Raw genomic sequence first — 144179 nt, forward strand, 5'->3', positions numbered from 1 at the left:
ATTGTATCTATTAGACTTCCAAACAGCTTGTTTGATTCATTCTTTCTTTCATATCCAAGATTTCTCTTTGGTGATCTTCAATCATTTGGTGATTTTCTCATTGAATTTCTCTTTTATATCCTACACCAAACTCCTTAATTCTGTTGTTTTTCTGTGTTCTCTTGGAATTCACTTATTGTCTTTGAAGGCATACTTTGGATTTCTTTATCTGATATTTTGTCCACTCCAATATCTTTGGAGCCAGGGGCTAATGAATTATGAACTTCAGGAGGTATCCGATTACCTTGTTTTTTCACACTTCTTGTATTCCTGTGTTGGGTTTTATGCATTTCTTTGGATGGATATCACTTCATCTCCTATGTGTGGGTCTTTTGGGGGTTCAAATTTCTCTTACTAAAGCATTTCAGAGTTACCTTGATGAAGATATCTCATTTTGTGTTTCTTTCTCTTCATTTTTTGTAGGAGGGGATGTCCATGATTGGGACCTGAGGGGTCCCCCTAGTAATTCCTACCTGTGGCGTGATCAATAGTTTGTTGTTTTCTTTTAATTTTTATATTAAAATACAATGGAAGTGTACATTTTCAGCATCTCAAAGAACAGGGAGATTCAAACAATAGCAAAAAAAAACAAAGCAATCACTATACAATATTAATATAAACACCTAGTGCTTACTTGACATCTGCACCACTTATTTTCAGAAAAAACATAAAGGGTAGAGCTAGCGTTTCCCAAAAGCAAGAACAATAAATAGGTATGAACTAGACTAAGCATTAACGTAAAGAACAAGTTTCAATTATGCTATCTAAAGTACTACAAGCTGCAACAATATACGTGGTGGAGGCAGGAGTTCAATAATCAAAATAGATCTAAAATTTGTTAAAGTGCATTTTACTAAGAGAAAATCACATGTGATAGGAAGGTAAAAGAAAGTTGAGAATGGTTAATAAGTGAAGAGAGGGAATGCAGAAGAAATGTAGCAAGTAATGGTTATAGATAAGAAGGAGTATATAGGAAAAATGCAAAGTAAAGGCAGAGAGAAAGAAAACAAGAGAATTTGAATGGTAGTGAGAAATGGTTAGAGAGAGAAACATGAGAACCAAAACATAACAGAAATAAAATTATATACCCTAACCCCAAAAAGAAAGGAAAGAAAATTTAAAAATTCTAGAAATAGAAATAGTGTATCCATGATCCACTCAGTCTGGCAGTGTGTTCTGTGTGGTCGAGGAAAGAGTTCCTGTTGGAGGGATGAGGTGGTTATAAATTAATCACTGAGAATTTATTTAATTGAAAAAACCACAGGAGAAAATTATCTACAAGCTATCTAAAGTACTACAAGCTGCAACAATATACACGGTGGAGGCAGGAGTTGAATCAGAAGGCATGATGGGTTGAGCCATGCTAAAGGATCTGGCTCTAAAAAATGGAGGGGCCCACACTCTTTTTTTTGTAGTGGTACAGATCAAAAGGGGATGGGGGGGGGATTCTTCCATGAGGAACAGGATGGTGTGGAGTTCAGCAAACCAATTTGCTTCAGTGGGTCATTGGCACATCTAGGACCTGCAAATTCCAGTGGTGAACTGCTGCACAGAAACCACATATTCCAGGCAATAAGAACAATCTCTCATAATTTTCAGTTCTTGAAAGCCAGATGTCTGAGTCTGATAGCTTGACTAAGCCTGGTTTTATTTTCTGATCATGGATGGCACCCCACAAATCTGCACATGAGAATACACACGTGCTCACACACACACACACACACACACACACACACACAAACACAAATATACACACATATATAAAGAGCAAAAAAATAATTTTTAATGAATAATAAGATAATTGTCTCCACTGAGTTGACCAAAACAGTCAATGAGGATGGGTGGTTGCTCCCTAAGAGAGCCTGTCCTTTTTCCATTTCATCTTGTGCTGCATACTGACAGGTACACAGAGCAAATGACGGGTTTGTTAATCCATTCCTCTTCTTATGTTGTTCACTGAGCTGGAGTGACAACAAGTGAATGTGGTTAAAGAGTTCTCAGCTTTCCTCTACACCAGGATAATACCTGATGGAATGGGAAGTACTGTTCATTGGGGTTTTGTATAGACAGATCAGATTGATATACTTCCAGTAAGGAGCTGCTGCAGAATTCAAAGAGGGAAGTTCTGGAAGATGAGACTTGGGTCTAATTAGGTCTTGGGAACTTTGTTGGGTGACATCTGATCTTCAGCGATCAGGTCAATACAACCTTAGGGTCAGGTGGAAGCACATCTGTTCTGGGAGTCTGGATTTCAGGAGCCTCCCAAGAATTGTACTCACAGGGCAGTGAGTCACTCCTCCACCTTCTCTGCTGCCCATGGATATGTCCTTTTGAGGTTTAGTGTACACACAATGAGTGTATACACACCTGGCTGTCCAGTTTCCCATTCCACTTCAGCTGGTCAAATGGACCATCAGACACAAAGGGAAAGCAGAGAGAAAGGCATGCTTCATGGCCCTCCATGTTTTGGAAATGAATCCCTATGCCTATCTCCTCTGTGCCTGTTTTACTCACATTCTTCCAAGTGAATCCTAGGCCATGTTGTGCTTGCTGGGACAGTATGACAATATTTACTATGATCTACTGAACACAGCAGCAAGCTACAGCACAGTATCATTAAGATGGCTCTTGTCTCAGCTCTCTGCTTGGCATGTGAGAAACCCAGACAACTGCCAAACACCAGCTCTCTGTGCAGCCTTTGCATTGCAGTTTTGTCCTTCACCTTTCTCTCTCTGTTATCTTTCTCCTCTTTGCTGAATAAGCACCACTTGTGGGTGACAATTATTTTTTCTCCAATGTGCTCTTTCTTGTTCTTTGTTCAATACATCTACATGTCTGAGCCTCAGGGACTGAATATCCAATATTGAATATCAGTGAACCTTGCTATGAAGCATTTCATCCATGGTTCAAATCCCAAACCATGGAGCAACAGGAAATGCACACTTTCTATAATCTACCATCTTGAATCTCTAACCACTGATACACTGATATGTAATGAGATCCTTTTTCCTCAAAAAGGCCTTTTTTTGAGCCAACTAAACAGTTGGTTGATTAAGGCTTGGGACTTTGATAGAACTGAAGGAAATTCTCTTAAACAGCAAATTTTAGATATTATAATTTTCTATTAAATTCTCCCCGGATATATTTACATAAGGTTTCATCAACACAAGCAGCCAAAGGAACTAGGCAAATGCCTTAAGCTATTAGGAAGCATTTGTCATGTGTAGTTTTTCTTTTTCTCACAAGTTTTTGCATTGCTTAGGGCTCATTTCCATGCTTTATAAAGTATGACTTCCTCCATGCAGAAGGCAAGTAAGAGAAGAAACCAAAATTCTACATATATTTGACACAAACTACTTAGATGTGAAATCTTAAAGGAGATAGAACTGCTAAGTATATCAATGTCCTAGGGGCTGAGATGTAGCTCATTTGTAGAGTACTTGACTAGCATGCTCAAGGCCCTAGGTTCAATCCACAGTACCACAAAAAATTATACTCTAAGTAAATAAAAAGACTGAGGATGTAGCTCAGCAGCAAAGCACACCTGGGCTCAATCCCCAGTACAAAATATATATCCAGATCCAAGTATGGGGGTTTGAAGTGTGGGAGGATATTTGGTGAAAGAGACCATCATGGTGTGTACACAGTGTGCTCATGTTAAAACTGCATGAATTTCCTGTCTATCTTGTAGCATCTTGTTAGTGGAAATGGATTTTATTATTTCCCTGATCACACCCCAGCATGGCTCTCCAGATGATATTCAAAATAGGTACATGCGTGATTATATGAATGGTGTGAATCTACATTGTGTACAACCACAGAAACGAAATGTTCTGTGTACAAAGAAATGTTTTTGTGTACAATAAATCAAAATGCAGTCTGTCAAAATAAAAAAAATTGAAAAAAATACTCTGATATTTTATCTCACCCCAATCAGAATGGCACTTATCAAGAATACAAGAAACAATAAATGTTGGCAAGGATATGGGGGGAAAGGGACACTCGTACAGTGCTGATGGAATGCAAATTGGTGATGGAAAGCCCTATGGAGATTTCTCAGAAAATCTGGAATGAAACTACCATTTGACCCAGTCATTCCACTTCTCAGTTTGTACCCAAAGGACTTAAAATTAGCATAGTACAGTGATGCAGTCAAAGCAGTGACCATAGTTGCTCAATTTACAATAACTAGATGGTAGAACCAACGTAGATGCCCTTCAATTGATGAATGGACATAGAAACCGTGGTATATATATATATATATATATACAGAACAGATATGACTAAGCCAAAAAGAAGAAGAAAATAGTGGTAGTTGCTGGTAAATGGATGGAGTTGGAGAATATTATGCTAAGTGAAAGATGCCAAGCCCAAATAACCAAAGGCCAAATGTTTTCTCTGAAAGTGGATGATGATATGTAAAGGGGATGGGTGGTGTGGGGGAGCAAGAGAAGATGGGAGGAAGTTTGGATGGTGTAGATGAAAATGGGGTGGGAAAGGGTGAGGGAAGAAAAGGTAGTAGACTGAGACAGATATTATTACCCCATGTACATGTATGAGTACATGAATGATGTGAATCTACATTGTGTACAACCATAGGAATGAAAAGTTGTGCCCCATTTGTGTATAATGAATCAAAATGCAGTCTGAAAAAAATTAAAAAAAGAAAATTTGGAATGGAAATACAATTTGACCCAGTTATCTCACTCCTCATTTTATACCCAAAGGACTTAAAATCAACAGAGACACAGCCACATAAATTTTTCTTGCACTTCAACTCAAAATAGCTAAACTATAAAACCAACCTAGATGAACTTCAACATATGAATAGATAAAGAACATGTGATATATATATATATATACTTATATATATATACCCCTATATATATACCTATATATATACACCTATATATATATACCTATATATATATAAAATGAAATATTATTCATCTTTAAACAAGAATGAAATCATGGTATTTGCTTTTAAGTGGAAGAAGTTAGAAATATTATGCTAAGTGAAATAAGTCAAACCCAAAAAACAAAAGGCTGAATGTTTCCTCTGATATGTGGATGCTAAATCACACTAAGAATGGGATAGAGGAAAGAATAGAGTTACTTTATATTAGATAAAAGGGAGTGAAAGGAGAGGAAGTTTTATGGCAAAAGGAAGAACAGTGGAGGTGAAACAGACATTATTAACTCACACTCATGTATGACTACATGACCAATGTGATCCTGCAATATGTAAAATCAGAAGAATTGGAGATTACACTCTATGTATGTATGTATCAAAATATATAAATGCATTCTACTGTCATGTATAACTGATTAGAACAAATAAAATAAAATAAATAAAATATTAAAACAACAATGATCTGCAAGGTACATTAAGGACATTGCTGACACCACTAGTTACTGGTAATGAGTTCTGCTTCCTCAAATGAAGTTTGAGGCTGAGAGAAGCATGCTCAGACAAGCACATAGAGCAGGCTGTTTAAAGGTACTAACAGTGATATGTCATGTGCAGAAGGGAAAAGGGGGCCATGGCTGGTGTTCTGGTGTCCCAAGAAGTGAGAGAGCCATGTCCCCTTTCATAGATAAAAGTTTTCTTTTTTTTCCTGCTTCCTCCCCCTTATCTCTCTCCTTCCTGCCTAAGTGACTAGACCCAGGAGATGCTGGTGGGATGGCCCAAAGGTGGGAAGAAGATAGGCAGGGAGAAGTGTCAAATAAGGTGATTCAGGCAGGTAGAAGCACAGGGGCCATTAATTAACACCTCACTGTCTGAAAATTGGGGGAGGCTCATTATAGGTAGGTAACATTCATAATCAAAGGGCTCTGGAAACAGTGACATTCCAGTTTTCCAGGGGTGGTCAACAACTTCCTGGATCCAAACTGGCCTCCATTGACTCAATACAACTCAATTAACTATTCTACATTACCTGCCTGTCTTCAATTCTGGCTTCATTACCAGGGAATATTATAATCTCATCAAACATATTTTACTGTACATTATCCCTTATCTAATGGACTTAAAGGGACAGGGTACAGTGAAAGTTTAAACAGAAGAGCCCACCACCATCATTCCACATATGGGTGGTGCTGCTTCCATTCTTGTGTGCAGCCTGCATATTCATAAGCTTGACAGCAGGTAAATATTCCACACTTCTGCAATGGGCTGTTGACAGAATCAGACTATCAAAAGTGGCAGCAGACTTATCTGTTTTCTTCTGTCATTATCCATGAATGTATTTCCTGTCCTGCTTATATCCATCAGCAAAACCTAGGACAAATAAAATGAATTTTTGTTGGTATTTTGGTTGAAGAAAATACATTTTGAAAAGTTTATTTCCATCTACATAAAATGTGGATATGAGTTTTTTTAAACAGAAGAATATCGTCTTGCATATTGCATGTCACTAGCCTGGGAAAAGATACAAATTCAAACTTGAAGTGCATTTTCTACACAATGCTTAAGTATCACCTTCACACTATCCTTCACTCAAGATCATAAATTGGCACATCATGCATCAGGACCCATCTGAACTCAGTAGGCTTCCCCTATTGAAGCAAAGATTCCTGAAACACAACACCCAGATATTTTGACACAGGAGCTGTGCCTTGGTATCAGAGAATGTACATTTAACAGCACCCTCCTTATCTGGGTTCTGGGATCCCCTGAAACATATTGAGAGAAACAACCTGGCCGCTTGGATTCGGAGTGACTACACCAGAGCTACCGGCGGTTGCCAGAAGAGGAGCTGCGTGGCGAGCTGTTTGAACTCAGAGCAACCATTCCTGAACACTGGGGCATGCCCAGAGAAGGAGGAGGAGGAGGAGGAGCGCGGCGGGTCGCTTGGACTCGGAGTGACTGCGTTGGAGCTCCAGGTGGCTGCTCAGAGGAGGAGGCGAGTGGTGAGTTGTTTGGACTCAAAGTGACCACTCCTGAACACCGGGGGCTGCCTGGAGGAGGAGCGCAGTGGGTCACTTGGTCTCGAGTGGCTGCACCAGAGCTCCAGGCAGCTGCCCGGAGGAGGCGTGCAGCGGGACACGTGAACTCAGAGCGACTCAGAGTGACTGCTCCTGAACACCTGGGGGGCTACCTGGAGGAGGAGGAGGAATGGAGCGGGTCACTTGGACTCGGAGTGACTGCCCAGGACTACGGGCAGTTGGTGGGAGGAGGAGGCACGCAGTGAGTTGCTTGGACTCCCAGTGACTGCACTGGAATACCTGGCGGCTGTCTGGAGGAAGAGGCGTGCGGCGGGTCACTGGGACTCAGAGCAATTATACGGGGCTCCAGGTGGCTGCTCAGAGGAGGGGCTGCATAGCCACACAATTAGGTGCAGAGCAGGGTCCCAGGACCTAGGAGGCTTCTTGGTGGAAGAGCCGCACAGAGACACGCTTAGGGGTGGAGCGAAGGTTCCAGGACTGCGGGCAGATTCTCTGAGGAGAGGCAGACTAAGGAGACTCGTCTGTGAAGGGTGAGGCTCCCAGGCCCAGGAGGTAGGGCCGGGCCTCTCGGAACATTGCAGAGGAAGGCAGCCCAGCCCAGGTATTAGCTGTAGATTGAGGGGAACCTCTAGGAGGGGAACTGACCAGCGAGACCTCCCCACCAGGTGAGTCTTCCCTGCCGGGTGAGGTTTTCCCACAAGGACGATAAAACCGAGACTCAGGCCCAAACAGGCCTTGCCTCAGCCCGCAGCCTAGTTCCCGTTTGGATGACCATTGGTCAACAAGTGGAGACACCTCTGCCCACTAGCATGGAATATACCCCACCTGAAGGCTAACACCCCTAGAAAGGCAGCTTCCTTGTGGAGCACCATGCTATAAATTTCCACCAAGACTTCAGCCTACTGAAGGCTAGGAGACGATATACTAGAAATCTCCAGGGACATTATAAGTCAATAGAGGAAATCTGTAATATCTCAGCGGTCCACTGATACCTGAACAACATGAGAAAACAAGGGAAGAAAATGCCCCAAACAAATCTAGATGTTACATCAATAAAACCCAATGACAGCATGGCAGAAGAAATGACAGAAAAGGAGTTCAGAATGTACATAATTAAAATGATCAGGGAAGCAAATGATGAGATGAAAGAGCAAATGCATGCACTGAATGATGAGATGAAAGAGCAAATGCAGGCATTGAATGATCGCACCAATCGACAGTTAAAAGAGCAAATACAGGAAGCAAAAGATCATTTCAATAAAGAGAGATATTGAAAAAAAAACAAACAGAAATCCTTGAAATGAAGAAAACAATAAACCAAATTAAGAACTCCATAGAAAGCATATCCAATAGGATAGAACACCTGGAAGACAGAACCTCAGACATTGAAGACAAAATATTTAACCTTGAAAACAAAGTTAAACAAACAGAGAAGATGGTAAGAAATCATGAACAGAATCTACAGAAACTATGGGATATCATGAAAAGGCCAAATTTAAGAATTATTGGGATTGAGGAAGGCTTAGAGAAACAAACCAAAGGAATGAACAATCTATTCAATGAAATAATATCAGAAAATTTCCCAAATCTGAAGAATGAAATGGAAAATCAAGTTCAAGAGGCTTATAAGACTCCAAATACACAAAATTACAACAGACCCACACCAAGGCACATTATTATGAAAATACCTAACATACAAAATAAAGACAGAATTTTAAAGGCTGTGAGAGAAAAGAACCAAATTACATTCAGGGGGAAACCAATACAGATATCAGCAGATTTTTCAATCCAGACCCTAAAAGCTAGAAGGGCCTGGAACAACATTTTTCAAGCCCTGAAAGAAAATGAATGCCAACCAAGAATCTTATACCCAGCAAAACTTACCTTCAAATTTGATGATGAAATAAAATCCTTCCATGATAAACAAAAGCTAAAAGAATTTACAAAAAGAAAGCCAGCATTACAGAACATTCTCAGCAAAATATTCCATGAGGAAGAGATGAAAAACAAAGAAGCAAATCAGCAAAGGGAGGAATTATCCTAAATGAATTGTCAAATAAAGAGGAACCAAGTCGTGTCAAATAAATAAATAAATAATTAATTAATAAATAAAGAAAATTTTAAAAATGAACCAAATGACCGGGAAATCAAATCATATCTCAATAATAACCCTGAATGTTAATGGCCTGAATTCATCAATCAAAAGACATAGACTGGCAGATTGGATTAAAAAGAAAGATCCAACAATATGTTGCCTGCAAGAGACTCACCTCATAGAAAAAGATACCCATAGACTAAAGGTGAAAGGATGGGGAAAAACATACCATGCACATGGACTCAGCAAAAAAGCTGGAGTATCCATCCTCATTTCAGATAATGTGGAATTCAAGCCAAAGTTAGTCAGAAAGGATAAAAAAGGACATTTCATACTGCTTAAGGGAAGCATAAATCAGCAAGATATAACAATCATAAACATCTATACCCCAAACATTGGCTCATCCATGTATGTCAAACAAATCCTTCTCAATTTCAGAAACCAAATAGACCATAACACAATAATACTAGGTGATTTTAACATGCCTCTCTCACCACTGGACAGATCTTCCAAACAAAAATTGAACAAAGAAAACATAGATCTCAATAACACAATCAATAATTTAGACTTAACAGACATTTATAGAATATACCATCCAACTAAGAGTGAATACACTTTCTTCTGAGCAGCACATGGATCCTTCTCTAAAATAGACCACATGTTATGCCACAAAGCTAATGTTAGCAAATACAAGAAGATAGAGACACTACCTTGTATTCTATCAGATCATAATGGATTGAAGCTAGAAATAAATGAAAGAGTAAAAAACAAACTATTCCAACACCTGGAGATTAAACAATATGCTATTATATGATGAATGGATAACAGAAGATATTAGGAAGGAAATTTAAAAATTCTTAGAGGTAAATGAGAACAAAGAAACATCATGTCAAAATCTCTGGGACACTATGAAAGCAGTACTTAGAGGGAAATTTATTTCATGGAGCGCATTTAATAAAAGAAGTAAAACTCAACAAATAAACGACCTAACACTACAGCTCAAAGCCCTAGAAAAAGAAGAACAGACCAGCACCAAAAGTAGTAGAAGACAGGAAATAGTTAAACTCAGAGCTGAAAGCAACGAAATTGAAACAAAAGAAACAATACAAAAAATTAACAAAATAAATAGTTGGTTCTTTGAAAAAATAAACAAAATTGATAAACCTTTAGCCACACTAACAAAGAGAAGACGAGAGAAAACCCAAATCACTAAAATTTGGATGAACAAGGAAATATCACAACAGACAGGAGTGAAATACAAAACATAATTAGAAGCTATTTTGAAAATCTATACTCCAAAAAAATAGAAAATTTCGAAGACATCAACACGTTTCTAGAGACATATGAATTGCCTAAACTGAACGAGGAGAACATACACAATATAAATAGACCAATTTCAAGTAATGAAATAGAAGAAGTCATCAAAAGCATACCAACAAAGAAAAGTCCGGGACCAGATGGGTTCTCAGCTGAGTTCTACAAAACCTTTAAAGAAGAGCTCATTCCAATACTTCTCAAAGTATTCCATAAAATAGAAGAGGAGGGAACCCTCCCAAACTCATTCTATGAAGCCAATATCACACTGATACCTAAACCAGACAGAGACACATCGAAGAAAGAAAAATTCAGACCAATATCCTTAATGAACATCGACACAAAAATTCTCAACAAAATTTTAGCAAATCGCATACAAAAACATATTAAAAAGATAGTGCCCCATGATCAAGTGGGTTTCATCCCAGGGATGCAAGGTTCGTTTAACATCAGGAAATCAATAAATGTAATTCACCATATCAATAGACTTAAAGTCAAGAATCACATGATTATTTCAATAGATGCAGAAAAAGCATTTGATAAAATACAGCACCCCTTCATGCTCAAAACACTGGAAAAAATAGGGATAGTGGTAACATTCCTTAACATTGTAAAGGCCATCTATGCTAAGCCCATGGCCAATATCATTTTAAATGGTGAAATACTGAAAGCATTCTCCCTAAAAACTGGAACAAGGCAGGGACGCCCTCTTTCACCACTTCTATTCAACATTGTTCTTGAAACTCTAGCCAGAGCAATTAGACAGACCAATGAAATTAAATGGATACGAATAGGAAAAGAAGAACTCAAACTATCCCTATTTGCTGATGATATGATTATATAATTAGAGGAACCAGAAAATTCCACCAGAAATCTTTTAGAACTCATAAGTGAATTCAGTAAAGTAGCAAGATATAAGATCAATGCTCATAAATCCAATGCATTTTTATACATAAGTGATGAATCTTCAGAAATAGAAGTTAGGAAAACTACCTCATTCACAAAAGCTTCGAAAAAAAATAAAATACTTGTGAATTGATCTAACAAAAGAGGTGAAAGAACTCTACAATGAGAACTGCAGAACACTAAAGAAAGAAATTAAAGAAAACCTTAGAATATGGAAAGATCTCTCATGTTCTTGGATAGGCAGAATTAATATTGTCTAAATGACCATACTACCAAAAGTGCTATTCAGATTCAATGCAATTCCAATTAAAATACCAATGACGTACCTTACAGAAATAGGGCAAGCAAACATTAAATTCATCTGGAAGAATAAGAAACCCAGAATAGTTAAAGCAATCCTTATCAGGAAGAATGAAGCAAGGGGTATCACAATACTAGATTTTCAACTACACTACAAAGCAATAGTAACAAAAACAGCATGGTATTGGCACCAAAATAGACAGGTGAATCAATAAAACAGAATAGAGGAAATGGATACAAACCCAAATAAATAGAATTTTCTCATACTAGACAAAGGTGTCAAAAATGTGCAATGGAGAAAAGATAGCCTCCTCAACAAAGGTGCTGGGAAAACTGGAAATCCATATGCAGCAGAATGAAACTAAACCCCTATCTCTCACCCTGCACAAAAATCAACTCAAAATGAATCAAGAACCTTGGAATCAGACCAAAGACTTATAGAAGAAAAAGTAGGTTCAAACCTTCAACATGTTGGCTTAGGATCAGACTTCCTCAACAGGAATCCCATAGCACAAGTAATAAAAGCAAGAATCAATAACTGGGATAGATTCAAACTAAATAGCTTTCTCTCAGCAAAGGAAACTATCAGCAATGGGAAGAGAGAACCTACAGAGTGGGAGAACATCTTTGGCATGCATACGTCAGATAGAGTACTAATTTCCAGAATATATAAAGAACTCAAAAAACTCTACACCAAGAATACAAATAATCCAATCAACAAGTGGGCTAAGGAAATGAACAGACACTTCACAGAAGATGTACAAGCAATCAGATATAGTAAAAAATGCTCAACAGCTCTAGTAATAAGAGAAATGCAAATCAAAACTACCCTATGATTTCATCTCACCCCAATTAGAATGGCGATTATCAAGAACACAAGCAACAATAGGTGTTGGCAAGGATGTGGGGAATAAGGTACACTCATACATTGCTGGTGGGGTTGCAAACTAGTGCAGCCACTCTGGAAAGCAGTATGGATATTCTTCAGAAAGCTTGGAATGGAACCACCATTTGACCCAGCTATCCCACTCCTTGGCCTATACCCAAAGGACTTAAAATCAACATACTACAGAGATACAGCCACATCAATGTTCATTGCTGCTCAATTCACCATAGCCAGATTGTGGAACCAACCTAGATGTCCTTCAATTGATGAATGGATGAAGAAACTGTGGCATATATATACAATGGAATATTACTCCGCCATAAAGAATGATAAAATTATGGCATTTGCAGGCAAATGGATGAAATCTCAAAACCTAAGGGATGAATTATCTCACTGATAAGTGGATGATGATACATAACGGAGGGTAGGAGGGGGACAAGAATGGAGCAAGGCGGGACTGTATAGAGGGATAAGAGGGGTAAGAGTTTTGGGGGGGAAGAAAAAAAGAACAGAATGAAATAAACACCATTACCCTAGGTAAATGTATGATTACAAAAACGGTATGCCTCTACTTCCTTTACAAACAGAGAAACAAGATGTATCCCATTTGTTTACAATAAAAATGAATTTTAAAAAAAGAAAAAAAAAAGATGAAGAATGGTAAAAGAAGTGTTTAGGGTCAAGATAACATAACTCATGCAAAAACATACGAATTCATGATGTACAAAGCCTTTCATATAGTTGACTTTGAATAAATTTAGTTCTTTTCTTGAAAGAAAATATCTGGAGGAATGAATTTCTATAGTTTGCTAATCAGTGTTCTGGGAGAAATGAATTCTATGGTGATGTGCATTTGAGGAATTCTGGGAAATACAAAGTAAAGAAGGTTTTCCTGATGTAGGATGTTGGGGCCCATAACTCATTAATGGTTATTTTGAGCACCTAAGAGAAGATACTAGTTTGCAGCATTTCCCAATCCTGGAAGTCTTTTGGGGAATGCAATTCTCATGGACTTTGCATTCTTTAGAACCATAGTGTAGAAAATTCTGACCTTGTGCATATTGAAAAATAATGGATGGCTCTAGAAATGCTTCTTGAATTTTTGTCAAGTGGCAATTTTCTGTAGTTTTTCTCCAAGTAGTCTATACAAAGTTGAGGAAATTTTCTTCTAAATACATTTTTGAGAGTTTTTGGCTATTATAGTTTTTTTAATGTTGCTTAATCATAAACAGATATTAATTTTTGTGTCACCCTGAAGTTATTTAGGTCATAACTGTGGTCAGTTGCTCTGATGGGTTTTTCTGAGGCTGAAGCATTTCTACACTAGTCTTATCTAAGATAAGACTCTTGGGCCCACTCAGTTTGTGTTCACTCTCAAAATTTGCTCTTGCATCATGGAATCCAAAGACATGCTCACAATGTCACATATTTTGGCATCCAAAATCAGGATAACAACCTTTTATTGATTTCATTTCAAGGTGCAAAATGATTATTTTTCCTCATGGATATGGTATTCTTAATGGAAGCCGAAAATAGTGTCATTTTTTCTTTGACACATGCCAGGTTCATTAAAACCTATACATTTCAGGATTTGTAATGTGTTTCAATAAATGATAGTTGTACACGTTGGTACTCAAATCATCCCATCTTTAGTGATAGGATCTTTTTGAAGTTGGCTCTGAGTGCTCCAGTCCTGATATGAATTGTTAACATCTTCCTTGTTGTGGATTATGACAAGAGGTGGTAGGATCTTTTTCAGTTTGGAATCAGCCACATCTCAAAGAAGCCCCAGCTTCTTTTTGTGGAGAATGGACACAGAGCCTCCATCTGAGTAACCGGCATTCTAATTGCTAATGGCTTGGTCATTGGTTTCCAGACCCGTTCAGTGGTCATGGTTAAGAATATGGAATGTTTTTGAGGAGAGAATACTTAATAAGTTCACAATGAGATTCCCATTTTAAATTTGGGCCTCCAGACTTTCATTTAACCACTCAAACTTTCATTTGTATCACCTTACTCTCATGCCAAAATCCTGAATCTAGAAAAATTTATTCAAAAATCAATGTAATTGTGTTTAAGAACAGTCATGGAAATCCTAGATAAGACTCATGTAGTAATGGTTCAACATCAGGAAAACCTATCAAAATAATTTACCCTAATTATGAATTAACTCCATATGATACAAAATTAATATCCTTACTTAATATCTCTTTGTGACTAAGCATGACAATAACAAAAAATTATCAAAAAAGTTTACTAATTAGTTTTAAGGACTTAATGATAAATTCCAAGTTATAGTAGTCCATAAACCTACTGAGAGTGAAATCTTTGAGTTGCTCCATATTCTGTTATCTTTTCAGTTATCACCAGATAACATACATTTTTTGTTAAATCTTTGAAAGGGGCAGGGACTCTGCAACTTGAAGATTATGTTTTTTGTTTACAGCCAGCCTGATCTGAATTAAAATATCAGATTGGCTTCATTTAACTCTTCATCTGTAAGCTTACTTCTCCCAATTCCTTTTGAGTCTTGTTAGTACCATCTCTCTGCTTGTATTGCCCATCTGTTCTTGCATGCTGTCTACCATTTTTATTAAAACCTTTAGCCTATTAATCATAGTTTTTAAAAAGAAAAATTCCATTCCAATAACTCCAAAATTTTGGATAGCTGAGTCTGGTTCTATGCTTGTTCTTTCTCTTCAGTTTTTTAGCATGCATGTAATTTTTAAATTGAAATATGGATTGGTGTGTCAGGCATAAGGAACTGAAGTAAATAGGCCTGTATTATTAAGTTTTATCTTTACCTGGCCAGGAGGCAGGCTGTGTTTCTAGTTTGCTGTGCCTCTGAGTATCAGAGGCTACAATTTCCACTAGTGTCTTTATTTTTGTCTCCATTCTTGTCCTTGACTTTCCCTTAAGATGTCTCTAAAAATGCTTTTCAATTAGCATACAATGTGGGACAAAAGGAGAGACAAATAAAATAATTCATAGACATCATATCGAGAGCATGGAAGTCAAGAGGGGACTTTTGGCAAATCAGAACTCAATCCAGAGGAATATCATATGCAAAGTGATTGAGAAAAAAAAATCAAGAAATAAGAGAAATTGAAGACACAACAAAGAATGTTTAGAAACTATCATCTTCTTGCACTTTTTTTTTCTACTCCTTTCTTTTAATGAGGCTATAAAGCTCTTCAGAGTGCTGGCAAAACATACCGGTTTTAGTTATAACCTCTGGATTGCTTGGCATGAGGTTTTTTTTTCTCCTGTGTCCACGTGGTCAGTAAAACCCACACCTTCATCTTGGGTACTTAAAGGAAGTCTGCAGGGAGATTGTTGGGAAATGTGGAATTCTGGCCTGCCCAGGTTCACCATAACAGAACCTGCATTTTAACTACATCCCTGGGGGCTGCATTAAAACTAGAGAAGCACCTCTGTACACAACCCAAACAAGCAGCAAGTGGGAGTCCCCACCTATCCCCCATAACCACCCACTTCCCAGACAGGGTCTGAAGTAGCCAAACACATCTTGGATTTCAGTTCTTTTTGTTGTTGTTGTTGTTGTTACCATTTCTTTTTCCTATTCATTTAAAGAGGTACTTATCAGATATTTTCATAATTTCTGGTTGTTGCCTATTAACTTGTGTAGACCATTTAGGTTACTAAATAAGGGTAATCAGGACTCCACCTTTGTTTTTCTTAAGGATTTATTTCCTATTCTTTTTCCATCTACTTACTGAGCATCTATCTATACTTTGCCAGCACTATGTTAAAGTCTGAGAATGGACTTTATCTGTTCCTTTACAACTAGGAAAGGAAAGTGTTGCTGCAAGAAAGGAATAATAAAGGATGGAGTGGAAGTCCAAGATTGGCTGTTGCTATGCATGTTACCATTTCTCAAGGTAAAAGGATGAAACTAACTGACTGAGAATTATTAAAGAGACATACTGCCACCTAGGTGCCTTCTGGGGAAAGAGCGAAGACTACATACTGCAGCGCAGAGTGAGGCTGGCAAATCTATCTGACTGGTGTTTCTATACCTGAACCTGACAAACAGATTAGTGATCAGGACATCATATGCCAACAATTTTGCTCTATCAAAGGAGCTCAAGGAAGAAAGAATACTCCAAACAAACCCTGTCCCTGAAAACTGGTTAAAATGTGTGTACCAGCATTCTACCTGTGCTCCCACAGCTCTGGAGCAGGTTGAGTTGACTCAGAACCAAGAATTTGTACATAGGATGTCTCTCCTTGGAAGAGCAGTCAAAACAGCACTGCTCTTAAGTACTCTCTTTTTTTGTTAATAGTTAAATCTCACATAGTATTTATTAGTTAAACAATACCAATAATGTCTGAAAAAATGGATTCTCCTAGTTTCTCTAACATTTGTATAATATAGAAATGTAGCTACTTTTGTTATTAAAAAAAAGTACTGTCTTAATAGCAAGACTGCTGTTAAGTACAATCTTTGGTCAGGAGCAAAGGTTAAAACTCTGTGTTTGGAGTCAACAAACTTCTTGCATTCAGTGAAAAGAATCAAAATAAGAATGATACCAAAGAAGGCTCTTAATTCTATTGTTTTTTGTTGCTGGGGATTGAACCCAGAGCTTTATGCATGTTAAGCATGAGTACTAACACTGAGCTACATTCTCAGTCCTGATTTTAAATTTGGAAATTTCTAAGGGAAAGATTCTTCGTTTTTGGTGTGCTATGGAACCCATTAAAGTCTAGGGATATCTAAGTTTCCTTTATCAAATTAACATTTTAATTGCATAATATAAAATATACAAAATCTCAAAGAAAGCTAACTGAAATATAATTATTAAAGTATTACAAAACAAATGTGAACATAATAATCTAAATACTTCTTTATTTGTATATTAAACATGAAGATTTAGTCTAGATCTATGAAAACTACCATAATTTAGATGCCATCCTGAACCCACATGGTATTTTATAACTATAACATGATAAGATGTATACATGCTTTCTTTGGGAGACAAATTCAAAAGACAAAGTAAATAAAGAAGTAATTTTTTTCTATCCATTTTTATACATTGTGCTGAATTCTATTCTTGGTTCTCTAAGACAAATAAGGAGTATATATTTTCTTAAAAGAAAGCAATTAAAATGATAAATATATGTGAATCAAAATGGTGTAAATATATGTCCGTATGCATATACATACACTTATATGTACATATCACATCAGAAATAAATATTGAGAGGCAATTAGAGTCAAGTTGAGAAGATAGCTACTGCAGGTGTCAGTTCTTGAGGTAGAAAAAGGGAGCAGAGTTAGCCAGGTCTCAAAAGGGGGAGGAAGTCATGATTAACCTTTTCATTCTGTGTCTCATTGCCCCAGTTAGGAGTTTTAAGATGTTCAGTGCTCTGGTATCCATGAGTACATTATGAGAGCTTCAGAACTCCAGCTGAGGCAGTGGCCCTTGACAGAAATTCTGCATTAGACTGATAACTGAAAATCCAAAGTGTCCAACCTACTCCTTTGGAGATATGCTGTTGGGATGATTGGGTGCTTAAGGAGTCCTACGACACAGAGAAGGTGTCTCTTTGGTGATCCCAGGAACTTACATCTTTTCTGTATCAACTATGTGAGCAGCTGTGAACTCATTAGGTAAAATAAAAATAAAGAAAAAAAATTGGCTAGGAAATTTGAAGAAATGATGTGTCAAGTAGACAGCTACAGCTTATATTTACTTTAATGTATGTAAGTACTTGGTTTTATTAAAAGGATTCCAATAAAATATTTTAAAGTTAAAATAGCAGGAGTGGACCTGTCAAGCATAAAGAATACAAGGTTAGGCTAGGACAGGGGACATGAAAAACTGTTTTGGAAGGACTTTGATGCAGGAACCTGCGAGACAAGATGATGGGCAAGGGACCTTTCCTGGGTGTTAGGAAGGTGTCTCACCCTGCAAAGACTGCCTTGGAGTCCCCAGGCCTAAATGGTAAGCACTTGGAGATGCAGTGAAAGTCCCTGAGGAATCAGCAAATAAAAGGCTTAAGGCAAGAAAGAGGAGCTGCTAGAGGAGATAGATGGAGGAATGTAGAGACCAGCAGCAAAATGTGAGGACTGTATTTTCCTCTACTAAGAGAAGGATGCCAACATGTCCAAGGCACCTCTCCAGTCTAAGATGAGGACTCAGTGAGCTGCAGGGTAGAGATGCATCTTCCAGTATGCAAAACCTGTAGGAACAGTACCCAAAGGGACATGGGACACACTGTGTTCACAAGGTGTCATAATCACTACCATGCTTCATACTTTGTATTTATGTCTTACTCAGTTTGAACTTTAAAATCATAATTAGCATTTGTTCATTGATTTATAAATAAACTTAGTTTCAGAGTAAGTGATCCATTAAAATTGGGAGTTAGAATTAGATATTGGGTTCAGAGGCTTACATATTACCATTTGGGGGAGATCTTCAAATTCCAAGCTTACCTCTGGCGCTTTCCCATATATGGTCAGATCTACCTTTCCCCAGGTCCAAACTCTGCTTAGAATAGAGCTCACCCACACTCTGGTGCTCCACCCAAAGTGCTCAGAGGCTCAGAAAGTGGTGAAGAAGGATGAGCAAACCCAAAGGATCCAGCCTGAGTTTCCAAGGTAACCTTATGCAAGAGCAAAACCATGCTGACAAGAGCTTGCCCCATCCTGTTGTTTCCTGTACTTGTCCAGGGTTGCTCTGAGGATGCCATAATTGTTGACCTGTCCCAAACGAGAACAAAGGATCACCACTCAAGCTGGACACCCATGAAAATTTAATACTAAACAGAAACAAATATTTGTTATTTGTTTTAATAATGCAAAGTATGTGACATTGAGACTTACTCTTAAATTCTGAAAGACCCATTCAGAACAATTACACTGAAAATATAATATGCAGCTCTGGTTGTTGGGCACTTTCCCTGTCTTATCTTTCTTTTGGTAGTTTTCTGATGGTGCAGAGGGAATGTTGCTGCTTGCTGCCAACCAGCAGGACAAAGACACGTACACTTCAGAGGTTCATGAAGCAGCTTCCACTTTATTCGGATAACACCCTCAATATATAAGCAGTCTCATGCATAAGCAATTGTAACCAGATATGTCCATCCAATCCTATTAAAGGTCAAGCAATCACGAGCTCAAGCATACATGTAAGATATCTGTCCACGCACTAGGCGGCTGAACTAATTATCATACAGCCAATGGTAAACACTTCCTGTTTTTCTCAAGGTGCATTCAGCACACCTTTGGCTCTCTGCCAGTCACCATCTTAGATGCATGTGGCGTAACCCTGGGTCCCAGGTCTCGCCCGCCACAAATGTGGTGATGAATGGCAGCCCCATGGGAGGCAGGGAGACTTCCAGAAGATTCTGCTGAGAGTTCATTCTCTACAACTGTCAGGTGTTCCAACTACTCTGATGCTAATTAAGACTTGTAACTGACTAGTATCACTAAGAAATGAAAGTTTCTTCAAAGGTAAGTGGGATAAGCCAGGCACAGAAACTACACATGGAATCCAAAGTTAACTTATGTAATCAGAGAGAAAGATGATGGTTACCAGGGGACAGGGAAGGCTTGAGAGACATTTTTCAAAGGATGTAAGAATTTCAGCGGATCCAAGATGGCAGACTAGAGGGAGGCTGTGTTCCTTGTCGCTCTGCAACGCCGGATTCAAGCAGAGGATATCTGTTTCTCGGCGAGGCAGTTTTTGCTGCTTATCGATCCCCTGCTCATTACCCCATTTGTCTGCTGTGATCACCTGCAATCTGCCAGCATATCGACGCCTTTTTTAGAACAGATTGCTCACTGTCAGGCATCTATCATCCGCCATTTGCCTGCCTCTTGCCTGTCCATCGCCTGCCTTACCCCTATTCATCACCCAACTCTCGAGGTTCACCTCCCGATCGTCCAACAGCTGCCAGCAGACTGACTGCAGACCGCCAGTGGAGAACCAGCTGCCTGCTGCTGCCTGGAAGTTCACTGTTACAGTACCTGCAGGTTTGATTACACGTGGCTGCTGCCATTTTGAGACAACAGCCAAGCCCTGTAGGACCCCTGGCCGGACTGACTGAGTCTCATCTCCAGGATCCCTCAGCCCAATCCATCACTCCCTGCCTCTGGGGCCCTCACATCAACTGACTGCTCCCTGCCGCCAGGACCCCCAGACCAACTGACTGTGCCCTATCACCAGGAACCCAGACCAACTAATTGCACCCAGCCTCCTGGATCCCACAACCACACCAAACACACCCAACATCCAGGAACACTGCCGGACCAACTGCATCCTGTCTCCAGGACCTCCAGCTGGCCACGTCCACCCCTGAGCTGCAGCTCCCCATTGGCCAACATATTTGGAAGCCAGAGCAGCCATCTTGGATAATCCTGGAAGCCATAGCTCCGATCTTTGGGTGGGGCAAATCCCATCCTCAGACGCCTGCTGGAGGCTTGAAGCTCATTGTCAGGTACCTCACATACTTCAGGCTACTGAACACTGGGAGGTTTCATTAGTATGACTGTTATACAGTAGATTTTATTTTTTCTCCTTTTTAAAAAAAATATTAAGTTTGTATTTATGTTTCTTGCTTTCTTTTCCTTCTGTTTACCTGTTCCCTCAGAGTCGATTTCTCCCTTATTTACATGCTAACATCCGATTTCTTTTGATTACACTCTCACCCTTTCTATTTTCTAGAACTTCTGAATATTCTTTTATTATTCCATTAACAGCCATATTCTTCATCCCTCTGCATCCTCTTTGTCCTCCATCAGAAACTGCAGACATTATTGTAAACCTGTTTGTTTTACCAAAGATAACATTTGAACTCATTTTGTTTATTATGGCAATTTTGTTATTGTCCCCATAGGGGCTATTTGGTCTAGGATTGCATAGTGTCTGATTTGGGCACTGCTAATATTGATCTCCCCTTAAAGAAAGGGTTTTGGAAACTTATAGGGCCACTATAAGCCTATAGGGAGAAATCCACAATACCCCAGATCTGCAGCGCTAGAGGGGAAGATACATGAACAACATGAAAAAACAAGGGAAGAAAATGATCCAAACAAATCTAGATTCTATAGTAATAGAATCCAATGACAGTATGTTAGAAGAAATGTCAGAAAAGGACTTCAGATTATACATGATTAAGATGATTTATGAAGCAAAGGATGAGATAAGAGAGCAAATGCAGGCAATGAATGATAATACCAATAAGCTGAAAGAGCACCTGTGGGAAGCAAAAGATCATTTCAACAAAGAGATAGAGAATCTAAAAAAAAAAAAAAAACCAAACCGAAATCCTTGAAATGAAGGAGACAATAAACCAAATAAAAACTCAATGGAAAGTATCACCGACAGACTAGACCACTTGGAAGACAGAACCTCAGACAATGAGGACAAAATATTTAATCTTGAAAATAAAGTCCTCAAACAGAGAAGATGGTAAGAAATCATGAATAGAATCTCCAAGAATTATGGGACATCATGAAAAGACCAAATTTAAGAATTATTGGGATTGAGGAAGGCACAGAGATACAAACCAAAGGAATGAACAACCTATTCAATGAAATAATATCAGAAAATTTCCCAAACCTGAAGAATGAAATGGAAAATCAAATACAAGAGGCTTACAGAATCACAACAGAACCACACCAAGGCACATTATAATGAAAATGCCTAACATTCAAAATAAAGATAGGATTTTGAAAGCCGTGAGAGAAAAGCATCACATTACATATAGGGGGAGACCAATACGGATAGCAGCCGACTTCTCAACCCAGACTCTAAAAGAGAAGGGCCTGGAAAAACATATTTAAAGCTATGAAAGAACATGGTTGCCAACCAAGAATCCTATACCCAGCAAAACTAACCTTCAGATTTGAAAATGAAATAAAATCCTTCCATGATAAACAAAAGTTAAAAGAATTTACAAATAGAAAGCCTGCACTACAGAATGTTTTCAACAAAATATTCCACGAAGAGGAAATGAAAAACAACAATGGAGGTCAGCAAAGGGAGGAACTACCTTTGAGAAAAACCACTCAAAGGAGAAACCAAGCCAACTTAAAAACCAAAAATAAGCCAAATGACTGGGAATACAAATCATTTCTCAAATAATAACCCTGAATGTTAATGGCCTAAATTCCTCAATCAAAAGACATAAACTGGCAGAATGGATTAAAAAGAAAGGCCCAACAATATGCTGCCTCCAAGAGACTCAGCTCATAGAAAAAGACATCCACAGACTAAAGGTGAAAGGATGGGAAAAAACCTACCACGCACATGGACTCAGTAAAAAAGCGGGGGTTTCCATCCTTATATCAGATAAAGTGGACTTCAAGCCAAAGTTAGTCAGAAGGGATAAAGAAGGACATTTCATACTACTTAAGGGAACCATAAATCAGAAAGACATAACGATAGTAAATATTTATGCCCCAAACAATGGTGCATCCCTGTATATCAAACAAATTCTTCTCAATTTCAAGAATCACATAGACCACAACACAATAATTCTGGATGACTGTACTGCACCACTGTCACCACTAGATAGATCTTCAAAACAAAATTCAACCAAAGAAACCATAGAACTCAATAACACAATCAATAACCTAGACTTAACAGACATATATAGAATATTCCATCCATCAACGAGCGGATTCACTTTGTTCTCAGCAGCACATGGAACCTTCTCGAAAATAGACCATGTGTTATGCCACAAAGCAGCCCTTAGGAAATGCAAAAAAATAGAGATACTGCCTTGTGTTCTATCAGATCATAATGGACTGAGAGTAGAAATCAATGACAAAGTAAAAAAAGGAAATTACTCCAACACTTGGAGACTAAATAATATGCTATTGAATGAAACGTGGATAATGAAAAACATCAGGGAGGAGATTAAAAAATTCTTAGAGGTCAATGAGAATGATGATACAACATATCAAAATCTCTGGGACACTATGAAAGCGGTACTATGAAAGAGGAAAATTCATTGCATGGAGCGCATTCCAGAAAAGAATGAAAAGTCAACAATTAAATGATTTAACATTATAGCTCAAAGCCCTAGAAAAAGAAGAACAGAATAACAGCAAAAGTAGTAGAAGACAGGAAATAATTAAAATCAGAGTTGAAATCAATGAAATTGAAACAAAAGAAACTATTCAAAAAATTGACATAACAAAAAGTTGGTTCTTTGAGAAAGTAAACAAAATAAATAAATCCTTAGCCACACTAACAAAGAGAAGGAGAGAGAAGACTTAAATTATTAAAATACATGATGCAAATGGAAATATCACGAGACACCACTGAGACAGAGAACATAATGAGAAGCTACTTTCAAAATCTGTATTCCAACAAAATAGAAACAACCGAAGACATTGACAAATTTCTAGAGACATATGCTCCTCCCAAACTGAACCAGGAGGACATACACGATTTAAACAGATCAATATCAAGCAGTGAAATAGAAGAAGCTGTCCGGAGCTGGCAGGTCAAGCGCCCTGCCTTGCCTCATGCTGAGCTAAATGGCACCTGGCGGATGCTGGCAGGGCGTGCCTCTACCTGCACACACAACTGTCAGACTATACCAGGTGCATCAGACTAGATGGCGTGGTGCTTCATGACTGGCCAAGTATACTTCCTTATTCAAGTTCTGGCGCATGGACTAGTTTTGCCTTCATGCGCTTTCCCCTGATTGGTTTTTGTACTTTATATTAACTGTGTTTATTCCCCTAATAAACGAGACTTGATCAGGCTTTTGTCTTGTCTCCATTTCTCATGTCTCTTGTCTCTCCCAATCCCCGCTCCCCCCTCCAGGTTCCCGTTGAAGTCCTACGGGTCGGGACAATTGGTGCCCAGCGGTGAGGCGTGGATATAGGGAAATTCGCGAGGGAAGAGGCGTCTAATTTTTCAGGCGAAGAAAAAGAAAAGTGAAAGTCAGTTCGACAAGGTTCGCCCCGGGAGCCTGCCGCACTGTTCTTAAAGGTACAGCAGAGCCTAAGTATGAGACAAGAATTAAGTAAGCATAAAGTTTTTGTTAAGCAATTAAAAGAAGCTTTAAAGACACGGGGAGTAAAGGTTAAGAGTAATGATCTTTTTAAGTTTTTTGACTTTATTAAGGACACCTGTCCATGGTTCTCACAAGAAGGAAGCATTAATATAAGAAGTTGGAATAGGGTGGGAGATGCCTTGGGAGATTTTCATAGAACGTTTGGCCCAGATAAAGTTCCTATTACAGCTTTTGCTTACTGGAGTCTCATAAAGGAACTTTTAGAACATAAAACAAATGATTCTGATATAGCAGCAGCAGTTACTCAGACTGAGGACATTTTAAAAGCAGCATCAAAACAGGATCTTCAGGGAGAGCCCTCCGAGGAAAAGGGGGAGGGAGATCTTATTTCCCTTGAGAGTGAAGATGAGGAAGTTACAAGTCCTTTTCCAGATGCAGGCAGCACGGATGTTAAAAAGAAAACTCAACATCAGAACGAAGCTCCACCTAAAATTTATCCTTCATTGACTGGTTTTAAAGACCCTTCAAATGAGAATAAAATAGATGATGAGGAAGTTGATTTGGACCTCATAAATGAGGAAGCCTCAAAATATCATAATCCCGAATGCCCGCTTAAACAAGGACAGTCCGTTTTCTCATATCCACCTCCCTATCGCACACCCTCTGCTCCTATGGCAATGGCGGTGATAGATCCAAAGGAAGACCTTAAAGAAAAAATTAAACATTGGGAGGAACAAATAAATCTAGAGGAACAATACCAAGCTCTGATTACCGGGTTACAAAAATTAAAGACAGGCAATGAGTCAGTGCCCAGTCCTGATGGATTTAAAAGGGATATTCGCCCTCAAATTCTATCTGGACAACAGTGTCCAAGAGGAGGAGCTCCCTTAATCAATAGGGATTTAAAACCCCCTCCTCTAAGTGCTTTCCCTGTTACTGAGACAAGGGATAACCAGGGACAACCCTGGAGGCACCACACTAACTTTGATTTTACTATCATAAAAGAATTAAAAACTGCTGTTTCTCAGTACGGGGCTACAGCGCCATACACCCTTGCTATTTTAGACTCCATAGCAGAAAATTGGTTAACACCACAGGATTGGAATACTTTAGTTAGAGCCACCCTGACTGAAGGTGACTTCTTGCTTTGGAAGTCTGAATATTTTGAAAATTGCAAAGAGACAGCTAAAAGAAATCAAAAAGCAGGAAATGGGTGGACTTTTGATATACTCACTGGAGTAGGTGATTATGAAACCACAGACAATCAGATGCAGTATGACCCTGGAGCGTTTGCTCAGATACAGGCAGCAGCCACTAAGGCCTGGAGAAAATTGCCTGTTAAGGGAGACATCAGCATGTCTCTTACAGGAGTCAAACAAGGCCCCAAAGAGCCCTTTGCTGACTTTGTTCATAGACTTATAACAATGGCTGGTCGTATTTTTGGCAGTTCTGATGCAGGTCTTGACTATGTCAAGCAACTTGCTTATGAAAATGCCAATCCCGCATGCCAAGCCGCTATAAGACCATACAGAAAGAAGACAGATTTAACACGATATATTCGTCTGTGCTCAGATATAGGACCTTCTTATCAGCAGGGCTTAGCAATGGCGGCTGCTTTTAGTGGACAGACAGTGAGGGACTATCTTAATCATAAAGACAAAAACAAAAGGGCCTGTTTTAAATGTGGCAAGGGTGGACACTTTGCCAAAGGCTGCAGATCAGATTTACAAAAAACTCTTGAGGCCAAAATACCTGGTCTCTGCCCTAGGTGCAAGAGAGGAAAACATTGGGCTAATGAATGCAAGTCCAAAAGAGACAATCAGGGAAATCCCCTTCCGCCACATCAGGGAAATGGGAGGAGGGGCCAGCCTCAGGCCCCAAAACAAGCATATGGGGCAATCAGTTTCATTCCAGCCAACAGCAGCAACAACAATCCTTTTCAGACCTCAGTAGAGCAACCCCAGGGAGCGCAGGATTGGACCTCAGTTCCACCTCCCATGTAGTATTAACTCCTGACATGGGCCCTCAAGCCTTGAATACTGGAATTTGTGGCCCATTGCCCTCAGGTTATTTTGCCTTAATTTTAGGAAGAAGTAGTTCTACCATGAAAGGTTTACAAGTACTCCCAGGAGTTGTAGATCAAGATTTCTTGGGAGAAATTAAGATCATGGCTAAAACAGAAAACAACATTATTACTGTTACTCAGGGAGAAGGAATAGCACAGCTGATACTGTTAGCATTAGTTCCAACCAAACACCCAGTTCAAAATCCTAGGAGAGGAAGTGGAGGTTTTGGATCCTCTAATGTATATTGGGTACAACACATAACTGATCAAAAACCTTCTTTGAACTTATGGCTAGATGGCAAATCCTTTACAGGTCTAATAGATACAGGAGCAGATGTGACCATAATTAAACAAGAGGATTGGCCTTCTTCTTGGCCTACCACAGAAACTATGACTAATCTTAGGGGTATTGGTCAAAGTACAAATCCAAAGCAGAGTTCTAAATACCTCACTTGGAGAGACAAAGAAAACAACACAGGTCTCATTAAGCCTTATATCATAACTCATTTGCCTGTTAATTTGTGGGGAAGAGACCTACTATCTCAGATGAAAGTAATCATGTGCAGCCCCAATGAAACGGTTGCTGCCCAAATGCTATCTCAGGGATATACACCAGGAAAAGGGCTAGGAAAGGCCGAAAATGGTATTTTACATCCCATTCCCAATGTAAGACAGAGAGACAGAAAAGGCTTGGGAAAATTTTGATTTCGACCATTGACATGCCTGCACCCCAACTGTGTGCAGATCCAATAACTTGGAAATCAGATGAACCAGTTTGGGTTGATCAATGCCCGCTAACTTCTGGAAAACTTGAAGCTGCTCGAATGTTAGTGCAGGAACAGCTAACAGCCGGACATATCATAGAGAGTAACTCTCCTTGGAATACTCCTATATTTGTAATTAAGAAAAAATCTGGTAAATGGAGATTACTACAGGACTTAAGGGCTGTCAATGTCACTATGGTGCTCATGAGAGCCCTACAACAAGGGCTGCCATCTCCTGTAGCCATCCCTCAAGGATATTTTAAGGTAATTATTGACCTCAAAGACTGTTTTTTTACTATCCCTCTACATGTAGATGATCAAAAAAGATTTGCTTTTAGTCTACCATCAATAAATTTTAGAGAACCTATGAAAAGACATCAGTGGAAAGTATTGCCACAAGGAATGGCTAATAGTCCAACCTTATGCCAAAAAATTGTCACTCGTGCCTTACAGCCTATTAGAGATTCTTGGAAACAAATGTATATTATTCATTATATGGATGATATACTCATAGCAGGACAATCAGGAGAACAGGTATTACTTACTATGTCTCACACAGCTTAAACAGCAGCTGACTGCAGTAAGATTACAAATTGCTCCAGAAAAAGTTCAGCTACAAGACCCTTATACTTACCTAGGTTTCCTGCTCAATGGGCCTAGGATTATTAATCAAAAGGCAACAATCAGGAGAGATCGTTTAAATACACTTAATGACTTTCAGAAGCTTCTAGGCGATATAAATTGGCTTCAACCATACCTTAAATTAACCACAGGGGAGTTAAAACCATTGTTTGAGATATTAAAAGGAGACCCTAATCCACAATCATCCATGACTATATCTCCTGACGCATTAGCTGTTCTTAAAAAGGTGGAGGATGCTATTGCAGGTCAATTTGTTACCAATATTGATTGTTCTCGTCCCTTAACGCTCATTATATTTAATACTTCCATCACTCCAATGGATCTTTTCTGGCAAGATAATCCTATTATGTGGATTCATCTTCCTTCTTCACCCAAAAAAGTGCTATTGCCTTATTATGATGCAGTACCTGACCTGATTATCATTGGGAGAGAAGATTCTAGAAAATATTTTGGAGTAGAACCATGTAAGATTATTCAACCCTACACCCGATCTCAGGTCAATTGGCTGTTACAAAATACTGACACCTGGCCTATAGCTTGTGCCTCATTCACAGGTGATATAGATAATCATTATCCACCAAATAAATTGGTTCAGTTTTGCAAACTACATCCTTTTGTGTTCCCTCGTATTATTAGAAGGGAGCCCTTACACAATGCTCTTGTTGTCTTTACTGATGGGTCATCCACAAGAACAGCTGCTTACACCTTCCTTGATAGAACTGTCACTTTCCAGAAGAAATGTACATCTACCCAACTTGTTGAATTACAGGCTCTTATTGCAGTTTTATCTGCCTTTCCCAGTCAACCCCTTAATATCTACACAGACAGTGCCTACTTAGCGCACTCGGTGCCACTCCTTGAAACTGTCTCTCAGATCAGACATGTTTCTAAAACAGCATCACTGTTCCTTCAATGTCAGACATTCATCCATAATAGAGGGGAGCCTTTGTTTATTGGACATATCAGAGCTCACTCTGGCCTTCTGGGGCCATTAGTTAAGGGCAACAGAATTGCTGACACAGCCACCAAAATGGTTGCAGTAGCTTTTTCAGATAATATTAAGCAAGCTCAAGACACTCATAACCTATATCATTTAAATGTCTGCTCTTAGGTTACTCTATAAAATCACTAGGGAACAAGCAAGGTAAATAGTAAAAGGCTGTACCACGTGTGCTACCCATCTACCGGTTCCACATCTAGGAGTTAATCCTAAAGGCCTTGTTCCTAACATGGTGTGGCAAATGGACGTTACCCATTTTTTAGAGTTTGGTAATCTAAAATATATTCATGCTTGCATAGATACATTTAGTGGATTTATATTGGCTACACTTCAGGCTGGAGAAGCAACAAAACATGTAATTGCCCATCTATTACATTGTTTCTCAGTCCTGGGCGTACCTAAACAAACTAAAACAGATAACAGATCTGGATATACAGCAAAAACCCTCCAAAAATTTTGTGAAAAATTACAAATTCAACATGTCACCGAAATTCCTTATAATCCTTAAGGCCAAGGGATGGTCGAGAGAGCACATCTCTCTCTTAAAACCCAATCAAGGGTTCTCTCCGTAATATACTCAATCATGCTTTACTTATTCTCAATTTTTTAAAAATGGATGATCATGGGAAATCTGCCACTGATCGTTTCTGGCACCCGGAATCTCAAAAGCATTTTGCCATGGTAAAATGGAAAGATCCACTGGATGGTTCATGGCATGGTCCAGACCCAGTCTTGATCTGGGGTCAAGGTTCAGTCTGCATCTTCTCTGAAAAAGCTGATGCAGCCAGATGGCTGCCAGAGCGCCTTGTGTGCCAAGTTAATGAAGTTAACTTCAAGTTAATGAAGTTAAGTTTTGTCCTCCAGGGACAAAAATCATCCCTGAGAGTCCTTTCTTTTCCTTCCACAGGAATGAACAAAACATTGCTTCTCTGGATGATGGCTGCCTGTTCACTGCTCTCCTACAGCCATGCAGGGTTTGAGGACCCTGCTAAGGCTCATATTTACTGGAGCTCAAAAACAAACCATGTAAGTGTGAGGGAGGATTTATAATGAGTACTGATGAGGCAAGTTACAAGCCATCATACATCGGTAATCTCCCGAAACAACGCATAGAGATAGACGGTGGCAGTCACATCGCATTTTGGACGACACATACACTGTGGTACTGTATCGAAAAACCACAGATTATTCCCTCAGTTAATGTCAAATATGCACCTTGTTCTTGCACGACCTTTCACTCTTGTTATTCCTCAGCTCAGACCTGTTCTTCAGGGAACAAAACCTATTTTACTACTACCTTAATAAAGTCCCATCCAGGATCAACTGGAGGGGATTGAGCTCACAGAGAATGAGGAAGCAAAGCAGTCCAAGCCAGGGAATGAGGTGTCCCTGGAGCACTGCTAGTAATGAACCTGAGCACAGACCCTTCTGGATGTTGCCTTTCTGGTTGGAGAGCATGTAGCAAACAACAAAGAGTGTGTGGCCTCCCCTGAGGACTGGAGAGCTGGTCATGCCATGATTCTAAACATCTTTGGGTGTAAGTTTTTGCCCAGAGTATTGTCCTGTCAGTGTGTGTACAGCCACCATGTCTTGGCTGTGGTGGACTGGCCTATGCAGATACAGGAAAGGCAGAACATGCCAAGACCAGTTTTGGTGGTGGGGGCTATGGGGTAAGAGAGTCCAGGCTTCTGATGACTGCAAACCTTGTTCACAGTGCCGTGCCGAAAAACCCAGGTAAGTGGATGAAGCAGTACAGGGAGGCTTTCCATCAGCATCCAGGCCTCATGATTCTCCAGCTGCTGCTGCCTTACCTTCAACTGTACATGGGTGACTTGAATCTGGAGTGCCAAGCACACCACCTGCTGGCCCAGTTGGAGGATGGCAAGTCCAGTGAGGCAGAGCCTGAGTGCGAGGAGGCCTGGGGTGTGTACATAAGGGTCTGGAAAGGTCAGAGTTTGGTCCCATAGTCTGGAATCTGTATGACTGGTGTTGGGCTGGGAACAAAGAGAAACCATTGTCTACTCGAGCCATGACCCTGTCTGGGAAGAGGTCCAGCGTGGGCTCAGGGGCTGAGATATTCGTGGAAGACAGTGTGGATTGCCTGTGTTTGCAAAGCTCACGGCCATGCTGTCATGTTGGAATCTTTTCTCCTCCAGCTACAGGATCACTACTAATACCTACCCAAGGGCTAGAGCCTCAGCAAGGAGCTGCTCTGGTGGCCAATGAAGGAGCAGCACCATCCCCAGAGGCAGAGCTCAATTCCAGTTTCTCCGGGGTCTCTACTTGAGTTCCACGGTACCTCTGTACAAACAGTGAGTGTGAGACAGCTGCTCCATTCATGTCCATCTAGAAAATCAAAGGCAAAGGAAGTATAAGAGCATCGTGGTGAGTCATTTAGCAGGAGATCCCCTGGGTGCCCTCACTGGGGAAGGCAGAGAACATAGCAGACAGCTTGGACTAGGCCTTCCTTCTTGAATTAGAGCTTCTGGAAGGTCAAATAAGATTGAAAAGAATGAAGAAGACAGAGCTCAGTGTTAAAGCTGACCTGAGATGAGGGAGAACAGCAGCATGCCCCAGCTCCAGGTGTGAGTGGGCCTGCAGTGTGTGGGATTTGCAATCTGCAAGTGCAGTGGTGTGTGCTGTGCTCATATGAGGTCAGAGGAACACATAGGGTGCAGGCTGCACTCTCTGAAGCCTGGTGTCTAGATTAGTGAGTTGGAGACTTGGAGGTTTGTGCAAGGATGCAGCAATCATAACTCCTGTGTGTTGGAAGGCATATGTGGAATGGAAGGGATCCTCCTTAGCATGATGAGTTTACGTTATTATAGGTCACAGACAACTGGGGTTTTTCAAGAAAACATAAGTGTCATGCTTTGCATTGACCTGAATAGGGAGCTAGCAGCTCCCTTTGCAGAATTTTTCTGGGTGTGGGGTTTAAGCCCTAACTCTCCATGTGTTCAAACATTGCCTCAGTGGGGCCCATACCTCATTACACTCAATTAAGCACTGGGGCCACAGAGGCTAGCAGTCTCCTGGCTATCATAAAAGAGTCACAAGCATACTCTAGTTGCTGAGTCTGTTTTATGCCGTGTCTGTTAGGATTAAAGTCTCTGGGTCCCTGCCTGGGACACTCACAAAGGAAGCATGACTCTTGGTGCAGAGATCGGATACAAGAACAAACTGAACCATTCCTGGCATCTTGTTGGGGCATAGTGTGTCTGTAGAAAGGCTGTTAGGTCTTTGTACCCTTTTATCAGAAGGGCATAGCAGGGACAGCCTGACTGTTGTACCAGGATGGGACTAGAAGCACATAGGAAGATCCAACATGAACTCTTGAAGTCCCTGGTAGCATAATTACATATGGTGCCCTTGTATTAAGAGCTAAGTTGTTTCCTGAATGACTTTGACCATTGTCCTCTGGGTGGCTACTCCAAAACTCATTCTCTGATGAGATTTCTCCAACCCTGATCAGGTGACGTGCCAGGATAGGGCACCAGCGGTCATATGCAGGGCCTTAGATGAACACGTGCTCAATGAGGAGGATCCAGAGGACTTTGAACTGCTTCAGGTTGTCAGAGCATAAGAGTAAGTGGGTCCATCCAATGGTGGGGAGAAGTGACTTACTGTAGGCTCCAAAGAAAGCCAAAGAAAGAGTGCTGTGGCCTGAAAAACAACCAGAGAGTGGTGGGTCATTTGCAGAAAAAAAAAAAGTGCAATGATGGGAGTGTAAATCAGTTCACCCTGGGACTGCTGGGCCTCCCTATCCCATGTCCTTCCCTGGACCCTATCAGGCTTTGCAAACTTCATATCCATGAGGGGCAAAGGAGATAAGCAACCCCTAGCTGTCTATTTAGGCAGCCTTTCAGGACAGTGACAAATACTTGAGAAAAGCTCTTGAATGATGAAACATTGCTTTAAGCACCTGGCTTCCGATCTTTCCATTCCATGTGAACTGACCATTTCGTTATTCCGGGACAGAGGCCATATCTCGCAGAAACGTGTGAAGCAATAGAACACCTCACAGTTTGGCAAACTGGCACTGGAGATAGAAAATGGAAGGATGAGAAGCAAGAGGAAGAGGACATAAACAAAAAGGAGTTGAAGGAGGCAAAGATGAAGAAGAAGAACACGAAGAAGATTACAACCAGAAGTAGAAGAATAAGAACAAGAACATCATTAAGAAGGAGAACAAGATCCAGAAGAAACACAAAGATAACAAGAATACAACAATACACAGATTAAATATATGAATTTTAATCCTCTCCAAATGAGCCTATATTGATAGGATGAACTTTGTATTTATCACTTGTGTGCATTACCAATAGGATTAGCACAGATAATTTTATTTTCCTTTCACCTTGCTGATATCATTTGCTCCAAAGTTGTTAGTAATCCGATGAAGACTTGTTCTAAATCATCACAATTGAAAATTTCTCAAGTGTTTCTCTTCTTTTTCATTGTAAAATTAACTATTTGGGGGTAAGTGTATGCTAGCAAGAAGGTATTTTGGTTGTTAGAGGAGTTCTCTTCATTTGTGTTAAGTAATGTTCACAAGAACAAGAGGTGCTGATAGAATAATTGTGTTATTCTTCCCACTTCATGATTTCTCTCTTATTAACATTGTTTTGCATTATTGGGCTCTACATTTCTTTTTCTCATCTGATGTTTTAAAAATATTTGTCTAATTGCCTGAGACAGTGTACCCCATAATGTCAAACTGAGTTTGGTTTGAAAAAACCCTGAAAGCAAAGCAGAATGAGGAGGAGGAAATGAAGGATCAGCTGACTCAAAATATATATTAAAAAAAAAAAAACATGATTCCTGAAGGCACACACTTCCTGTGGACATCCTCCGTCCATACCCAGCACGCCTCCAATTTATACCACCTCTCATGAATGAATGGATTATTCCACTGCAAGGTCAAAGCATGCACCATCACATAATTTCCTGAACCCCATGTGTGAACATTGCTGCATTGGGGAGACAAGCTTCAACATAGGAGCCACTGATGGCAAATCATGATGCAAACTCCAGCATTATCTCCTTGGTAGGTTCTACCTGAACTGAGAGGTTCTGGGGTCCAAGGTGCTTTCTCTTGGAAGTTGGTAGATTGGTTAAGATCCTGTGCTTATACTTTCCTCAAGGAAAGTCCCTGAGGATGTCTTCGGTGGAACATTATCTAGATTGCAAGACCCTCAGATCTAGAGCTCAAGACTGACCTGGCAGAGGCTGTCAGTTGGGGGGGGGGGCAGTTCTCTTGTGTACTCCTTGAGTGTCACTCACCTTCCACAACTCTGACCCTCCCTCTCCAGTGCTGAGGATTCCTGATGATGGCAATGTGTTATATGCCATCAATCCATGTGTGGACTTTGATTTTGTCCTCAGGGAAAGACTCACAGGAACTGGGCCAACAGCAAGAGAAAGGAGGTAAACACTGCCCTTACACGCTCTTCACCCCTGGTGCTCCTTCACATCCACCACGGTGAAAAAAAGCCTCACCTCCTAGACATATGTTCCAGAATGCCAATAGAGCACCCTGTCAGGTGGGGGTGGCCGTCAGTTTCTGGCCCATCTTTAAGTGGCATCTCTACTCAAAAGGCTAAGCCCAAGCCCATGGCCACAAAACAGATGAAGAAATCGAGGGACATTAGAGGCATAATGTTCAGATCCTCACGGTCCGGGTACAACCAATAGGTGGAAGACAGCTGCCTCATACACATCAGACTAGAGCAGCAGAGTGCAAAGGATGGCAAGATTGTCCTGGTAAGCCTGGCGGAAGAGGTATACCCTGGTGCTATCCCAGGGCAGGGAGCAAACACAAATCCCATACCATGGGCTACTCTTGCCCTTTTGAACTAGAGTTTCTAGATGGTCAGGAAAGACAGATGGTAATAAAGAAGAGAGGTCATTAAGGACTTGACCTCAGTTGAGGGAGAGCATGATCATGTCCACCGCCATTTGTGAGGGAGTCTGTGTGTGGATATTAGTGTACAGACCAGAAGTGCAGGGGCAGGTCTTGGGGGGAGGTGAGAAAAGGACAGCATCCAGGATGCAGGCTGCACTGTGTGGGATGGAGAATGCTGGTGCACATGGAGGAGGAGAGCAACATGAGATTCTTCCTACCCCTTGATCAGGGAGCTTAAGGTCTCTCTGTAGAATCAATATTCATGTGGATGGAGCACACTCCATCTCCAGGGAGTCTCTCTACAGCAGCATGTTCCCATGCCACCCTTGATGAGTGAGGTGTCCTCCTCCATCCCAGCCAGTACTGAGCCTCTGGAGGCCAGGAGCTCTCACAGCTATCATTGGTCTTCTGCCTGATTGTGTTCTGTACCCTGGCAATCAGAACTTGGGTTTCTGCTTGGGCCACACCAAATTCACCCTGCATTCCACAACAGCCCTGGGAGAGAGGAGGCCACTGGTCCATTCCTTCCATCTTGGTGGCATGAGAGTGTTTCTGTACCCAGGCTGTGGGGTCCTTTGACTCTGATTGAAATGTGGCTCCACAAAGGGCAATGGCAGGGCCAGGCAGACTGTTGTAGGAGGATTGGTGTCATAGCCCTGAGGAAGGTCCCAAGCGATTACCAGCAGGTCACAATCAGGTAGTGGAGTAGTGAGTAATGATGGTGCCCCTATATTTAGAGCTGAGGTTCCCCCTAAATGTCCCTGACATTGTTCTTGGGTAGTCACCCAAGGCCCATTTCCTCAAGGCCTATCTCCCACGCTGATGCAGGTGACATGCAACAAGAGTGCTCCTGCTTTATTCACAGGGACCTGGAACAACATTTGCTGATGGAAGAGGATCCAGAAGACTATGAGCTGGGGTAAATCATCTCCTAACAGCACAGTAAGTGGGACAATCAGATGGTGGGGAGCCATGTTGGGAAGTGGACTCAGGTCAACTCGTAGCCCAAAAGAGTAGAATGTGACCCAGAAGAACACTCAAACAGGGACTGGAGGGCCTCGTGCACAAAGAGAACCCCACAAACACTGGTGGAAAGGTCTCTAGGTACTCTGATCAGCCACAGGAGCAAGTGCACCTCCCCACCAGGTGTCCAATCCTGGAGAGCAACAGGCATTCGATGCTGACGTCAAAGAGGAGCGAGGAGAAAGTATTCTTGCAGGGACCATGTGCCCCAGGATTCACTGAGAGGAGTGTTTGCAGAGGAAGATGGGAACACAGGGGCTAAGGATACAGTTGATGCATTTTGGGACTGAAGCAGTACTATTGAAAGCCTTCTCCATGACCAGAAATCCACTCCCTTTGCAGAGCATTATCAATATTCTAGCAAGCAGAAAAGGACTAAATCTGAAAAAGAACAGACTGGGAGACAGCCTCAACAGTTTGACAACTGCACAAATTACCAAGTCTTCTGTTCATGAGTCCACTTGCCTAGATGGAATCAGTAGAGCCAGGTTATTTTCCCTCACTAAAATCAGATGAGGGTTTCCAAGGCACCTATGACACAAATCTGACCTGTAATTAATGCCATTGCTTTTTTCTTTTCTGTGAGCCAAAACCCTGCAGCAGCCATGATCCTCATTCCATCCACACTGAAAACTGCATCCAAAACCATCCTATGAAACATTCTCTCATATCCTAATCCACTAATTCTGTTAAGTTAGTAGAGTTCATGGAAGTAGAAGGCTAAAGCCTTGGTAGGCTCAGAATTTCACAGCACAGGTACACATATCCAAACCCAAGTTGAGAACAGGCCCTTTTTATAGGAGGGCGGCAGGAGACAGGTGTTCAGACCAGGGACTTGATGGCTATCTGAAACCCACTTGGGGTTGTTGCATCCCTGGACCATAGCAAAATGTGGGAGTCAAGCAGTACCTTTCCTGTTCTTTGGAATGATTGATCTCAGTAGGGCAGCAGTTGGGATGTGGCCTCACTTATAGGATGCCTGGTTCACATGGAGCTGGCTAGCAACAATGGCAGAACATGGCTAAAATGATGTGTCTGAGTTGGTCATACTTTCCTCCCTGTCAAATACTTGGGGAAAATAACTTAGCAGGGGAATCCTGTTTTGGCTTTGGGTTTCATAGCTTTCCATGTGGTTGTGAACTATGGCTGTCCATTGTGGCAGAGGGTGTGGCACCTGCAAGCTACTGAGCACTTGACAACCAGGTGATAGAATGGGAGATAAAGAGACTGAGAGATGGAAGGAGAGAAAAATGGGAAGAAGAGGATGACTACTACTAGGAGAATGAGGATTAAGAGGAGCCCCTGTGTGCATGGTATGTTTTTTCCCATCCTTTCACCTTTAGTCTATGGGTATCTCTTTCTATGAGACGAGTCTCTTGCAGGCAGCAAATTGTTGGATTTTTCTTTTTAATCCATTCTGCCAGTCTATGTCTTTTCATTGATGAGTTCGGGCCATTAACATTCAGGGTTATTATTGTGATATGATTTGTATTCCCAGTCATTTGACTCATTTTGTTTTTGACATGATTTGGTTTCTCCTTTATTTGGCTATTCCTTTAGGCTAGTTCCTCCCGTTGCTGATTTGCATCGTTGTTTTTCATCTCTTCTTCATGGAATATTTTGCTGAGAATGTTCTGTAATGCCGGCTTTCTTTTTGTAAATTCCTTTAGCTTTTGTTTATCATGGAAGGATCTTATTTCATTGTCAAATCTGAAAGTTTAAGTTTTGCTGGGTATAAGATTCTTGGTTGGCATCCATTTCCTTTCAGGGCTTTAAATGTTGTTCCAGGCCCTTCTAGCTTTTAGGGTCTGGATTGAAAAATCTGCTGATATTCTTATTGGTTTCCCCTGAATGTAATTTGATTCTTTTTTCTCGCAGCCTTTAAAATTCTGTCTTTATTTTGTATGTTAGGTATTTTCATAATAATGTGACTTGGTGTGAGTCTGTTGTAATTTTGTGTATTTGGAGTCCTATAAGCCTCTTGTACTTGGTTTTCCATTTCATTCTTCAGATTTGGGAAATTTTCTTGATATTATTTCATTGAATAGATTGGTCATTCCTTTGGTTTGTTTCTCTAAGCCTTCCTCAATCCCAATAATTCTTAAATTTGGCCTTTTCATGATATCCCATAATTCTTGTAGATTCTGTTCATGATTTCTTACCATCTTCTCTGTTTTGTCAACTTTGATAAAATTATGGCATTTGCAGGCAAATGGATGAAATTGGAGAATATCATGCTATGTGAGATAAGCCAATCTCAAAAAACTAAAAGACAAATGATCTCGCTGATAAGCAGATGAGGACATATAATGGGGGGTGGGAGGGATTAGTGTTAGGGTTAGGGTTAGGTTTAGGGTTAGGGATAAGGAGGGTGGTAAGAATGGAGGAAGGAAGGACTGTACAGAGGGAAAAGAGGGGTGGGAGGGGTGGGGGAAGGGAAAAAATAACAGAATGAATCCAACAACATTGCCCTATGTAAATTTATGACTACACAAATGGTATGCCTTGACTCTATGTACAGAGAAACAACATGTATCCCATTTGTTTACAATAATAAAAAAAAAAAAAAAAAAAAAAAAAAAGAGGAGCCCCTAGGGCTGGGGATAGAGCTCAGTTGGTAGAGTGCTTGCCTCACAAGCAGAAGGCCATGGGTTCAAACCCAAGTACCGCAAAAAGAAAGAGGAGCACCCAGCAAAAATACATGTGTGCTGAGAGCATCCCCCTCTTCAGGTCTTCCTCCATCCATGTCCAACCTTCTTCCATGTTCTCCCACTGCTTAGTAGTGTCTTCATCTTGACTGAGTATTTCATGATAACATCAGAGCACTCATCAGGGAATGTTTCCCCCAAAACCCAGCAGTGAACATTGCTGAACTGGGGGCCAAAACTTGAGCACATGAATCGTCTGTGGGAGATTTCAGATGCAATCCCTAGGGGTATCCTTTGGCACATTCAAGAGCAACTGTGATCTTCTGGAGCCCAAAGTCTTTGGAGGCAACAGACATTAGGTCTGGTGAAGTCCTAGAACTAGTTTTTCCTTAGGGACAATGGTTGAGGATGTGTCTGGTGGTATTAGAGCTGATCTGGACAGCTCTCAGGACTGTGGCTCAGGCCTTTCCTGGCAGTGGCTCTCAGATGTTGCAGTGTCCTGCTGTACACGTCTCGAGTGCCACCTACCCAACCTGTATCTCTCTCTCCCCAGAAATGAAGATTCCTAAGAACATGGACATCTTCTATGCGATGAATCCCCATGTCTGGAGAGACTTTGTCCTGAGGAAGAGGACCTACCTCATGAGGATAAGGATGACTGCATCCATCCCCAACCTCCCTTTTTTTTTTTTTGCGGTACTAGGGATTGAACCCAGGGCCTTGTGCTTGCGGGGCAGGCACTCTACCAATTGAGCTATATCCCCAGCCCCCCAACCTCCCTCTTATGAGGCAACTCAGGCGCGAGGACACTGCTGGAACCTGCGGAGAAGAATCTGCTCTTGTCTCTCTGGGTAGTGCTGAAGTATCGCATCATCAATGATGATTGAGCATGATATCTAAAATGGTTACTCATCGATTCCATATAAAATTTGGACTTAGGTCTTTGTTATTTATAGTTTTAGTAACACGTTTCTCACTATATTATACATTTGCTGTTTAAACTATTTGTACTTTCTAAAATACAATGTTTCTGTAATCTAATCAACTTTGATAATTTGAATCTATTCATTTTAGCCGTAATTCCTAGTGGAAACATTCAACCCTGCATAAAAGAATGTTGTGTTTGATCAAAATGACATTTTGGTATCGGGAGCATGGCAGATTGCACTTTCTGACTCAATTTCCAATGGGAGAAATGAAATATTGGATAGCATGACACTCACACACATGAAGGCACATACACACACACATACTCAACAGACATACAAGCACACACACTCAGAGACAGAGAGTTTGAGTTGGTTATGGTGAAATGATTTCAATAATCTGCATTCTCCAGCAATGGGAGGATAAAAATATGCTCAATACTTAGGAAATTATATATTAAGGAAATAATTAGATATAAATATGTATACATATGTGCATATATGTATGTATGTATATATGTGTGTGTGTATATACATATATATATCTCCATACCTCCCATGTGTGTGGGCATGCATCACATGTGAAAAGAAAGGTTCAGTCTGGATCAATAAAAGTAACAACTTATCCTGCAGGAGCTGTAGCGACTGAGAAGAATTGTGGTGTAATAAGGTCTGCAGCCACACCTGGTACCCATGGTTGTGACAAGGCCAAAACTAGTCTCTTCAGTGCCACTTAGAGTCTAGTTATCAAATTGGAGTCTATTAGCCTCAAATTTTCCATATAAAGAAAAAAGTATGAATGTAGCAAAAATAATTTTATTTCATAACACTAGAGGACAAGCAGTCCTTTGTCCCAGGAAACAAACGCAGGAACCTGACACTGAGATGCTCAGAGATGCCACCTGCCAGTGGGAGGAACACTTGGTTGACACCTGAAAACTCACAGGGTCAGCACCGCCCACTGCCCAAGTCACACAGCAGGAATGGCATAAGAGCCACTAACTGACAGGGGAAAGGCCGGCTGCCCATCTGCTGTCTGAGCCCTCAAGAGAGCCCTTGCTGCCCAAGGTCAGCGGCCACCTCTTCACACTGATTCTCAGGAGCTGGTTCTCAGGTGCCACACCCTCCATGGTCAGTGCCCAGCCTCCAGTGCCCATAGCACAGCAGGGAAGGAGTGGCCTCACCAACCAGACGGGAGTCAGAGTTCTGGTTGCCCGAAGGCCGGAAGAAGGTAGTCAGGGGTCCGGGTTGCAGAGTTGGGCTCTTTTCTTCATGCTCCTTGTGCTATTACAGGACACCATTTCAAGATCCCCAAACTTGTGGTCACTGCAGATGCCTATGAAGTACAAAACAGGTGATGTGTGTCCAGTCTTTAAAACAAAACAAAACCAAAAAAACTAAGAGGAAAGTATGCACCTCTATTAATTATTAGTTTAAAATGTGATTTTAAAACTGTATGTCAAAGAAAGTTCTAGAAGGTGAGGCTCTGGCAGACCCAGGTCCTTTTCTGCATCCATTCAACCCTAAGAATGAGGGAACATCTCTTTCAGCAGGTTTTGTCTTTCCAAAGGGCATAAACACTGGCAACCTTGGGGTGTGGCAGCACCCCAGCCTGTGAAGAAGGTGGGGTGCCCAACAATCCCTCTGGCCGTGGAGGGGCATGTCTGGTCCACAGCCACCCAGGGAGCACAACACCAGCCCCATGAACCTGGGAGGCACCCGCTCAACTCCTCCAAGCAGTGGGGTGATTACCGACCAGCCCATCTATCACGTGCAATGCCCACTCAGGACACCCAGTCCATCAGAGGTGATACCAGACTGACACCCCCAACTACTGCAGACCCGATCATCTCTAGCACATTGTGTCCTCACACTCAAGGGGATCACCTTACTACACATGACCTCTGGAACCCACTGACACAGAGGTGGTGAGAGGGGGATGGTCACGTCATGGAAAGCCACCATGCTGCAAGCTCCTACCATCTCCTCGTCATTGGTTGAGGTGTCGTAGTGCATAGGATGGTTGGCATGGACCTGCTTCAGTCTCTCAAGCAGGCCCTTCACCAAGGTGTCTCTATTGTTGGGCTCAATGAACTGGAAGGCCATCTTGCTCCTGATGCTGACAAAGATGGGACGGGCAGCAGACTGGTGTCCTCCAGTTTCTCAATGCTCACTACCTCATGCAAAAGACTGCACATGAAGGGAAGGTGCTGAGGAATGGAACTGACCAATTACGTTCTGTGCATGTTCCAATACACAACGATGAATCCCACTGTAATGTATAATTGCAAGGCACTAATAAAAAGATTTTAATCACAGTAAGGACTGCAAAAAAGAAGGAAGGCAGGCCTCCACGTACATGCTTAGAAGTTAATCTAAGATGGAATAATGGCAATAAGGACCTGGTGTAAAGGTTGAAAAGTGTGCAAGGGAGCAACAATCATAATCACCGAAAGGTAGAAGTAACCCAAGCTTCCATGGACAGATGAATGCATAAGTGAACTGTGGTTTAGACTAGCAAGGACTATTATTCAGCCTTCAAAAGGAAAGAAATTCTAACAGATAAGAGGTAGATGAACATTAAGGACATTGTGTGGTGTAATAAACAAGTCACAAAATGCCAATGCTGTAGGATTCCACTTACAAAATGGTTACGAGATAAATTGATGCTATGCATAATTCCAAAATCAATTTTTTAGGTATGTAGGTCCTCATGTCGATTTCTTGCTCCACTGATAATAATGCTTGCACAATGAACACATCTACTGCAGAAGAAGGGCATGGAGGTGTGAAATCATAATAGGAAAAAGACTGTGTTTCTAAACAATTAGGCTCAGGACCTACATTGTGAGGAGCGAGACCCCAGAGGTCTTGATGTGTAAAAGCTGTGGTACTCCCTCAGCACAGATGCCTGAGATCAAGGACCGAGTTGCTTGCATTCGGAAGTAAACTCAGTTTGCCCACACTCCCATTTCCAACAGAATCACAGAGTTATAAGAGGGACCTGATCCTCACAAAAGGAGGCATTTTTAAATCTTTCACAAGTTCCAGGGGAGTATAAACGCCAAACAATTTGCCACGGGTTTTCTAAAGGTGAAACTTTTTATAGCTTGCCTTTTCCTTTTTCTTTTTTTGGCCACAAAAGGGGAGGATCCCTTCATGAGAGTTGTAGGGAAAGCTTGAATTACACGGCATGTACTTCTGAATGACAGCTTTATCAACAGTGTGGGGTTAGGGTATGCTCTTCTTCCCCATCACTTCTAGGCAACTTTCGGTTGCCACCGCAAAAACAGAAAAAATGAAGGCTGAGTGGGTAATGGTGTAATTCAGGTCATGCTTCCTTCCTGAATGCTGGCCATCTAGATGTCCCTCTTTAGAGGAGAAAACAGTGTAAATGTCCCCCACCCCATGTGTCCCATCTCATAGCCCAAGTTGCTCTGCTTGGGATATAGTTGGAGTGTGTCCCCCAAAAGTTCCTGTGTTGAAAGCGTGATCCCCAATGGGGCAGCATTAAAGAGTGGTGGAACCTTAAGAGGTGAGGCCTAGAGGGGGTGGTTGGATCACTGGAAGAACAGCCCTCAGAAAGGATTATGGGACCTGGTTCGTTCCCACAACAGGGGTTGTTACAACACAATGGTCCCTCCCCATTCTCTGGCTTCTATCTTCAAGATGTAATGTTTCCATCTACTCATGCTCCTGCCACAGGGACACTGTCCACCACAACACCCTCACTGGTGCTGACCCAGCACCATGTTCTTCCTTTTTTTTTTTTTCCTTGGTGAATAAGTAAACCTGACATGAAGCATTTTGTTTTAGCAAAAGAAAATGGACTCACCAAAATGGGTTAAATAACAAAAGGCTGCTTCAGAGTGTGAACAGCAGGTCAAGCAGAGGTGAGGGGCAGGGTCTTCCTCTGAGCAGAAGGACAACATTACAGCAGCCATCTTCTCTGCTGGCAAAGCAGGTGGAGCCGTCAGAGGTAAACATGCGTCCTGCAGTGTGGCAGAGACTGAAGGGCGCCCAGAGGAGCAGTCCACCACAGCATGCAGTTTCTCCTTTCATGGAAGCCTGAAGAAGGCTTGGAAGAGCTCCTTCCTTGCACGGGCTTCAAGGTCCCTGGTGAGAGGTAGGGTGAAGTCAAGAAGACATGGAAACGTCTACAGAGAGGAAACTCAAAAGGAAAGCACTTTTGAACTCGCTGGCACAACCTGATAGTTTAGTGACTGAAATAAGTCATGCTGCTCCAAGAGCCAGTCAGTCCCATGGTCCATCCAGACCAACAGTCGACCTTGGGAGCAAGTGCGAGGAGCAGAGCCTGCTGTCCCCGCCAGCAAGAATTTCATGAACTCATGAACTAAAATAAGCATTGTTGGGGTCTTAAGCCCCCTTGCTCTTCCCGACCAACGACAAGGGAAGGGAGCACAGCCCAACAAGGTCAGACCGGGAAAGGTAGGGCCCACTGACTGCCCACCAGCCCTCCGGGCAGAAGACAATCAGATGTGTCAGGGAAAACAGTCACAGCAGGAACTCATGTGTTGAGGAAGTCACACAGCTCTTATGTAGGGTGGAGGCTAGGCTGGAACCGATCGGCTTAAAGGTCAGCAAGACATGGGGGATTCACGCAGGCAAGAGTCCCATAGGACTATATGGCAAGCACGAGTTGATCACGTTCGCGGAACTGTTGTTAACCAATCCCTGACAGTGGTCCCATTTATTGTTATTAACTTTTGAAACCACCTTTGAGGCCTTGGTCTTGCGCACTCACCAGGGAGTAAGGAGTCAGCCTCAGTTAGTTAACGTGTCATTAGTCCCAACAAAGCATTCCATCCTGGTTGGAATAACTGTGAGAAGTACTCCAAAAATGGCAGTAGAGGCCACATGTGCAGAAGTCATATGACAAGCGGGGTGAGGTCTGTGAGACTTGGGGAAGGTGGAGCCCCCACACACTGCTCGTGGAAGGCCAAATGACGCTCTCATGTTGGCAAACAGCCAGAAGCCCTCAAAGGTTGAAAGTGGATGCAGTGTTTACCCAGATAAATGCGCACAACATAATTGAGAACTGATGTCCACTAACAGGCACACAAATACAGCAACAGATTCACAGTTGAAGGTGGAAACTACCCCATCTCCACCAGTTGATGAACGGACATACCAAATGTGACATACCCCCTCAAGCAGGGTACATAGTACTCAGTCATTAACAGAAAGTGTGCATGGACAGAGCCTGGAAACCTCAGGCTGACTGAAAGAAGCCAGACACAAAAGACCATGGGTTGCCAGGTTCATTTACACGAAATGTCCACACAGGAGGCTGACAGATGAAAATAAGGAGTGTCCACTCATGAACGTGAGGCTTCTTTGGAGGATAATAAGAGGTTCCGTGGCTGTGGTGATGATTGTGTGGTCCTGTGCTTACTGTAAAAACCTGAACTACCCACTGAAAGGGTTAACTGTTCATATGTGGACATCCAAAAAGGAGCCTGACTTTTCTCCAGAGGATCAGAGGGAGCCAGGGGAAGCCAAGTGCACTCCACAGGTTCACAACTGAATCACACACAATTTCCTATGTTCGTATACGAATATACGCCTGGTGTAGCTCCACATCTTACACAACCACAAGAAGGGAAGCTGTACTCCGTGGATGTAGGATATGACAAGGTACACTCGACAGTCAGGTATGACTACAAAGAACAAAGAAAGTTCACAATTGCAAGAATGGAAGGTGAGGTCCTGCAGGGGAACCCCAAGGTTGCTGAGAGCCAAGTATATTCAACACATTTACACTGAAATCTAAAAATGTTGCTGTTCTAGCAGTTGAGGGTAGAATGGTGGAAACCAGAGGCCAGTGAGGTTGCCTAATGGGTTCTGAGCCAGTGAGATAGGAGCAGCAAGTTCTGGGATGCTGCTGCAGAGCAGGTGACTACAGGTGCCAATCCCACACTGAATACTTCAAAATGCTAGATGAAAGGATTTTGATAAGTTTCACCCTAAAGAAATAACGTTTGAGCAGACAGGTAGGTTTACCCGAGTTAAACATCACACAAAGTATATCTGCATCAGAACACCCTAGGGCTATCCATTGACATGTACAATCCTTAGGTTTTTATGTATCTATTAAAAACTAATTTAATTTAAATAATACACATAAAATAAGTTGGAAAACAGACGTCCTCATCCCCAAAATATGCTGGCCACACTGGCTTGAGGAATGCAAAGTCCACGCTTACTCCTTCCACACATCATAACTCCTTACACACATGGCACAAGCGTGCTTCTGGTGCCAATGAATTCCTCCCTAGAGGGACATTTCCCCTCCCCCTCAGGAGAGGGTGGAGGCCAAGGCACACCAAGACAGTAATGAGCACAAATCCAAGCAGGTCACCTATATTGCACCCAAGTCCTGAAATTATTATATGGTGTTCACGTGTCTGAGGCCAACTGAGAACAATAGTCGCCTCTCAATTAACCCACTACCTCAGCCACCAGCTGAGGCCTCTCTGTGGCCTCAGAGCAGCTGGGTATACTCCACACCCAGCGTCCACGCTCCCTCTAGGCACATTTGGTAACCAGAAACCAGAAACCTCAAATTACAAGAACAAAAGCCCCAGAAGGTCTTAAAGGCCTGCATTCTTCCAGGGAAGCCATCTAATTTCACTTTGAAGTGTGTGAGACACAAGTTTAAATTCCTAGCACAACTCAAGTCAAACAGTGACCTAGTGAGAAACAAACTCTTCCTGAAGACAGGAGTGAGAACACACTTTAAGGTTCCAGGCAGGTGTCAGTTTGATGCTGAACATATCACTTCCTTATTCTGAACAACATCAGAAACCAAGCCAGCTAGTCACAACTCGCCTCCTAGATCTTACCATACTCAATGTCCCTGCTTCCCCTTACAGACAAGGTCAGGCCCCAACACTGAGAAGGAAGGAGCTGATGGGTCTGAGCCAGGCACAAGCACCCCAGGAGAGATACCCGCCCAGAAGCCCAGGAGCCTGCAGAGCTGCAGTGTGCACAGGCCAAAGAAGTCACAGCCAGAGAGTTTCAGTTGAAACAGCAGCAGCAGATGCCGCCAACCACCCTGAATTAGCACACACCACTGGATGAGCCTGTAACGAGGAGAGAAATGTGCTGACAGAATGTGAAGCAACACACTGCAGGCTTGTTGCTGAAGCTGAAGTTAATAGGTGTAACCCCACAGGACACCTATTCAGGACATTCAGGAATGTAGGCATGCCTTTTCTTCCAAGATGCTCGATTTACCACAAGGGAGCCAGGTGCTACAGATCTTCCACCTTCCTCTTTTCTCCTCACTTTGCCCCAAACCAAATATGCCACATCTGAAGTGCAGCTGGCCAGGATATCACCTGAAATCCTGATGCCCACGGGGCCACCAGCACACACCGGCCTGTTAGCTGGCCTGTTAGCTGGCCTGCTGCACCTGAGACTATGCTCAGCAAGAGGATCAAACGTTCAGCTGGCGGTTTTATGAGCCCTCTAATTATGCATACACCACAAACTCGTTCCCTCAGAGCTGATAACTCTGGCCTTTTCATGTGACAGATCTTTGTCAGCTGGAGGAAAAGGACTTGGATACCAACTATCTCACTGACACATAAAAAAACATCGACAGCCTGGCTCTCCCCATACTATGTTGTCTTTTTTTAAAACACATGACCCCAAGTTGGGGACCATACTTGAGGTCCTGCAGCCAAGAGTCACATGAGCACATGGGACCAGGAAACAAAAATAATGATCGGAGCCCCAAAAGTCTCTTTTGTAAGGAAGAGACGAGCACCACCCATCTTCCAGAACAACAGTCACATATCACATGTGACCCGACGCCATGTGGAGTTCACTGAAATTTAACCAATTTGGGGAAAAAAAAAAATCTACCAAGAGCATTTCATTTTCTTGTCTTTTTGTGCCTTTTGTGGCAATACATGACCAGTTTGAAATACATGTACACAGCTGGAAGGGATCTGAATGCATGAAAACCCCAAACATACTGATGTTCATGGACCACCAGTTAGAAAGATGCACCCCCACCAGACAGTCAGAAGAAAGGGCATGTGTTAAGGAGGGAGAGATCTGCTGTTTCCAAAATGACTTTCTTTGTATTAGCACTGAACACTAGACCTCATGGCTTTCAATGAATTCACTGCCGGTTGAGTTGGCCTTATTCAAAATGCTTGGAACCAGAAGAGTTACAAATTTCAGAGATTTTCAGATTTTACAAGATTTATGTAGACTTTAGCAGATCAGCATCCCTAATTCAATAAATCAAAATAAGAAATGCTCCAAAATTGGATTACAAAGCAAGAGTTTCAGATGCTGTAGTAATAAACTGCCTCATGAGAAAAGGCATTATAGCTATGTTTTACTCATCTCCTTGGACATTTTTAAGAAATGTCAACTGAGAAAAAAATACAGGAATGTGAAAACAGAAACAATTTTAGAGTAAAAGGCTCAGGATGATTTTTAAAAATTGAACACAGAATTATATAATTTGGCTATTCTATTTCTAGGTAAAAATACTCAATAGAATCAAAAGCAGGTATCAGAAAAATTAGTGTGCCCAGTTCATGACAGCATTGTTACAATAGCCAGAAAGTGAAAGTAAAGTGAGTGTACATGGACAGACAAGTGCATAAACACAGTGGGGTATGTACATACAATGGATTATGATTCAACCCTGAAAAGGAAGGACATTCTGATACATGCTATGACAGAGATGAACCTTGAGGACATTATATTAAGCAAAAGAAGCCCAAGGCAAAACACTGAATGTTGTCTACTTATGTGAGGGATCCAGCTGATTCCACAGAGAAAGCAAAATAGCGGTTGTCAGGCAAGGTTGAACAGGGTGGTAGTGTCTGGTAGGTAGAGTTTTAGTTTAACCAAGTCAGAAGAGTTCTAGAATGGGAAGTGAGGAAGGTCATGTATCAGTGTGAATGTATTCAATGGTACTGAACTACAAGCCTGAAATGGTGAGGTGTATGTTACATGCATTTCACAGTAAACAAACAAACAAACAAAAAATTTCTGTTTAATCACTAGCAGTATTTGATCAGTCCTGATTCTGAAACTATGTCAAAAATTTGAATCCAGGACAGTACTCTATGGTCACTCATATGTAAGGATCTTTCATAACAGTTCACCTTGACATCAGAACTGAGGTTAGTTACCCAGTTTTGATCTGCAAACTTGAAATCAAAGTCCAGCTCACACACTGTGTTTGAACTTCAGACTATAAAGCTCAATTCCTTAGGGATATTGCAAGCAACTACCCTGACAAGCCCTGTGACTGGTGTCACCGTGGGTCAAATTATACAGAATACTGACTTACTCTATGGATGACAAAGGTCCCAAAATCAGTTCAGCTACCCTGCCAACTTTTTCTACCACGTAAGTTAAGATGAAGGATGAGGAATTGGTGTAGCTCAGAGGTAGAGCCCTGGTCTAGCATCCATAAGGACCTGGGGTCAATTCCCAGCACCACCAGAAAACAAAAAAGGTTTCAATGCAAATACCATGCCAATTTATGAAGGAAACTTGAGGATTCATGGGGTATGGTATGCATACAGGCCCTCCAACCAATGCCCCAGGGACACAGGGAAGACCTCACAACCAAAAGGTGCTAACCAAAGCACATGAAAAGGTCAAGCAGCTGAGGGACACTATGGGACTGAAGCTCTACCTCTTGGTGGTCTGGTTTGGCTCCTGCAGATCTGGCTCCAGACCTAATTATTCAGCAGCCTCTGCAGCATCACATCTACCAGCTGCTCCATGATCTTGAAGATCGCATCCAGGATCAGAAACATGGAGGAGTCACGCTCCTTATTCTGTGTGGTGATCCGGATGGTGTCCGCCAGAAAGATGTTGGATGTCCTTTCCAATTTCTGCATATCAACCCAAGGGATTACAAGTTGAACTGAAAGAGAAAAGATGCAAATTCACATGGCCCATAAAGTAGGAGCCAAACTTCAAGCATCAGCAAATAACAATCCAAAGTTCTATTTTTTTTTTTTTAAGCTAAAATGCAAAAGTCTTCAAAATCAGCGCAGGTGAAGAGTACTGAAGTGTCTGACAGCTGCTGGTGAAACCCAACTCATGTGCCAATGGTTTTCTTAAAGATTTAAGTGTAATCTCCCAGGTTGCTGGCTACTGCATACTTTCAAAACAATCATATTGGAATCCAACGGCACACATCTTTAAGAATATTTAAACACTCACACAAAAGTTTCTGGATCACACAAACTCTAGTTTCAAAAACAGCACTCACACAACGAGGTAGAGGAAAAAGGAGTGTGCAAGAGGGTTACACATGTCTCCTTTAAATAAGAGGGCTGAGCATCAAGTCTGTGTCACATGACTCATTATGCTTAGAAGACACTGCAAGCAGGTTTTATGAAATGCTAAGGTGATACAGTACTGTTAGACACAGTGTGTGTGCACCTTCCAGCTACCTGCAAGCCTGAGGCGGGTGGGTTTCTTGAGCCCAGGGTTTAGGGCCAGCCTGGGCAACAAAGCAAGACTCTTCCACTTAAGGAAAAGAAATCAGGTACTGGGACATAGCTCAGTAGTAGAGCGCTTGCCGAGTATGTGTGAAGACCTGGGTTTGATTCCCAGCACTGTCAGAAAGATAGTCAGGTGCTGTGGCACACGCATATAGTCCCAGTGACCTAGGAGGCAGGAGGATCCCTCCTTGCAAAGGAGGCAACTTAGCAAATCCCTGTCTCAAAAAATGGGGGGCAGGGCTCAATAGTTAAGAGCCCTGGGTTCAATCCCCAGTACTACTGCTACTAATAAAAATAATGTAATATAGTGCATGTTACACATTTTTATTCCAACATGCTAGACACAGATTTTTTTGGGCGAGTATATTTTATTGGGGATTAAAGTCAAGGGTACTTGGGTACTAAGCCACATTCCCCAGCCCACTTTTATATTTCATTTAGAGGCAGGTCTCACTGAGTTGCTTAGTGCCTCGCCTTTGCTTAGGCTGCCTTTGAACTTGCCATCCTTTTGTCTCAGTCTTCTGGGATGCTGGGATTTCAGGCGGGTGCCACAGCACCCAGCCCAGAATTATTTTTGATACAGTGATAGGCAGTAGGCTAGTGCAGAGGAAAGGGGGAAAAGATAAAGTCTTCTATCTGTTAGCACATCCATCACACAGATAACAAGTTGAAAAACATGATCAAATATTACCAGTCATTCCTTTTTTTTTCCAAATATCATCAACCTAACACAGTTAAGTTTAGTGACAATCCTTAGTGTCCCAAATTAAAGCATTTCCTTTTCACATCAAAGTAGAGAAGGAATGTCATATTGGAACATTTCCTTCCACTCTTTAGCAATAGCATTTTCAATGCTTTTAGAATGTTAAACAGCCTCATTTCTATGTCAGGCCTGGGACTCTCTTTTCCAGCTATCCCAGCTCTTCCGCCCACACTACTTTCATCTACACTGCCAACTTGAGTTCATTAAGTGACTGCTGTGTGAAGAGCCCTGCATTTAAGCAGCACAAACAGGAAACACTAACCTACAAGCAAATAAGCAATGCCAACTTGACGGAACCCAGCCCAGAAACAGACACGGCATGCATTATATGGGGTACAAGGAAGGCATGGTGGAGATGACCAATCTGAATTGGGTTTTGAAGGACAAACAGGAGTTTCTGAAGAGGCTAAGTCTAAGAACAGAAGGTAAGGAGGATGTTCATTTTGAAAAGTATTTCAGAAAGAAGGAAAGAAGGACGGCCAAGCTTAGGCCAGGGCCCATTCCAAGCAAGGTCAGGAGAGGACTGGGCACACAGGGTGGGGTGCCGAGGCATCAGAACCGAAGTTGGTGAGACAGAAAGAGAAAACAGCAGGTGCAAGAGGCTGGCCACAGGAGATATTCAGGAGGAGGCCTCCCTCTGGCTGCACTTGGAGAATAAATGAAGAAAACCACACATATGTGTGCGTCTCCTGTGCCACCCAGCACAGGCTCTTGAAATGGGTTCTGAAAGTGTTTTCAATGGCAATGGCTTTTGAAACCTTCCACACACAACTGACATGTGTGGCCTTGCCTTTCTCTGTGGGAATGCCAAGACTAAGGACAGTGCCCACTGCTGGTGTGATGTCCAGAAATTCTTTCTGGATCTCAAGTGGACCCAGGTAAAGCATTCTGCATAGCCAACAGTCATGGGATATCCATGCAGTTCAGGGAAGGGTGTTTTAAAAGATGTCCTGCATTAAGAGGCAGAAGTACATGCTACTCTTTTAGAAATATTCACCCATCAGATATGATACTGTATCTTCAACATGATCTATGGTAGTAAAAGGTCTTGAGTAGCTATTTAAGTAAGCAACACAGATATGCTCCTGAAAATAGCAGAAACATGAACTGTCTCCAAGAAACAAAAAAATAAATAAATACATAAAAATCATCCTCCTTTGTTTTAGCAGGTATAATTAAACTTAATTATCTGTACAAATCATTTGGAAACTAATGCAGTATTACCTGCTGTCATGTCAACCACTCACTTAAATCTTCTGCTGTGGGATTTAACCTTTAATGGCTTCTCTTGGGAGTCATGCCAATCAACCCCAGGGCCAACTTTATCTTGAAGGACCAAATCTCTGCAGAAGCTGGCACTGGCCTCACTTGACTTCCTTGCACAGGAAGAAGGGGTAGAAGCAGAGGCGTTTGATGCTGACATACAGTCAGCCTTGATGGGGCACCTGGCCCTTACAGCAGGAGCAAGAGTAGTAGGAGACCACCTTCTCTGCCTCAGGGAGGACGAACCTGGCCTCCAACATCACTAACGCTTCTCAGAACTTCTTGGACTCCCCTTCCTGCTCAGCAACCCTGCTGCTGCTCTCTTAAGCAATCAGACCCTGATGCACAAGAGATAGGGCCTTCATCTAGGGAGCTGGGCAAAGGGAAGAAAGAGAGCACAAGGGACAGGAGGCAGGAAGGACAGATGCACCCAGGCACTTGAGGAATCTTTGCTGCTTCCATGACAACCACCCCTGTTTAACACCCAGGAAAAGCCACAGTCAGAGGGGAGAAAAAAAAAAAAAAAAGGCAGGGATTGATTAACCATCACAAGGTTGCAAAACACAAGGACAAGTCTCTCAGTCACTTACTGACCATGAAGCTGTGGCTGAATCAGCTGACTTCTAAGGTTTTGAGAATTTTAATTCAGAATTATATTCCAAATTCTCCCTACACTGATGCTACAGTTTGGATCTTCAATGCCTCCCCAAGGTCCATGTGTTAAAGACCTGATTCCCAGCTAGTGTATTCAGAGGTGAAGGAACTGCACAAGATGGGTTCTGGCAAGAGATCCTTGGGTCACCGAGGGCGTTCCCATGAGCCCACACTTAGACCCCAACCCCTTCCTCTCTGTTCCCTGGCTCACCGTGAGGTGAACAAATTTGCTCTGCCATACACCACTGCCGTGATGTGCTGTCCCATCACAGGATCACGAGCAAGGGGGCCAACCAGTCACAGACTGGAGCCTCCAGAACAGGGAGCCAAACCAACCTTCCCTAAGTCAGTCATCTCAGGTATTTGTGACAACAATGGAGGGCGAACCAATACAAGAGGTACGAGGACCCAGTGACTGGCTCTGTTGTGGGAATTCATATCAGACCCAAAAAATGACCCAACTAGGACCTAAGAGTTTCTTTAAAACATGAATGAATGTCTTCTTTAGGTTTCAAAAGATCAGTATAAAGCCAACTGCAGGATTTGGAGAAGACTAATGCCGTGCACCACCACCTTCCATTCTGTACTTGTTGAAGGTGGAAGGGAGGATCCTGGCCAACCTTCCAGAAGCCGGAAGTACTCCTAAACCCCTGGGGTGTGCGAGAGACAGCAGAGGGCACAATCTGGCAATGCAACTGTTTTGCCAACCACCACCAACAAGAAGGGACGTTTGTGATCTGCGGTGGTGACAAGGGTCTACAATAGAAGCTGTGGCCCATTTCTCAAGGGCCACAGTCTGACAGTCTGTTGTTACCTGTCCTTTTCTTTTGATTAACATTTTCACTTGTGTTTGATAGGACTGTCTTATGATTTTTAAGATGAGACTGTTTTCTCGGGGGTAGTATCAAATCCTCACTGTATAAGTCTTTTTAGAAATGAAACCTGGTCATGCACATTCAAATAATCTAATCATAAATTACTTTAAAAATAAACCTGAGCGCTGGTGAAGTGAACTGTTTTCTTCATTATTCATCAGGTTTAAGAGCCGACTGGCATGGCTGAGAACAGAATCGAGTGGCTCCAGGCACAGCTGGCATGGTGGCCGTAGGGTCTCCCAACATCACCACTGCAGTTTCTGATCCCAGACAGAGCTGAAGCAGAAGAAATTTTTCCAGTTTTATGGAGTAGTTAAGGGCCCATGAAAGGCCCAACTCTCAGACCCTGTGGATCTGCCCCAAGGAGTGGGGAGAACAAATGCCACAATGTGCTCTCACTCCCCAGCACTGCCTCCTCAGGTTTCCTTTCTTCCTTCCTTTCCTTATTTAGGGCATATTAGCTTTGAAGTGCCATGGATCAAAAGTGCCACCACCAAATATGCCACTTTAGTATAAGGATAATTTTGAGCCAAGGATAAGTGAGAAACAAAAAAGACGAGATACCAGAAAGACTGTCTGCCCTGCCCCGTCTGCCCCCAGTCAGGAGGGACTCTCCATTTGCACAGGCATGCCATGCCCCCTCTGCCCGAGGAAGACACCTTTGACCTCTAGATCTCGGCAGCATGAGGGGCTCATATAGCCTCACAGAAACAGCCCTCCCCTTCCATTTGTTTCCCCCATGTTTACCTCCCTGACCCTGCACCACCCCAGAAGCTGGACCCCTTTTCCTGTCACTTCAGTCCTCAGCCAACTGGTTGCTTTCCCTTAAGGTGCTGTGCAAGGTCCATTCTAACCATTCTACAAGTTACTAGGTTGAGTTTCTGCCACGTGTATACACTCTGTATGCATTCAAATCAACTCTTTCTCTCTTGCTCATCTGCTGTATAGCAATGTAATTTCCAGGTACTCAACTTGAGAACCTAGGGAGAGGACATTTTTTTTTCTCCTACAGAAGTGTTTCAGGAACCAGCGTAGCAGAGATCAATTTCCTTCCTCCCAAGTAAGGGAAACACTCGAGAAAAGAACCACTAAAGTTCAGGTTAGGCAAAGAGAGGCAGGTCAGGTGTTGGTGCAGTTGGGCAAAACCATCCAATACAAAGTGTTGAAGAGTTCACGTAATTTATTGAATACTATGCCGAAGGGAAAAGTCGAAGGTTTGTACGGCTCTGCTTTCACATGACCGAGAAGTCAAAAAAAATCATGAAGTCTGACCACGCAAAGTCAGGGGCCATCTGGACACGTCACTTTTCTTCCCCTTACGAATCTTCAACAAGGGGCCTCGTTCTTTGCACACTTCCCTGCTATCTACCCACCATGCTTTACTGGGCACTGACTACATGCCCAATGCTGTCCTGGGCACAGGAGGGATAGCAGCCAGAGAGACACTGGAACTTTTATTTCCATGAGGGAGGCAGGAAAGAAAGAAGCAAATGACAGTGACCTGAGCGCCAGCAGGGAGTCAGCACAATAGATGTCTGAGCTCTAGCCTGAAGGACTGGGCATGCTCCTCTGTCGACAACCCCAAGCCACTCAGTCAATGCTCACAACTTATCTCTCTGCCTAAAGTGAGGCACCTTTAGAAAGCCTGGAGAGACTTTGGTCCATATGAAATTAAAATAATAATAACAACTTGTTTCCCTTCCAAAGGGAGGAATCTGATCCACAGATCTTTGGCCAAATAACACAGTTCACCCATGAAATAGTTTAACTCTCTTCCACCTAGTTTAACAAAAAAAAAGTACTCTTAAAGGCCCCCCTGTACTTCCCTGCCCTGCCACAAAGGAGCCTGGAAAAGACAGGGATTATCCTCACAGCCCGCTCTTCCCGTTCCTACGCTTGTGCTGCTTCCACCCAGGGCCTTTCCTATACTTTTTGTTTGTACTTTATTGGAGACCCAAATTCCCAGGCAGGGAACTGTTCTCAAAGCTCATCACACAATGAAGTATGAGGGCAAGTCAACGACATGCAAGATGCCCAAGTAATGCCTGCACCAGTCGAAGTATCTCAGTCAACACCACAAGCCCTAAAACAGAATGCACCCATGACTCCCATTCTCAAAGCCAGAAGAGAACTCTATAAAGAACAATTCATTACTCAGGACTTTCTGTGGGTAGAATGATGGTAGAAAGCAAGTCACTAGCAAACCTGGCTTGTGTTGGCCAAGATAAAAATCTATCCAAGTGAAAACTGCAGGAAGCAGAGCCTGGCTCAGAGTCTGGGAACTAAACCTGCCCAGAACTACTGTCCATGGGGCGTGGACCACTGGGGAAGCAGAACAAACTCCCCACAGGCAATCTGCCATTCTGTTTACATCTATTTGGCAACAGGTGCACAGCCCTTCCATGCAGACACTCCTCATTCTCTGCTCTGTCTTAAAGGTCCTGTACTCTCTGGGTTCCCCAGCCTTCTTTCCCACCTGGATTTGTTATTTCATGGACATGTAATGCTGGATAGAGGAAGAAGGCCAAATCCCCAACACCAAGCTGGTGTCTGGTGCTCAGCAGGCACAAAACATTTCAAATGAATGGTCTTTGGGGATGGCAAGTGTCCTGGAAATTTGGTGTGAATAGATGCTTGGTTATTTTGAAAGTACTGAAAAATCAGAACCAATTAAGTATCTACTAAAGAACCAGATGAGTCAATCGAGCTACAGCCACAGGACTGAATGCTATGCAGCCATTAAGAACTACAGCATGGCTGTAGATTTGAAGGGGTAGATTTAGGAACACAGCAGAGATAGCACTAACTCCCCACCAACCCAACTCCCCAGAAGCCAAACTAGACAGGAGACAAAAATTCAAATATTTGTATCAAGAGCTACAAATCCAGAGCAAGATCAACTCTTTTGCCTATGTAAGAGAGGGCCTGGGAAAAACACGAGAGGATCCCACTTCCTTACCAACTCTATGCCTACACCAGCAGCAGACTGTCCTCTCTACTCTGCCCCAAGTTAAAAAATTCCACCACATTACTGCTTCCATAACGTCTGAAATAACAATGCCAAGATGAGGAGAAGCAGCACAGGAAGCATACAATGAACAGCAAGAGAACAGAAACATGAGGACAAAATGTCTTGAAGATGAGATACAACCTAGAAGGAAGTCAACACTCCAAGAAGAAAAGGAAATTTTCACAAATGCTTTGTGCTCCAAAGCAATCAACTAAGAACATAAATTCAACCAAACAAGAACTCACAGATGAAATAAGGAAATAAAAGACAAAAAAGGAAGTAAAGGTATAGCACAATGATCAAAAGGATCAAAACAATCTGTCAAAACTAGTAACTAAGTTAATACTGAGGTACAGAAAATAATGTTGAAAGCTGTATTACTAATTCAGTAAATTTATGTATAGAATGGATAGTACAGATGAAAAGCAAAGACAAATAGCTAGCCAACATAAAATGTCTTAAATGGAGAATCCAACAGAATGTAAAATAATACACATGCAGAAAGACATAAGAAATTTCCCATAAAAAAATGATTAAAGAAGTCAATCTCCAGGATGCCACAGCGCAGTCACAGAAAATGTTAACACATGTTTGTGGCTGTAACAGATTCTGATCAAGGTACCAAAGGGCAGTGACACAAGCAGTTCTATGCAGTGAAAGCATATCGCCACAAGTTGCAGGGATGGGGGAGGCCCATGAGAGCAGCCTGATGATCCTCATGTAGCTGCCTCACATAGTGATGATCCTCGTGTAGCTGCCTCACATCCTGGAAGACCCCAGAGCAACAGCCACTGAGCTCAAGAGTGTAGGCCACCACGACCACGCCCAGCCAATGCATCACCCAAGTCCAAAAGCAAGGAGCAGACACTGGCGCAGGTGAAAACATCAGAGAACAGGACACTCATGACACCACTAGGAGAAAAAAAAAAAAAAAAAAAAAACACAGGAATCCAGCCAGTTAAGGGATGAACCAAAATAAAAGGTTCTGCATTGGGAGAGCCATACTCAAGTAGAAGCATGAAAGACACGTAAACGCAGAGCTGAGACAAAAACAGAAAACACAATTACAGGACAGAATGTTTTACACTGTAAAACAATTTTTTAAAGTCAGAGGTTGGCAAAGCAGGAAAATAAGAATGCTGTAGCCAGGTACTGTAGCAGGGGGATGTCCAAGAACACAGTCAAACCTGAAGCACTTTTTCTCAAATACCATGATGCTAACTTTATAATGCTTTCAAAAATCTCTTCCCTTGACCTCACCTGAACTTTTAGAAAAAGAATCTTTCTTCTGTTAAACATTGATTTGAAGTTTAATTTTGTTTTACTTCCATTTCTTTCCATTTATTGAAAATTGACTAAACCTAATACTTTTAATATAAACCAGAACTGACAGACAAGTTACATTATATAAGAGCATTTCTACCCATCTTTGTAATTACCCTGGAGGCTATTTTGGATGGTTAGGATTTGTGGCAACAGATATTTTCTTTTATTTGGAGTGGGCAGGGGTGGGGTGCTAGGGATTGAACTCAGGGGCGCTCGATCACTTAGCCACATTCCCAGCTGTAATTTATATTTTATTAAGAGACAGGGTCTCACTGGGTTGCTTAATACCTCGCCTTTGCCGGGGCTGGCACTGAACTCGGGATCCTCCTGTCTCAGTCTCCCAAGCCATTGGGATTACAGGTATGTGCCGCCAAACCCAGCTGGATATTTTCTTCTTTCTACTTTTCAATGTTGATTTGTTCACATTGAGCATTCATATTTTTTTTATCACTTTAGATAAAAATAAGATGATTTATCCTAATAAAAAAAGAGGGAGGTACTGGGAAATGAAATTGACCACATTACATTATGTACACGTATGAAATTGTTGCAATGAATTTCGGGTAAAATGGAACAGTTAAAATGGAACATGAATGAAAAAAAATAGACTGGAAAAAAAACAGGGAGAGGTGAACAATGGTTAGGACTGGATGGGGGATGGGAATGAAAAATCTCTTCTTCCTATGCTCGGTATTTTTCCAGGGGAAATTTTGCTATACACAGGAGGTGATATTGGAAGTTTATAGTACCTAATAAAGTAAATTAATAAATCAATCAATAAAACCTTTTTTAAATCTATACAGATGGGTAAATACTTTAAAACTGGATAAAGCATTACAGATTATTTTTTTCCCCTATTTTTTACTCTGTGGAAGATGAACACTTATTACAAGTGTAGGCAAAATGAAGACATGGTTTTGGGTTTATTTATAATTAAAGGGGCTTCTTGAGCCGGGACAATTCCAGGAACATGACTAGCTACCAGCTAATGCCCGAAAGGAAAAGGACCGCCAGGTGCCGGATGAGAGGATTTTTAAACTTCCTCAGCACCCGGCAGCCCCGTGATGCAGTCTCTTGTATGACATGGAACATGGGGCAGAGACTGCCCAAGTTGGACACAGCCCTTAAACTTTGCCCCAGGTATTACTACACATGCACACACCTGGGAACACCCGTTAAGTCAGACACCAAGACCAGAAAGGAAATGGCCACTTCATACCCGACAACACGAGAGTGCCCTGAAACATACCCCTCAGAAGCCTGGCACACCCACTCTCACAGATCAGACAGACACGTGGAGGAGAGCACAGAGCTCCTGAAAGCAGGTGAGGCTCCCCGGCGATTACCTGCAGGCTCACCAACAAGCAGATGCTCAGCATGCTCAGACCTTAGGGTCTGGAACATTCCAAGGGGAACAAGACTCACCAGTGGCTATGGCCCAGTAAACATTGGATCCATGCAGCAACTGTCCACATGCTATGGAAGAGTACACCTGTGAGCCAGGAACTTGAAGCACAATTCAAAACGGAGAGACCCATGTGTTGGAATCCAGCACTGTGTCCAGAGCACCCACCAGGCGACCTTCAAGGCAAAAGAGAAGCAAACACACCCATGAACTCAGGGACAGGCAGACTCAAAGCCACTGCGCAGTTGCTACTCCTACATGTGGAGGCAGCATGGTCACTGGTGAGAGCCCAGGCACAGCTCCAACACCCGGCATAGTTTGAGCTCCATGCGGCCCAGAGCTCTAGTTTCCTCGCACTCATTTCCCCAGCATCTGGTGTTGGAATCAGACTGCCTGATTTTACCCCAGTTCCACCACTTTCAAGCTGTGTGGCCTTAGGCAAGTTACCTGATTTCTCTGTGCCCTGGTCTCTGTAAGATAAAGCATCTACAATATGCCTCTAACGATAATTATAGAAATTAAGTCATCATTCAAAGTACTTAGACTATTGTCAGGTCCTTAAGAAATACCATGTAAGTGTTGTCCGTTATGATCATCATCATATCGACATCTCACATCGAAGAATAATCCCTTTCTATTCCAGAAAGGTAACCTGAGAAATAAGACAACACATCCAAGACCCCGCAGGACAGAAGGCACAGGTAGCAGGTGAAGGGCTGGCATTCTGCTGTGATGAATGGCATCCTGAATCAATGGCAGGTGAACAAACCCACTCCCTCCTCCCTGAAGAAGCTGAAGCCCTCCAGCTTCCTTTACCCAAGCTCTTTCACTACTTGGCCCCTAGGGGGCCCTGAGTGGTCTGAGGAGTTTATTTTGGTTTAAGAACCCAATGGTAAAGGAAGTTGAATCATTAAGGAGTAAGTCACTGACCCGTCACCCCATCACCCCAGAGTGTGCAACATGTTTCACACCAGCAGGGACGTGCGCCGACAGAACAGCGCACCCCACAAATTCAGAAAGTTAACCCTGGGACATTCCTACCCTCTGCAACTCAGATCCCACGAGTTTCCAAGTGCCTGACAAACCTGTCCTAAGGGGAACACACAGCAACTCGAAAATGCATGGGATGCATCCACTTGTTCTTCCCGGCTTAGAAGCAGGGCACACTCTGTCACTGGACTGCCCTCATGATCGCAGGCTGTCTAGAACCTGCAGCTCTCTGCAGCTACCCCACATCAGAGAGGACCAAGGCACATCCCCAGGAAAAGATAAAATTCAAAACTGCATGTATGGGGACTGGAGCTCAGTGGCAGAGTGCTTGCCTGGCATGTGGGAGGCACTGGGTTCCAACCTCAGCATTCATAAAAATAAAAAAATAAAATAAAGTTCTATTAACATCTAAAAAAATTATTAAAAATAAAAACTGCTCCTACAGTTTCTACTGAACACAGGTTGCTTTTACACCATTGTAGAATCAAAGACTCTAATCCAGCCCACAGGAGTTGAGAACTGCCTGTCTTGTGACTCTACCACATTGAACCTGTTCAGAATCACCCACTGCCTTGAGCTGTCACATCTCTCAAGACATCTTTGACTTCCATGAGCTTGATGGTTTCAAAGATTACTAGCCAGTTCTTCAGTAGCAAATCCCACTTTTGGCTTGCCTGATGCTGATTACACTCAGGCTAAAGTCTCTGGCCAGACTTGCAGAAATGATGCTATTTGTCACATCCTCTCAGGTGGACAAAATTTCAACTTGTTCCACTCCTGGTGATGTTCACTTGGTCTCTTAAGTTAATGGCTGCTTGGGCCCTGCACCATAAAGTTATTCCCTTTTCCCTTGTAACTCACAAGCCTCCTACAGAGAAATGATGAAGTTATGCAAATTTCCCATTCCTCAAACTTTGTTTATTCACTTTTATCAGTATGGTCTCATCTTTTCTGCTTTTATTCCAAAGAATAATAATACATGACTATTATTTACTTGGATGCTCTAATTGTCCCAGGTTTGGCAGGTAGGAATCCCTTCAAGCTGGTTTCTGTGTCCTTTGGACATGTACTCATGGTTTTTCATAGTCTCTGGCACAATAAAATATTCCAACATCATCTCATACTTTCCCTGCTCCAGCCGTGAAATTGGACATTTTTCCCAGGAATTCTATCCCCTATCATGAGGACTGCTACACAAAAGCCAACTGTCATTCCAGTGGCTTGGGAGGCTGAGGCAGGAGGATTGTGAGTTCAAACGCAGCCTCAGCAACATTGCGAGGCCCTAAGCAACTTAGCAAGACAGTGCCTCAAGATAAAAAAATAAAAAGGACTAGGGATGTGGATCAGTGGTTACATGGCCCTAGGTTCAATCCCTGCTACAAAATAAAATATAAAGCAGGTATGTGAGAGCTCATTGCTAACGGGTAACCCCAGGACCTCTCTGTGTGTGTACATATGACTCACGTATTTACATACAGGTATACACATCTCTAATGCAATGACATCATCTGCATGTATGTATACATAGTCTACATATAGAAAAACTGAATTCATACTGATGCGTCCTGCGATCCACTCTCCATGTTCATTCTTTCTTCTTTCCATGTTCACAGCTCTGTTCTGCAACAGAGAAACCCAGCCTCCACCACCCTTGATATATTTACTTACAGATCAACCCTCTCTTGCTGCCAGCCTCCAGACCCAAGAACACCCTCCTAACCCTGTGCTCTGTGTGCCCAGATGCCCAGCAATTATACCCCCATCATGTAAAAGTCATGTGAGACATTCCCCAGCACAAGGAAAGAAGGACACATGGGCTTTTATAGCAATTATTGCTTTGGCAAGTCCCCATCCCCTTCTGATTATGTTACTGGATGTCAGGTGAATGGGGGAAGGCTGTCTTGTCTCCTGGATGGAGAGCTGACACTTAATACACAACCCACAGGCAGCTTAAGGAGGCTCAGTTGTAAGAAACAGGTTGGGGAAAGGGAGCTTAAAGCTCTGTTTTCAAAAGGCTGGTGAAATGCCATGTTTGTCTAGCAAACAGGGAGGGATGCTGATGGAGACATTGAAGAAGCCCAGAAAGGAGCCCATCCCATGAGGTGCTTCTAAGACATCTGTGAAAGAACCCATGCAGAGTTTGTAACAGTAGCCTGGGGGACTCTAGGTGACATGGAAAGAAGGGAGCAGAGAGACTGGACAGCCACAGAGGGGTGCCAAGTTTCAATGCACAGTGAAGATTTCTCTCAAGTGCTTCTGTAAAGGTCAGGAGGTCTGTGTCAACCATGCCCCTTCAAATGATGGGCCGGTGGGCAGGGCAGCAATCAAAAAGCCACAAGGGGACTTACAGCTTCAGTTCCAATATGCAAAGATCTCCCGTGAGCATCCCTCCCGTAAATATAAGCAGAGGCCAAGCAGACTGGAAATCAGAGGCTTTTCTTGGACTCATTGGAGAACTGAGGTCACGGGTCAAACCATAACCCCCAAAGCTAAAGCAGCACAGGGAAATTCTGAGAGCTACAGCTGGGACCTGATTCCCCAGTGCTGAGGTCATGAACTGGAGGACACTTGAGTAGTGAGTCTGACAAACTGCAGGTGGCTGAGTGTGAAAAAGAATAAGAAAGTCCTGGTGCTGAGGTCTTAAGGGACCCCAAGCCAGCACAGGTGTTCTCACCAGAACCCCACCAGTTCCCACTGAAAGACCCCAGGGAGACCTGCCCAGCTCTGTGGACAAGGGAAGAATAAGGCCATGTGGCATCCTTAGGGTCCCACCCCGGCTGAGGAAGGGCTTTCTCTGGCTCCTGTTGTTGTGCCTGGACCTCTGGGTAGGTGTTGTGCCCAAGCCCCCAACCACCACCAAAGAGACCACGAGGGAGACCAAGCCGTATGCAACCACAAGAGGAGCCAGTTATTTCAAGCAGCTGCTCGGGCACTCGACACAGACCAGCTTAGCAGTCAATGCCAAGTACCTCAAGCACAAATTTATAAGCTGTTTTATACACTTCAGACAAAGGGACTCAGTTTCTCTTTTAGAATTGGAGGGTTTATGTCCTTGTTTGCATATCAGGACATAAAAAGTTTCAGCTGCAAAGTTTTAGTCACCATAGTAACCACTGGTCTATAGGAGGTCAGCGGTGAGGTCAGTTTGACCACAGTCGGGAAATCCCCTGTTGCCTCTAGCAACAGCCTAAATTAGCTGCCAGGGTTATCCTGTTATCTAGCTAGGCTGACTTCAGCTCATCTGCAGCTTTTCACTTTTAACCCCTTTTCAGCATCAGCAACTTTTTAAGTTAACTCATTGGGGCCTTACACTGTATCCCCTCTGGCTTTTCTGTCCCCAGAGGGGTGGGAGGAAGTGGCTAGGAAACACTTGGGAAGGTCACAGGACAGGGTCACAGGTCCACTGATGACTGAGATTTACTGATGATTCTAGGACCTTCCCCCTTGCCAACAGCAAAAGCTCCAGGATAAATGACAGTGGATGACAGCTCAAAGAGCATGGAGACTGGGAAGTTCTTAACCCAGGGAAAGAGGGGAGACCCAAGCAGGGACATGGAGGAATGTGAGTCCTCTGGTACCTTCAGCTATAGTAAACTGCAAATAGCCAAGTCACAGCCAGAATAGCAAAACCCACACTGAAGATGATTTCCTCAGTCATTATTTATATATATGTATACATAATAAGTTCTTTATTATTTATATATATATAAAACATATCAGTACGCAAGAAAAAACAGATTACTAAAAGATAAAGCATGCCTAGGAATGAGACACAGATATGACAGATCTTGGTACTTTGAGAGAATTTTTTAAATAATTGTGATTTATAGGTGAAGGGCTCTAAAGAAAAGGTACAAAGTATGGAAGACTAGGTAATGAAAGCAGAGAGATGGAAACTAAGAAATGAAAAACAAAATAAATAGAAATAAATAAAAATGAAGATTGCCCTAGATACCTCATCAGTAGATGGGACAGTCAAGAAAAGAATCAGGAAACTTGAAGACAGATGAACAGAAACTCCCACCAAGTCAATAGAGAGAGAGAGAGAGAGAGATACAGAAAGTACTGAATATCTGAGTGCTGTGGATAATTCCCAAAAGAATAAAAACCCCAAACTGGAAAAACAGGAGAAGAGGAAAGCAATCATGTGAAGCAATAATGAACAAGAATTTTCCAAAATTAATGACACACCCCAGATCACAGATCCAAGAAGTACAGAGAACACCACACAGATCATTGTAAAAAAAACAAAGGAAAATAATGTAAAAATCTACACTGAGGTATATCATATTCAAATTGCAGAAACCAAAAAGAAAATCTTTAAGGAAGCTGGGGTGTGAAGCAGACGGCCTAGGAAGAACACTATAATGACAGCAGACTTCTACAAGCATGCACTCAAGTGATTTGAAATAAAGTGTTGAAAGAAAGGAATCACCAACCGATAAGTCTATGTGCAGTGAGGCCTTTTTTTTTTTTTTTTAATTACTGGATACTTGTTATTGAATCCAGGGGTGCTCTACCACTGAGCCACATCATTGGTTTTTTTGTTCATTTTGAGACAGGGATGCAATAAATGGCAGAGGCTGGCCTCAAACTTGTGATCCTCCTGCCTCAGTCACCCAAATTGGTAGGATTACCAGCAAGGACCACTGGGCAGGCTGGGTCCAGTGAAATTATCCTTCATAATTGAAAAACAAAGATTTTCTTGAATAAGACAGGAAATTCAATAACAGCAGACCCAACCATCAAATTCTTCAGAGAAAAAAAAAAATACATAGGTCAGTAGCTCTGAGCTATATGAAGAAGTGTATCTGAAAAGAAAGAAATGAGGATAAATTAAATTTCTTATTTTTCCTATTCCTAAGTAATCTAAAGAAAGGTTTAAAGGGTTAACAAAATATTTATTGAGTGATTACAGTATGTAAATAAGTGAAATGAAGGACAACAATGTAATAAAAGATGAGAGAGGATCTGGGAATACTATTATCTCGGCCATGCATGGTGGCTCAGGAGGCTGAGGCAGGAGGATCACAAGTTTAAGGCCAGCCTCAGCAACTCTGAGACCTTGTCTCAAAACAAAACTAAAAATGGACTGAGGATCTGGCTCAGTGCATAAGCGTCCCTGGGTTCAATCCCCAGTACAAGAAAAAAAAAAAAAAAATAGAGCAACAAATAGAAAACAGTTACAAACATGGTAGAGATTCATCTAACAGTGCCAACAATCACTTTATATGTGAATGGTCTAAATATAACAACCACAAATGTCCAGTGATTTTCAGAATAGATTTTTAAAAAAGAAAAAGGAAGAAAAGAAAACCAAGGCCCACAGGAAACCCATGTCACAGTCACACAAGGTAAAAGGAAAGGGGTGGGGCTAGGGATGTAGCTCAGTGGCAGAGTGCTTGCCTAGTACGCCCAATGCCCTGACTTCAATTGTCTGCGCCACAAAAAATTCCACAAGCACACAGAATCCACCAACATATAAAAGAAATTATATCTCGTGACCAAGTGGGACTTCCTCCAGGTATGCAGGAATGGTCCAGCATTTGAAAATTAATCTATACAGACGTAGGGGGAAAAAAAATCGCAAAATCATTCCAATTGATACACAAAGCATTTGACAAAAATGGAACACCCATTCATGATTAAAGGAAAAAAACAGCAAACTAGGAATCAAGAACTTTCTAACTTGATAATATCATTTACCTTCTCCCCCAAGAAACTCTACAGTTAACATAACACTACTGAGAAACTAAACGCTTTCCTGCTAACCAGGAACAAGGAAAAGACAACTTCTCCTATCACTCCTATTCAACATCATATTGAAAGATCCAGCTAATATGCTAAGACAAAAAGAGGAAACAGAAGGTATACAGATAGAGAAATAAAACTTTGTTCAAAGATGACATGCTTTTCTTTAGAAAAATAAAGGAAAGAATCAAGAAAAGCTTACGGAACTAATAAGCATAGCAGAGCTGCAGGGCAGAAGGATAACATGACAACTGCTTTCCAACACTCCAGCAAAGGACGCTGTGACTGTAACTTGGGTAGCGGGGAGTAGACACCATTGACAAGTAAGAAATACTTTTGTCACGCACAGTCTAAGTGAATATGTACAGGATGTAAACGCATAAATCTACACTACTCTGATGAAAGAAATCAAAGAAGATTGAAGTGGAGAAACTCCTTATTCATAAGTTGGAAGAGTCAATACTATTAAGATGTCAGTTCCTCCCAACTTGATTTATGGCTTCAATGCAATCCCAATAAAAATGCCATCATGCTATTTTGGAAGTACTGACAACTCACAAAAAAAAGTTTATGGAAAAAAAAAAAAAAAGAGAGAGAGAGAAAGAGACCTATAAGATGGCACCACAATACTTAAGAAAAACACAGTTGGAGGAACACTCCATGATTTCAAGGTTTACTACGAAGCCACAGTCATCAAGGCAGTGTGCTGCCAGCAGTAGAAGAAACACAGGTCAGTGGACCACAACAGAGCCCAGAGGCAGACTGACAAGATCAGACAGTCTTTAACGCAGGAACAAGGCGCATCAAAGGGAAAGGATAACATTCAAGAAATAGTGCTGGAACAATTAAACACCAACATGCAAAAGCCAAACAATGAACCTAGACACAGACTCTACCAGACTTGCCAGAGAAATGCAGAAAAAAAGGAAAACAAATCCGAGGCAGGGCCATCCTGACACCGTGTCTCCCAAGAAATCACCACCTGCTATTCAGCCCCTGGCTGGGCGCTGCGGCCAGCCCACACCAGCGAGCCCCTCACTGCTGAGGCCAACGCCCCCCTCGCCGTGCCTGCTACGCCGCCCTAAGATGAAGGAGTCGCTGCTCCTCTGGACCACCCAGAGCTTCAGGGCGTCCTTCAGCAGCACCCCCTCGGGCTTCTTTCCCTTTCTTCTGGGGGGCCCCGCTTCACATCGCCGCAGCCAAGGCCACACCTTGCACTGCTCGCTCGGGAGGAGGCGGCGGCAGCGCCTGAGCGCCGGAAAAGCAGACAGGCCGGGGCCCAGCGCTCGCACTTCAGCAAGCGCAGCGGGAGGAGCTTTCCCGGCGAACCACGATCAGCCGCGCACCGGCCCCGCCCCTGCGCACCCAGCCAGCCCGGCCCGGCTACCCAGGCCAGCGTCCGTCCCACCCTGAGCTTCCCAGTCCCACAGGCTGCAGAGGTGCCTCCTGGGTTTTGGGTACCAACCCCGGGCTGGGAGCGGCGGGCGCGGTGGGGAGCGAGACCCCAGACCCGGCCCACCCCCGCCACCCCATTACCGGTGAGGTGACCGATCCCCTCGCCGTGCCAGCGGCGCCGCTGTGGCAAGAAGGACCCGCTACTCTTCTAAGCCACCCAGAGCTTCAGGGAGTTCTTCACCAGCACCTCCTCGGGCTTGAGCCACATCCCGGCGATTAGGCCGCGCTGCGGGGAGCCGCTTCACATCACCCCGCCACCAGCAGCACCAGGCCCAGCGCGCTTGGGAGGAGGCGGCGGCAGCGGTTGCGAGCGGAAACCACAGACCCGTAAGTGCTCAGCGCTCGCAGTTCCGGGACCAACGTGGGAGGAGCTTGCCCGCGTTCTCCGCACCGCCGCCGCGCGGCCCCGCCCCCGGCCCGCCCAGCCTCGCGCTGACCCACCCCTGGTCACCACCGCCTCCCGTGGCACCTCCCGGGTTTCCGAGTCCCAGTCGCCAGACTCACGGTTCCCGTGGAGGGAGGAGGTCCGATCCGGCTGCCAGGTCCGCTCCCTCCAGGCCCAGCACTGGTCGCGGGGAGCGCCTGGGCAGCGGCGTGGCTCCAACCCCTGGGCCGAGGGGAAAGAACTCCGGGTGGCTGGAGCCACCCTCACACGCCTCATTCCAAGAGGTGGAGGAATGACCTGGGGAAGAGACTTCTTGCTCTCCAAGCTGCGGGTTGCCCAGCCCAGAGCCCTTTATCTCGGGAAGGGCAGAATGCACCAATGCAAGCCAGTAAAGCAAGTGTGTTTGGGTTTTAAATAACATTTTGGAGATCTCCCCAAAATAGCATGAAAAATAAAAACGATTATGTTTGGACTTTTTAGCACACTTTCTTAAAGATTTTTTTAATTCACACATCATACTTGTCCATATTTATGGGGCACTGAATGACACTCCACTACATGTATAGGGCTGGGTAATGATTCTATCAGGATAACTGGCATATCCATCACCTCAAACATCATTTCTTTTAAGGCACATTTGTGAAGCTCACAAGAGGGAACTGACTGAGCTGCAGGAAAGGCAGAGTTGTTGGGAAACCTGATGCACCTGTCAGACCAAACTCAACACCAGACATCCTAAGGTAGGGATATTAGAGCCACCATTAGGGGTTCCATATTCTGAATTGGTCATTTGTTCTTAGAGAATGTGGGAGGCTGGACTCATGGAGTGAGGTGATAATAATGAAAAGCTGCAGGGCATGTGGAGGTAGGTTTAAAACTGAGTATTTCCACGATTAACATATAAAAATCAATAGTTTTTCTACCAGTAGTACCCCCCCAAAACATCTTGAGAATAATCTAACCAAGGAGGTGAAAGACCTCTACAATAAAAATTATAGAACACTGAAAAAAGGAATTGAAGAGGACCTCAGAAGATGGAAAGACCTCTCCCATGTTCGTGGATAGACAGAATTAATATTATTAAAATGGTCCCATTACCAAAGGGAATCTACAGATTCAAAGCAATCCCCATCAAAATACCAATGGCATTCTTCATAGAACTAGGAGAAGCAGTCCTAAAATTCATAGGAAAGAATAAAAGATTCAGAATATCCAAGCCAATACTGAGTAATAAAAGTGATGCTGGAGGCATCACAATGTTCATTCTTAGTACACTTCAGAGCTACAGGAACAAAAAGAGCATGGTACTGGCTTCAAAACATGAAGACCAATGGAGCAGAATAGAAGATACAGAAACAAATTCAAGTGGATACAGTCATCTCTTCCTTCACAAAATTGCCAAAAACATTGAAGAAAAGACAACCTTTTAAAATAATGGTGCCAGGAAAACTGAATGTCAACATGTAGAAGAGTGAAACTAGGTCCCTGTCACTTGCGTTGCACCAGTCAGCTCAAAGTGGATCAAAGACCTAGGAATTAGACCAGAGCCACCGCAACTGCTAGAAGAAATAGTTCCAACACCCATCATATCTGCTCAGGCACTTACTTCCTTAATATTCCTTAATAAGACTCCTAAACTCAAGAAATAAGACCAAGAATCAATAAGTTGGATAACCTCAAGTGTAAAAGCTTCTGCACAGCAAAGGAAACAAGAGCAGGAAGAGATAGCCTACAGAATGGCAAAAAAAGTCTTTGCCATCTACTCTTCTCACAGGAAATTATATACAAGAATACAGAAAGAACTAAAAAAATACCAGAAGCATAAATGTTTTTAATAAATGAGTAAAAGATCTAAATAGACATTTCTCAAAGAAGAAATATAAAGGGCCAACAAATACATGAAAAAATGTTCAACATCCCCAGCAATCAGGGAAATGCAAAGTGAGATTTCATCTCACTCCAGTCAGAATAGAAATCATCAAGAATACACATAATAGTAAATGCTGTCAAGGAGGTGAGTGGGAAAGGTACATTCATTCATACATTGTTCGTGGGACTGCAAATTTGTACAACCCCTTTGGAAGGCACTATGGAGAATAATCAAAAGACTGGGAATGGAACCACCATAGGACCCAGCTATCCAACTCCTTGGTATTTATCCAAAAGAAGTAAAATTAGTATTCTGAAGTGATATGTCAATATTTATAGCAGCTCACACAATAGCCAAGTCATGGAACCAGCCCAGGTGCCCATCAACAAATTAATGGATAATGAAAATATGGTACATATACACAATAGAGTTTTACTCAGCCATGAAGAAGAATGAAATTTTGTCAGTTGCTGGTAAATGGATGGAACTGGAAAACTTTTTAAGTGAAATGAACCAAACTCAGAAAGTCAAGGGTCAAATGTTTATTCTCATATGCAGAAGTTAGCAAGAAATGAGAAAATTTAAAAAGGGGGGATCCCATGAAAATAGAAGGGAGAAGAGTGAGGTACAGGAGCGGGATGGAGGAGAATGGAGGAGGGATTGAAAGAGTGGAACTACAAAATGAAATTGATCAAACCATGCTATATGCCCCTATGACCATATCACAGCAAATGTCACCTTTATATATAACTAATGCAACAATTAAAAAACAATAATTTAATGGAAGACAGAATACTAGCAAGGAGAAAGGGGATGGGGAGGGAAAGGGACAGTACTGGGGACTGAAAACGAGAAAAATGATGTTATCTGCATCTATGGAGGGGATCAGAAGAGCAGAATGGGGTGGTACAGCCTGACTCTTCCATTCCCACCCCCAAGGTGCCTGCCTATGTCTCCCATTACTCAAGTCAGACAGATCATGGGAGGTCAGGATGCTCCAGGATGCAGTTTTCAGAGGTCAGCCTTCCAGCACAGAGCAAGGTGGAGAAAGCTGGAGAGGGTAGCTGGAGCAGGGGATGGAGAGCATCAAGCACAGGTGCTAACAACTTCCTGTTGCACTCCTTTGTGAGTGCTCATCACCCATTGATGGTATAATTGCATTTTGTCCCCCAAAATCCATGTGTGGAGTCCTAACCCCCAGTTCCTCAGAATGTGACCTAATGGAGATACAATCATTACAGATGTAATTAGTTTAAAATGTAGTTATTAGGGTGGACTTTAATTCCATATGACAGGGGTCCTTACAAGAAGGGCACATTTGAACAGCCAGACCTACAGGGAGAATACCACCACGTGCAGATTGGAGATATGCCCAATAGGTGCCAGAAGCTAAGAGAAAGGCCTGGAGCAGTTCTTGCCTAGCACCCTCACAAGCAACCAATCTGGATCTCAGACATCCAGCCTTTTCCAATGCAGCTACTGTGTTGAAACCACCGGTTTGTGGGACTTTGATAGGGCTGTCCCAGCAAAAGAATACAGACCCTTCCTGAATCCTGCCCACAGCTGTTCAGTGGCACATCTGTTCCAACATTCAGAGAAAGATTCTCTTTGCTGCCCACTGCTGGCTGATACCAAGAGTGACTACAGTTCCTCAATGTGGCATTCTGGCATGGTTGTGCACATGTCTGTGCCTGTGTAGGGAACAGAAGGAACACTAGTAGCCCATGCCATTCCCCAGCAGCAGGAGGACCCTGTTAGCACTGATGGCAGGAGGAGCGGTGGACAGAGGACCAGGCCTCAGGGTCCTTGCTGCTGTTCAGTGTGATCTCTGTGGCAACAGTGAACATAACAAAAGATTGTGGAGTTAGATGGCTGTTCCTGTGCACTGTGGAAGACTTACAGAAAAACAAGTGAATGTGAACTATTCGTTCCCATCTCAAGGTCACCATGTGGCAAAATTCAAAGAATTTCTTGTCTGAATAAGCACAGGACAGACAAGGTCTTCTTCAGGTCCTATGCAAAAATTGTTGCAAAGGTGACATGCTGAACCTCAGCAGTTCCTTTGCAAAGATGGGAACCCTGATGCGGAAGAAGTAGGACCCAAGATTTGTGAAGAGACCATTTGCTCAGATGCAGACAAAGCTGGACTGCCAAATGCCAAGCTTCCTTTGCCTACAAGGGAGCTTCTCCTTGCTGCTGGAGGAAATTTCCCTTCACTTACAGGAAACCTTCATGTGGCTTCGCAACGGACTTTGCATGAATGCCTGTTCTCCAGACCACCCACCAATGCACCTCACTGACTCCAGAATCAGCATAAGGGAACTCCCAGCAGAGCCTAGCAGCAGGATTGAAGGTAGCCAGGGGATGGGGAAGTAGAAATAGATCATATCCTGAGCCACTTGGATCTTGCCCACATTTATGTACTGGGAAGCAGCTGAGGATATGGTAGGGGACTGAATTCTGAAGCATTCAACCAAAGAGGGTGAAGTATAACATGGGATTTAGCAATAGTTGCAAATAGGCATGCACACACCTGGGATACATGATTTAATCTATTACATTTTGGGATGATAAAATTATTTTGGAAAATGTGGTATGAATATACTGTGAATACCCTGAAAACCACTGAACCCTTTAAAAGCTACTTGGAAAAAGCAGATGGTTTTGGAAATACTTCTTGTCCATAGCAGTGCATGTAACCTTCGGTTCATATACATACCCCTGATATGATTAGAAGATTAATATTCTTAAATTAGTATAATTATATATGTAAAATATATGTACAATATAGAACAATGTTACATAAATAAAATGACTATTAAAATAAATGTATTCTAATATCCATAATTATGTCTACATATCTGATGTTCATATTCTCCTTTGGATTCATCTTAACATCTTACTGGTTTCCTTATCAATGTAAGACTTAAGAAAATCTCTGACCCATGTTTGTTTTGTATTACATGACAGCCACACTTTCAACCTTTTGAAAATCACACCTAAGCAGTTAAAAGGGGCATGGGGTTATCAGGATGCTGACATTTTTTCATTGTAGTTGGCAGGTGGAAAAAGGAGAGAGAAGTCTAAAGGAAAGGACCTTCAAAGATACTTTCCCCCTCCTACCCTGGACACAAATGCTCCACTCAACTTATACCTTGTGGCAAGAAAAGATGATAGTCCCTTAGCCTGGAGCCCTTGGTGAGGCACATCTGGAGAAGCAGGCATGGTTAGGACACATCTGTCCCTGAGGCAATTTGAGAACAATCACAGGGGCAAGGGACACAGCAAGCTGAATTTAGGGTGATGAACAGTCAGAGATGAAAGCACACCACTGTTCAAAACTTCACAACTGTGGCACATGCTTGCAATCACATCTATTCAGGAGGCTGAAGCAGGAGGAGTGTGCATTCTAGGCCAGCCTCAGCAACTCAGTGAGACCCTATCACAAAATAAAAGATTAAAAAAAAAAAATACATACCACTGGAATGTAATCCAGTGGTAAAGAACTGGACTAACTTGTGCGGGGCCATGGGCTCAATCCTCAGCACCACAGAAGAAAACAGAACAAAACAAGAACTTCAAAACCACCACTGGTTTCTGGGACCATGAACTGGGCTGGCGAGGACTAGTTGAAATGAGCACAGCTTTGGTGAGAAACCTCAAAAATCTCTTTTCAGAGGAGCTCAAAGGCTCCAAACACAAAGTAATGATAAGAAGTGGAAATGTGCTCTGCATGGTGGCTCCTGCCTATAATCACGGTGACTCAGGAAGTTCAGGAAGGAGGATCACAAGTTTGAGGCTATATCAACACAGTGAGACCTGTCTCAAAAAAAGAATAAAAAGGATTGAGGGCTGAGGATATAGCTCAGTTGGTAGAGTGCTTGCCTCACAAGGACAAGGCACTGGGTTCAATCCCCAGCACCGCAAGAAAGGATGGTTGAGGATTGGCTCAGTGATTAAGTGTCTCTGGGTTTAATCCCTGGATTAAAAAATAATAAAAAAGATGGAAGCATTCATTACCTTGATTTGATCCATACCTACTCTGTACCTGTATTAAAATATGACAATCCAGAAATATCTACAGTTATTACTTGTTGATTAAAATTCATTTAAAATGTTCAAGGAGATTTGATCATTACTAACTGTGTATGTTCATCAAATTATAATACTCTACCCTATACATTTTTACAATGAAAATAAGTTTTCAAATAAATAAGAAAAAAATAATAATAATGAAAATGAACAGGAAAAAATCGTGTTTCTCATAGAAAGGTGGTACAGCACCTTACAATGCTATCTGTGTTTTCTTGGTTGTATTCAAGAGTGGCACTGGGTTGGGACCCCTCTTCTAGACCCACAACCTTGGCTCAGGTCCCTGCCATCAGCTGGGCCTGCCCCTTTCAGTCCCCACTCAACATCATCTCCTGCCCCTTGCCCTTCTTCACATCAACAAAGCAGAAAATATTTAAAGAAGCTAGAAATGGGTGAGAAAAACTGAGTATTCTGAGAATGGTAGACTGGAAGTGTCCCAATTTCCTCCTTGCCTTCAATTTCTGTTCCTAAGTAAAGCTCTTCAGTTCTTACTACAACTGCCACTTGTCTTATCTGCAGACTTCATCTTCCATTCATTTCAAATGAGTTACTAAGTGAAATTATTTTCAGGTTTCCATTGATTTAACAACTTCTTCTTCTTCTTCTTCCTCTTCTTCTTCTTCTTCTTCTTCTTCTTCTTCTTCTTCTTCTTCTTCTTCTTCTTCTTCTTCTTCTTCTTTTTTCTTCTTTTGTATTGTTTTGTCTTGTTTTGAGACAGAGCCTCACTAAATTCTGAGGCTGGCTTTGGACTTGGCATCCTCCTGCCTCAGTCTCCCAAGTTGCTGGGATTATAGGTGTGCACCCACTGAGCCCAGCTGGATTTAACATTTTTTATCTTTATAATAATATATGCATTAGAAAAGACTGATTTTATTTAGAAAACAACTTTCAAAGTCTCCTGTTGGCTTGACTTTTGCTCACATTTCCAGCTTTATTACTTGTCCAAATCCTCACATTATGTTTCCCCTTATTACCTAACTGCTGTGAAGTGAAGCACAGGGACCCTGGGTTCAGGTTCTCTTCCTGTCCATGTCTCTACAGTCATGTGCCCCAGGGAAGGCACTTTACCATGAAGTCACCCCCTGTATTCACATAGTGAATACACCCCCTGTATTCTGCCACAGTGCATCCCATCCTGTGGGCACTAAATCAGTCACAAGCAGCCCAGGAATAGGCTGACAAGTTTTTCAGGATTGGTGAAGTCAAGAATCATTCCCTGAGTGCAGGCTGGCACTGTGAAACATTTCTAGGACTGAGAAAAGAATCAATCCTGGTTCTTGGCATCCCATGTTACTGGGGGAATATTCCCCAAAGGCAGAAGAACTATACACTGAGCACAGTGTTTGTTGTATTTTCAAAAGTCATCTCATTTTGTTTTTCATGATAATCTTAGTGGGAAAGCAAAATTGGTTCCATTTTATAAATGAGAAAACTCAGGCACCTTAGAAATGTTTAGTTAACTTGCCAATAACTCACATAGGGCAGCAGAACAGCATTTGCTGCTGAGCTTCTCTGAGTCCCAAACCAAGATTTTCCATGGAAACATGCTTTCCATGGATTACAGACTATTCATGGAAACAGGTTGGCATCACAGCTGCTTCTCTTAGCATTACTTCCAGAAAAGCTGAGGATCGCCACCACCACCAACAACAACAACAACAACATTGTCTGGAGTCAAACAACATGGACTTCAAAAAGGCTGATCTGCATTTAAAGATCTGCTTTCCCTGGTCCCCAGTCGTGCAACCACAAGCAAGTCTCTGACCTGTTATCATTTCAGTTTCCTCACTGATGTATGTGTCTTGCTGAGACATAGGAGGCTTTAAGAGGTAACCTAGGCCCCACATCTGCTAGTGACTTGTCCTGCGTACTTCTAGTAAATAGTAGTAGCTGTTATACTCAGCTCTGGGTAATTCCAGTGGCAAACCTGGGCATGCCTGTGACATGTCTCACCCCTGCTGGCAATTCTGAAATGGCTTTGAGATCATGAGGACTGAAGGACTTGCTCTGGTATCCTCCCAAGCACAGGAAGAGAAAAGAACCCAGGAAAGGAGGACAGTGAGTCATAAATGATGACTTATTGTGGTTTGGATGTGAGGTGTCTATCAAAAGGTCCTGTGTTAAAGCTAGAGGTGACACAATTAGGTCATGAGACCTGTCACCTAATGGGTCCATCCTAGTTTTAAATGGACTGACTGGATAATAGCTGTAGGGAGGGGGAACTTGGCTGGGGATGTGGGTTATGGGAGGAAGGCCCTGAAAGGCTTCATCTTTCTTGCAGCCCCTTTCCACCTATCTACCTCCTGGCTACTCTCTCTCTCGCTCTCTCTCACACACCCACCCTCTGCTTCTTGGCCACCATGAACAGAGCACGACTCCTCCATCACATCTTTCTGCCATGTTCTACATCACCTTAAGTCCAGAGCAATGGAGTCAGCCCACTATGGACTGAAACTCTGAAGCCATGAGCCAAAGTAATCTTTTCCTCCTCCAAGTAGTTCTGGCAAGATAGTTTGATCACAGCAATGCAAAGCTGACTATCACACCTGTCCACACTGAACCACTGTTGCAAATAGACCTTAGCCCATTTGGCCACCACTGATTTGACATAGATGAAGATGGTAGGTCTTCCCTCCCCATCTCCTCAAACACCATAGAGAGAGGTCATTTGTTCAAATGGAAGCATCGCAAACTGTTTTTTACACATTCAAGCAAGTATTCAACATTGAATGGGAAGAAAGTCCAGATGGGTCCTGCATTCAACTCCTGAGGGCTCAGGGCTCAGACCATACCTTGCATTAAATGTTATCTCAAATCAAAAATATAATTACATCCTAGAAGTAAACTCATCAGGCAATCAGAATCCTGAAAAAGAAACTGTACCTCTACCACTGCAGTCAGGCCTTAGATGCCATCCAGATAAGTGTTAGCCAGCCCACCTTCTAGAAAGTAATGAATTTCACCAATAGAATCTCTCTTCTAGGGTTTGCAATGGTGGCTCCATAGTAGACCCCTCTCCTAACATGCACAAGGCCCTGGGTTTGATCACCATTCTCTCTCTCTCTCTCTCTCTCTCTCTCTCTCTCTCTCTCTCAAACACACACACACACACACACACACACACAATTTGCTCTTCAAATATCCATTAGTCTTACTAACAAAATTTTTTTGTTGGCAATAAGAAAGGCAAGTGGAGAATAGGTGATTTTATGTGCCCTAGCCAGCACTAGAGTGTGTATTCATGATTAGGATTACAGAACCTGGCACTTTCTCTATGTTTAAAACCAGCTATCAGACACGTATGTCACCTTATATCCTGCAGGTAAAGAATTTGAAGGCAAATTACACTCAACACAGCAAGCGCTCTCTTCCTAATATAAAGCACTGGGGCCCTCTATGTCTGCGGCTTCATTAACTCAGTCATTGAAAGTACCATCACCAGGGGTAGATATAGCAGGCAGGTCCCCTGGCATCCTCTTTTGTAGGGATGCTGTTCTGATCCTCTATGACCTAAGGCAATTTATCTGACTTCTGTTTGCATTTTCTTATCTCTGGACTTACATCAAAGGGTTAATGATTTCCAAGTATCCAACAAAAGTACAGTTGATATGCAACTCCTCAGAAATCCCCCTCCCAAGCACACACCTGTGTAGTAACTTGGAAGTCTGAACCAGGAGGATCACTAGTTCAAGACAGCTGCAGCAACTTAGCAAGAGGGTCTCAAAACAAAGCAAAACAAAACAAAGGTTGGGAGGGTGGGAATGTAGTTCAGTGGTAGAGCACCCTTTGGTTCAGTTCCAAGTATTGCAAAACAAGAGGAGAAAAAAAAATGAAAGAAAGAAATTCCTTTCCCTGAGCCTGTACAGCTCCACATGGACCAGGCTCTCCTCCCTGAAGAAATAGGCACCGGAGAAGGGAGGGAAATAATGTCTTGTGTTTTCTTCTTAGCAATTTTGCATCAACAAAAAATTAGAATCTGAGAAATTATCCACAATGTTTGTGAGCTTGTTACAGGTGCCAGGGAGAACTAGTTAGGAAAGGTACCAAGGAGCCATGTTACTTGTAAACAAAACGCTTGGGGAAAGGATCCAGACTTCTTGGTCAACCTGTTCCTTGTTCTACAACTGGTTCATCTGTTAGTTGGCTAAAATAAGCATCAAAATATTCAAAACATTCAAACCAACTTCAGTAGTCAGTTGGTTTGGGGTATCTGGCTAGGTCCTTCTTTTGGAATTATCCAAATAAATTATTCATTGCTCATTATATGTTTGCTTTTTTTTCTGTTTATCATCTAGGGTCTGCATTTTTTGGCTAGGATGTTCATTCCAGGCAGGGATCTGTGCTTTTTCACTGCTTTACCAAGTGCCTTGTAGGTGCTGTAGTAGAATGTGTCTTCGGAGAATGATAAGCAGGCTTGCCAGAAAGAGTTAGCCATTTTCCCAGGACACAAAAGTTGGTCAGAAGACAGAAGGATGTGGAACATCTTCATTATTGCCCTTTTCCATGAGCATGGGACTCAGGCATTCTCAGGTTGTAAATGACAACATTCACAATTAAGAAACAAATTTTTTTTGTGTATTAGGAATTGAAACCACAGGGTGCTCTCCCACTGAATGATATCCCATCTTTTTTATTTTCAACTGAGATTTACTAAGTTGTCAAGACTGACCTTGAATTTCCTATCATCTTGCCTTAACCTCCCAATTAGCTGGGTTTAGTGTAGTGTGCCACAGGGTCTGGCCATTTGAATATTGTAAGTGAGGTTTGCAGTGTGTGTGTGTACCTATGTGAACCCTGATCCCTGTGAAGCTAAGCATGTGTTTTACCTCTAAGCTGTGTCCCCATCTGACATTTACATTTTTCTTACAATTGTTTTTCAATTCACCATATTTCTGCTCTTAATTGCTGGAGAGTCTACCTGGATTACATTCCAAAGATATGTTCCAAGCATACTTACCTGTTCTTTCTTCTGGTTTGCACATCAAAATACTTTCCTACATCTGGTACTTCTTGTTTTTCTGATAGTTTCTGGGTTTTACAATTTCCTGTAAAAATATTCAAGAGTTTATAATTTAGATAATAAAATCAATCACTCATCTCTGTTCCTAGCACTAACCCACACATTGATTTGTGTGACATCAGGGGGCTGTCAGCTGGTTGGTGTTAGACTCATGGTGTGTCTGAGGTTGCTCAGAACACTTACCAGAACACAGACAAAAACTGCTCAGTTGGGGGCTGGGAATATAGCTCAGTTGGTAGAGTGCTTATCTTGGAAGCACAAGGCCCTGGGTTCAAATCCCCAGCACTGCAAAAAATAAAAATAAAAAAAAGAACAAAACAAGTATTTCTAAATAGCAAAAGACATTTATAAAAAAAAAAAAAAAACTGCTCAGTAGTAATTCACTGGTGTTGCTGAGGAATGGCACATTGGTTGATCTTTATTTTTGTTTCCCTTTGAGGATAGTTAGCCAGTTGTGTAAAGATTCTTGTGTGAATGCTGGAGTGAGGGCACCATACCTCCCATATATTCTAATGATATTTTAAAAAATCAGAATTATCAAGACATAATTCTTATACCATAGAAATCACCCTTTTAAAATGTACAATTCAGTGATTTTGTGGTATATTCACAAAGTTGTGCAAACACCAATGACATCTAATTCTGCAATTGGTGTGTGTGGGGGGGGCTACTAGGAATTGGACCCAGAAGTGCTCTAAAAATGACTTATACTCCCATTTCTTTTCATTTTTGAGACAGGGTTTCCCTAAGTTGCCCAGGAAGGCCTTGAACTTGTGATCCTTCTGAGTTGCTCAATATCCTGAGTTGATGGGATTACAGGCATGAGCCAGGGCACTTGGTTCTATTTCCAGAACACTTTTATCTTCCCACCAAAGAAGCCCAGTACCTAGGGACAGTCAAATTCACCCCTTCCTCAGCTACTGGCATCCATTAATCTATTTCCGTTTCAATAGAGTTGCTGATTCTGAAAATTTCATAGAAATAGAACCTTTGATTTGTGTCTGGTTTCTTTGACTTAGCATGTTTCTAAGATTCATCCATGTTGTAGCGTGAATCAACACTTCATTCCCTTTGAATGACAAATAATATTTCGTTGTTTGGCTGTTTCACATTTTATTGCCTTTTCATTTGATGGACATTTGAGTCATTTCCACTTTTGAGGTATGCTGAATAATGATGTTATGAACATTTCTGAAAAGTTTTTGTGTTGACATGCTTTCATTTCTCTTGGTACCTAGGAGAATTGCTGAGTTATAAGGTAATTCTTTTTTGTTGTTGTTTTAGCAGGGATTGAACCTGGGGTCACTTAAGAACACAGAACACCATCCATAGTCCTTTTTTTATATACATATTTCATTAGAGACAGGGTCTTGCTAAGTTGCTTAGGGTCTCGCTAATGTGCTGAGGCTGGGTTTGAACTGGAGATCCTGCATCCTCAGCCTCCGGAGCTGCTAAAATTACAGGCACTTGCCACCAGGCCCAGTTCATAAGGCAATTCTATGCTTTGTCATTTGAAGAACTGATAAATACTTCCAAAGGAGCTACACCAATTTGCATTCCACATAGCTATGTATGAGGGTTCCAATTTCTTGGTGTTCTTGCTCACTTTGCTACTGTCCATCTTTTTCAGTATAGAAGTCCTAGCAGTTGTAAAGGGTATCTCCTTGTAGGTTTGATTTGCATTTTCCTCATGACCAAGGACTTGAGAATCTTTTACTGTTCTTATTTGCATTTATATATCTTTGGAGGATGCAGACTTTGGGTCATATTTCTGAGTTGTAAAAGTACTCTGTATATTCAGAATACCAGTCTCTTATCAGAGAGTAATTGGCAAGTTGGCTTGTCTTTTCATTTTCTTGACAGTATCCTTTGAAATATAAACCTTTCAAGTGCTGACAAAGTCCAGTTTTTCTATTGTGTTCTATGACTTCTTGTGCTTCTAATGTTTAAGTGCCACATAGAGCTAATGAGTCAGCAGCCTGACCCTTTTCTTGATCTGGTCCAAGCTAGTTCCTTGAAAGCTTTGACAGTACTATCGCACATGTGTTAAGAGAATGACTTTAGATCAACTCAATTTAACAGAATTTATTTGAGCAAAGAATGAGAGGTGAATCAGGAGGCACTCAGAACAAAAGAAGTGTAGAACTCTCTGACTGGCTGTGTGAGCAGTGAGTTTTTACAGGCTGAATTTGGAAGCAGGGTAGGAAGGTCACTTGATCTGCTAATGCCTGGGTGCTTGCCACTTTGGAGGATTGCTGTGATCAGTTAGCTGCCTCAGATGATGGAGGCCTGAGTGTTCATTACTGGCTAAAATCATTATTTGTTACAAAAAGTTTAAAATAAAAAACAAGATTTCCAGGTAAAGTTAGGTTGGGATCCATAAAGTAGGAGCTCCAAGTACACAGACAATCTCAGGCTAATGGCCTCCTGCTTATTTCATTTCATCCAGGTTTATTGCTGTACTTTCAAGATAGCAAAATGGCAGTGTCCCTGCCATTATTGCTATCCTATTGTCCCTGTCTGAGAAACACAAGTGACATACTGTGGAGCAAAGGGCTGACACCTTTTCCTACCAGAAGACTTTCAGCATTCTTCAAGCCACCAGTAAAGCATTTCCCCCAACTGAATTCCAAATTCAGTTGGAAATTTCCCCCAATTTCATTTCATGAAAGAACACTGCCTGATGGTCAAATATGGGGACACTGGGGAGCACAAGAGAGGCACAAATTTTGGTCCAGGGTCATACACCTGGTGAGAAGGAGGGTCTGCTTATGAATTCAGATTTGTATCCTCATGCTGGAACTCTATTGGGAGCCAAGGTGGGCAGGGTTTAGTGGCTATAGTTGTTGGTGATGGTGTGTTCAGTTGTGCACTTGATGTGGATTGAGGTGGGAGAAATCAGCAGCCCTTGTGGTTTTGGGACTAGTCTTGTGTGAATGAGAGACTCAGGTAGAGGCACCACAGGACATGACCTCAGTGCCTTGACAATGGATCAAATGGAATATGGAACCCTGGTAACCAGGCACCCACTGCACTAAGCAAGCTATTCTAGCTCAGTTGGTTGGAGACAATGGAGCTAGAGGGATGTTCTCGTGTTGTTTCAAAAATTGTGGAGCCTTAGGCCCCCAGGAATCTCAGGGGTATCACTGTGCTCTTGTGTGGGAAGAAGGAGTGAGGTTTCGACCTAAAATCCAGAGTCTCAGGACACTTTCCCAGAGAAGCTCAACAGCAAAACTGAGCAGCACAGGACAGGTGAGCATAGCAGGTCCTCATTTATGATCCTTCATGAATGGTCCACCACTCATACTATGACTCTGTGTGTTTGTGTGTGTGTGTGTGTGTGTTTGTGTGACTACTGTCCCATTCTTTTGTTACTTCATTGTATTAGAATAAAGCATTTTTCTGTTTGATACCATTTTCATTTTTGATCCCACCATTCTTGGTTCAAAACCAGGGTGAAAATGAGCTGGTTCCGTACATGGATGATCCCTGTGGGATAGAGACCCTTGAAGGTAAAAGACAAGAAGAGCTCATGAACCAGCTCATGCCTGTCTTCTTTGGTAGGAACCCTGACTGGGGCAGCACCTTCATGTCTATTTACACAGGTTTCATCACCAGTCAGCAGGTACTGGAGCTGCTCTTCCCAAGGTAAGACCATACTTCCGAGACCAAGTGTACAGCCACCTCATGCTTGGGACTTGAGGAAGCCATGTAACTCTCAGACAACCAAATGCTTTGTGAGACCTAGGGGGATCAGAGGACAAAGCTCATAGTATATTGTCAACACCAAGTGGGTGGCGGTGGGGAGTGACCTCACCTACTCAGGCAAACAAAAGCACCCTCTCTTACCACCAAGTCCACAGAGGTGGTTGGATTAGCCTACACACATTGGGCTTTGCTGTTTGAGAGTGCATACTCAGCTCAATTGCAGGTGGGCTCAGTGAGGCCTGGGGTTTCTTTCTGGTGGGATGTTCCCTTCCTGCATGAAGAAGCTCTGTGCTAGGGGCCTCACTTTCTTTTGGCCTTGGGGAAAGCACTTTTGCTTCAGAAAGGATGTTCCAGATTCCATAGTGGGGCAGAACTTCCCTTCTTAGTTACAGCCAGACAGGAGTTGGGTGCAGGCAGCTCCCATGCCCAGTGAGATATATGCCAAGCAGCTATTTGGGCTCACTCTTGGATGAACATAGAGAAAGCACCCACTGTGGGAAGACATGTTGAAAGGCATGATGCACAATTCAGTTGAAAATGTGGTAAAAATCTGCTATCTTTTCTCTTTTGATGGTATCAGAAATAGATATTCTGTATGTGTCACCATCCATACCTCCTTGACACAGGACTGCATCTTGTCCTACTCCAGTGAACAAGGTAGACCAAGAGACCATCATCAACTTGAGGTGGAATGTGGCCAAAAATGAGGGCTACTGTTTCCAGAGTAGGAAGCTGCCAGGTTATTGGACTTGGGAAGGCTGAGCAAACCCTGGTTCCTGCAATTTTGTTTGGTGCATGCAGTCAAAGATCTGGGGCCTCAACTGTAGGAGGAGGAAGGCAGAGAGTTCTAGGTGGACTCATGGTCACCCGAGGAACTGAGAGGAAACTGTAGCCTCAGAGGAATCCCCTGGGACAATCGATCCCACCATAGCTCATCCAAGTGTGACTTTCCCTCCCTGTCCTCTCCCAGGGCCACAAAGATGCAGTTTTCACTCTTTGAAAAAGACAGATAAGTTGAGTTTCAAGGAAATGGAATGAGAGCTCACAGAGAATGAGGAAGGAAAGCAGTCCAAGGGAAAGAGGTGTCCTTGGAGTCCTGCTAGTAATGGACATGAACATAGACCTTTCTGGATGTTGCCTTTGAGGTTGGAGAGCATGTAGCAAACAACGAAGAGTGTGTGGCCTCCCCCAAGCATGGGAGAGCTGGTCTTGCCATGGTTCTAAACATCTTTGGGAGTTTGTTTTTTGCCCAGCTGAACTGTCAATGAGTATACAGCTACCGTGTCTTCTCTGTGATGGACTGGCTTGTGCAGACACAGGAAAGGCAGAGGATGCCATGGCCAGTTTTGGTTGTGAGGTCTGTGGGGTAAGAGTTCAGGCTTCTGATGACTGCACTACTGCTTGTTCACAGTACTGTGCCGATCAACCTGCTTACCTGGATGAAGAAGTACAGGGAGGCTTTCCATCAGCCTCCAGGCCTCATGATTCTCCAGCTGCTGCTGCCTTACCTTCAACTGTACATGGGTGGTTTGAATCTGGAGCACCGAGCACATTATCTGCTGGCCCAGCTGGAAGTTGGCAAGTCCAGCGAGGCAGAGCCTGAGTGCAAGGAGGCCCGGGTTGTGTATATAAGGGTATAGAAAGGTCAGAGTTTGGTCCCATAGGGTGGAATCTGTATGACTGGTGTTGGGCTGGGAACAAGGAGAAACCATTGTCCACTTGAGCCATGCCCCTGTCTGGGAAGAGGTCCAGCATGGGCTCAGGGGTTGACATCTTCATGGAAGACAGGATGGATTATCTGTTTTACAAAGCTCACAGCCAGGCTGTCATGTTGGAATCTTTTCTCCTCTAGCTACAGGCTCACTTCTAATGCCCACCCCAGGGCTAGAGCCTCACCGAGGAGCTGCTCTGGTGGCCAGTGAAGGAGCAGCACCATCCTCAGAGGCAGAGCTCAATTCCAGTTTCTCCGGGGTCTCTGCTCCGATCTCCATGGTACCTCTGTACAACCAGCGAGTGGGAGACAGCTGCTCCATTCATGTCCATCTAGAAAATCAAAGTTGGACAGAGTATAAGAGAGCATCATGGTGAGCCATTCAGCAGGGGATCCCCCTGGGTGCCCTCACTGGGGGAGGCAGAGAACATAGCAGACAGCTTGGACTAGGCCCGCCTTCTTGAATTAGAAATTCTGGAAGGTCAAATAAGATTGAAGAGGATGAAGAAGACAGAGGTCAATGGTAAAAACTTGACCTGAGATGAGGGAGAGCAGTAGGAGACCCCAGATCCAGATGTGAGTGTGCCTCCCAGGTGTGGGATTTCCACTCTGCAAGTGCAGGGGTGAATGCTTTGCTCAGATGAGGCCAGAGGAACACATAGGGTGCAGGCTGCACTCTCTGAAGCCTAGTGTCTAGATGAGTGAGTTGGAGACTTGGAGGTTTGTGCAGAGGATGTAGCAGTCATAACTCCTGTGTTGGAAGGCATGTGTGGAATGGAAGGGATCCTAGCATGATGATGTTAGTTTATTGCAGGTCACAGACGACTGGGATTTTTTAAGAGAATATGAGTGTCATGCTTTTCACATACCTGAATAGGAAGCTAGTGGCTCCCTTTGCAGAATTTTTTCTGGGTGTGTGGTTTAAGCCCTTATTCTCCATGTGTTCAAACATTGCCTCAGTAATGTCCATACCTCATTACACGCCATTGAGCACTGAGACCCTGGAACCCAGCTGTCTCCTGACTATCATAAAAGAGTCACAAGCATACTCTAGGTGCTGAGTCTGTTTTATGTTCTGTCTGTCAGGACAAAGTCGTCTAGGGTTCCTACCTCAACCACTCACAAAGGAGAATGATTCTCAGAACAGAGATGGGATACAGGAGCAAACTGGACCATTCCTCCCATCTTGTTGGGCCAGAGTGTGTCTGTAGAAAGGCTGTTAGGTCTTTGTACCCTTTTATCAGAAGGACATAGCAGGGACAACCTGACTGTTGTACCAGGATGGGACTAGAAGCACATAGGAAGAACCCATATGAACACTCGAAGGCCCCAGGTAGAATGATAACACATGGTGCCCTTGTATTAAGAGCTAAGCTGTCTCCTGAATGACTTTGACCATTGTCCTCTGGGTGGCTACTCCAAAACTCATTCTCTGATGAGCTTTCTCCAACCTTGATCAGGTGACGTGCCAGGATAGGGCAACAGTGGTCATATGCAGGGCCTTAGATGAACACTTTCTCAATGAGGAGGATCCAGAGGACTTTGAACTGCTTCCAATTGTGTCAGAGCATAAGAGTAAGTGGGTCCACCTGATGGTGGGGAGAAGTGACTTCCTATTGGCTCAGGACAACTCACCAGCCAAAGAAAGATTGCTGTGGCCTGAAAAAGAACCAGAGAGTGGTGGGTCATTTTCAGAAACAAAGTGCAATGATGGGAGTGTAAATCAGTTCACCCTGGGACTGCTGGGCTTCCCTATGCAGTGTCCCCCTGGAGCATTATGCATTGAAAACTTTATATCCATGAGGGGCAAAGGAGAGGAGCAACCCCTAGCTGTCTATTTAGGCAGTCTTTCCAGACAGTGAAAAGTACTTGAGAAAAGTTTTTGAATGAAGAAATCTTGATTTAGGCACCTGGCTTCCAATCTTTCCATTCCTTGTGAACTGACACCATTTAGGTATTCTAGGACTGAAGCCATATCTGGCAGAAATGTGTGAAGTAATAGAACACTTCACAGCTTGGAAAACTGGCACTGGAGTGAGAAAACTGAAGGCGGAGGAGCAAGAGGAAGAGGAGGAGGACATACAGGAAAAGGAGTTGAAGAAGGGAAAGATGAAGAAGAAGAATACAGAGAAGATCACCACCAGAAGTAGAAGATGAAGAACAAGAATATCAGGAAGAAGAAGAAGAAGAAAGAAGAAGAAGAAGAAAGAAGAAAGAAGAAAGAAGAAAGAAGAAGAAGAAGAAGAAGAAGAAGAAGAAGAACCACCACAAACACAAAGAGAACAAGAATATAGCAAGAAACAGATTAAGTATATGAATTGTTCTACTCTCTGAAGGAGCCTATATTGATGGTATGAACTTTTTATTTATCACTTCTGTACATTACCAAATAGGATCTGTACAGTTTTATTTTTCTTTCACCTTGCTGATACCAGTTGCCCAAAAGTAGTTACTAATTCCATAAAGACTTGTTCTAAGTCATCACAATTGAAAATTTCTCAAGTTGTTTTTCATTGTAAATTAACTATTTGGGGGTAAGGGTATGCTGGCAAGAAGCTATTTTGGTTGTTTGTCAGAGGAGTTCTCTTCATTTGTGTTAAGTAATGTTCACAAGAGCAAGAGGTGCTGATAGAATAATTGTGTTATTCTTCCCACTTCATGATTTCTCTCTTATTAACATTGTTTTCCATTATTGGGCTCTACATTTCTTTTTCTCATCTGATGTTTTAAAAATATTTGTCTAATTGCCTGAGACAATGTAGCCCAATAAAGTTAAATTGAGTTTGGTTTGAAGAAACTCTGAATGCAAAGGAGAATGATGAGGAGGAAATAAAGAATCAGTGGACTCAAAAGATAAAAAATTAAAAAAATGGTTCCTGAAGGCACAGGCTTCCTGTGGACATCCAGCATCCATGCCATCATGCCTCCAATTTATACCACCTACCATTAGTGTCTTCAAAAATGAATGGATTATTACACTTCAAAGTGAAAGCATGCACCATCACATAATTTCCTGAACCCCATGTGTGAACACTGCTGCATTGGGGAGACAAGCTTCAACACAGGAGCCACTGATGGCAAATCATGATGCAAACTCCAGCATTATCTCCTTGGTAGGTTCTACCTGAACTGAGAGGTTCTGGGGTCCAGTGTGCTTTCTCTTGGAAGTTGGTAGATTGGTATAGATCCTGTGCAAGTCTTTCCTCAGGGAAAGTCCATGAGGATGCCTTTGGTGGAACATTATGTAGATTGGAAGGCCCTCAGGTCTGGAGCTCAAGCCTGACCTGGTAGAGGCTGTCAGTTGTGGGGGATGTTCTGTTGTGTATTCCTTGAGTATCACTCACCTTCCACACCTCTGCCCCTCCCTCTCCAGTGCTGAGGATCCCTGATGATGACAATGTATTCTATGCCATCAATCCCCACGTGGACTTTGATTTTGTCCTCAGGAAAAGACTCACCAGGAACTGGGCCAACAGCAAGATAAAGGAGGTAAACACCCACCTTACTCACCCTTTATCCCTGGTGCTCCTTTGCATCCACCAGGGTGACAAAAAGCCTCAGCTACTGGACACATATTCTAGAATGCCAATAGAGCACCCTGACAGGTGGGGATGGCCATCAGTTTCTGGTCTTTGCTGATATTACACCAACAACAGTTGTCAGAATCAACTTCCAAGGCCTCTGCCATGGTGTCTAACATCAGCCCATCCTGAAGTGGCATCTCTACTTCAGGATGAAGTAGAGAAAAGGCTAGGCCCAGACCATGGCCACAAAACAGATGGAGAAATTGAGGGACATTGGAGGCATAACATACAGATCCTCATGGTACAACCAGCAGGTGGAAGAGAGCTGCCTCATACACATCAGGCTAGAGCAGAATAGTGCAAAGGATGGCAAGACTGTCCTGGTAAGCCTGACTGAAGAGGTGTCCCCTGGTGCTATCCCCGGGCAGTGAGCAAACACACAGCCCATACCATGGGCTACTCTTGCCTTCTTGAATTGGAGTTTTGCAATGTTCAAGAAAGATAGATGAAATAAAGAAGAGAGAGGTCACTGTTAAGGGCTTGACCTGAGTTGAGAGAGAGTGTGACACATCCACCCCCATTTGTGAGGGAGTCTGTGTGTTGGATGGCAGTGTGCAGACCAGAAGTGCAGGGGCAGGTCTTGGTGGGAGGTGAGAAAGGATAGCATGCAGGATGCAGGCTGCACTGTATGGGATGGAGAATGCTGGTGCACATGGAGGAGGAGAGCAACATGAGATTCTTCCTACCCCTTGAACAGAGAACCAAGGCTCTCTCTGTAGAATCAATATTCATGTGTATGGAGAACACTCTACCTCCAGAGAGCCACTGTACAGTAGCCTGTTCCCATGCCACCCTGGCTAAGTGAGGTGTCTCCCTCCATTCCAACCAGTACTGAGCCTCTGGAGGCCAGGAGCTCTCATGGCTATCATTGGCCTTCTTCTTGAGTGTGTTCTGTCTTGGCGATCAGAACCAAAGTCTCTTGTGTTTGGCCACCCCCAAATTCACTCTGCATTCCACAACAGCACTGAGATTGAGTAGGCCACTGGTCCATTCCTTCCATCTTGGTGGCATGAGAGTGTTTCTGTACCCAGGTTGTGGGGTCCTTTGACCCTGACTGAAATGTGGCTCCACAAAGGGCAATGTCAGGGCCACCAGGTAGACTGTTGTAGGATGATAGGTGTCATAGTCCTGAGGAAGGCCCTGGTGATTACCAGGAGGCCATCCTCAGGTAGTGCAGTAATAATGATGGTGTCTCTGTATTTAGAGCTGAGGTTCCCCATGAATGTCCCTGACACTGTTCTTGGGTAGCCACCCAGGCCCATTTTCTCAAGGCCTATCTTCCACACTGATGCAGGTGACATGCAACGACAGGGCTCCTGCCATCATTCGCAGGGCCCTGGAACAACATTTGCTGATGGAGGAGGATCCAGAAGACTATGAGCTGGGGCAAATCATCTCCCAACAGCACAGTAATAGGGACAATCAGATGGTGGGGAGCCATGTTGAGGTAGTGCACTCTGGCACAAAAGGGTAGAATCTGTCCCAGAAGAACATTCAAACTGGTTGGCCTCGTGTACAAAGAAAACCGCACTGGCCCTGCTGGAAATGTCTGTCGGTTGTCTGATCAGCCCCAGGGGCTGCGCACCTCCCCACCAGTTGTCCAATCATGGAGAGCAACAGGCATTCAATGCTGACATCAGTCAGGAGAGAGAAAGAAAGCATTCTTGAGGAGCCATGTGGCCCCAGGGCTCACTGAGAGGAGTGTTTATGGAGAAAGATGGGAACACAGGGGCTAAGGATGCAGTTGATACATTTTTGGACTGAAGAAGTACTATTGAAAGCCGTCTTCATGACCAGAAATCCACTCCCTGCACAGAGCACTGTCAGTATTCTAGCAAGCAGGAACAGGACTAAATCAAAAAAGAACATACTGGGAGACATCCTCAACAGTCTGACACTGCACAAATTACCAAGTCTTCTGTTCCTGAGTCCACTTGATGAGATGGAATCAGTAGATCCAGGTTATTTTCACTCACTAAAATCATATGAGGGCTTCCTCGGCACTTATGGCACAAAGCTGACCTGTAATTAATGCAATTGCTGTTTTCTTTAATTTTCTTTTATTTTTTTATTGTAAACAAATGGAATACATGTTGTTTCTCTGTCTGTACATGGAGTAAAGGCATACTATTTGTGGAATCATAAATTTACATGGGTAATGTTGTTTGATTCATTGTTATTTTTCCCTTCCCCCCACCCCTCCTACACCTCTTTTCCCTCTATACAGTCCTTTCTTCCTCCATTCTTGCCACCCTCCTTAACCCTAACCCTACACCTAATCCTAACCCTAACACTAACCCCTCTCAGCCATTGCTGTTTTCTTTTCTGTGAGCCAAATCCCCGCAGCAGCCATGATCTCCATTCCATTCACAGTGAAAACTGCATCCAAAACCATCCTATGAAACATTCTCTCATATCCTAATCCACTAATTCTGTTAAGTTAGTAGAGTTCATAGAAGTAGAAGGCTAAAGCCTTGGTAGGCTTGGAATTTCATAGCACAGGTATACAAAACCAAACCCAAATTGAGAACAGGCCCTTTTTAGAGGAGGGCGGAAGGAGACAGATTTCAGACTAGGGACTCGCTGGCCATGTGAAATGCCCTGGGAGTTGTTTCATCCCTGGACCATAGCAAAATGTGGGATTCAAGCAGTACCTTTCCTGTTCTTTGGAATGATTGATCTCAGTAGGGTGGCAGTTGGGATGTGGCCTGCATTGTAGGGTGCCTGATCCACATGGAGCTGGCTAGCAACAATGGCAGAACATGGCTAAAATGATGTGTCTGAGTTGGTCATACTTTCCTCCCTGTCAAATACTTGGGGAAAATAACTTAGCAGGGGACTCCTGTTTAGCTCTGGGTTCCACAGCTTTATATGTGGTTCTGAACTCAGGCTGTCCATTGTGGCAGACGGTGTGGCACCTGCAAGCTATGGAGCTTTTGCCAACCCAGTGATAGAATGGGAGATAAGGAGACTGAGAGAGGGAAGGAGAGAAAGATGGGAAGAAGAGGAGGACTACTACTAGGAAAATGAGGATTAAGTGGAGCCCCTAGGGCTGGGGATATAGCTCAGTTGGTAGAGTGCTTGCCTCGCAAGCACAGGACCTGGATTCAAACCAAAGTACCACAATAAAAAAAAAAAAAAAAAGAGGAGCCCCCAGCAAAAATATATGTGTGCTGAGGGCATCCCCCTCTTCAGATCTTCCTCCATCCATGCCCAACCTTCTTCCATTTTCTCCCACTGCTTAGTAGTGTCTTCATCTTGACTGAGTATTTCATGAAATATCAGAGCACTCGTCAGGGAATGCTTCCCCCAAAACCTACCAGTGAACATTGCTGAACTGGGGGCCAAACCTTGAGCACATGAGTCATCTGTGGGAGATTTCAGATGCAATCCCTAGGGGTATCCTTTGGCACATTCAAAAGCAACTGTGATCTTCTGGAGCTCAAAATCTTTGGAGGCAACATACATTAGGTCTGCTGAAGTCCTAGAACTAGTTTTTCCTTAGGAACAATGGTTGAGGATGTGTGTGGTGGTATTAGAGCTGATCTGGACAGCTCTCAGGTCTGTGGCTCAGGCCTTTCCTGGCAGAGGCTGTCAGATGTTGTGGTGTCCTGCTGTGCACTTCTCAAGTGCCACCTATCCAATCTACCCCTGTCTCCCCAGAAATGAAGATTCCTAAGAACGTGGACATCTTCTATGCGATGAATCCCCATGTCTGGAGAGACTTTGTCCTGAGGAAGAGGACCTACCCTCATGAGGAAATGATGACTGGATCCATCCCCAACCCGTCTTATGAGGCAACTCAGGCGCAAGGTCACCGCTGGAACCTGTGGAGGAGAATCTGCTCTTGTCTCTCTGGGCAGTGCTGAAGCATCGCATCACGGATGATCATTGGGATTGTTTTCTAAAATGGTTTCTCATCGATTCCATATATAATTTGGCCTGAGGCCTTACTTATTCATAGTTTTAGTAACATGTTTCTCACTATATTATTCATTTGCTGTTTAAACTATTTGCACTTTCTAAAATATTTCTGTAATCTGACTGACTTTGATGATTTGAATCTATTCATTTTAGCATGAAATTCAACCCTAGATGAAAGAATATTTCATTTGATCAAAATGACATTTTGGTACTGGTAGTAAGGCAGTATGCATTTTCTGATTCATTTTCCAATGGGAGAAATGAAATATTGGATATCATGACACTCACACGCATGAAGGCACACAAACACTCAACATACACACTCAGAGACAGAGAGTTTGAGTTGGCTATGGTGAAATGCTTTTAATAATCTGAATTCTCCAGCTATTGGAGGATACATATATGCTCAATACTTAGGAAATTATATATTAAGGAAATAATTATATATATGTATACATATGTTTATATATGTATGTATGTGTATATATGGATATATATATGTGTATATACATATATATATACATATATGGATATAAATATGTAGGGGATGCACCCTAATGGCGGCTGCACCCTCCTGGCAACCTCCTCCTCATACGTGGCACTGCCTCATCCACCAACAGTTTACCCGGACATCTTTGTACTGCCACTGTCCCCCGGAAACTAACAAATGTGTTCTTATCCTGCAACTCCCTGATTGGCCTGCTCATCTCCACCCCCTACTGTCAGGGATTGGTTACCAGCAGTTCCGTGAACGTGATCAGCTCGTGCTTGCCATTTAGTCCTATGGGACTCTCCCCTGTATGATTCCCCCATGCCTTGCTGACCTTTAAGCTAATTGGTTCCCATCTAGCCCCCACCCTACATAAAAGCTATGTAACTTCCTCAATAAACTAGTTCCTGCTGTGCTTTGTGCACTGACAGACCTCCTGGCTCTGGTGGGTTTCCATTGCCGCTGACACTCATCATCCTGCTTGGCCCCATATTCTCCTCAGGTGGGCCCTGAGGAGATACATCAGACCTTGTTGCTTGACAGGGAAAACAACTGGTGCCCCGTGTGAAGAACACAAAGTCGCCAACAGGTCAATTTGACTGCGGGTGAGAGTACTCCCATAAGATATGGGACAGTCCAATTCCAAGTTTGACCCCTCCCTTGACTCCCTTAGGATTCTCCTATGAAGTAGAGGATTAGAACTCTCAGATAGCCAGGCATTTCAGACCTGGAAGGCTCTCATTAAGGCAGCCCCTTGGCTGCCTGAAGCAAACTTGTTTGACTGTGAAACATGGGACAGAATTGAACAACTTCTTTGTAAGGCACAAGTTAATAAGGGAGATATCCCCCCTCTCGGGGTTTTCCCCACTATCGCAGCCCTTAAAAGCTGTTTCCCACCACGTCCTATCCACAACCCAGATAAAGATAGGGGCCTCTCCAAAGGCGCTGGCTCTCCAAAGGATGGTCCTGAGGTCCTTCCATGCAAGGGCCAAGAGGAACTATCACAAGAGACAGAAACAGCACCCCCCCTTGATCCTCTTGATGCAGCTCCATGGCCACCTAGGGAGGGAACACCCATGTCCTTGAAGCAGTCCTCCCCTGAGTCCACTCCCTCTTCTAACCCTTTCCAGGCTTCTTCAGCTCCTCCTCCACCCTAGCTGGATACAAAACCTATCTTGAGCACAGGGTCACTCCCTGCCCCTGCCTGGCCTGCTGAAGCCTGCATTGGAATGAAAAACTGCAACAGTCTCAGTGGGGGAGTGACCTGAGACTTAAACTCCGGGGCTGCTACACAGAACTAACTCATTTTCCAGGATTCTTGTTTTGTTTTGTTTTTCTTTAATGCTGTATTTTTGAGCTCATGACTTTTTTTTTTTGATCAGTTCTATTTTTATCCAACTCTAGAGTTATTTTTGAACATCTGTTACATTGCAATGGAGATTCACCTATAAAGTTACAAGGCCTTTGATTTTGTGTTATTTGTATGTTGTGCTGTCTGATGTCATGTTTTGTCTGTATCAAAACTGAGCACTCCTAAAATTAAAATTTTAAAATGGATCCAAATATTTTTAATTCACGTGATTTAAAAAGGTTCAATTTAAATTGGGTAAACTAATAAAAGTGAAATGTCTTTAGAAATAACTTGCAAGTCTATAAAGTCAAACTAATGAAATGTTGATGTTAATGAAATGTCTAATATCAATTATTTCTAGGACTTTTCTTCAACAGGAAAAAGATGGCAAATACTGTTCAGGACACTTGTCTAATACCTTGACTAAAAACAACATTACTAAGAGTTATGTCCTAACAGGTACAATTCTATATACAAAGGGTTCTAAAGGTTTCAACTGTGTTTCAGTTAGAGTACTATAAACAGCAAAGTATTTTATCTTGTTAAAATGGAGTAATTTATCTAAGTTCAGAAATTTCATAAGAGTTGTTTCAGAATGTGAACAAAAAGGGGTCAACACATAGGAAAAAGAAGATAAAAGTCTCTAAGAATGGAACTATATTTAGTGAAGAACAAAATCTTTCTGGATAAGAAAGTGTTATATAATGAAATACATGAGGGTCTAAGTAAGTGCTAAGAAAGTCTGTAAGTAAAGGGCAAATGTCAACAAGTTTGCATGTAACTAAGTTGGTTACAAGTATGTAAGACAATCAGTTAAAGCTGTTTAAGGTTTTTCTTAAAGTCAAATACTACTATACTAATATAAACCGAAGTTTAATTTATATGTTAAATTGACAAGGATTTCTTACAGACACTAATTTACTCTCAACATTATATCTGTTAAGTTTTATTCTTTAGGACAATTAGTCTTGAAAATTGAGGTTTAAAAACTAAATTGGGTAATATAAAAGTGTCAAGGTAATTGTGAAATGGTCACTCTTTGTATATTAAATGTGTTCATATTTTCCAGGTATACAAGTTTTAAAGCAGGGAATTTATGAAGCTGCTCTTCTCCAAACTAAACTTGTCTGTAATGGTAATTATAAACAGTAAATTTTATTGGGGATTTATTTCTATCATTTAATATTCTATTATAGGACCTGTTATCAATAGGGTGTATGTAAAATTTGTTACTTTTCCCAACAAGATTGTTTTTACCTGAGGCTAATCCTTCCTTTCTCACGGTGTTCTCAGATGGGGGAAAAAGAGGAGCAGCAATAGTTATTTTTCCACCTTCTATGCAGGGTGATGAAACCCCCAGGACGTTAGTCCATGACATCCAAGGTTCAGCACAATTCAAAGAGCTCTATGCCATCATTCTAGCCTTAAGTGAAATACAAGAGCCTTTCAACCTATTCACTGATAGCCTCTATGCTGCCAATCTGCTCCCTAACTTCCCCTTGTCATACATTAAACTTGATGATAATCCCTTTAATGCTTCAGGCAAGAAACCTACCTGTTAAAGTTGAGGACTAAACCTATATTCTTGCAGCACCTCTGGAGGCACCAATGCTTCCCAGGTATTTTATCTTGGGGCAATACAATTGCTGACTCCTTAGCATCTTCTCTGTAAAGCTATCCTTTCCAAGAGGAGGCTACCTCCTTTCATGAGCTTACTTATGTTAATTGGCGGGGCTTACACCACAGGTGTCCCCAGGTCCCTATTAAGGAGCTAAAATGAATCACCTGGACCTGTAAATCTTGTTCACCTTTTCTACAAGTACCTCCTTTGCAAGAAGCTGGAGTCAATCCCCAGGGGTTAACACCTAACCATCTGTGGCAAACAGATGTCACCCATTATGCTCCTTTTGGAAAGCTCAAATACGTCTTTGTAACCATTGATACTTTCTCACATGCCTGCTGGGCCACGGCCCATGCCGGAGAAAAGACAAGACATGCTATCAATCATTTACTACAATGTTTTGCAGTCCTCAGCATACCCAAACAACTCAAAACCAACAATGGCCCTTGCTTCGCCAGTAAATCATTCTCCACATTTGTAGAACCCTGGAGCATCCAGCATAATATGGGCATACCCTACAATCCCACTGGTCAAGCAATTGTCAAACGACAAAACTGAACCCTAAAAACCCAGCTATTAAAACAAAAAGGGGGACTATCATCCCCCCATGATCAATTAAGTATGGCACTCTGCAATCTAAATATTTTAAATTTCTCCAAAATGATCATCTCTCCCCTTTCCAAAAGCATTGGACAACGGCGGTAAAATATCACAACATCAAAGTCCAATGGAAAGACCCTCTCACAGGGGCCTGGAGAGGTCCTGACCCTCTCATAACTGTTGGAAGGGGATTCGGATGTGTGTTTCCTATTGATGAGGACAAGCCCATTTGGGTCCCTGCAAAGAACATTAAATATAACCCCCCTCCAAATGATGCCCTCCCCTCACAAAATGATAATACTGACCCAAGGAGCTCCACCTCTTGAGGTATGGTATTCTCTTGTCTTTGACAGGTATGCAAAAACCTTGGTGAACTCTTTGCCTCATCATCACCATACTGCTCATCATCTCTCTGTTGGTGTTCATTAGTGCCATCATCATCCAAGCTTTCTTGGAGCACCTGGAGCTGTACCATAAGTATCAAAACCATACTAAACCCTAAATCCTTCAGCTTACCATGGGATCTTTAGTAACCCTTTGCTTCCTAACTGTAAGTACTATATTAGTTCAAGGAACCCCCACCTCTCATGGAACCAAACCTGGATGATCATCAACACAGAAACTGGCAAAATAGCCAATGTCACCTCCTCAAATTTAGCCCCTCTAGGAACTTGGTTCCCTGACCTCCTTGTGGACTTGTGTGACCTTGTGGGGAATACATGGGACCCTTCAGATCAGCAACCCTTCCCAGGGTATGGGTGTTTAACTCCTGGGGTTCACAGCAATACCAGAAGCCTAGGGTTCTACGTCTGCCCCGCTCACTCAAGAGACAGAAAGCAAATTGCTAAGTGCAGAGGTCCTGAAAGCACCTACTGTAAAGCATGGGGTTGTGAATCTACTGGGTGGATCACGTGGACTCCCCATCACTGGAGACCTAATCTCAGTGGAAAGGGGTGAAAACATGCAAGAAGTGGGATGAGGTTATTGCCACCAGCAAGGTAAAAGGGTAAACTGTGGGCCATGTTATGACAAAACCAATCAGCATATTCTACCTTCCCATTAGCTACCCCAGGGGGACACTGCAACCCATTAGTCATAAAGTTCACCCCCATGGAAAAAAAAGGCAAACTGGGAGGCTGGAAAAACCTGGGGACTAAAGCTTTACCGCAGCGGGTACAATCCTGGACTAATCTTCACAATTAAGTTGGTCCAGAAACCCCTGAGCAAAACAGCATTGGGCCCCGACCAGGTACTTACTCCAAGCAAACAACCCATTCACCAAACCAGTACCCCAAAACCAAGCCTAACACATCTCTCAACCACATCTCCTAGCACCAAGACCTTGCTACTGAAGTCTACCACTCATCCAACGGGGACCCTTGAGAACCCCCTATTAGCTCTTCTAGAACAATCCTATTTAGTCCTAAACAGCTCTAATCTCAATATAACTAAATCCTGTTGGCTATGTTACGATACAGCCCCACCATATTGTGAAGGCATAGCAACTCTAGGAAACTATACCTCTTCCCACAACTCTAATGAATGTCGCTGGCAATCAAAAGGTTCCCTGACCATACAACAAGTTACTGGACAAGGGCACTATATAGGCTATATCCCTGTATCTCATCAATCTTTATGCAAGCAAACTGTAATACTAAGCAACTCAGGTCAATATCTAATCCCCCAGCAGGACACTTGGTGGGTCTGTTCTACAGGACTCACACCATGTGCCCATACAGAAGTGATCAGTAATTCCCAAGGCTTTTGTGTGCTTGTCAGGTTAGTTCCCAGGCTATTATATCATTCAGATGAGGACTTCTATCTACGACTAAGAGGGAACACCCTAGGACCAAGAGGGAACCTCTTATGGCCCTAACCCTAAGTATGATTCTGGGTATGGGACTCATAGGAGCTGGGACAGGAACAGCTTCCTTCATAACTCAGAACCAATGTTACTCTGGTTTAAGAACAGCTATTGATCTGGATATTGAGAAGCTAGAAAACTCCATTTCCCACCTTCAAGAATCCCTCACTTCCCTAGAAGAAGTAGTAATGCAAAACAGGAGGGGATTAGATTTGATTTTCCTATAGCAAGGAGGATTGTGGTTAGCCCTAGGTGAAGAATGTTGCTTTTATGTTGACCATTCAGGAGTAATTAAAAAATCTATGGCTAAAGTTAGAGAAGGACTAACCAAATGGAAGAAGGAGCAAGAAGCACAGCAAGGCTGGTTTGAATCATGGATTAATTCCTCCCCTTGGTTGACCACCTTGATTTCTACCTTACTGGGGCCACTTATTATTTTATTCTTACTCCTAATCTTCAGTCCCTGCATTGTAAATAGGTTAATAGCTTTTGTCAAGGACCATGTAAGCACAGTCCAACTAATGATGTTAAGGCAACAATATGTGCGAGTACTGACCCCAGAGGATGGATATGCACAATATCCAAATGAGCATGATTCCTCTTCATGAATAACACGTTAAGAACAAGGTAGCTACTAAGGCGGGAGCCAAAATTGCCGGACTAGGCACCTCTCTTAAACCTTCACAACAATTAATAGATGATATGCAATAAATAGCTAGTGCAATCTTAGACCTCCAGGCACAATTAGATTCCCTTGCAGCAGTAGTCCTACAACATGGGAGAGGATTAAATTTACTAACTGCCAGGGAAGGAGGGCTTTACTTGTTTCTTCAGGAGGAATGCTGCTGTTATGCTGATCGGCCCAGAATCGTCCATGACAAGATCAAGCAACTGCAAGAAAAATGATGTACGGAGCTTCAATCGAGCTTCTTCTGGATGGGCTTACATAGCTGGCTCCCTTACTTACTTCCCTTCTACAGTTCACAGAAACTTTTGAAGGCAGTACAATTAATGAATGTCCAAGTACAATACCAATGGCTAGCCACTGGTTATGAGGAAGCATATGATGGTAATGCAAGGTTAACTCCCAGAGACCCCTTGAACCAATGACGGGTAAGATCCCAGGTGCACTGCAACAACCTAAGACAGGCTCTTGATGATGTTTCCCTTCCCCCTGAGCTGTTGAGGTGCTGTGGAGTATCCAGAGACGGGTAAGATCTCTAAAGAGGAAACAACCTAAGACAGAAGCTCCACCTTTCAACTGGCTCCAACGGGGGAGATAATAAAACAAAAAGGGGGAATTGTAGGGGATGCACCCTAATGGCAGCTGCACCCTTGTGGCAACATCCTCCTCATCCGTGGCACTGCCTCATCCACCAACAGTTTACCCGGACATCTTTGTACTGCCACTGTCCCCCGGAAACTGACAAAAGTGTTCTTACCCAGCAACTCCCTGATTGGCCTGCTCATCTCCACCCCCTACTGTCAGGGATTGGTTACCAGCAGTTCCGTGAACGTGATCAGCTCGTGCTTGCCATTTAGTCCTATGGGACTCTCCCCTGTGTGATTCCCCGGTGCCTTGCTGACCTTTAAGCTAATTGGTTCCCACCTAGTCCCCTACATAAAAGCTATGTAACTTCCTCAATAAACTAGTTCCTGCTGTGCTTTGTGCACTGACAGACCTCCCGGCTCTGGTGGGTTTCCATTGCCACTGACACTCATCATCCTCCTTGGTCCCATATTCTCCTCAGGTGGGTCCTGAGGAGATACATCAGACCTTGTTGCTCCACAAGGAGCAACATATATGTGTGTGTGTGTGTGTGTGTGTGTGTATCCATACCTCCGTGTGTGTGTGGGCATGCATCACATGTGAAAAAAAGGTTCAGTCTGGATCAATAAAAGTAACAACTGATCCTGCAGGAGCTGCAGTGACTGAGAAGGAGTGTGGGCTAATAAGGTCTGCAGCCATACCTGGTCCCCATGGTTGTGACAAGGCCAAAACTAGTCTCTTCAGTGCCACTTAGAGTCCAGTTATCAAATTGGAGTCTATTAGCCTCAAATTTTCCATATGAAAAAAAAGTATAAATGTAGCAAAAATAATTTTATTTCATAAAAGTAAAGGACAGGCAGCCCTTTGTCCCAGGATACAAACACAGGATCCTGACACTGAGATGCTCACAGATGCCACCAGCCAGTGGGAGGAACACTTGAACGACACCTGAAAACACACAGGGCTGGCACCACCCACTGCCCAAGTCAGAGAGCAGGAATGTCATCAGAGTCACTAATGGACAGGGGAAAAGGCCAGCTCCCCCTCTGCTCTCTGAGCCCTCAAGAGAGCCCTTGCTGCCCAGGATCAGTGGCCACCTCTCCAATGGCATCCTCAGGAGCTGGTGTTCAGGTGCCATACCCTCCATGGTCATTGCCCAGCCTCCAGTGCCCATGGAATAGCAGGGAAGGAGTGGCTCACCAATCAGGCAGGAGTCAGGGTTCTGGCTGCCAGAAGGCTGGAAGACAGTGGTCAGGGTTCCGGGATGCAGAGGTGGACTCTTGTCTTCATGTTCCTTGCTGTGGTAACAGGACACCATTTTAAATCCCCAAACTTGTGGTCACGGCAGATGCTTGTTAAGTACAAAACAGGTCATGTGTGTCCAACCTTTAAAACAAAACAAAAAAAGTGAGAGGAAAATATGTACCATTATTAAGTATTAGTTTAAAATGTGTTTTTAAAAGGATATGTCAAAAAAGTTCTAGAAGGTGAGACTCTGGCAGACCTAGGTCCTTTTCTGCAGTCATCCAATCCTAAGAATGAGAAAGCATCTCCCTCAGCAGGTTTCATCTGTTCCAAAGGGCATCAACACCTGCAGCCTTGGGGGGTGGCAGCACCCAAGCCCGTGAGGAAGGTGGGGGTGCCCAACAGTCCCTCGGTCCATGGAGGGGCATGTCTGGTCCACACCCACCCAGGGAGAACACCACCAGTTCCACGAACCTGGAGGGCACACGCTCAACCCCTCCAAGCAGTGGGGTGATTCCCGACCAACCCATCTATCCCATGCGATGACCACTTGGGACACCTAGCCCATCAGAGTTGACCCAGACTGACACCCCGACTACTGGAGGCCCAATCATCTCTAGCACATTGTATCCTCACACCCAAGGGGATTACCTGCCTACACATGCCCACTGGAACCCACTGACACAGAGGTGATGAGAGGGGGACTGTCACATCATGGAAAGCCACCATGCGGTAGGCCCCTACTATGTCCTCATCATTGGTTGAAGTCACATAGAGCACAGGATGGTTGGCATGACCTGCTTCAGTTCCTCAAGCAGGCCTTCCACCAAGGTCTCTCTATCCTTGAGCTCAATGAACTGGAAGGCCACCTTGCTCCTGATGATGATGATGATGGGACTAGGCAGCAGACTGGTGTCCTCCATCTTCTCCATGCTCACGACCTGATGCAAAAGACGGCAAACGAAAGGGAGGTGCTGGAGAATGGAACTGACCAATTACGTTCTGTGCATGTTCCAATACGGAACGATGAATCTCACTGTTATTAATTGCAAGACACTAATAAAAAGATGTTAATCACAGTAAGACTGCAAGAAAGAAGGAAGGCAGGCCTCCCCGTACATGCTCAGAAGTTAATCTAAGATGGAATAATGGCAATAAGGACCTGGTGTAAAGGTTGAAAAGTGTGCAAGGGAGCAAAAATCACAATCACCAAAAGGTAGAAGTAACCCAAGCTTCCATGGACAGATGAATCAATAAGTGAACTGTGTTTTAGGCTAGCATGGACTATTATTCAGCCTTCAAAAGGAAGGGAATTTTAACAGATAAGGGGTGGATGAACATTAAGGACATTGTGTGGTGCAATAAACAAGTCACAAAATGCCAATGCTGTAGGATTCCACTTACAAAATGGTTACAAGGTAAATTGATGCTATGCATAATTCCAAAGTCAATTTTTTAGGTATGTAGTCATCATGTCGATTTCTTGCTCCACTGATAATAATGCTTGCAAAATAAAGACATCTTCTGCAGAAGAAGGGCATGGAGGTGGTAATCATAAGAGGAAACAGACTGTGTTTCTAAACAATCAGGCTCAGGACCTATGTTGTGAGAAGAGAGACCCAAGAGGTCTTGATGTGTAAAAGCTGTGATACTCCCTCAGCACAGATGCTTGAGATCAAGGACTGAGCTGCTTGCATTCAGAGGTAAACTCAGGTTGCCCACACTCCCATTTCCAACGAGAGAATCACAGAGTTATAGGAGGGACCTGATCCTCACAAAAGGAGGCATTTTTAAATCTTTCACAAGTTCCAGGGGAGTATAAACGCCAAACAATTTGACACAGGTTTTCAAAAGGCCAAACTTTTTATACTTTGCCTTTTCCTCTTTCTTTTATTGGCTACAAAAGGGGAGGATCCCTTCATGAGAGCTGTAGGAAAGCTTGAATTGCGAGGCATGTACTTTTGAATGACAGCTTTATCAACAGTGTGGGGTTTGGGTGTGCTCTTCTTCCCCATCACCTCTAGGCAACTTTCGGTTGCCACAGAAAAAAACAGAAAAAATGAAGGTTGACTGGGTAATGGTATACGTAATTCAGGTCATGCTTCTTTCCTAATCGCTGGCCATCTAGATCTCCCAATTTAGAGGAGTAAACAGTGCAAATGTCCCCCATTCCATGTGTCCCATCTCATAGCCCAAGTTTCTCTGCTTGGGATAGAGTTTCAGTGTGCTCTTGTGTTGAAAGCGTGATCCCCAATGGGGCAGCATTAAAGAGTGGTGGAACCTTAAGAGGTGAGGCCTAGTAGGGGTTGGTTGGTTCACTGGAGGAACAGCCCTCAGAAGGGATTATGGGACCTGGTTCATTCCCACATCAGGGATTGTTACAACACAATAGTCCCTCCCCATTCTCTGGCTTCCTGTCTTCACACATGATGTTTCCATATACTCATGCTCCTGCCACAGGGACACTGTCCACCCCACACCCTCACTAGTGCTGACCCAGCACCATGTTCTTCCTTTTTTTTTTTTTTTTCTTGTTCAATAAGTAAACCTGACATGAAGCATTTTGTTTTAGCAACAGAAAATGGACTCAACAAAATGGGTTAAATGACAAAAGCCTGCTTCAGAGTGTGCACAAGTCAAGCAGAGGTGAAAGGCAGGGTCTACCTCTCTTAGTGGAAGGACAACATTACAACAGCCATATTCTCTGCTGGCAAAGCACGTGGTAAACATGTGGTAAACATGTGACCCAAGTGTGGCAGCAACTGCAGAGTGTCCAGAGGAGCAGTCCAGCACAGTGTGCAGCTTCTCCTTTCTTGGCATCCTGAAGAAGGCTCAGAAGAGTTCCTTTCATCCTTGGGCTTCAAGGTCCCTGGAGAGAGGTGGGAGAGTTCAAGAAGGCATGGAAAGTTCTATAGACAGGAAACTCAAAAGGAAAAACTTTTGAACTCACTGGCACAACCTGAGAGTTTAGTGACTGAAATAAGAAGTCCTGCCCCTTCAGAACCAGTCAGCCCTAGGGTCCATCCAGACACACAGTCAACCTTGGGAGCAAGTGTGAGCAGTAGAGCCCCCTGTCCCCACCAGCAAGAATTCCATGAACACATAAACTAAAATAAGCATTCCATCCTGGTTGGAGTAACTGTGAGGAGTACTCCAAAAATGGCAGCTGAGGCAAAGTGTGAAGAAGTCAGATGATAAGCGGGTTGAGGGTCGGTGAGACCTGGGAAAGGTGGAGCCCTCACACATTGCTCATTGTAGGCCAAGTGAGACTCTCACGTTGGCAAACAGCCAGAAGCCCTCAAAGGTTGAAACAGGACTCTGATTTTACCCAGACATTCCCTCCCAGGTGAATGTGCATAACACAATTGAGAACTGATGTCCACTAACTGGCACACAAATACTCACAGCAACAGATTCATAGTTGAAGGTGGAAACTAATCCATCTCCACCAGTTGATGCATGGATACAGCAAATGTGGCATATCCCTTCAAGCAGGGTACATACTACTCAGCCATCAACAGAAAGTGTGCATGGACAGAGCTTGGAAACCTCAGGCTGAAAGAAGCCAGACACAAAAGAAAGACCACAGGTTGCCAGGTTCATATGCATGAAATGTACACACAGGAGGCTGACAGATGAAAATAATGAGTGGCAGCTCATAAACATTAGGCTTCTTTGGAGGGTAATAAAAGGTTCTGTGGCTGTGGTGATGATTCTGTGGTCCTGTGATTATTGTAAAAACCTGAACTACCCATTGAATGGGTTAATTGTTCATATGTGAATATCCAAAAAGGAGCCTGACTTTTCTCCAGAAAAGCACCAGGGAGCCAGGGGAAGCCAAGTGCACTGCACAAGGTCACACTGAATCACACACTATTTCCTAAGTTCATATGTGGATATACACCTGGTGTAGCTCCACATCTTGTACAACCACAAGAAGGGAAGCTGTACTCCATGGATGTTGGGGGCCGTGCCATGTTGACAGCGCCAGAACGGCGCCTGATCACATTGGCAGCAAGGAGGTTAATTGACATAAGCACACTCAGGTGATTTATCATCCATGCACACGATGTATGCACATGTGTTCTCAAGCACTCCTAATTGTGCCTGCTCAGACATCTAGCGTCTTGCTAATCTTTGCGTAAGAGGCGTGGCCCTGCTCTCCGCCTCCTGGAGGTGATATAAGCGTAGGTGGAGCGAGACAGCGGAACACAGCAGCTAGCAGAAAGAAGTGGCAAGAAGAAAGAAAAGACAGTGAAGCAGCAGCTAGCAGAAAGCGGCGAAAGGCAGATCGCAGAGCGGAGAACTGAGACGCATCACTAAAGCACCTTAGGTAGAGGCACCCTTAGTTCACAGAATGCAGGACGCACCAGTAAGAAGCAGCAGACCTTAAGTAAGACATAGCAAATCTCTTCCTCTAAGCTCTAAGTAAAGCCTGTCCTTCTCTCAAAGTCTCTCTCTTATAGTCTCTCTTTCTCTCTGATAAGCAAAGTCTCTCTCTCTCTCTCTCTCTCTCTCCTCTCAAAGCAAGTAAGCCTCATTTCCTCTATCCTCTATAAACAAACAAGTAAGAAAGCAGCACAGTAAAGAGAAAGATAGAAGTAGCTCAGTTTACAGTCCACCTCTGATAAATACCCGCGCAATTGTTGCTGCAGGCGGTGACAAATATCCGCAGATTTGGTACCGCAAAGAGCCAGTGACACATGGATGTAGGATATGACCAAGTACACACAACAGTCATGTGTAACTACAAAGAACAAAGAAAAATAAGTTTACACACTGCAAGAATGGAAGGTGAGATCCCTCAGGTGGACCCCAAGGTCACTGAGAGCCAAGTACATCCTGCATGTTTACATTGAAGTCTAAAAATGTAACTGTCCTAGCAGTTGAGGGTAGAATAGTGGAAACCAGAGGCCAGGGAGGTTGCCTCATAGGTTCTGAGCCAGTGAGAGAAGGAGCAGGAAGTTCTGGGGTGCTGCCATAGAGCAGGTGACTACAGGTGCCAATCCACACCGAATACTTCAAAATGCTAGATGAAAGGTTTCTGATTATTTTCACCCTGAAGAAATGATATTTGAGCAGACATGTAGGTTTACCCGAGTTAAACATCACACAAAGTGTACCTGAATCAGAACATGCTAGGGTTCCCCATTGACTAGTAAAATCCTTAGGTTTTTATGTGTCTGTTAAAAACAAATTTAATTTAAATAATACACATAAAATGAATTGGAAAACTGATGTCCTCGTCCCTAAAACATGCTGGCCACAATGGCTTGAGGAACGTAAATGTCCACGCTTACGCCTTACACACATCTTACTCCTTACACACATCGCACAAGCGTACTTCTGGCACCAATAAATTCCTCCCTAGAGGGACATTTCCCTTCCCCCTCAGGAGAGGGTGGAGGCCAAGGCACACCAAGAGAGTAATTAGCTCAAATCCCAGCAGCTCGCCCTGAGCTCTAAGGGCAGGAGACTACTATCTATTTTGCACCCAAATCCAAATTATCATAAGGTGTTCACATGTCTGAGACCAACTGAGAACAACAGTGTCCTCTCAGTTCACCCACTACAACAGCCACCAGCTGAGGCCTCTCTGTGACCTCATAGCAGCTGGGTATGCTTCACACCCAGCGTCCATGCTCCCTCTGGGCACATTTGGTAACCAGAGACCAGAAACCTCAAATTAGAAGAACAAAGGCACCGGAAGGGTTTAAAGGCCTGCGTTCTTGCCTTCCTCCTGGGAAGTCGTCCAATTTCACTTTGAAGTGTGTGAGACACATGTTTAAATTCCTAGCACAACTCAAGTCAAACAGTGACCTGGTGAGAAACCAGCTCTTCACAAAGACAGGAGTGACAACACCCTTTAAGTTTCTAGGCAGGTGGCAGTTTTGATGCTCAACTTATCACTTCCTTATTCTGAACAACATGAGAAACCAAGCCAGCTAGCCATGACTCGCCTCCTACACCTTGCCACACTCACTGTCTCTGCTTCCCCTCCACAGACAATATCAGGCCGCAACACTGAGAAGGCAGGAGCTTATGGGTCTGAGCCACACATAAGCACCCCAGGACAGAGACCCACCCAGAAGCCAGGTGCCTGCAGAGCTGCAGTGTGCACAGGCCAAAGCAGTCATGGCGAATTTCAGCTGACACAGCAGCAGCAGGTGCCACCAACCACCCTGAATAAGCACACACTGCTGGATGAGCCTGTAACAAGGAGGAGAGAAATGTGCTGACAGAATGTGAAGCAACACTCTGCAGTCTTGTTGCTGAAGCTGAAGTTAATAGGTATGACACCACAGGACACCTATGCAGGACCTTCTGGACTATAGGCATGCCTTTTCTTCCAAGATGCTCGATTTACCACAAGGGAGCCAGGTGCTACAGATCTTCCACCTTTCTCTTTTCTTCTTACTTTGCCCCAAACCAAAAATGCCACATCTGAAGTGGAGCAGGTCAGGATATCACCTGAAATGCTATGCCCACGGGGCCACCAGCACATAACGGCCTGTTAGCTGGCCTCCCGTGCCTGAGACTATGCACAGGGAGAGGATCAAACCTTCAGATGGTGGTTTTATGAGCTCTCTAATTACACATACACAACAAACTCATTCCCTCAGGGCTGCTAACTGTGGACTTTTCATGTGAGAGATCTGTGTCAGCTGGAGTAAAAGGACTTGGTTACCAGCTATCTCACTGACACAAGAAAAAACACTGACAGCCTGGCTCTCCCCATGCTATGTTGTCTTTTTTTTTTTTATTGTAAACAAATGGGATACATGTTGTTTCTCTGTTTGTACATGGAGTAAAGGCATAACATTTGTGTAATCATAAATTTACATAGGGTAATATTGTTTCATTCATTCTGTTATTTTTCCCTTCCCTCCACCCCTCCCACCCCTCTTTTCCCTCTATACAGTCTTTCCTTCCTCCATTCTTGCCCTTATCCCTAACCCTAAACCTAACACTAACCTCTCACCCCCCATTATGTGTCATCATCCGCTTACCAGCGATAACATTCGTCCTTTGATTTTTTGAGATTGGCTTATCTCACTTAGCATGATATTCTCCAATTTCATCCATTTGCCTGCAAATGTCATAATTTTATCATTCTTTATGGCTAATATTCCATTGTATATATATACTATGGTTTCTTTATCCATTCATCAATTGAAGGTCATCTAGGTTGGTTCCTGCCGGAGGCCACTGCCCTGTAGGGTCCGCAGTGGTAGCTGGCCTCACCCTAAGATGGTGCTAAGAATCCCAACTGCAAAGAAAAACAACTTTAAGGAAGTGATTTCTATTGGCTGACTGATCTCCTCCACATCTGTGCTTAGCTTGTGATCAGTACATGTCCTCATTACCCACCATGAAGTGTCCACGAGCCAAACGCCTGACCCGTTAGGTGATTGGTTGTTACATCCCATAAAGCTGCATACTTTTCTCAGCGGAGAGCAACAGCAGCAGCTGTGTGAGAGAGAAGAACAAGAGAGAGAGCTTTGTGGCGAGAAGAAGAGGAAGAAGAAGAAGAAGAAGACGACGACGATGGCGGCGGCAGTGGAGGAAGAAGAACCAGGCACTCGGCTCAGAAGTTCTCCCATAAAAATAAAGACCTTAAAACTCCATCTGAGGTTTCAAGATGGCGGCCTAGAGGGTGGCTGCATTTCATGTTGCTCCAGGACTGAGGATTCAAAAGAGGAGATATTGAGACACTTGGGACCAACTCAAAGCAGCCGGGTGACTCTCTACAGTTGGGGAGGCATCCCGGATGGGACGGTAGTCCCGGAACGCAGGGAAATTTGTGAAGTAGAGCTGCCCGGCGAGACGCCCCTCCCCCCGCTGGAGCAGTGAACTCGGACAACTGGGAGCATCGGAGAGGAGGCCGAGCAGCACAGCACTGGGACTCGGAGCAACCACTGGGGCTCCAGTGGATGACCAGAGGAGGAGGGGCGAGGAGAGCGGTGTGGACTCAGAACACCGGGGCCTGCCCTGAGGAGGAGGAGGAGGAGGAGCGTGACCGCTTGGATTCGGAGTGACTGCACCAGAGCTACAGGCGGTTGCCAGAGGAGGAGCTGCGCAGCGAGCTGTTTGGATTTAGAGCGATGCTTCTGAACACCAGAGCCTGCCCTGAGGAGGAGGAGGAGGAAGAAGAGGAGCGCAGCCGCTTGGATTCGGAGTGGCTATACCAGAGCTACAGGCGGTTGCCAGAGGAGGAGCTGCGTGGTGAACTGTTTGGACTCAGACCACTTCTGAACACCCGGGCCTGCCCAGAGGAGGAGGAGGAGGAGGAGGAAGAGGAGCGTGGTGGGTCTTTTGGACCCGCAGTGACTGCATTAGAGCTCCAGGCGGCTGCTCAGAGGAGGAGGTGATTGGTGAGTTGTTTGGACTTAAAGCGACCGCTCCTGAACACAGGGGGGATGCCTGGAGGAGAACCGCGGTGGGTCGCTTGGTCTCAAGTGGCCGCACCAGAGCTCCGGGCGGTTGCCCAGAGGACGCGTGCAGCGGGTCACGTGGATTCAGAGCCACTCAGAGCGACAGCTCCTGAACACCCGGGGGGTTACCTGGAGGAGGAGGAGGAACGGGGAGGGTCACTTCAACTCAGAGTGATTGATTGACCAGGGCTATGGGTGGTTGGTGGGAGGAGGAGGCACGAAGTGAGTTGCTTGGACTCCTAGTGACCGCACCGGAATACTGGGCGGCTGTCTGGAGGAAGAGGCATGTGGCGGGTCTCTGGGACTCAGAGCGATTGTATGGGGCCCCAGGTGGCTGCTCAGAGGAGGGGCCGCATAGCCAGGTGATTAGGTGCAGAGCACCTAATCTAGGAGGCTTCTGGGTGGAAGAGCCACACAGAGACAGGCTTAGGGGAAGAGCAAAGGTTCCAGGACTGCAGGCAGATTCTCTGAGGAGGGGCAGCCTAAGGAGATTCATCTGCGAAGGGTGAGGCTCCCAGGCCCAAGAGGTAGGTCTGGGTCCCTGGGAACTTTAAAAAGGAAGGCAGCCCAGCCCAGGCGGTAGCTGTAAATTGAGGGGAACCTCTAGGAGGGAACTGACCAGCGAGACCTCCCCACCAGGTGAGTCTTCCCTGCCGGGTGAGTTTCCCCACAAGGACGGTAAAACCAGAGACTCAGGCCCAAACAGGCCTTGCCTCAGCCCGCAGCCTAGTTACCCTTTGGATGACCATTGGTCAACAAGTGGAGGCACCTCTGCCCACTAGCAGGGAATATACCCCACCTGAAGGCTACCACTCCTAGAGAGGCAGCTTCCTTGTGGAGCACCGCATTATCAACTTCCTCCAAGACTTCAGCCTACTGAAGGCTAAGAGGGGATATATATAGAAATCTTCAGGGACATTGTAAGTCAATAGAGAAAATCTGCAATATCTCAGTGGTCCACTGATACCTGAACAATATGAGAAAACAAGGAAAGAAAATGCAGCCAACAAATCTAGATGTTACATCAATAAAACCCAATGACAGCATGGTAGAAGAAATGACAGAAAAGGAGTTCAAAATGTACATAATTAAAAGGATCAGGGAAGCAAATGATGAGCTGAAAGAGCAAATGCACGCACTGAATGATGAGATGAAAGAGCAAATGCAGGCATTGAATGATCTCACCAATCGACAGTTAAAAGAGCAAATACAGGAAGCAAAAGATCATTTCAATAAAGAGTTAGAGATATTGAAAAAAAAAACAAACAGAAATCCTTGACATGAAGGAAACAATAAACCAAATTAAGAACTCCATAGAAAGCATATCCAGTAGGATAGAACACCTGGAAGACAGAACCTCAGACATTGAAGACAAAATATTTAACCTTGAAAACAAAGTTGAACAAACAGGGAAGATGGTAAGAAATCATGAACAGAATCTACAAGAACTATGGGATATCATGAAAAGGCCAAATTTAAGAATTATTGGGATTGAGGAAGGCTTAGAGAAACAAACCAAAGGAATGAACAATCTATTCAATGAAATAATATCAGAAAATTTCCCAAATCTCAAGAATGAAATGGAAAATCAAGTTCAAGAGGCTTATAGGACTCCAAATACACAAAATTAAAACAGACCCACACCAAGGCACATTATAATGAAAATACCTAACATACAAAATAAAGACAGAATTTTAAAGGCTGTGAGAGAAAAGAACCAAATTACATTCAGGGGGAAACCAATACAGATATCAGCAGATTTTTCAATCCAGACCCTAAAAGCTAGAAGGGCCTGGAACAACATTTACCAAGCACTGAAAGAAAATGGATGCCAACCAAGAATCTTATACCCAGCAAAACTAACCTTCAAATTTGATGATGAAATAAAATTCTTCCATGATAAACAAAAGCTAAAAGAATTTAAAAAAAGAAAGCCAGCATTACAGAACATTCTCAGCAAAATATTCCATGAGGAAGAGATGAAAAACAAAGAAGCAAATCAGCAAAGAAAGGAATTATCCTAAAGGAATTGTCAAATAAAGGAGGAAACAAGTTGTGTCAAACAAATAAATAAATAAAATTTTAAAAATGAACCAAATGACCGGGAAACCACATCATATCTCTATAATAACCCTGAATGTTAATGGCCTGAATTCATCAATCAAAAGACATAGACTGGCAGATTGGATTAAAAAGAAAGATCCAACACTATGTTGGATCAAGAGACTCACCTCATAGAAAAAGATACCCATAGACTAAAGGTGAAAGGATGGGGAAAAATATACCATGCACATGGACTCAGCAAAAAAGCTGGAGTATCCATCCTCATTTCAGATAATGTGGACGTTAAGCCACAGTTAGTCAGAAGGGATAAAGAAGGTCATTTCATACTGCTTAAGGGAAGCATAAATCAGCAAGATATAACAATCATAAACATCTATGCCCCAAACAGTGGCTCATCCATGTATGCCAAACAAATCCTTCTCAATTTCAGAAACCAAATAGACCATAACACAATAATACTAGGTGATTTTACACGCCTCTCTCACCACTGAACAGATCTTCCAGACAAAAATTGAACAAAGAAACCATAGATCTCAATAACACAATCAATAATTTAGACTTAACGGACATTTATAGAATATACCATCCAACCAAGAGCAAATACACTTTCTTCTCAGCAGCACATGGATCCTTCTCTAAAATAGACCATATATTATGCCACAAAGCTAATGTTAGCAAATACAAGAAGACAGAGACACGACCATGTATTCTATCAGATCAGAATGGATTGAAGTTAGAAATGAATGAATGAGTAAAACACAGAAACTATTCCAACATCTGGAGATTAAACAATATGCTATTATATGATGAATGGATAACAGAAGATATTAGGAAGGAAATTAAAAAATTCTTAGAGGTAAATGAGAACAAAGAAACATCATTTCAAAATCTCTGGAACACTATGAAAGCAGTACTTAGAGGGAAATTTATTTCATGGAGCGCTTTTAATAAAAGAAGTAAAACTCAACAAATAAACGACCTAACACTACAGCTCAAAGCCCTAGAAAAAGAAGAACAGACCAACACCAAAAGTAGTAGAAAACAGGAAATAGTTAAACTCAGAGCTGAAATCAATGAATTTGAAACAAAAGAAACAATACAAAAATTGACAAAATAAATAGTTGGTTCTTTGAAAAAATAAACAAAATTGATAAACCTTTAGCCACACTAACAAAGAGAAGATGAGAGAAAACCCAAATCACTAAAATTCGGAATGAACAAGGAAATATCACAACAGACACGAGTGAAATACAAAACATAATTAGAAGCTATTTTGAAAATCTATACTCCAAAAAAATAGAAAATTTCAAAGACATCAACAGGTTTCTAGAGACATATGAATTGCCTAAGCTGAACGAGGAGGACATACACAATTTAAATAGACCAATTTCAAGTACTGAAATAGTCATCAAAAGCCTACCAACAAAGAAAAGTCTGGGACCAGATGGGTTCTCAGCCCAGCTCTACAAAACCTTTAAAGAGGAGCTCATTCCAATACTTCTCAAAGTAGTCCATAAAATAGAAGTGGAGGGAACCCTCCCAAACTCATTCTATGAAACCAATATCACACTGATACGTAAACCAGACAGAGACTCATCAAGGAAAGAAAATTTCAGACCACTATCCTTAATGAACATCGATGCAAAAATTCTCAACAAAATTTTAGCAAATCGCATACAAAAACATATTAAAAAGATAGTGCACCATGATCAAGTGGGTTTCATCCCAGGGATGCAAGGTTGGTTCAACATCAGGAAATCAATAAACGTAATTCACCATATCAATAGACTTAAAGTCAAGAATCACATGATTACTTCAATAGATGCAGAAAAAGCATTTGATAAAATACAGCACCCCTTCATGCTCAAAACACTAGGAAAAATAGGGATAGTGGGAACATTCCTTAACATTGTAAAGGCCATTTATGCTAAGCCCATGGCTAATATCATTCTAAATGGTGAAAAACTGAAAGCATTCTCCCTAAAAACTGGAACAAGGCAGGGATGCCCTCTTTCACCACTTCTATTCAACATCGTTCTTGAGACTCTAGCCAGAGCAATTAGACAAACCAAAGAAATTAAAGGGATACGAATTGGAAAAGAAGAACTCAAACTATCCCTGTTCGCTGATGACATGATTATATATTTAGAGCAACCTGGAAATTCCACCAGAAAACTCTAAGAACTCATAAGGGAATTCAGTAAAGTAACAGGTTACAAGATCAATGTCCATAAATCCAACGCATTTTTATACATAAGTGATGAATCTTCAGAAAGAGAAATTAGGAAAACTACCCCATTCACAGTAGCCTCGAAAACATAAATACTTGGGAATCAATCTCACAAAAGAGGTGAAAGACCTCTACAATGAGAACTATACAACACTAAAGAAAGAAATTAAAGAAGACCTTAAAAGATGGAAAGATCTTCCATGTTCTTGGATAGGAAGAATTAATATTGTCAAAATGGCCATACTACCTAAAGTACTATACAAATTCAATGCAATTCCAATTAAAATCTCAATGACGTACCTTACAGAAATAGAGCAAGCAATTATGAAATTCATCTGGAAGAATAAGAAACCCAGAATAGCTAAAGCAATCCTTAGCAGGAAGAGTGAAACAGGGGGTATGGAAGTACCAGATCTTCAACTCTACTACAAAGCAATAGTAACAAAAAGGGCATGGTATTGGTACCAAAATAGAAAGGTAGATCAATGGTACAGAATAGAGGACACGGACACAAACCCAAATAAATACAATTTTCTCATACTAGACAAAGGGGCCAAAAATATGCAATGGAGAAAAGATAGCCTCTTCAACAAATGGTGCTGGGAAAACTGGAAATCCATATGCAACAGAATGAAACTAAACCCATATCTCTCACCATGCACGAAACTAAACTCAAAATGGATTAAGGACCTCGGAATCAGACCAGAGACCCTGCAGATTATAGAAGAAAAAGTAGGTCCAGATCTTCAACATGTCGGCTTAGGACCAGACTTCCTTAACAGGACTCCCATAGCACAAGAAATAAAAGCAAGAATCAATAACTGGGATAGATTCAAACTAAAAAGCTTTCTCTCAGCAAAGGAAACTATCATCAGTGTAAAGATAGAGCCTACAGAGTGGGAGAATATCTTTGCCAATCATACTTCAGATAGAGCACTAATCTCCAGAATCTATAAAGAACTCAAAAAACTCTACTCCAAGAATTCAAATAATCCAGTCGTCAAATGGGCTAAGGAAATGAATAGACACTTCACAGAGGATCTACAAGCAATCAACAAACATATGGAAAAATGTTCAACATCTTTAGTAATAAGAGAAATGCAAATCAAAACCACCCTAAGATCCATCTCACCCAATTAGAATGGTGATTATCAAGAATACGAGCAACAACAGGTGTTGGCGAGGATGTGGGGAAAAAGGTACACTCATACATTGCTGGTGGGGCTGCAAATTAGTGCAGCCACTCTGGAAAGCAGTGTGGAGATTCCTTAGAAAACTTGGAATGGAACCATCATTTGACCCAGCTATCCCACTCCTTGGCCTATACCCAAAGGACTTAAAATCAGCATACTACAGAGATACAGCCACATCAATGTTCATAGCTGCTCAATTCACAATAGCCAGATTGTGGAACCAACCTAGATGCCCTTCAATTGATGAGTGGATAAAGAAACTGTGGTATATATATATACAATGGAATATTACTCAGCCGTAAAGAATGATAAAATTATGGCATTTGCAGGCAAATGGATGAAATTGGAGAATATCATGCTAAGTGAGATAAGCCAATCTCAAAAAGCCAAAGGACAAATGATATCGCTAATAAGTGGATGATGACACATAATGGGGGGGAGGGAAGGGTTAGTGTTAGGGTTAGAGTTAGGGTTAGGGAGGGGGCAAGTATGGAGGAAGGAAGCACTGTATAGAGGGAAAAGAGGGGTGGGATAGGTGGGGGGAAGGGAAAAAATAACAGAATGAATCAAACAACATTGCTCTATGTAAATTTATGATTACACAAATGGTATGCCTTACGTCATGTACAAACAGAGAAACATGTATCCCATTTGTTTACAATAAAATAAAAAAAAAAAGAATCACCCACTGCCTTGAGCTATCACATCTCTCAAGACATCTTTGACTTCCATGAGTTTGATGGTTTCAAAGATTACTAGCCAGTTCTTCAGCAGCAAATCCCACTTTTGGCTTGCCTGATGCTGATTAGATTCAGGTTAAAGTCTCTGGCCAGACTTGCAGAAGTGATGCTATTCGTCACATCCTCTCAGGTGGACACAATTTCAACTTGTTCCACTCCTGGTGATGTTCACTTGGTCTCTTAAGTTAGTAGCTGCTGGGCCTCTGCACCATAAAGTTATTCATTTTCCCCTGGTAACTCAGAAGCCTCCTACAGAGAAATGATGAAGTTACATAAATTTCCCATTCCTCAAGGTTTCAATTTATTCACTTTTATCAGTATGGTCTCATCTTTCCTGCTTTTATTCAATGTAGTAGTAACAATTCCTTACTATTATTTACTTGGATGCTTTAATTGCCCCAGGTTTGGCAGGTAGGAATCCCCTCAAGCTGGGTTCTGTTTCTTTTGGACATGTACTCATGGTTTTTCATATTTTCTGGTACAATAAAATGTTCCAACATCATCTTCTACTTTCTCTGCTCCAGCCCTGAAATGGGACATTTTTCCCAGAAATTCTATTTTTTATCATTAGGACTGCTACACAAAAACCACCTGTCATTCCAGCAGCTCGGGAGTCTGTGGCAGGAGTATTGTGAATTTAAAGCCAGCCTCAGCACCTTAGCGAGACCCTAAGCAACTCAGCAAGATAGTGCCTCAAAATAAAAAATAAAAAGAACTGGGGATGTAGATCAGTGGTTACATGGCCCTAGGTTCAATCCCTGCTACAAAATAAAAATAAAAAGCTGGTATCTGGGAGCTCCATGCAAACAGCATACACCCAGTACCTCTCTGGAAAGAGCTAGGTCTCTGTGTGTACATATGACTCACGTATTTACACACAGGCATACACATCTCTAATGCAATGACATTGTCTGTGTGTATGTGTACATAGTCTACATATAGGAAAACTGAGTTCGCACCAATGCCTCTTGTGACTCACTCCCCGTGTTCATTCTTACTTCTTTCCCTGTTCACAGGTCTCTTCTCCAAAAGAGAAGCCCAGCCTCCACCACCCTTTATATATATATATACTTGCTGATCAACCCTCTCTTGCTGCCAACCTCCACACCCAAAAGTCGCCCTCCTCACCTTGTGCTCCATGTGCCCAGATGCCCAGCACCTACACCTCCCTCACCTGCCCTATGTGATGACTTTTCCCAGCAGAAGGAAGGAAGAACATGTGGGTTTTTACAGCAATTATCCCTTTGGTTATTCCCGACCTCTTCCTGGTTTGTTATTGGGTGTAAGATGATGGGGTGGGGGACACAAAGGCTGTCCTGCCTGTTGGATGGAGAGCTGACACTTAATACAGAACCCACAGACAGCTTGGGGGGGCTCAGTGGAAGGAAACAGCAGTCTGGGGTAAGGGAGTTTAAGGCTCTCTTTTCAAAACCCTGGTGAAATGCCATGTTTGTCTAGCAAAGATGGAGGGATGCTGATGGAAACACCTAGGAAGACCAGAAATGAACTCTTTCCTGAGGCGCTTCTAAGACATCTCTGACAGAAACCATGCAGAGTTTGTAACAGCAGCTTGGGGAACTCTAGGTGACATGGAAAGAAGAGAACAGGGAGGTTGTGCAGCACCTGGACAGCCACAGAGGGGTGCAGAGTGGGGATTTCTCTCAGGTGCTTTAGAAAAGATCAGGAGGTCTGTGTCAACCCAGCCCCTTCAAATAGTGGGCACCATGGCCATGTTCTCAAGTGATGGGGATCAGGACTTCAACATAGGTATTTAGGAGGGTGACCCAATTCAGCCCATCAGACGGTCTAAGAAGAAAGCAATTAGTATTAAAGCACATGATGACAAGGTTACTTAGAGAGAAAGAGGAGACGAAATGCAAGGAACCTGGAATCCAGCTAGGAGATTCGAATCCTGGACCTGACTGGCGCTGTGCTCCCCTTATGAACTTAGGAAGTCACTTCACTTCCCAGATTTTTGCCTTTGTATAATGAAAACAACTACTCTGCCCCATCAACTCTGCTTGGATGAGTCTACAAGTTTGCAGCTGTGAAAGTTCTTGAGCAACTGAGAGATATGGAACTAAGTAATTGGTACTTAAATTCCCATGAGAAAGAAAAGGAACAGACAATGGTAAGCATTGTTGATAGAAACTGACCTCTTCTGCCCCTCCCTGACTGTGCCCAGAGGCCCACTGCTTCATCTGGCTCCCTGCACTGGGGCTGGTGGTTGTGGGAGCATGTCACAGGCTGAGTCCAGGTCCAGGGATCTGCCTCATGCCACCCTCCCCACCGCCCTGGCAGGAGGTGCTGTTAGTTCTGTTTCAGAAGAAAAGTTGCTTAGAGATCCCATGGTGCAGTGAGCATGCACAGCCCTGGACTCCGACCCCAGTCCCAATCCCCTCAGCCTGGGTCCTGGATGGAGGCCTGGCTCCTTGCACCCAGACACTGTGCATGCAATTCACTACTCACCTCCCAGGAGGTCACAGGCTCAGAGAGTCCTCCATGACAGGCAGAGGAAGGGTCTTTCTTCATCATGGGATGGGCAGGGGAACACTCACAAAGAGATGGGAACACTTGGGCAGAGCTTTGTGGGAAAGGGAATGGGAATCAGAGAGGATGGGGCTGGAATTTTCTTCCCAGGAAGCAGCATGATGCACACAGTCTGGAACTGTGCATTTCACGATCTATGCCTTTGAATGTACACATAAAGGAACATCTGTGTCTGCTTGAAGGAAATGTGCCCCCCACTTCGGTTCCTCCATAGATTTAGGGGATGAAGAGGGAGGTACAGTTCTCAGACCCATCTCTCACCTACAGCGATTGAATAAGTCCCACGACCCTCTTGCAGCTCTAGTTTCCTTGATTTAAGATGAGCTAGTGCTTCCTTCAGGGAAAAACTCAAAATCGTCAAAAAGTAGACCAGACATGAAGCAGCACTGGGCAAAGAAAGGACCTTGTTATCATGAAGGGAAACATACTCCACAGGAGCTGGAGAGGGTTGGAAAGACTGAGGTGAAAGGTAGAACTGGACAGGAGAAGGGAAACAGAGGCAGCTCTCACCAGCCATGGCTGCTGTTGGGCAAGAGAAAGCCTTGAACATGTTAATAACAGAAGGTTGGGGACAGAGGGTGCAGGGCACCAGGCAGCTGGATGGTGAGCCAATATCACTGATTTTGTTATTCATTCTTTATCTCTTCCTCCAATAAATATTTAGAAGACACATCTACTGTGTGTCAGGAACCAGGAATAGAAATGACAGAGGTAGGGTATCCTGTCTCTAAGAATGTATGTCCTTGGGCTATGTAGGGCTGTGGGGCTGTGTTAACTGTGAGCATCCTTCACAGGAAAGCACTCATTTGAATATCCAGGACCGTCAGCAACTGGATGGATCTTACTGTGAGAGTCATCATCCCACTGAGGAACCCCTTTGTACTGAGACACTTGGATGCGGGGATGCAGCTTCAGGGACTAGCCTCTCATGTCTGTTGCCCAAGAGCCTACAGGTCAGTGAAGGAGATGAATGGCAGATCAAAGATAAGCCAAGATGCTGCGTAGGAAGGGTCAGGACAGACAGAGGCAGTAGAGTGCATCAGGCAGCTTGAGGACTGGTACAGGGAGCATCTAAGTAAGGAACCAATGTAGGCAAAGCACTGCAGTGTGTGCAGACATATTCTGGGGACACTGAGTAGCTCAGAAAGCTGGAGGGCAGGGAGATGTGAGCACTGCCTTGAAGATAGGGACTCCCAAGGCAGACGAGGGGACATCTGGAGCATAGAGATGGGACCAGGAATCTGGGCCTGATCCTGGATTGTAACTGTGCAGGTCTGCTCAGAGGTCATTTGTGAGTTACCATAGGCCACCACAGACCCCAGAGCATGACAGTCCTAGGTGTACTTAGAGCTCAAGCTAACAGCTCTCTCATGGAGCAGGTGGATGCCCATGGTTATAAATAACTTCCCACACTGTGGCACATCTTCATATACAGAAAACATCACACACATGCACACACACACACACACACTTTATTAACCTTACAGTTTAAAATGAATCTTTTTGCACCACCCAGTAGCCCTGATTACCCTCAGTGCTTCATGATGGTGACATGTCTCTGGCCCCTGCCTGCCTCAGTTCCCTTGTCTATGGAATAGAAATGATCTCCCCAACTTAACATGGAGGGCTCATTCAAAGGTAAGTGAGATGTTTCCTAGGAAGGTTTGTGAAGTTTAACACAAGAGCCATGGGACTATGTGACGGAACCCCTAAGCCCCACAGCTCCATTTGTGAACGGTGTGGACACAAGGCAAGAAAAAAGGGGCATGGCCTTTGACGAGGCCAGGATGGAAGGCGAGAGGGGCTTCAGGCAGGGCACTGGGAGCAGCCCAGCCCTGGAATGGGGGCTCAGATGGACATCCTGTGACAGGCCCTGGCTGCGATTATTGGATGCAGCTCTTATTCTGAAACTCCAGGGAAGACCTGAGAGCCCTGTGGCTACTGAGGGAGCAAGCCGGGGTCTTCCTGTGCAGGAGCTCAGTGGCTGGCCAGCCTGGGTTGCTGTTGGATGCTCTGAACTCAACAGTAGTTTGTGACACTGGTGTGAGTAAATTGGCTCAGGGAGTGGGCAGAAACCTCAATTTGTAGTGTTTGCCAATTTCCATGGTGTGAAAATTTCAACCACGATCAATTTCAAGCCATCGACTCAAAAAAAATCCAGTCAGAATATTTACCAATTGATTCCCACGAGCCAGCAGGAACCAGCCCCAGCAGAACATGCAGGCAGAAGAATGGTTTGGGTTTCTTTGAGCCTCTCCAGGAAATTAGTACAAACAGATTACCAGCCATTTTCCGTAAAAAGCATTTGCACTTGAGTTGGGTTAAATGAAAATCAGCTGCAAAGACATGCTTGTGGTGTGTTTGTCCCGTGTGCTCTCTGTAAAGGCTGTTTCAGAGCAAAGAAACATCTTCAAGTTCATGGTGTCACGGTGTTGACAAGCAGAGTGACTAGCGGTCTGAAGGCAGACCACCGCCTGCTCTTCCCCACACCATGGTGGAGAAGCTCAGTAGTTCAGGTGTGCAATCTCAGCACAGGTTCATCCTTTCGCATTTCCCCTGGATGGTATGTGACCAGGAGAGGCCAGAGGTGAGAGTGATTTCAGCTCTCATGTCCATCCATGTTTGACAGTTTTGGGAAGGAATTATAGCACTGCATTTAGCAGGCAGCAAGGGGCATCTATACCCACTCAGTTGCTCAGCGAGAGGTCCCCGTAATGGCACACTCCAGTGTGAGAGGCTCTGGATTGCTGCAGGCTTTAAAAATGTTATATGCTATTCCCAGAAATTTAGGAGAAAAATAATTATTTGGAGTGGTATGAAAGACACTTTTAATATTTGCTCCTCTTCTCTGTAATCTCACTTCATCTGTGATTTCAAAAGCAAAATAAGTTCCAAAAATAACAGTGTTTCTGAAAACTCTTTGAAGATAAGTAGTTAAAGGATGCTCTTTCCCTTATTGCCCCCTCACAGAACAGAAAAGAAAATTCCATCAAGATGGCCCTTTCTCTTCTGAAGCAGGAAACAAATGCAAATCCTATTTTGAAGAAAGACACTGGAGTCAGCTCCATGAAGAATTCCTTTCATTTCTTTCACTGGGTTTTTCAGCTGATCTGTAGTAGTGACATGTGGCATCGGCATAAGTACCATGTCCTTCTGTATCATAAGAGGGTCAGAGTCAGGGGTCAGACTTGGGATTTGAAACTCAGTCTGCAGCCCACTAGCTGTGCAGCCTTGAGCAAGCCCCTTCTATTCTGTATGCCTCAGTTTCCCCATCTGTAGAGTGGGTGTACCTTCCAGGGAAGTTCTAAGGATTAGATGAGGCTGTGCATAGAAAGGTTTTGGCACAGCGGCTCCAGACACATGCAGTATGGCACTCAGTCTGTTAGGATGGTGACACTCTGGCTCTCCAAACACATATTTTGATTTCATGAAGGGATGAACCATTAGTACTCCTCCTGTAGGTCTCGGGAACACATAGGGTAGATATAAATCAAGGTCTGACAGACTAATGTGCTGTTGAATCAGGAGGTGGGACAAGAAAAGGGGGAGTTGGGTCCCACATAACAAGGATGACCTTGAGGAGGGCCGGGCATCCCACCTCTGTGGCAATGGCACACTTTGCTAAGCTGAGACATCGTGGCTCAGGCCTAAACGGGGACCCTGTTCCTTCAGCACGTGGCTTCAGGGTTTGTCTCAAGGTTGTCCCTGTTGAAGGCACCTCCCCAGGTGGCTTGACCTGGTGACCTTTCTGTTGGAGAGACCCCCTTTCTGATTTGGATAACAAAGATGGGCGCTCTGGGAGCTCACAGCCCTGAGCTCTTTGGCAGGAACTGTGCTCTCTGGCTCTGGCCAGAGGATGAGAACAATGACACACAAGTGCATATGGAGAGAGCAGAGCAAGAAGAATGGACACATGCAACAGGACAGGAGCTGTGTCTGTGGGAGAAGCAGGGAGTTAACAACACCTGGGCTCAGGATTGCAGCTGACTGTCCAAGAGAATCATTCCCCATCCCTAGAATGACAGCCATCTCAAGAACAAAAGCCCATGAGATGGGCTTGAACATTCTGGAACATGTGTCCTCCTCCCTGCTGTTGAACTGAGAACAAGGGAGCAGGGATAAGGAGCCCGGGGTACCTTTAGGAGCACAAGCTGGGCCATCCACACTGGGCATTCTGTTCCCACAATCCGGAAGCTGGACCTGGCTCAACCAGCCTGTTTTTCTTTCCTGGGCTCCAACTTTAATCCTTACCTAATCTGAGGGCTGTTATGGGAGCAAGAGAAGAAACCAACAACCCACCTCCCAGAGGCCTGCCATCCGGTGGGAGGCAGGTTACCCAGGTGACATCTATGAGTCACCAGAGGTCGAGATGCAGCAGAGAGAAGTCAGGACTCGGAGTCAGAAAGCCAAGCCCTCACTCCCTGTGTGCCTGTGAGGCCCTGAATCTTGGGAAGCCTCAGCTGTCCTTGATCTACAGTAGGGATAATGATAACAATGATCCCAAAGATTGCAGCAACATGCCTGACCTCCAGGGGAATTATTTTAGAACAACCACAGTTGGCTTTTTGACTTTTCTCTAATAATAAGGAACAAATGAAAGAGCTTTGGCAGGAACAGCAAAGTGAAAAGTCCTGACCTCTGTTCAAAGTTCTACCCTCTCTATAGATGAGTAGAAATTAATTTCTTAATCCAATAACATGATGCCCTGTGGTATTTAATGTCTCCATAGCCCTCCTTTCTTGTGCCAAAATACTACTGTGAAAATACGATCTGAAGTTTCTCTTATAAAGGGCCCATGCCAGGTTTTTGGAATTTTCTGTGGTAATGATCAGGGTGTAGGCCGCTCTGTGAGAAAGGTTTTGGTTGTTTAAACATTCATTTGGAGATCAAGAAATTCATTCTGATTAGAAAATTTAAAGAAGACCTGACCCTTCTAATTAGGCATGAACCTCAAAATAAAAGAATTGAAAATTTTCAACATGAAACCTGAATAGTAAGGTAGAATTGTTTCAATATTTGCAGATTTTAATATGAGTGTTGATTTGAGTGGAAATGGCCAACCCTTTAAAGTAAATAAATTTAAAAAATTGGCAGAAATAACTTTGAGGATAGTGGACATGGAAAGGCAGAGGAGGGCTAGCATGAGGGCAGACTGGGACGAGTGACTGAGAGCCTCTAGCAAATTTCTTTTCCTTTATTGATGGTGAAATGTGCCCCAGAGAACAGCGAGACTTCCTGTAGGTCATGTGGATGTGGGTTGCAAAGCTGGAACTGGAACCCAGCGCCTGACTAGATCATTCCAGAGCCAGGTCCTCCTGGGTCTGAGGATGGCATTCTCTGCTCTTCAGAAATCCAGGTTGTTACCTTAGGGCACCACATGCAACCCTGGAAGGGCCACAAATCTAAGGTCCTCCTGGTCTTGACCCTGGACTGATCCTTTGGTCCTGCCTCTGCACCATCTTCGAATTCTGCTGCTGGAAATAGTGGGCCTCTGAAGCAGGTCAGGGAACTTCTTCAGTTCCCAAAGAATTCTGTAAGCTCTTCTAAAGCTCTTTTTACAGAGCTCTGTGCACAGACACTATGAGGAATTCCTCAACCCCATAACTGTCTGGAAAAGACCAAAAAGCAGTCTATTCATTCCAAAAATGCATACCTCTTATCCCACCCATTGTTAGAACCAAGCGGGAAGGAGACTCTCGATCTTCTACCCAGTTCCACCTCCAATCAGGTAAGAGAGATACTCCTGCTTACAGCATGGGTCCAACTGAACCTTCCTCCATGCATACATCTTGAACTTTCCAGGGAGCTTTGCTGACAATGAAGACAGCCTGTGCTGAGACTTGTGGCCCCTCCAGCGTTGAATGTAGTGCCCCATGGTAATAACCTGGATTTCTCGGGAGCAGAAAGCACCATGCTTAGGTCAGTAACCAAAGACTAGAAAAGGGGCAATGGGTAGAATGGTCTCTTTTCATCTTTTGGCAAGGGGGATCAAGAAATCATTTCCACAGATAACTTGCTAAGAAAGACCTCAATGCCAGGAGCTAGCTCCCTAAGCCACAAACTACAGCACCTGGGAATCCACCTTATAGTTCTGCCCACCCCTGTCTCTGTGTCCAAAACTAAGCTCCACCAAGCCACAGCTGCCTATCTTGAGCAAGATATCCGATGCCTGACAGTCACAGGTTCTCCAACTTTTAAGGGGTCCAGAAACCATAGAGTGCCCACTGGATGAGGGTGTATAAATGGATCTCTCCCAGTGCCTGGTGCCTATCGGGGCACAGAAAATGCTGATTCCTTTCTTTCTCTTTGGTGGAAGGGTTGTTATTTTGGGGCTCATCTTCTACAGTGACTATGTCCAAAGAGGGAACCTGTGAGTGTATTAGATGCATAGTCCTTATCAGAAGAGATGGGACCCAGAGCTGCAGGGACAAGACAGGGAAGAACCTGGAGGAGGAAGGCTGAAGTCATGCAGGAGGGTGAATTCAGCCCCACTGCCTGGGTGGTGACCTGCCCAGCTTCCATATGTACCTGGAATTCCTGAAGGGGATTTTCTCTATGGCTTGGTAAAGTATGATAGGGACTTTGACTTCTAAGAACACAGTTGCACACAGCACAATATTAAATACTGAGGTTCAATAATCTAAAGAGCAAGTATATTTTATACCAAATATACTCTAATTTCCCCAAACCAGTTATGAGGGAATGCTTAAAATGACCAGTGTCTGCTTCAGGTCTGGCTAATATAGTGGTTCCACATACATTTGCATAATTACTGAAAGAGTAGAGATTAAAATTTCACAAGAAGATGCTGTCTGAAAATTTAATTTCTATAGTTTCTATGAATGGGAGAGAGACACATAATGCCTGGGATATAGCAGACCATCTTTCTTGAGGGTCCCTTTGTCAACCTTCATTGATCCTACATGACAGTACGATGAGAACAATGGACTTGACCCAAATTGACTGCCCATGTTGCCTACTGGCTGCTTGAGAAGTCCCTAAGCTTTTTTCAGTCTCCTTTTTCTTAGTTATCAAATTGGGAGGTGGGCATTCTTGCCCCTGCAGTCTTGTGAGAATTAAAAAATAAAATTGAGAAGGACAAAATAATTCCCTTAATACCCCCAATAGAATGCTGGATGCATTTTTTCTTGTGGTAATGAAGGGAGCAGCCTTAGAGAACAATGTGACTTTTGCACCCTGCTCTGCCTGTGAACTTCTCCAGCTCCACATGAATGGGCAGCCCCAGCTAATGAGACAAGCAGTATGGTTCCTTGTGCTCCCACAGTGTAGATACAGCCTGATTCAGAACATGACCATCACCCTTGTCTGATTCAGTAGGTCCTGCGTTTGAAGGACCAGATAAATCTGTACTCATCTAGGGAGTCTGATGGCAGGAAACCCCTCCCCTGAAGACTCTCCCTAAAAAACTCCTCCTGAGAGCCATTGGTGCCTAAGAGCAAAAGGGACACCACATCTGCTCCTGCAACATGACTAAATAAGGATGAGCCAGGGGGAGGAGAGCAGATGCTGCAAGAGATGCCTTCTTGCCTCGGAAGGAAAGGTGGAGAGGAATCTGAGGAGTGAGTGTAGTCAAAGAGCCCAAAGGACAGAATCTTCCTACAGAGAGAGCAGGGAGCTAGGGCAGGACAAAGGGGCTCCCAGGCATATGCCCTCACACAGGGTTACATTGTTGGGGAAGTTCCCTGTGAGCTCTGCAGAGATCTGGAGTAGGGGACTTTTCATTCTTCTTACCTGCCTTTTTTTTCCCCCAGCAGTCCCAGCATTCAGCAAAGAGTTCACATAGGTTGGTAGTCTTCTTAAAAAGAATCTTTATGCCTCCAAATTTGTAAAAAAAAAAAAAAAGAAAGAAAGAAAGAAAGAAAAAAAGAAAAAAAAGAAAAACAACTAAAGGCAACTGATCATTTGTAAAGTGAGTTCCCACTGTTGCTGGGGAAACACACAACATAAGTAGTTATGCATAAGTAGACCATAGCAGCAATTATGATTTTTGCTACATTCTATAACATAAAATTAATATGCTTTCATATTTTAATTATAGTTTTCATAACGTCTGAAAACCTAACATGAAATTTGCTATTTGACTTTTACAAAGATTCAATTTGCGAGTGACTTTACTTCTGTGCATCCATCCTAGGACAATAATTTGGGGGAGACATAACTGACCCTCCCACATCCTTTCACACCACCCTGGAAAGGGTCACTGCCAAGAATTCCAGGAAGAAATGGGCAATGCAGTGATGGGGACAGCAACCACCTCAGAGCATGGAAGGGGCAGGAGGTCATAGGATGCTGAGGGAACTGACCCCACGTGCAGTTCTGCCCTGTGTGACCAAGAGGCTACCCTCTGAGAAGACAGTGGGTCCTGGCCTGCAGGGTCCAGACTAAGGAGCATAATGCTATGCTCACTTACCAGTGGGAAGAAAATTCTTGGTCAAGTCTGTCCCCTCCCTGGAAGAAGCTAGTAGGTGGGCTTTGGGGAGGTTTCCTGCAACTGGCCTTTAGGGGAGCACATGTTGAGAATGATGCAGATCATGTAGGCCAACCTCTCTCCACAACAGAAACGGATCCTAGTTACCAGTCACTCAGAGAACTTGTGGACGTGGAATATGTGTTTGTAAAGGGAAGCAGAGGAATCGAGACTGGATCTTTAAAGACTGCTCTGATGATACAAGGCAACCACAAAAGTCTGCCACACATAGGGGGAGATCTGAAAAGATGGGGACCACCACCCATCCTTCCAATAAAAGTTACCAGGTCTGACAACTGAAATCAGGCCCAGACACTCACCAAGGGCCCCATGGATTACACAGGGTGATTCCCACCTCATTCTAGGCGACTGAGCCTCACTTTTGATCAAAGTGTGTCCTATGTGCTGCCAAGCTGCACACCAGACCATGGTGGCTCTCAGGATGTGGGACAGATGCCAAAGAACTGGGGAAAGCAATTCCTTGAGGCTGAGCTGCTTGTCCTGCATACAGGACATTTGACACCACGTGTCTATGAGGCCTGCTACATCTTACAATCTTTGGAAGTTGGGGCCTGGGATGCCCCAGGGTTGATGAAAGAGCAGCCCACCCAACCTTACATTCCTAGCTAACATACTTAATGCTAGGAGGAGCCTGGTGCAGATTAAATGCTCAGTAAATATGTGCCCAGTGAATGACTAAGAAATTTGCCTGGTATAGGTAGATGCTCAGGGTGCAAGACTGGGCAAACAACCTGTTTGCTGTACTCTAAAGAGGGGAGAGGATTCAAAGTTGAGCAGCTAGGGAGAAAAAGAACAAGTGCCATTGTTGCATGAGGGTCCACAGCCCAGGACAGCAGAACAGAGAACAGTTACTAGTTATACAAAAATGAACAAGATGTGTGTCCTGGGTGGGCCCTTTCATGTTCATGGGGAGAGTTTGGGAATGGTTTAGGATGTGATGTCTTCATCTCAGGCACAGTGTTTGCACCTGGGGCATGAGCCACCATGAAAAGCTTAAAGTTCAGTCAGGGTCTGTCCTAAACCTGGTTATTATCAGTCCATTGTCAGCAACTTCAGCAACAAAACCAAAGTCAGAGAAAAGAGAGTATTTAAATATGGTACATCTTTAAAGGATCCATTTTTTAAATTTAGTCCCTGGAGAAACTTGGAACTTAAGTAATTCCTAACTGCTAGTTGTTGCTTCAACTGTACCTGGAGACACTGAAAGAACTGAACTGAGCATTTTTTTCCAATCCCTGCCCTTGAATAAGATTCATTCTATGTCACCACCAGGAATTTAACCATTGCCAGTTTTCTCAGAAATAGTTTCTGTTTTTATTCTGCATGGCTTTTGTTTCTTCCTTAATTATGAAGAGCTACTCTCTGGGGCAAATCCATGAGTACCAGGCATGAGCTGGAATTATTATATTTTGCATAGTTACCATGGTTATAAAGTCAGCCCAAAGCATTCCATCTTACTGGTAGCTGGTAAGCCTGGGGCTGGGAGGCAAGAAAAGTAGGAGTCCTTCTTGGCTGGCATTGCTTGGTTGGCAGCAAAGAAAGATTTCTAGATTTTTCTGACATTTGTAGAGGACAGAGTTAAAACTTCTGCTGCTGGCAGTTCTCGATTAAAGAAGAACAATGATCTTCCAAGTATGGATGGTAGACTTCAGAGAGTTTATCTCTTTCTCCTGGCCCGAGCATACTGCTCTGTGATGAGCAGGGCAGGTGAAAGGGACTGTCTTTGGGAGAATCCAAGTCACCCTTTGAAGTGTGCCACTGGATCCTTATCACCATCAGAGTCAGCAGTGGGATATACCCTCCCTAACTGCATGAGAGGAAATTGGACCACTTGGCAATATTTGATTAAAGTTGTGCGATTCCTTCCATTCTAAGCAAAACTGACCAGAGTTTAATGTGAACAGGTGTCTCCTGGTTCCCTGATAAGAACAAGGTGAAGATAAAGATCTAATCAGCTTTCCCAGTTCCTTCAGCCTCCTCCATCAATCATGCCCTGTTTCTCTGGAGATCAGAATACCACCACTTTTCAATTTCTGGTGGATACTGTCCTCGTCATTGCACACCCCTTATGCTGTGAATCCTTTCTTCATGTGTTTATCTTCTTTCCCCTACTAGTCCTTGAAAGCCTGACTGGGACTAAGTACACAGTAGGTGCTCTATAAATGCCTGTCACACTGGATGTGATTGTCTAGGACTTTGGTAAGGCCATGGAAAACAAGGGAAATATATCTGTTACTCCCAGAAATCTACTTTGTGTTTTATCTTTGACAATCTGGACATGGCTGAGTACACCAGCCAGATTCAACTCACTTTGATATAGTGTGGCCAGAAATCTGAGCTCTCAGCTAAAATGCCATCTTTGAAAGTACTAAAAAATACATAAGTGCATAACTCACTTATCCATGTTGCTAATGGAAGGATAAATGTATGATCTCTAAATGAAGCTATAAAAGCCCGCAGTGATAGAATGGAGGTAACAAGGTAGGTGTGAGAGGCAGAGAGAAAACCACGGACAGAAGTGTCCTGTCTCCCCTGAAAGCACACTATGGATGGTGTAGTCACTTCTCCACTCATAGTAGGGCAGCTGTGCATCATTCATTCCATTCTCAGCAGAGTACAGAAGGTAGGATGAAGAAGCATTGCTTTCCATTGCTGTCACAGGCACCTGACATATCTAATGAAGAGAAAAGTTTTGCTTTGGCTCACAGTTTTGGAGGTTCCAGTCTATGATTGGGCAGAACCATTGCTGTTAGATCTTTTCAGGGAGAGAGAGGCAGTACATCATTGCAAGAGCATGTGGTGAAAGCAAAATCATTTATTTTATGGCTGGGAAGTGAAAGAGAGGAAGAAGGGGCTGGGCTTCTACTATCCCCTTCAAAAACATATCCCCAATGATCTAAAGACCTCCTGCTAGGCCCCACCTCTTAAGGGCTTCACCATCTCCTATTCATGCCATGGACTGGGAACCCTGACTCTTCCACCTGGAATTCTGGGGTACCCTTATCTAAATCATAACAGAAAGCAATGCAGAAGTTAGAAATCCCTTGCTTGGCTAAAGGTATAGACCAATATCTCATTAAAATAATATATTTCAATGTATTCCATTCAGCAGCTGCAACACCATAGTGGGTCTGTGACTGATACCTGGGTACCTAAGCATGGCCAACTCCAGGTCTGCTATGAAGGGACTATTAAAACAAGACCAGTTCCTGCCTTTAATTGAGCAACTATTCTCATGCGAGCAATGAGCTATGTGATTTTCATACATTATTTTAAATTCTTACAACAAAAATAGATATTAATACCCCTTTTTGATAGATGGGGAAACAGTCAGAGGGGTTGAGTGAATTATGTGTCACACAATAAGGTTTGAACCTGGGCTACTAGATCCCAACCTGTCTGACTTCAAAGCTCTTTCAATTACTGGTCACTTTTGTGACTCTTCTAACTTCAAATGATATTCTGGACAGCACAATTGGAGTTTTCTGCCCAAAATATCTCCATAACCAACTGGGAGGAGCTGTCATTTCTGTTTCCCAGCCCTTAATATCAATGTAATTAAGAAGGTGAAATAATAAAGGAACTACCTGGATCATGCAAACACAAAGATCTTCAGTTAATTTTTGTTATATATACAAGAAAATTACCTCCTGCTTAAGGAAAATCTTGCTAGGCAATGCACAATAAGAAAGTTTCTATTTGGAATCAAAAGCAAGCTTCTCTACAATATAACTCTTTATCTGTTCCCCAGCCCTGCTTTCCAGGGCCTAAAATGGCCTGGGCAGTCACCATGGAGAACCAAAGCAATGACCATGAGATTTTGGTTGGCAGAAATGATGCCTGAGAACAATAGGTTTCTTGATTCCAGATCATGAACTGCTGTTTCTAAATGGTCCATGGGAGATCATGCTAAGCCCCTTGGTTGATTTCTATTTGAGAAGGTTAGCTCCACTCACAATTTCTTCTTAGAGAACTTGGTCCTAACTTAGCCAGTACTCCCCCAAAAGAGGCCTTCAAATCACCTCTCATGTAGGTTATGACCTGGACTCAGATTCAGCCTCTGCCATGCACCAGCTGAGCAATCTAAAGCAAGATATTTAATCTCTCCAAACTTCGGTGCTCTTACTTGTAAAACAGAAATGACTGTGGTGCCAATCTAAAAAGGCTGTTGCCAAGAACAGCTGAGACAATGATTAGAAGTTAATAGAATTGTGTGTGATACACAATGACTACTTCACCATGGCACTGGGATCTGTCCAAGACCACTGTGGTATAATAGACAATGAAAGCCTGGAGAAAGGGGACAAGTCCTGGTTTTAAAGCACCCAGAAAGCATAGATCAAAACCCACACATCTGAGAGAGGGACCCTGATACCCAGGAAAGCTGTAGAAGACCTCCTAAGGAGATGATTTACACACACTTAGAAACTAAAGTGGTAAGCTTAAGGACCCCAAACAAACTTATTAATGACTTTCACTGGATCAAAGAGGTATGTATTAATAATTAAAATAACAGCAAATATTTATGTGGCATATATTACATGCCAGACACCATTCTAAACACTTTACATATAGTAGATGATCCAATCCTCTAAAAACAGCCTTATGAGGTAGTGACTATCAATATTCTCAATTTATAGTTGAAGATACGGAGGCATAAAGAGTGAAGTCATTTTCCCGAGACCTCCATGGTGGGTGTTATGAGATGTAGGATTTGAACTGGTGAAGTTCAGTCCCAGAGTCTACAGGATGGACATCATCACTCTGCGATCCCATTCCCTCAGCACAATTGCTCATCAACACCAGCACTCAATGTCCCTGGATAGAGGTACTGCCTCAGTGTTCTTTGTGAGATTGTACTTCAGAGGTAGGACACTTAAATCGTTGGCGTCGCCAAACCAGAGGAAAGCCCTTTACTATTCCTGCCATTGGTATATATGTCCTAATGTCTGTAAGATAGTCAGAAACCTCTACTGTGATGTTCTTATGAATTAGGTAGGGAAAAAGCCTAAGGTAGATTTTTAGTAGGCTGAACATGTCTGAAAGCATCATACTTCTCAGTAATGAGACAATACTTCTCTGGCAGGGGTGTCCAGGAATTACCCCAAGAGACCTGAACTTGATCACTTTCCATGCCACAGAGACCAGAACATGCCCAAAGAGTTAACGCACAGGATCTGGTGACCACACCACAATGTCACACAGGAGATTCCAGCTGCAAACTCTTCAAGGCTGCACACATCAGGGAGTATTCAGGGCCAAGAGTGCAATTTTTAGACAGAGTTTTATTGAGCCTGGATTTACCCAGCCTTTTTTAAGGTCCTGAGAACAATGGAAGGAACGGTAAAAGAGGAGGAGTTTCCCCAGCTGGGATATTGAGAGCAGATGTATGAAGATGATGCCTGAGTCTCACCAGAGGGACTCCAGGACCTTGCCCCAGACAATCAGTTGTGTCTTTAGATAAAGTAAGTTTCCTTCCTGCTTCTAGGTAGAGATGGTCCCCAAGAGGTTAGGACTGAACAATGTCCCTGGGGTGTTCAAATGTCAGCTTATGCCATACCTTTTTTCCATATATGTGATGAGAAAAGTATGTGGGTCAATCAGAGCCCTGTCATGAGACAACAGGTTTTCCTGTTGTTGGCAAGAAGCAGAACAATGTGCCAATGAAGACAAAATGCCACAGCCCACCAACTTTCTTTAAGTGCCACAACACAACAGCAATGACATTCATCTCTGTTGATTTCTTTCCTAAAGCAGGAAATGAAATGTCCGTGGAGACTCTGGATGAATAATGCATACAACTGCAAAAAAATCCACCCTCAATTTACTGAACCAGGGAAGGGAAACTACAAGAATTCCAACCACTGACCATCCCAGCAAGGTCTATTTCTCTTTGGTGAAGTTGGAGAGGTAAATGGAAAGAGTCACCCCCAACACACAAACACTAGCAAGGCACTCATGAATCAGGCACACTGTGCATGCACCACATTCATAGCCAGATGTGCAAACTCACACGCATGCACACACCTCCATGCTCACACACACGTGCACACAGATGGGTTAAGTCCCAATTCAGAGTGAGCAGGATTCCTGAGGAGGCCACTACTTCCCTGTTATTACAAGGAGGTAAGCAGAAGTAGAAAATGCCTGTTGCAGATGCTAGTGAAGGAATTTGAGTGTCTGCTCAAGAAATGCCTTTAGGCTTCCCTCAAACCCTTAGAATTTGTGACTGGAATTTATTGGAGTTCAGCAAGAGTTTGTATCCTACATCAGTGTGTCCTGTACCATGTAGTACATCTGAAAAACCTCAAATACTGTCTCCATCAACCTGTGATTTGGGTTAAATAATTATTTAAAAATGATGGTGCATGCTATTGCAGTTGTCTGTAGACTTGACTTCTGACAGATTTCAGCAGACCCTTAGCTATGTAAGAAATTAGATTTTTGTCAGACAGCTATATCAATACACATATACCCATAAATACCCTTACTCCTCACCTTAGTGAAACTCCAAAGATATTAAAGGACTTGCTGGGGCTCACACAAGTGGTTAAAGGCTTTGCGGAATAGAAATTCCATCTCTTCATTCCTTGCCCAAGACTCTGTCAACTTCCCTTGGCCAGAAAGGATCCTATTCTTATTCACTTAATACAGTCACATCTTCACTCCTGACCCCATGCACATACCTTTCGGCCTTTTATCATGCAGCACAGGGGTCTGATGCTGCAGGTATATGTCAGTGCTTCTCAGGAGGGCAGATATGAGGTGCACTACATCCAATTTGCCACAAGAAAGGCAAAGAGAGCCCTGATATGCTGATTCACTGGGATGTGATCTCACATTCTTCTGGGGTCATTTACAGCATCACAAAATGTCTGCATTCCCAGATCAAGAGAACCTATTACTTCTCTTCAGGGTGATTCTTTCAAAAGCAATGAAGAATGGCTTCTACTGATCTCTGGTTTGTGGGTCACATCAAAAATGTAAGTACCAGGTCCTCCTTTGATGCTAACTGAATGGAGGCAGAGGATGAAAGTTAACCACTTAAAAAATAAAGAAAGGAAGAAAGAAGCTTAGAAAAGATTTCTGAGCTTAGGACACTTGATTCTGATGTTCTCTATTCTATTTATTGTCCACGGCTGAGTCCTGCCCACAGACATCTGTTATGCTGTGCTACCACTAAAACCGTGTAGCCTCACTGTGCTGGAAGAGACTCCCCAGCACAGCTGGGCTGCATGCATGTGGATGGGTAAGACTGCACTGAAAACACAAACTCATCCAGCTCAGCACAAACTCTGCATTCCACCTCTGGCACCCCTAAGCAAGGGACCCAGGGGGAAGGAAGACTGGAGAGCAAAGACTGGACCAGAAAATGGAGAGGAAAAGAAGGCACATGGTAAAACTCTGGATGGCTCTGAAGGGTCAGAAGTTTCTTGGGATAGATTGGTTTTGTCCTGTCAATCACTCTCTTATCCAATCACCCATTAATCCATGCATTCATTCATCCAGTTTTCCAGCCATTTGTTGATACAAATTAATATGGAGTAGACAGCACTGTGCCAAGTACTGAGCATAAAGTACTCCACACTTTAAATCACAGTAAACCACAGAGCTTATAATCTTAAGAGGGAGACATAAAATGTTCAAATTACCATATAAGTAAATCAGTAAAAATGTGTTACATCCTGACAGAAGATCACAAGAAGCCACGGCGCTTAATAAAAATGACCCCCTGTAGTGTCCAGCAATCAAAAGATTTCCATGAAGAAGTTAATATTTCAGTTAAGACCTAATGGAATTTAATGGTCCAAGGGAGAAAAAAAGACTTACCCAGGCAGAGGAAATCTCATGTGTAAAGGCCCTTGGGTAGAAATGAGATGGTTTTCCCTGGCTGTACCATTTGGAACATGCATCTGGGTGACAAGATCTGTGTTTATACTCAGACAAAAATGAGGAATATATGAAAGACATAGCCTTACTGGGGATTCATTGCAGCCATGGACCATCAGTACTTCTTTGTTCCCAGCACCTAACATAGCTGTGGGCACAGGTTAAGAATGACTAATAAGTAGGAAATTATGGTGGATCATAGAAAGTTCATGGATTGAGCTAACGTATCTGAAGGGGTACAAAAGAGTGTTCAGGCCACTCCAGAAAAGGAATGAGGGAACAAGGCTTGAAGGCAGGCACATGAGTGGGTTGTGAGACGGACTTAAAAGCAACTCGCCTGCTTAAGAGAGGTGTGGGGAGGATTAGACTATATTCAGAGGTTTCTGAAAGTAAAGAGGAACCAGAGAATGAAGGCCTTGGAAATTCAGGGTGGACCAAATTCATTCTGATCCCAGGAATGAGGCACCATGGAGATATGCCCCTACTGCCTGCCACCTGAGAAGCAAACAAGAAGGATGGACCACTCCCAACTTCTCCCCAGGTACACCCCCAATCCAGAAGGCAATGCACATTCCCATCATTCCCCCAACCATCCCTCCCAATGCAGCACACACCCTTGCAGATCAAGGAATAAGAGAAGCAAAGAATGCTGACCACCAGAGGAGCTGACAGCAGTCAAATAACTTTGGGAGAATGATCACAGAGCAGAGCAGAATGGATCCCATTCCTGCAAAGTTCTCCTGTCCCCTGCAAGGAGCAATTTGCTCCACAGTGGTGCTGCCTCTGGCTGGGCATCCACCTGCTGTGAGTTGGGAGCTGTACCTGGTCCTTTCCTGCTGTTCCATTGAGGTGTTTCAGTCACTGCAGCTCTTCTAATAGACTGGCTGTTTCCAAACAGCTGGAGAGAGATGCCCTGCCTGACATCAACTCCAGGCAAGGGGAGGGTGGAGAACAATGGAGGTGTTACAGTTATTCCATTGAACCAGCCAATAGATACTTATAGCTACATTTATATGAAAATAGTAATAAATAGGTAAGCTAGATCCAGAGGGGTTTAGCAATTTGCTGAAGGTCAAACAGCTATTAATAACTTGATAATTTAACCCCAAGCTCTCTCTGGTCTTCAGGGTAGTATGAAGGCTAAGTTAAGTCAATCAGAATGAGCGATGACACTCTATCTCCAGCTTCAGACAGATGCTTTGGGGAGTTCAGACGGGGTGGCCAAGTATGGGAGCATAGCTTGAAAAAAGGAAGTGGAAGAAGAGAAGTTGCAGGAAGTGGAGGATGTGAGTGGGGGTGGGATCAGAAGAGGGTGAGGTATATGCCAGCATAACCTACCAGTGCCTGAGGCTGCAACCCAGAAACCCAGCCATTTCCCCTCCTGATTCCCTACTAAATAAAATAAATGTCTCTGCTGCATGTCACAGTTTGCATTTTCAATCTGATTCATGGAGAAAGCATTGGCAGGTAATCTTTATCTGTTTCAAGTGTTTAACTTTTCACACGGAATACTAATAAATATGCAAAAGAGTAGAAGCATCAACCTTGGCACTGAGAAATTAATCTTTCAACACAAAGGAACAAATGAAACTTCCCAGTGCTTTCAATACTTTCACATTCTCTGTCTTTTCTTCATTGTTCATTTTTAGTAGTGGCTCGACATTTGTAAGGTATCTGACCTAAGGAGGGGAAAAAAAAAAAAAAAACAGAACTGACAAATTCTACCACAGTCCAAAACTTCCCCCATTGAATGCTTCTTCTTGCAGGGAGACATCACTTCCTCACACCACTTCACCCTTTGTTCCATCCTGTCATTAGCAGATGCACCTTCCTGTCTTTGGAAGACCCCTTTCCCAAAAAGCAGCAGTGAACCTGTCACATCACTACATCACTGTGCACATTGTGGAGAGGAGCATGTTGGGAGGTTGGCTAGCCAACATTCCCACCATCTTAGAGACTCACCACACATATCATGTTCACAGTCCCTGAATAAAATCTGTGCTTTTGGAAACTTATGATACCCATCTTTTTTTTAATATATTTTAATTGTAAACAAATGGGATACAAGTTGTTTCTATTTGTACATGGAGTAACAGCATACCATTTGTGTAATCATACATTTACATAGGGTAACGATGTCTGTTAAGTTTTCCTTCCCCGCACCCCTCCCACCCGTCTTTTCCCTCCAAACAGTCCCTCCTTCCTCCATTCTTGCCCTGCTCCCACCCCCCATTATGTATCAACATCCGCTTATCAGCAAGATCATTCATCCATTGGTTTTTTGAGATTGGCTTATCTCACTTAGCATGATATTCTCCAATTTCATCCATTTGCCTGCAAATGCCATAATTTTACTATTCTTTATAGCTGAGTAATATTCCATTGTATATATATATACCACAGTTTCTTTATCCATTCATCAATTGAAGGAAATATAGGTTGGTTCCACAGTCTGGCTACTGTGAATTGAGCAGCTATGAACAATGATGTGGCTGTATCTCTGTAGTATGCTGATTTTAAGTCCTTTGGGTATAGGCCAAGGAGTGGGATAGCTGGGTCTAATGGTGGGTCCATTCCAAGATTTCTAAGGAATGTCCATACTGCTTTCCAGAGTGGCTGCACTAATTTTCAATCCCACCAGCAATGTATGAGTATACCGTTTTCCCCACATCCTCTCCAACACCTATTGTTGCTTGTATTCTTGATAATCGCCATTCTAATTGGGGTGAGATGGATTCTTAGTGTAGTTTTGATTTGCAATTCTCTTATTACTAAAGATGGTAAACGTTTTTTCATATGTTTGTTGAATGCCTGAAGATCTTCTTCTGTGAAGCATCTGTTCATATCCTTAGACCATTTGTTGATTGGGTTATTTGTATTCTTGGTGTAGAGTTTTTTGAGTTCTTTATATATTCTGGAAATTAGTGCTCTATCTGAAGTATGAGTGGCAAAGATATCCTCCCACTCTGTAGGCTCTCTCTTCGCATTGCTGATAGTTTCCATTGCTGAGAGAAAGCTATTTAGTTTGAATCTATCCCAGTTATTGATTCTTACTTTTATTTCTTGTGCTATGGGAGTCCTATTAAGGAAGTCTGATCCTAAGCCAACAAGTTGAAGATTTGGACCTACATTTTCTTCTATAAGATGCAGGGTTGGCAATCCAAGATGGCGGACTAGAAAGTGACTGCATCCTCAGTCGCTCCAGAACCCAGGATTCAAGAAGGGGAGGCATTGATAGACTCAGACTAAAATAGAACCATGGGGTGAGTTTCCCCACCCGGTGAAGCTCGGCCCAGGTTGCAGGCCTGGATTTGGGTGGCTTATTAGAGTAGGGCAGGGCAGCTAGAGTCTCCCCCAGGCAGCCCTGAGCACTCCAGCAGTGGGCTCCTCCCACAGGGTCAGATTCTCCAGCTTCTCGGAGTAGGCCCCCCAGTGAGAGCCTTTCTGCACAGAACCAGCTCCAAGTCCCTGAGCCAGCATGCAGCGAGCTCCGGCCTGCCCGAGGGTTGCTTCAGAGACCAGGACAAGGCAGCCAGGGACTTCCCCAAGCAGCCCAGTTCCATCCGGCGGGAAGCACCTTTCTAGGCTAGCTTCTCAGAGCAGACCATCCAGTGACAGCCTTACTACACAGAGCCAGCCAAAAGTCCCCAAGCCAGCGGACACCTCCAACCCGCAAGCAGCCTCTGGGCAGGGCAGCCAGAGACCAGGAATCTCCCCCTGGAACCAGTAGTGGGCTAGGGGCAGCTTTCTTCAGAAGCACTACATTATCAGGTTACGCCAAGACTTCAGGCTACTGAAGGCTGGGAGGTGATACACTGGAAATCTACAGGGAAACTATAAGCCAATAGAGGAAATCTGCAATATCACAGAGTCCCACTGACATCTGACCAATATGAGAAAATAAGGGAAGAAAATGTCCCAAACAAACCTAGATACTATATCAATAAAACCCAATGACAACACAGAAGAAGTAATGTGAGAAAGGGAGTTCAGAATGTACATAATTAAAACAATCAGAGAAGCAAACGAGGAGATGAAAGAGCAAATGCAGGCATTGAAGGAGGAGATGAAAGAGCAAATGCAGGCATTAAATGATCGCACCAATCAACAGTTAAAAGAGCAAAAACAGGAAACAAGAGATCATTTCAATAAAGAGTTAGAGATAATGAAAAAAAACAAACAAACAGAAATCCTGGAAATGAAGGAAACAACAAACCAAGTTAAAAACTCCATAGAAAGCATAACCAATAGGATAGAACACCTGGAAGACAGAACCTCAGATATTGAAGACAAAATATTTAATCGTGAAAACAAAGTTGACCAAACAGAAAAGATGGTAAGAAATCATGAACAGAATCTACAAGAATTATGGGATATCATGAAAAGGCCAAATTTAAGAATTATTGGGATTGAAGAAGGCTTAGAGAAACAACCCAAAGGAATGAACAATCTATTCAATGAAATAATATCAGAAAATTTCCCAAATTTGAAGAATGAAATGGAAAACCAGATACAAGAGGCTTACAGGACTCCAAATATACAAAATTACAACAGACCCAAACCAAGGCACATTATTATGAAAATACCTAACATACAAAATAAAGACAGAATTTTAAAGGCCGCGCGAGAAAAGAATCAAATTACATTCAGGGGAAAACCAATGAGAATATCAGCAGAGTTTCAAATCCAGACCCTAAAAGCTAGAAGGGCCTGGAATAACATTTACCAAGCCCTGAAAGAAAACAGATGCCAACCAAGAATCTTATACCCAGCAAAACTTACTTTCATATTTGACGATGAATAAGATCCTTCCATGATAAACAAAAGCTAAGGAGTTTACAAAAAGAAAGCCGGCATTACAGAACATGCTCAGCAAAATATTCCATGAGGAAGAGATGAAAAACAATGATGCAAATAGGCAACGGGAGGAACTAGCCTAAAGGAATAGCCAAACAAAGGAGAAATCAAATCATGTCAAAAAACAAAAATGAGTCAAATGACTGGGAATACAAATCATATCACAATAATAACCTGAATGTTAATGGCCTGAACTCATCAATCAAAAGACATAGACTGGCAGAATGGATTAAAAAGAAAAATCCAACAATATGCTGCTGCACGACACTCATCTCATAGAAAGAGATACCCATAGACTAAAGGTGAAAGGATGGGAAAAACATATCATTCACAAGGACACAACAAAAAAGCTGGAGTATCCATTCTCATTTCAGATAATGTGGACTTCAAGCCAAAACTAGTCAGAAGGGATAAAGAAGGACATTACATACTGCTTAAGGGAAGCATAAATCAGCAAGACATAACGATCATAAATATCTATGCCCCGAACACTGGCTCATCCATGTATGTCAAACGAATGCTTCTCAGTTCCAGAAATCAAATAGACCACAACACAATAATACTAGGTGATTTTAACACACCTCTCTCACCGCTGGATAGATCATCCAAACAAAAATTGAATAAAGAAACCATAGATCTCAATAACACAATCAATCATTTAGATTTAACTGACTTATATAGAATATACCATCCAACAAAGAATGAATACACTTTCTTCTCAGCAGCACATGGATCCTTCTCTAAAATAGACCATATTTTATGCCACAAAGCTACTGTTTGCAAATGCAAGTAGATAGAGATACTACCTTGTATTCTATCAGAACATTATGGATTGAAATTAGAAATAAAAGACAGAATAAAAAAAAAAGAAACAACTCCAATACTTGGAGATTAAATAATACATTATTATATGATGAATGGAAAACAGAACACATCAGGAGGGAAATTAAAAAATTCTTAGAAGTAAACGAGAACAAAGACACATCATATCAAAAGCTCTGGGACACTATGAAAACAGTCCTTTTAGGAAGATTTATTTCATGGAGTGCATTCAACAAAAAAGTAGAAATCAACAAATAAACGACTTAACACTACAGCTCAAAGCCCTAGAAAAAGAAGAGCAGAACAACACCAACAGTAGTAGAAGACAGGAAATAGTTAAAATCAGAGCCAAAATCAATGAAATTGAAACAAAAGAAACAATCAAAAAAATTGACAAAATAAAGAGTTGATTCTTTGAAAAAATAAACAAAATTGATAAACCCTTAGCCACGCTAACAAAGAGAAAGAGGGAGAAAAAAATTACTAAAATTCGGAATGAACAAAGAAATATCACAACAGACACGAGGGAAATACAAAACATAATTAGAAGCTATTTTGAAAATCTATACTCCAACAAAACAGAAAACCTCAAAGACATCAACAAGTTTCTAGAGACATATGAATTACCTAAACTGAACGAGGAGGACATACACAACTTAAATAAATGAATTTCAAGCAATGAAATAGAAGAGGTCATCAAAAGCCTACCTACAAAGAAAAGTCCAGGACCAGATGTGTTCTCAGACGAGTTCTACAAAACCTTTAAAGAAGAGCTCATTCCAATACTCCTCAAAGTATTCCATGAAATAGAAGAGGAGGGAACCCTCCCAAACTCATTCTATGAAGCCAATATCACACTGATACCTAAACCAGATAGAGACTCATCAAGGAAAGAAAATTTTAGACCAATATCCTTAATGAACATCGACGCAAAAATTCTCAACAAAATTTTAACAAATCACATACGAAAATATATTAAAAATATAGTGCACCATGATCAAGTGGGTTTTATCCCAGGGATGCAAGGTTGGTTCAACATCCGGAAATCAATAAATGTCATTCACCATATCAACAGACTAAAAGTTAAGAATCACATGATTATTTCAATAGATGCAGAAAAAGCATTCGATAAAATACAGCATCTCTTCATGCTCAAAACACTAGAAAAAATTGGGGTAGTGGGATCATTCCTTAACATTGTGAAGGCCATCTATGCTAAGCCCATGGCCAATATCATTCTAAATGGTGGAAAACTGAAAGCATTCCCCCTAAAAACTGGAACAAGGCAGGGATGCCCTCTTTCACCACTTCTATTCAACATTGTTCTTGAGACTCTAGCCAGAGCAATTAGACAAACCAAAGAAATTAAAGGGATACGAATTGGAAAAGAGGAACTCAAACTATCCCTGTTTGCTGATGACATAATTATATATTTAGAGGAACCTGGAAATTCCAACAGAAAACTCTTAGAACTCATAAGTGAATTCAGTAAAGTAGCAGGTTACAAGATCAATGTTCCTAAATCCAACGCATTTTTATACATAAGTGATGAATCTTCAGAAAGAGAAATTAGGAAAACTACCCCATTCACAATAGAATCAAAAAAAATAAAATACTTGAGAATCAATCTCACAAAAGAGGTGAAAGACCTCTACAATGAGAACTACAGAACACTAAAGAAAGAACTTAAAGAAAACCTTAGAAGATGGAAAGATCTCCCATGTTCATGGATAGGAAGAATTAATATTGTCAAAATGGCCATACTACCAAAAGTGCTATACAGATTCAATGCAATTCCAATTAAAATCCCAATGATGTACCTTACAGAAATAGAGCAAGCAATTATGAAATTCATCTGGAAGAATAAGAAACCCAGAATAGCTAAAGCAATCCTCAGTAGAAAGAGTGAAGCAGGTGGTATCACAATACCAGATCTTCAACTCTATTACAAAGCAATAGTAACAAAAATGGCATGGTAGATCAATGGTACAGAATAGAGGACACGGACACAAACCCAAATAAATTTTCTCATACTAGACAAAGGGGCTAAAAATATGCCATGGAGAAAAGATAGCCTCTTCAACAAATGGTGCTGGGAAAACTGGAAAACCATATGCAACAGAATGAAATTAAACCCTTATCTCTCACCCTGCACAAAACTCAACTCACAATGGATCAAGGACCTCGGAATCAGACCAGAGACCCTGCATCTTATAGAAGAAAAAGTAGGCCCAAACCTTCATCTTGTTGGCTTAGGAGCAGACTTCCTTAACAGGACTCCCATAGCCCAAGAAATAAAAGCAAGAATCAACAACTGGGATAGATTCAAACTAAAAAGCTTTCTCTCAGCAAAGGAAACAATCAGTAATGTGAAGAGAGAGCCTACAGAGTGGGAGAATATCTTTGCCAATCATACTTCAGATAGAGCGCTAATATCCCGAATCTATAAAGAACTCAAAAAACTCTACACCAAGAATACAAATAATCCAATCAACAAATGGGCTAAGGAAATGAACAGACACTTCACAGAAGAAGATGTACAAGCAATCAACAGATATATGAAAAAATGTTCAACATCTCTAGTAATAAGAGAAATGCAAATCAATACTACCCTAAGATTTCATCTCACCCCAATTAGAATGGCGATTATCAAGAACATAAGCAACAATAGGTGTTGGAGAGGATGTGGGGAAAAAGGTACACTCATACATTGCTGGTGGGGTTGCAAACTAGTGCAGCCACTCTGGAAAGCAGTATGGAGATTCCTCAGAAATCTTGGAATGGACCCTCCATTTGACCCAGCTATCCCACTCCTTGGCCTATACCCAAAGGACTTAAAATCAGCATACTACAGAGATACAGCCACATCAATGTTCATAGCTGCTCAATTCATTATAGCCAGATTGTGGAACCAACCCAGATGCCCTTCAGTTGATGAATGGATAAAGAAACTGTGGCATATATATACAATGGAATATTACTCCGCCATGAGGAATGACAAAATTATGGCATTCGCAGGCAAATGGATGAAATTGGAGGGTATCATGCTAAGTGAGATAAGCCAATCTCAAAAAACTAAAGGACGAATGATCTCACTGATAAGCGGATGAGGACATACGGGGGTGGGGGGTAGGAGGGGTTAGTGTTAGGGTTAGGGTTAGGTTTAGGGTTAGGGATAAGTAGGGTGGTAAGAATGAGGAAGAAAGGAATGTATAGAGGGAAAAGAGGGGTGGGAGGGGAGGGGGAAGGGGAAAAAATAGCAAAATGAATCAAACAACATTGCCCTATGTAAATTTATGATTTTTAATTAAAATTTTTAAAAAAAAGAATAGTTTGTATCCACCATTAGCTGTGCGTTGCTAAACTTCAGAGATTCTGTGATTTTTCATTTTTGTATTCCTATGTAATGGGTACAAAGTACGTGTTTTATGAATGTCTGTCAAAAACTGGTTAGGCAAAGAAGGCAGAAAGTGTTTTATGAGTGAGAGTATGAGGTGTTCATAGTTATGAAACTACATGGGCTATTTAGAAAGGAAAGGGTGATTAGCTGCCATTCCAGGGTGCTGTCCCATCCTAGTTACAGCACTGGAGTGTGGACCACAGATGTGGAATGTACATTCTGGTCATACCTCTGTGAGGTCAGGCAGGCTTCTTCATTTCCTGGAGTCTCACATACATGATCATACATAAAATGAAAAATATATATTGTGAGAATTGATTGAGATAATAAATGTGAAAATGCTTCAATAAAGAAAAAAAAACTGGAACAAGACAGGGATGCCCTCTTTCACCACTTCTATTCAACATCGTTCTTGAGACTCTAGCCAGAGCAATTAGACAAACCAAAGAAATAAAAGGGAATTGGAAAAGAAGAACTCAAACTAGCCCTGTTCTCTGATGACATGATTATATATTTAGAGGAACCTGGAAATACCACCAGAAAACTCTAAGAACTCATAAGGGAATTCAGTAAAGTAGCAGGTTACAAGATTAATGCTCATAAATCCAATGCATTTTTATACATAAGTGATGAGTCTTCAGAAAGAGAAATTAGGAAAACTACCCCATTCACAATAGCCTCGAAAAAAAATAAAATACTTGGGAATCATCAATCTCACAAAAGAGGTGAAAGACCTCTACAATGAGAACTACAGAACACTAAAGAAAGAAATTAAAGAAAACCTTAGAAGATGGAAAGATCTCCCATGTTCTTGGATAGGCAGATATTGGATATTGTCAAAATGGCCATACTATCAAAAGTGCAATACAGATTCAATGCAATTCCAATGAAAATCCCAATGATGTACCTCACAGAACTAGAGCAAGCAATTATGAAATTCATCTGGAAGAATAAGAAACCCAGAATAGCTAAAGCAATCCTTAGCAGGGAGAATGAAACAGGGGGTATCACAAAGCCAGATCTTCAACTCTATTACAAAGCAATAGTAACAAAAAGGGCATGGTATTGGTACCAAAATAGACAGGTAGATCAATGGTACAGAATAGAGGACATGGACACAAACCCAAATAAATACAATTTTCTCATTCTAGGCAAAGGTGCCAAAAATATGCAATGGAGAAAAGGTAGCCTCTTCAACAAATGGTGCTGTGAAAACTGGAAAACCATATGCAACAGAATGAAATTAAACCCTTATCTCTCACCCTGCACAAAACTCAA

General features: G+C 43.0%; 1 long non-coding RNA gene across 4 annotated transcripts; it reads right to left on the reverse strand.

The window, feature by feature from the left end:
• Positions 1-30306: 30306 nt before the first annotated feature.
• On the reverse strand, positions 30307-67825 carry LOC306643535. Of its 4 annotated transcripts, XR_013758967.1 has the most exons (5): positions 67558-67825; positions 59301-59456; positions 49165-49398; positions 43303-43583; positions 30307-32628 (listed from the first exon to the last, which is right to left on the reverse strand). It is a non-coding gene; the product is annotated as an uncharacterized lncRNA (long non-coding RNA). The 4 variants fall into 4 exon arrangements; XR_013758965.1 differs by lacking the exon at positions 49165-49398; XR_013758966.1 differs by lacking the exon at positions 43303-43583.
• Between the last annotated feature and the right edge of the window lie 76354 nt (positions 67826-144179).

The sequence above is a fragment of the Sciurus vulgaris genome, assembly GCF_902686455.1.
Source record: "Sciurus vulgaris genome assembly, chromosome: 14".
Classification (NCBI taxonomy): domain Eukaryota; kingdom Metazoa; phylum Chordata; class Mammalia; order Rodentia; family Sciuridae; genus Sciurus; species Sciurus vulgaris.